The sequence below is a fragment of the Perca fluviatilis genome, chromosome 22 (assembly GCF_010015445.1).
Source record: "Perca fluviatilis chromosome 22, GENO_Pfluv_1.0, whole genome shotgun sequence".
Classification (NCBI taxonomy): domain Eukaryota; kingdom Metazoa; phylum Chordata; class Actinopteri; order Perciformes; family Percidae; genus Perca; species Perca fluviatilis.
This window is the reverse complement of record NC_053133.1, coordinates 3344449-3488627: the sequence shown is the minus strand read 5'-3', so window position 1 is coordinate 3488627 and position 144179 is coordinate 3344449. Positions and strand designations below refer to the sequence as shown.

The 144179-nt window shown below is 40.5% G+C and overlaps 3 protein-coding genes across 8 annotated transcripts; 2 read left to right on the top strand and 1 right to left on the bottom strand.

The window, feature by feature from the left end:
* Positions 1 to 32583: 32583 nt before the first annotated feature.
* Positions 32584 to 50826, top strand: f3a (coagulation factor IIIa). Its single transcript, XM_039790373.1, has 6 exons — positions 32584 to 32836; positions 39499 to 39610; positions 41489 to 41682; positions 42988 to 43169; positions 43257 to 43425; positions 49952 to 50826. The coding sequence occupies exons 1-6, from the start codon at positions 32770 to 32772 to the stop codon at positions 50095 to 50097; spliced, it is 870 nt and encodes a 289-aa protein (XP_039646307.1). The 5' UTR covers positions 32584 to 32769; the 3' UTR covers positions 50098 to 50826.
* Positions 50827 to 55006: 4180 nt separating this feature from the next.
* abcd3a (ATP-binding cassette, sub-family D (ALD), member 3a) lies at positions 55007 to 86660 on the bottom strand. 4 transcript variants are annotated; one of them, XM_039789899.1, is made up of 23 exons: positions 86464 to 86660; positions 85389 to 85425; positions 85177 to 85275; positions 81030 to 81118; positions 78460 to 78529; positions 75488 to 75585; positions 74759 to 74882; positions 71959 to 72015; positions 70926 to 71068; positions 70766 to 70835; positions 66603 to 66672; positions 65882 to 65979; positions 65329 to 65420; positions 64179 to 64267; positions 63995 to 64067; positions 63845 to 63908; positions 63527 to 63604; positions 60026 to 60091; positions 59471 to 59560; positions 59259 to 59378; positions 58341 to 58445; positions 57941 to 57997; positions 55007 to 56811 (listed from the first exon to the last, which is right to left on the bottom strand). In XM_039789899.1, the coding sequence occupies exons 1-23, from the start codon at positions 86571 to 86573 to the stop codon at positions 56734 to 56736; spliced, it is 1977 nt and encodes a 658-aa protein (XP_039645833.1). In that variant the 5' UTR covers positions 86574 to 86660; the 3' UTR covers positions 55007 to 56733. The 4 variants fall into 4 exon arrangements, with proteins under 4 accessions (XP_039645833.1, XP_039645832.1, XP_039645834.1 ...); XM_039789898.1 differs by lacking the exon at positions 78460 to 78529 and adding an exon at positions 76076 to 76145; XM_039789900.1 differs by lacking the exon at positions 78460 to 78529 and adding an exon at positions 76076 to 76145 and having other exon boundaries at positions 85389 to 85422.
* Positions 86661 to 88787: 2127 nt separating this feature from the next.
* On the top strand, positions 88788 to 142872 carry LOC120552550 (glycogen debranching enzyme-like). Of its 3 annotated transcripts, none has more exons than XM_039790695.1 (33): positions 88788 to 88866; positions 89307 to 89517; positions 91649 to 91818; positions 93871 to 94074; positions 100341 to 100522; positions 101927 to 102038; positions 102546 to 102663; positions 103945 to 104047; positions 104208 to 104305; positions 105127 to 105266; positions 105895 to 106082; positions 108163 to 108286; positions 110058 to 110221; positions 112315 to 112416; positions 115270 to 115419; positions 117062 to 117212; positions 119644 to 119753; positions 119968 to 120077; positions 120201 to 120335; positions 122417 to 122547; positions 122666 to 122802; positions 123929 to 124062; positions 124389 to 124564; positions 130261 to 130363; positions 134081 to 134306; positions 138036 to 138147; positions 139100 to 139235; positions 139529 to 139641; positions 139964 to 140175; positions 141455 to 141552; positions 141981 to 142068; positions 142152 to 142285; positions 142484 to 142872. In XM_039790695.1, the coding sequence occupies exons 1-33, from the start codon at positions 88827 to 88829 to the stop codon at positions 142599 to 142601; spliced, it is 4530 nt and encodes a 1509-aa protein (XP_039646629.1). In that variant the 5' UTR covers positions 88788 to 88826; the 3' UTR covers positions 142602 to 142872. The 3 variants fall into 3 exon arrangements, with proteins under 3 accessions (XP_039646629.1, XP_039646628.1, XP_039646627.1); XM_039790694.1 differs by lacking the exon at positions 108163 to 108286 and adding an exon at positions 108810 to 108933 and having other exon boundaries at positions 102540 to 102663; XM_039790693.1 differs by having other exon boundaries at positions 102540 to 102663.
* The last annotated feature ends 1307 nt before the right edge of the window (positions 142873 to 144179 follow it).

The window sequence follows — 144179 nt, the reverse complement described above, 5'->3', positions numbered from 1 at the left end:
AGACACGCTAATCCAGCACATATTTGTGTATTAAAAAGTCACCAAAATGAAGTATTTGAACCTCATAGTTAAATACAAAGTGAGGGAAAACTGCAGCATTTGCTTATTACGCCTACCCTTTTTACATTCTATTTATGTTTTGTTCTTAGGTCCCTCAGAATTATTAATGTATTATTATTAATTTCTGTATGTTATACAGTATGCATATTAACACACATTGCATTATGTGCAGAAGATATGAAACAAAACTAAATAAACAAAACTAAATACATTCCCATTCATCTACACATTGCCATACAGGCCTCACTTTTTGATTTGTTTAGCATCTTCTTTTTTAGTATTTTTTTTTAAAAAGTCTTTGTAGCGTGTTATACATTTTCATTTCCCTAATCTAAAAGATTACACATGTGTACTCCGTTTGCCGATCTACATCTTTGTGTATTTGTTGTAGTCTTTATCTTTGTGAACATGCACTTTCCCCTTAGTTCATACTTGTCCTCTCTAATCTGAAACAGGAAGGAAAGACTTGCAGAAGAGGTCTTGCGCTGTCTGAGTCCAGTGGACAATGGCCTCTAGGTGTGCGTGAGAAGAAGATGCTGGTCATATTCCTTGGAACACTACTTGGACTTGGCATACTCTGCTGTTGGTTTACTTCCTGTTAGGTCAGGGGTGGGCTGGGAAAAACTAGGCTGAAAAAGAAACATAACTGGACTTGGTCAATACCACCATGAAGGCAAGTCAAGAAACAGACAGACAGAGACAGTTCTGAGAGAGTAGAAAAAAAACGTCTCGACATCAGACCCGAGACTGAGCAGAGGCGGGGCTAGAAGGGGGGCACGTGGGGCCCCAATCCATTGGGCTAGAGTGCTGTCAATCTGACAACTGTGATTTCCATTGGATCAGAGTTCTGTCACTTGGCTGCCTGTTCTGCCAATCTTCCAAACCCTTGTCACATGACCAATTAATGTTTCCATGATGACTATCTAAAATTCTGAAGCCATGGGACCAGCACTGGAATTGTTTTTTTTGTGTGCAGACTGAGCCTATAGAAATGTGTATTATATTCAGATTTATTACATTATTCTTTTCTACCCTATCCAATGTTTCCTATATTTCTAAGCAGATTTACTATGCTGTATCTGATAAAATTCCCCTCCCCCCCCACCAATTGGTTATTGCCCCCCCTCCAGTGTCACCCTACTTAAAGGTGTGGACACACTAGGCCGAAAATCGGCCGTTGGACAGTCTGGCGAGGTCAGTGACTCGAGTCTGTTTGGTGTGTCCCGTGCCGTCGTCAGTCTGAGGGGCTGTCGGCGTTCATTTTGGCCGACCTGACATGTTCGGTTGGCGGCAGGGCAGTCAGGACTCACCCGTAAATGGGGAGCGGGATGAGCGTGACTAGAGTCTCTCAAAATCGGACGAAAATCTTTTAAACTGACCTTTGTTGAGCTGAAATGAAGACAGATTCAGGAACTGCACGGCCTATTTCTCACTTAAAATGTTTTCAGAAACACGTTTCAGTGAACTATTTTAGTACAATATGAGATCGTATTCTGAACGGCCGCCATGACAGTCTGGCTTTGAATTACCGGAGAAAACAAACCCATGTGACGCGTTCCTCCAATCAGCTGCCGGTTTTCATTTCTTGGTCAACAATACAGAGTAGCGCCGCCTGCTGCTATGGAGACATATTACGTTTCTCAAGTCGGTGTCGCCTCAGTGTGTCCCGAGGCAGGTTTTTGGACCTCTGGGACGCGACTGATCATTTCCACTGGCTTTTCTGCCGAGGGTCGGCCGTCTGGTTGGTGTGTAAGCACCTTAAAAAATCCTGGAATCACCCCTCAGACTGAGACCGGGCTCGAGCACAGCTCTGGTTCAGGACTGAAAATTTTGGGTGGAGATAAAAACCTTGAGAATGATAGTGATCTAAATGTTTGGACCAGTTTTGCATCTGGTTCTTTTAAAAGCAGTCAAAGAACTATTCAAATGACCCCCGAACAACCCAGACGAGTTCTGGACTTTAACTTTTGCTGACTCACGGCTCATTTAGTAATCCAACATCTGGAACAACAGACCCTGAATTGTCAACTATGCCCGATTACAGGAAATGCTCTCTCAGGGAAGGGAGTAGTGCTGTGAAGCTCATGTTATCCTGCTGATGTGCTGCTGAGACTATTTGCAATTTTTTCGGGAGGTTAAGTGCCTCTAGCCAGGAGTCTGTGGACAAGAGGCGCTGAATGCTAATAAACATCAAGAATGAAGGAGTTGTGTTGTGCAACACAACAGTGTTGCTGCCAGGCCGATGTTTGGACGGCTGGGGGACAGGTTCCCACAATCACGGGTGGGAAATTATCAAAATATACTCCTTAATTAAAAGTGTCATTAGGTGAAAACAGCTCAAAGTATGTAAAGAATGATAACAATGTAGCTTAGACTAGAATTATTTAGGCCATTTCCATGACATTGAGTCACATTTCAGCGCATGGGTAAAATAACACGTAATCATTCTTCTGTTTATAGCTGATAGTGGGGACCAAATGGGAACCATTAACATTTGGCTCTCAATTACAAGCCTCACTTACTCACAAATATCGAGTTCCTTTTTACATGCATTATCTTAACTTCTCTTCTCTTCTCTTCTCTTCTCTTCTCTTCTCTTCTCTTCTCTTCTCTTCTCTTCTCTTCTCTTATTTTATCTTCTACATGTAGATGTTATTTTGTGTCTCTCCCCCCCCCCAACTCAAAAAGTGTTTCACTTCCTAGCTAGTGGATTGTACCACATTCAATGTTTGTTTATCTTATCTTATCTTATCTTCTCTTCTCTTGTCTTAACTTCTCTTCTCTTGTCTTCTCTTCTCTTCTCTTCTCTTCTCTTCTCTTCTTTATCTCTTTATCTCTTTATCTCTTATCTTCTCTTGTCTTCTCTTCTCTTCTCTTCTCTTCTCTTCTCTTCTCTTGTCTTCTCTTCTCTTGTCTTCTCTTCTCTTCTCTTCTCTTCTTCTTCTTGTCTTCTCTTCTCTTGTCTTCTCTTCTCTTCTCTTCTCTTCTCTTCTTTATCTCTTTATCTCTTTATCTCTTATCTTCTCTTGTCTTCTCTTGTCTTCTCTTGTCTTCTCTTCTCTTATCTTCTCTAAATTACTCTTCTCTTCTCTTAACATCTCTTCTCTTCTCTTCTCTTCTCTTCTCTTCTCTTCTCTTCTCTTTTTTATCTCTTATCTCTCACAACTTGCCAACACATTTTCATTGTGATGCACCCGTTCTGCATAATGGTGAGCACAGGTGACAAAAGTCAAACACAATTAAAGCACAGTTGTCACCACTTGAACACAACAACTCAAAATTGATCACACTTGTGGCTAATGATGTGAGGGAACATATAAGCCAGTTCAGAGAGCACTGGTTTGTGAGGCCCTACAATGGATAGAAATCTGAGAGGAAGAGTTCGTGTGAGAGGAGGTCGAGGTGGTCAGCGAAGACAAAGAACAGTAATATCTGATGAAATCAGAGCTACTGTGATTGACCATGTTCTTGTCCATGGTATGAGCATGAGGGAGGCTGGACAAAGGGTACAACCAAACATCAGTACATTCACTGTGTCCACCAAAATCTGAAGATTTAGAGAAGAGAACAGGTAATTTTTTGACATTATAGTACAGTATGTAAATGGTGACAACAATTACTGTATGACATACTATATACTGTACCACAGTATACTGTAAGTAAATATGTGTTTCAGTACATCACTGTACCAATGTACTGTAGTATTGTAATGGAGGGTTGGTCTAACTGTTTGTAGGCCTAGTATTCCATGTATATTTTTTGTAACTCTTTTTGTAGAATTGAAAAACTGCCACATGGGGGTGGGAGGACAGGTATGTTCTCCCCACACCAAGAGACCCTAATTGTTGATATGGTCCGTGAGAACAATGCCATTAAACTGAGTGAAATTCAGCAGAAGATCATTGAGGACCATGTACATTTTGAGGGTATCAACAGTGTCAGCCTCTCTACTGTTGATCGTGTCCTCAAGCGCAACAGACTGCGCATGAAACAGCTATACAACACTCACCAGCTCCTCATTTTCCTCAATCACATGCAAGATGCTCTGTTAGGGCAGCAGGATGAGCATCCCATCTATGTTGTTGTTTGGGACAATGTGAGTTTTCACAGAGCCCTCCAGGTTAGAGAGTGGTTCAATATGAACCAAGGTTGTATCAATCTTTGCCCCATTGAGGAATTCTTCTCCTTACGGCGGTGGAAGGTATATGAACGCCAACCTTACACCAGGGTAAATCTCCTGCAAGCCATGGGACTTGCCTGTGGTGACCTAGGTGTGGAGGCATGCCAAGCCTGGATACGGCATGCCAGGGTTTTTTTCCCCCGTTGCGGCCAGACAAAATGTGGCCTGTGATGATGTATGAAGTCCTGTGGCCTGACCCAGTACGGAGACATGATGCTGTGGCTGAGTAATGCACTTATTTGTATATTTTTGTTCTTTATTTTTACATGGGCTTAATGTACAGTACAAGTGGTACAAGTGGCAAACGCATAAGATTTCTGTTTGTTTTTACAAGTGCTACGTGTAAATGCACAAGATTTCTGTTTTGTCTTTTTGTAAAAGTGCTAAATGCAGTTATTTTTTTTGTTTTTTGTTTTGCAACATGCATTTAGCCTACAGTGAACAATAAACATTTATTTCTCCAGCTTCATGTCCTGAGCATTGTGTTTTCTATTTTTCTACGTAGTGTTTAGTGACTGTTCAGTAGTGTTTTTAATTTTGATTGACTCGTGGCACGATTTGACAACATAGTTCAGTTTTGAGCACAGATTGAACCGTTTTGAGGTGAAAGTTTGGTTTTGCAAGAAGAGTCTGAGGTTTTGTGAATGTAGCTTGAAAATTGGGTTTTGTGTTCACAGTTTAGAGACAAGGAGAGTAGCTTTCAAGAAATGTGTCTTAGCAATCGAGAAACTGTAACTTCTCTTATCTTCCCTTCTCTTATCTTCTCTTGTCTTATCTTCTTCTTATCTTCTCTAAATTCCTCTTCTCTTGTCTTCTCTTCTCTTCTTTATCTCTTATCTTCTCTTGTCTTCTCCTCTTATCTTCTCTTTTCTTCTCTTCTCTTCTCTTACCTGAAACAAATAAATAAATTGTTAACTGTTCAGCCGTGGAAATTGACATGTTTAGACTTATTGGAGACAAAATGCATCTTTGGGGAAAAAACAACATCTCAACTCAATGTCCACTTACTATACTGTAGCTTTCAGCCACACTGCCTTCATTATGAGATAGAGTTCAGTTGTCATGTCTGTTATGCTTTTCTTCATTGTCTGGTTTGGCTTAAAAGTGAATCAGCAAATATCATTCATCTTGGAAAAGTTTGACAAAACCTTCCCAAATCAAGGTCCACTCATTGGCCTCTTCTCAGCTTTCAACCATCTTCGTCAACTCCGTTGCTGATAAAGACTCGTGACAGATGTTTCTCTTTCTCTGATACAGCTGAAAAATCAGGTTTCATTCAATAAATTTGATTGCTGTCGAGATATGATAGTAATCTGGTTATTTAAGTGTTTAAACATACTGAGTGTATTGTTAAGTAAAAGGCTGATGTTTGGAAACATATTAATATTTGCCTGATTGACAGGTGTCTCATGAAGCAATTAGGATGTTTGGGGGTTCAAACTGTTTGTGTCTGGGGAGAAAGGGATCGGCTACAATCTTTCCTGCCCGCCTGAGCGTCCTGGAGGCATATGTGTCCTGGAGAGAGGGCAGATTGCAGCCAATCACCTTCTCAGCAGAGCGGATGATACGCTGCACTCTGCCCTTGTCCTTGGCGGTGGCAGCAGCATACCAGACGGTGATGGAGCAGGTGAGGATGGACTCAATGATGGCGGTGTAGAAATGCACTATCCCCACCGTCTATAGAGCGTCGAGCTCTAAGTTGTTCAATTCATGTGATGGCGTTCAGTTGAGCATGTTATAAATGTTGTGGAAATGTTTAAAAAGTCCCAACGAGTGTGATCGCTGTAGTGACTTTGTCAGAGGAGTGATCCAGGGGTTTAATTAAAAACATGTAAAAATGTCTGATAGTAGTTACAGTAATGTGAGTGACTGTGTTACTCCCATCTTTTCCCAGATAAGAGGTCAGGAGGAGTATAATTTTTAATTAATGTTCATGATACATTCTTGCACATCTCTTATCTTTCCTGCTGTATATCTGGAACCAGCTATGAACAGAGTGCACACTGTTTTCAGTGTTTCAGAGGGACTCTCACAGAGCAGGGAATCAGTGAACCTCTCAGCTGGACTGGGATCTCTGCAGTCCTAGAGGAGCTAAATATAACAAACACAACTTTATTTAAACTTGAAACAGCATTTTTGTTTTCCCAGATGATTAGGTTGAGGCAGACAGATCAGTACAGACCATTATTGTCCCTTGAGGGAAATGTGATTGGCAGTAGAGGCCGAAAAACACAAGCACAACATACAGAAGGACATGCAACATATATTCCAACAATTACAGAACACAACCAAATGTCCGTATGTATCTGTTCGTTAGAAGTATCAAACCAGTCTAATGGAGGCCATGATAGTGCTGCTGAGCAGTGCAGCCAAGGTTCAGTGCAAATTAAGCGTTTCTATTGAACTTGGAACAAAGGAAAATTGAAACCGATTGCTTTTGACCCTGGGGAACCTGTATCTCGGCCCAGAAGGGAGAATAATAGATAGCTAGATAGAAGATACTTTATTCATCCCCACTGGAGTATCCAGCAGCTCAAACATACAGCGCTTCTTCCCCCCCACACACACACACACACACTGCAAAAGATTGAAATAACTTGAATCGCTGTTTTGCATAAACAATCCATTTTATGCTGCTAGCTTACATTACCATGCTGCTAACTTCCATTACCACTGTTTAAAGGTCACTTGTATTTTACTCTTTAAGATAAATTGTATATATTTTGCTTTTATTCATATTTTTTCTAGTTGCCTTTGTCTGTGTTCTGTTTACTTAACTTTGTTCTATTTATTTAATTTTGTATGCACACTGCTGAAGAGCTGCTAAGCATATTTGCATTGTACTCTGAGCACAATGACAATAAAGATCACAAGAAATGATGATGATTTTTTTTTAACATAACATAACTAAACTATGACTTTGTTATCACTTTTTTGTGACTTTGTTATCACTTTTTTCTACATACTATACTATGACTTTTTTCAATATACTATACAATGACTTTTTATGTCTTTTTTCAACATGCAATAATATTTCCACGTACTATGCCTTGACCTTTTCAACATACCATACTATGACTTTTTAATGTTTTTTTTTCAACTTACTACACTATGTTTTTGACATAATGTCAGGTGACACAGTGGCTCAATGGTTAGCATTCCTCCAACAAAAAACAGCGAGTAATCTCTGCTTATTCTGACCCAGTTACGATTTCCAGAAACACCTGTTTTGGACATGTAATACTTTGACTTTTTTATCACATTTTTAACATACACTACTATGACTTTTTTATCACTTTTTCAAATACTATACTATGACTTTTTATCACTTTTTTGACATACTATTCTATGACGTTTTTCGAAATACTACACTTTGACTTTGTTATCACTTTTTCATAAACTATGCATAGCATAGCATACTTTTTATGAATTTTTTTGACATGCTATTCTATGACTTTGTTATAACTTTTTTAAACATACACTACTATGACTTTTTTATCACTTTTTCGAATACTATACTATGACTTTTTAATCACTTTTTTGACATACTAATGTATGACTTTGTTATCAATTTTTTTGACATACCGTTATATGATTATTTTCGACACACTATTGTATGACTCTTTAATCACTTTTTTCAACACACTATACTATGACTTTTTTTGACATAGTATACTATGACTTTGTTATCACTTTTTCAAATACTATTTTATGACTTTTTTTTTTTTTTTTTTTTTTTTTTTTTTTTTTTTTTTTTTATTTTTTTTTTTTTTTTTTTTTTTTTTTTTTTTGACATACTATACAATTACTTTTTCGACATTCTATAGTATGACTTTGTCATAAATTTTTTGACATGGTATACTATGACTTTGTTATGACTTTTTTGACATACTATACTATGACTTTTTTCAACATACTATACTTTGACATTTTTTTATATACTGTATGATGATTTTTGACTTTTACGTCATCTTTCAACATGCTATGCTACGACTTTTTAATGACTTTTTTCAACTTTTTGTCCCTTGACTTTTTTGACATATCATCGATGACTGTTTTCAACAAAAACTCTTGGTGGCACAGTGGCTCAATGGTTAGCATTGCGCCAACCCCAATGAACAAGTAATCTCTGCTTACTCTGACCCAGGTACAACTCCCAGTCCGGGAAGGCTATTTTCATGACTTTGTTTTCACTTTTTCGACCAGCTATACTATACCTTTGTTATCACTTTTTCAACATTCTATAACTATGACTTGTCATCACTTTTTTCGACATGCTATAGTATGGCTTTTTATTAACTTTTTTGACATACCTATACTATGACTTTTCTTTTTTTTTTTAAACCTTAAACTATTCCACTTTTGTTTAAAACATTGGTATTATTCAACATGTCAATTCAATTCGTACCAATTGAATCCATTACCACTCTTCCAACTATTCTCACTACTTCACCGTCTTCTTACGCAATTATGCCAGCAATCCAATTTGGCTTTTCAACATTCACAAGCATTTTCTGCAGGAAATGCATTTTCTAGTTTTTTTAATTTCATAAAAGTATAACATGTAGAAAGAGATTGACTACAAGCATACATTTAACATTTTGACATGTGAATGTTAACGAGACAGTGAAAGGGCTGTCTTGGTGCTTTGAAGCAGAAAATCCTAAAGCTTTCCTACGGCTTAAATACTCATCTTGTGTCAAAAGGAAACATTTGGATGTCTAAAATTGGGCATGAAAGGTGAAGGTTGTGGAAGTTACAAAGGTTGAGGTCAGAATATTTTGAAAATGCAGAACAGCAGAAGGAGACCAGTGGATGACATACCATGTGACACACACTAAGCAGTACAGTAAAAATTATAAACTCAGAAAAGAACTGAAAACTCAGAAAAGGACTGAAAACAGCAGAAAACATAAACTATGATCATTGGAAGAAAAAGAAAGTATGGCGGATAATAACTAGCGTGCTCTGTGCTTTGCACATCAGGCCCTAAATCAGTAGTTTAAAATACCATCATACTTTGTGCACATTAAAAAATTCGGTTTTGTGTTCGTCCCCATTCAGACATATTAAAACTGATAATAAAATAGGATGGAAAAAGTGTACATTTAAGAGGAACTGTTTGTCTACTAATGGATATTACCGCATAATCTACAGAATCTGAAAGAATAATCTCAACAGAAATTACAATAAATGCCATTTTATGACTAAATCACAGGAAAACGTTCAGCCTAACTGCGGGTCCTACTCTACATGGGTTTGTTATATGTCAGCAAATTCCCATAGGGCATTTCTTTAAATGGCTCCAAAGTGATTTACTTTTAAGTGGGGGTCATGTAAACAGTCGTCCTCAGGCGGATTTTTTGCATCCGTTGACAGTATGTGGGCTAAAGATTGGGCCAGTGCTGGCTGTAACTCAGGTCCTTTGGGACAAACCTTTGGGTAAAACATAGTCACCATAGACTAATCTTCTGGATCCTTGGTGGCACACAGTATTTTGTAGTCGACATATATATATATATATATACACCACAATCTTTCCAGACACTGATTTCAGTTCTCATAACAACATTTTACTTGTCAAAGAAAACAGGAATCACAGGAGAATACAGGCATGGGTACAAATGTGTAATCTGTCAATTATCATCAATACATCATCATCACAAATTTTGACAGTCAAGAATTGTCTGGTTCAATATAAGGAGTTCAGTGGAAAAGATGTTCCTTGTGTGTCCAAAGCAGAATTTACAGGAAGTCCTAAAGCTTACAGTCTGCTACTGTCTCTCACTGTCTAGACACGTAAGAAACCACACGACCCCTAAAACAGACTGCGCAAATCTCACTAAGATGAAAGATTTCCCATCTGGAGCTGCAGTGTGTAATCTAATTTCTTTTACAGATATATGGGATTTTAAAGGGCTGGTGGTCTATAAACAAAAGGAGCTTACAGCAAACGCACGTAGAAGTGGTGAATAAAGAGTACAGCCGACATACACGTCTCTGTGCGCTTTATGGGCCCATCAGTAACTGATATGGATCCAGCCGGGCTCTACAAAAGACAAGGAGAAACATGGAAATGGACGTCACGTCTAGGAAAGCTAAACAGAATATGAGTCACTGACATGCTACCAGAAAATGTAATTGCTTTGACAATATAATAAAAGTAAACTGTGAAAATAAAAAGATTCCTTTCTGTGTGCAATCTGCCAAACAGTGGGTTGGTTACAAAAACAAATCAATAGTAGGTTATTTTTGGAGTTTTTTTTTCTTCTCCTACACAATTTCCACACACTAAGCATATTCTTAGTCACATCCTCAAGGTTGAGTTCACAGAGGTGGTTGCACAAAAACATGTTGCAATGTTCCCAACATGAATGTCCAATAAAGATTACAGATTACGCTTATAGGTGTTATCGCTGTCTGTATCGGTACCCTCATCGTCCGCCAGCCATCACAGTGTCGGCATTTACTTCCAGACTTTGACTTGTGCATTGATAAGGCCGCAGTAATACAGTATGGGGGCAGACAAACCTCTGAGTCTGGAAAATAGTTTTGCTGTCCGTTGCCACAGCCTGACTCATAACCGGTTCCGGCAGGAGAAAACACGCAACACCGATTTTCAAATCACTTCATTGGCTCCCAGTCTGTTTTAGAGTGGATTTTAAAATTTGAATGATCACTTTAAAGGCTCGTATGGGGATAGCTCCCAAATATTTGGAGGAACTTATCATCACAAACAACCCCAAACGTAGGATCCCTTGGATCTAGTAGGTCACTCTTGGTCATTCACTGGTCAAACCTGAAAACAAAAGATGATCGGGCCTTTTCTGCTCGGGCCCCCCAGTTGTGGAATGACCTGCCGGAGGAGATCAATAAGTCTTTTTTTCTTTTTTTTTAACTCACTATTTTAGACTTTTTATTGATTTTAGTGTTGTTTGTTTATTATCTGTCATTCTCTTTTTCTTATATTAACTGTTTGCTCGTTTTTTTAAATGGACGTAAAGCACTTTGTAACTTGTTTTTGACTTTTGACCTACACACCAAGACGCTGTTAGTCATTCAGCCAGGTCAGATATCAAATATAATGACATCTCCATCAATTAGAATATAGGTTGAGAATTTCTTGTTGATTGCTTTTTGTATTCGATAAGCAGAGTTTGGAGCCAAAAGTGATCTCCGTGCACGCAAGTGTTTTCGGCTCCAGTAACTAATCCCCGTTTAAACTAACACGCCCAAACCAAAATACCTCATCAACATTCTGGTATACTGGACATAGACAGGAGGCAGCATGTATACTCCGCCCGTTGCTGGTAGTTGCCATGGTAACGTTAGTCTCAGTCTCAGTCAGGCTCAGTCTCAGAGAACGAGACGTGGTGACCCATAAGAACTTATTAAGCGGAGAAACATTGGCGTCAGCGTCGGTGTTGCCAAAGGTCTCCGTTTGCGGCCGTTGAGACCGCAACACAACCTCGCAGATTTCAAACCAAAACGGGTCAGAAGGGTTTTCAAATGTCTCCGGGCTCTGAAATGCCAGAGCAAGGGGAATGCGAGTGTAAACGTAGCAAAAAAATATTAATATTTAATACAAAACGTAGCAATGTAAATGTAGGCTGAGACAAATGTCACTGATCATCAGTGATTCATGGTCTGTGCGTTACAGCCAGTTCCCTTTAAAATGGTGTGCATGTTTAGGCAGGTGTAAGTGACATTGCTGCTGGGATACTCCCCTCCCCTCCACCCTGATTACTCTAGTAAATGAGGAGGTGGCGGAAGGAGGTATCCAAGAATATCTGCTTCTTTTGAAATGTTTCTTCCAACAGCCCACATTTTCTAACAAATTCATCATTCCTGAGTCACGTTGATTCATTCTGAGTGTCACCGGTCACATTATTACAGTAAGATAACATAAACCTTTCTTGAACTCCAGCAGGGAATTTCAGTTGCTGCGGCAGCACAGGGACAGCCATAAATAAAGTAACATCAATAAATACTTAAATAATTCCTGAGCATGCTAAAATCTACATATGTACAATTTGGAGGTAAGCTACTATATTTTTCATAATTTGCTGCTTGATTCTTCTTCACTGCATTTCAGAGTAAAGTATCCCTAGATAAATATAGATATAGAAGATACAGAATCAGTATCTAAAAATATGAGTTGTTAAGATGACTTATTATTAGATTAAACTACTAAGCAATATGCAGTATAAAATAATACCCACATTTATAGCTGACTGTAAACAATATATAATATAGTAAAGTATAAAAACATTACCATCATTCTTTCTTTTGACATTTTCACCCCTTAGAAGTATAAATCCGGCTTTAGTAGAGTGTTTACAGTGGGGTAGTGCTATATTTACTTAAATAAAATATCTCAATTCTTTCTCCACAACTATCTAAATCTAAGAAGAATTAAATTGTTCAAGTTCAAAAGTAGTAAAAGTGGGTAGGACTAGAATTTCTTCTTACTCTTTTTTGAACATGGTTACATGCATAAAAAAAGGCTGAATGGGTTGAGTGCAAGATTGCAAAGGATATACAGTATAGTATAGGCAAAGGGCAGATGTAAAGTCCAGGATGAAGGTTAGTGCAAAGGTAGTGACATGGATGTACTTAGTGTCAGTACTTAGACCTAGGTATAAACAGTGACAGACAATAGCATACAGCATACAATAGTTATGATAATGTGGTAAGAGGCAGAGAGAATGGAGTGTGTATGTATATGGCGTGTGTAAGTCTATGCATGTTGGGGTGGTTGAATGTATGTGGCATTTTATCAGAATGCAGCATTGAAAACCTGTAACAACCCAATGTAATTCTGCTAAATAAAACACATCACATTTTAAACAAATTGTATATCCGAATAATAGTGCACGACCATATATAGAGGTTTACTCCTCGACGTAGCGGCCGCGGGTTCGACTCCGACCTGTGGCCCTTTGCTGCATGTCATTCCCCTTCTATGTCCCCTTTCAAATCCAAGCTGTCCTATACAAACAAAGGCCTAAAATGCCCAAAAAATAATCTTAAAAAAATAATAGTCTGTGATGTGGAGAAGGTGTCCAGTAAAATCAAATTGAGCATTTTGAATTGACTGATTGTTTCACTGTGTTCCCAGATCTCAACCATTACCTTGGGAGAAACACATTACAAATAATGGACACAAAATAAGACCTAAGTTGTAATCAACCTAAATATCCTTAAACATATTTGTGAGGGTTGTAATTGTTAAGCATGTGTACATGATCTCCTTTTAATATTATGTACAGTTTATACATTTTTTTTCTTTCTTCCTTATGATGTTTTTTTTAACTGATATCAGTATTTGCAGCTTCAACGGCTGAGGGACCTTTAGTGCCTCTTTCAATGTTAATATATCATTCAAGATTTTGATTTATCCCGTCACTGCTTGCTGCTGAAACAAGTGCATTGTATATCTTCACCCACCCATCAGGTTTGACAGTACACTGTTTCCTCACCTCGTTGGAAAAAGCTTATTCTGAATTCCTGCGTCCATGCGTCACCACCATCCCATTATTACGCAACAAGAACCAGGGACCGCAGGTGCCACTGCAGTCATGCGAAAAGACAAAACTATCACTCCTAGTCTATCTGATCCCATTCTTTTATCCCTGCTTTTTGGAAAGAAGGTGCAGACAGTCATGTTCGAACAGGGGACTATCCCACATCTGCCCTCCTAACAACCTGCACATCAACACACCAAACAACCCCTTTTCCACATTCCTGGGCAAGCTGAGGCATTGTGCACCAACCCAGCCTGTGAAAGTGGAAATTCACTGTATACTGTATTTCCCACTACACCGTGTGTTTCAACAGTCATGACCAGAGCCACCCGGAGTCTGCAGGTGCCGATAATAAATGAACAAATAAAACTCTGAGTGTAAACACATCTCCATCCCAAGCAGAAAAACAGTCCGCTTAATTCTGCAGATTTTCATTCTGGACCACCGCTGATAACAGTAACAAAATCGGCAGATTCCATTTGAGTCTGGTCATGACTAGTTGATTGTTTTTTATGCAGAAGGACTTTTAGTTAGCCTGAGCTATTGCTTTCTGAAGAAATTATTGTCCAAAAGAAAAAACACTGTGCCAGCCTTTGGCCACAGCACAGAACATACTGTACAGACATGCTGTAGTCACCCTGTAACTTGTCAGAACAGTAGCATTTCCTGAGTACAACTTCTGGCCAATTGGATGGTTTCCCAAGTGTCTTTGTAGTGCAGAGTGTTATCACAGGAAGGCTGTCTGCACAAAATGTATTACTGGTACTGGATTATATAGCAGCACCTTGACTTCCTCTGTAGGCTTAGATCCTTTGGAACCAGCGGCCAGATTATTTCTCTGTTTTATCTCTCTGATTCATTCGTGAGTCATGCCCAGCCTGGCTCAGCAGCCTATCTGCTTTGTCCTAAAATCACTGGCCAACCTGTTGCACACTCGTTTCAAACAATCCACAAGAAGAGCATGCTCAGGCTTGCTAACAGCATCTCTTCTGTTCGGACTCCGTGCATGTTTCAAATTATGAATTCCAACTTTTGCCTTCTAACAGGAGATTTGGAGGAGCTGCCGGCTGGCTACAGAGCGGCAGTTGCTATTTGTTTAAGCCGCTACAGAGCTTCGTGACGCGGCTACAGACCTCCGTCACAGCTCGGTCGTCTCGGCAGTTAGTGGATGTGTTTAGCCGCTACAGAGCCCTGCGAAACTAGCTATGGTGCTCCGCATGGTGCTCCGTCAGGTCAGCGGTAGTTGGTGGTTCAGTTACTTGAGAATAGGTGACTGTGAGCCGGGTACAGAGCACCACGAGCTGTCGGTCATTTTGGCGGAGATTAGGGTTAAGTTTAGGCAAGAAAAAGTGAGTGTTATGCGGTGACGAAAGTTAAGTTTTAGGTACGGAAATGACTTGTTAAGTTTAGGAAAAAGTCTTGCTTTGTATTAAAACACTCCAAGGAACGTGCATTTCCTGAGTGAAAGTTCGCTCCCTGGCTTGATAGTCCTGTGTGTTAACGCCCACCCATCATCCCAAACACCTCCCTAAGCAGCCAGCCGTGTTCTTATACAGCAGCAGTCAATGTGGTGCACACAACAAAAAAGGTGGAAATCCTACGAATTACAGTGCTTATCTTTTCGAACGTATGGTTCATGAGGACAGGCTGTTTAGATACAAGAGGCTCAAGAACTCTTTTATACATCAGTCTATCCCGTTGCTAAAACAAAGTCAGTGTGCTGCCAATAAAGACCTGGATCCGAGAATGTCATCATGAAACATGTTTCTTTGCCATGGCTGTTGATGTGTCTTCTTCACCTCTGTACTATATGTGTAACTGTTGTCTAGCTCTGTGTGTATTTCTCTTTTCATTTCTTCTTTTGAGCGGAGCTGCTCGGGGAACGCAAAACGGATTTCGATGTGAACTGACAGTAAAGTATGTATCGTGTCGTATTAATGGAACACAACCTACTGATACTAGTGTCAGTGCTGGAAGAAGTACTCAGATCTTTTACTGAAGTAAAAGTAGCAAGACTACAGTGCTGCAGTACTACAATACTCTGTTACAAGTAAAAATGCTTGTAACTTAAGTAAAAGTACAAAAGCATTGGCATTGAAACATACTTAAAGTACCAAAAGTAAAAGTACTATTATGCTTAATGGCCTATTTCATAATATATATATATATATATATATATATATATATATATATATATATGCTTATGCTTAATGGCCTATTTCATAATATATATATATATATATATATATATATATATATATATATATATATATATATATATATATATATATATATATATTTTTTAAATTAGAATGATTGATGCATTAATGTGGAAGCATCACTGTTGTACTTTATGTACTGCATAATCCATAAAAATATGTCAACATCTTTGTATTAATAATCCGACACAACATGCATTATGTCATTATTTGCCTCCAAAACTCTAAAATGGAAATACCCCAGTAAGGGCAGTAAATTAACTTTCCATCCCACCACTGACTAGAGTACAGCACACATGCTGAAGCATAATAGTAATGGCCGATAGAAGTAGAAATAGCAAGGCAAGGCAGCTTTATTTGTATAGCACATTTCAGCAACAGGGCTATTCAAAGTAGGCCTGTCACAATAACAAATTTAGCTGGACGATAAATTGTCCCAGAAATTATTGCGATAAATGATAATATTGTCGTTGAGAGACCATTTTCATCCGGTATAATGATAATGGCATAATAAGGCAGGTACTCATTTTCAAACATCGATACACTTTCATTTCTAAAGAATATTTAACACTGGAACTGGAAGACATTTTTAATAACCACAATAAATGAACAAAATCAATAAATAAAATGGACTCTCAATCTCTGTTAACAAAAAAAATGCACTGGAATAAAAACCAAACAAAATCAAAAACAATACATAAAATGAAAATTTTTCCCGCCGCAATAATTTCCATTTTAAAATTATCGAGCTCATTTTCATTTATCATGCAATTAATTGATTTATTGCATATTGCGACAGGCCTAATTCAAAGTGCTTTACATAAAACATTACAGAGCAGTTAAAAACAATAACAAATATAAAACAGATAAAATACGAGAACACAAGTTCAAGAAAGGCAGCATCAAAAAGAAAGGTCTTCAGCCTTGATATAAAAGAACTGAGAGTTGCGGCAGACCTGTTTTCTGGGAGTTTGTTCAGATATGTGGAGCATAGAAACTGAACGCTGCCTCTCCCTGTTTAGTTCTGACTCTGGGGACAGAAAGCAGACCTGACCTAGTCCACCTGAGAGGTCTGGAGGGTTCCTAATGTAGCAGAAGATCAGAAATGTATTTAGGCCCCAAACCGATAAGTGCTTTATAAACCAACAGAACTATTTGGAAATCAATTATATAAGGGTCAGGAAGCATGTGTAAAGACTTCAGAACTGGAGTGGCGTTAAAGTGGAAGTTTCCTGTTAGGTTTTGCACCTAACAGGAAACTTCCACTTTCGTCACTGGACAGGGTTTGACTGACTAATCAGTTCAGATACATCCTGAGACCTTTTCACTGCTTTCTTTGATAACTTACTGTAATGACACACACAAACATACAGTGGTGGAAGAAGTATTCAGATGCTTTACTTAAATAAAAGTACTAATACCACACTGTAAAAATACTCTGTAACAAGTAAAAGTCCTGCATTGAAAATGTTACTTAAGCAAAAGTATGGAAGTATCATCAGGGAAATGGAATTCAAGTATTAAAAGTAACCCTAACCCTAAAACCAGGTACTATCCACAGCTTTTGCTAATGGAAAACCAAAAAAGAAAAGATCACGGTCCTCAATAGTCACTCCACTGCTAGACATTTGTCAGAAAAACTGAAACATAGACATCGTTTTACAACTTGCTGTTTTTTTCTGGTAAAAAAAAAATCATTCAATAAATTAGTTTGTGTAATTATGAGGCGAACACATTTAAAGACATGGTTTCCTTTGACTCCTTGTTTCTCATTATGTTTCATGTTCTTTTCTTACACAGTATTTACTGTTTGTTTATCTCTAGAGTGTCTTTTATATATTTTTTCCTCTCTCCCTTGCTGCTGCAACAGTGTATATTTCCCCATTGAGGGATTCATAAAGGATTTTTAATCAAGATTTTTAAAGTTTATTGATTAAAAATGTCTGATTAACCCTTGTGTTGTCTTCCCGTCAACCCTGAACTTGTTGTTGTTGTTGGATTAGTGTGGCACTGAAATCATGGTTGCAGCTGTCGCCGTGGTCCTGCTCCGCGCCCTGCTACGCCCTGCTACGCCCTGCTACGTCCTGCTACGTCCTGCTACGCTCTGCGGTGCCATGCTACGTCCTGCTACACCATGAACTACTACAACTACTATTTCTAGTCACTGTTCCATTATCTTTACTGGGACTATTATTGCCACTGTTCATCACACCCCCAACCGGCACCATCAGACACCGCCTACCAAGAGCCTGGGTCTGTCCGAATTTTTTCCTCGCCAGTAACTGCTTGCTCTTGGGGGAATTACTGGAATTGTTGGGTCTTTGTAAATTATAGTGTCTGTACTGTATGTAAAGTGTCATGAGATAACTCTTGTTATGATTTGATACTATAAATAAAATTGAATTGATTGAATTGAATTGAATTGAATTGTCCTTCAGGGTAAACAATTGAACTTTTGGTGCTTCTTAAAAACATGTTTGCCACTTATTTCAACGTTGTTTTTTTTATGCATGGTCACTAAACCTAATTTAAATGACATTGTACCTAATTTTTTAGTTAAATCAAAGCAGACATGAATTATTTTGACTAATAGTTTAGATCAGATGATGGTGAACAGATCACAGACTGGTGTTTGTCAAAGTTTAGTCAGGATACTGTTTTTGAAACCATTAAAACATTTTTCAATGTTTGAAATGATATAATCAAATGATATAAAATTGAAAAAGAAATAAACACCCAAAATGCAATGAAAGTAATCATTAATTTTACCCGTGAAGAATATTGCATGGGTCCCATACAATGTGCATGCATCCATGTTATTTTTAGGCAATTTGGTTGAAAGAAACACATATTTCTGACTTAAAAAACTTTGACCCGAGGACAACACAAGGGTTAATAAGAACTGGTCCACTGGGCCTCAGAAGGTTAAAAACACCTTTCAACTAGACATTGTAAGTATCCTAAAGATATAGTTTATGGCAGAGCTGTTGTATTGAAATGCTTTACAGGTGTACTAAAGGGGTAACTTGTGTAATTATGTATCAAATAATTGATTAATGTTCATAGACAGAAAGTAGTGTGGCAATTTTTCCTTTTTCTTTCCAAAGGATAACAATCGACAGATCACCTACTGAATGAGCTGACAATCAGAACATGTCAGAAAACAGGCTGACTCAAAACTGGCTACACTGGGAGAATTGGGCAGGAGACGTCAATACATGAGGCCTCCCACACAGCTCCTCTTGTTGGTGACCTCTGTGCTCTCTAACTGCCGCCGATGGCTGCTCTTCATTCACTCATTGTCTCTCTGCAGGGAATCCAACACCTCAGCATTTCCAGCTTCACAGGAACAAGGCTGGATTGTGTGTAGCGTTGCTGTCGTAGCCACTCCCTCTGGGTTAAAGGCTGCCGAGTACCACTCGGTGTTGCGCCGCCAGACCTTCCTGTGGAAGTTATTGGATGATAAGGGTGCCAGGAAGGTGTTAGTAAGACACACAATGGCCCTGTTTGCACCATTTACTGCGACTGTCCTCACCTAAAAACACATAAAAGAAAGTATAAACAGTGTTTCAGACTGACAGTTCTGTGCTTTCAGCTGTCAGCATCTCTCCCTTTATGCACACACCTGTGTGTGTTTGGCCTGTTTGCTGTAGTCTGATCCAACTCACAATACAAACTCAATATTCCCTCCTTATGTCTATATACATAGCTCTCTCCCGAAGCATGGTCCTGTCTCCCCTATATTACAGAGAGAGAGCATCTGAGAGAGCACTCAGATCACACATTATCTCTTATTAACCTCCTGTCATTATTTCCTGAAGAATAACTCCCCGTTATATCTGCAGTTCTGCGGGGGTGGGAACTGAGGTGTTTACTTATCAAATTTTCTTTACAAGTCAACACATTGTTAATTTTCCTTTAGGAAGAAATTAAACTAACTTTTGCCAAGTACGAGGAAATGACGGCATCCGTACTTATTGGCAAATAGCCAATTAAATTGGCCATCAACCACACTTGGCATCAAATTTGCAGCATACCCTTTCATTGCCAAAGGCTTTGGGCATTGGTATTTTTGTTTTGCATGCCCACTTAGCGACCTCTCGAGCCGAGCGCATTTAAAACACCAAAAAAACTGTTCTGTCCAGCCATTGATCTTAACTTGTAGAATAATGATAAATAACAGCAGCAACCTAGATTCCTTGTGTCATGCATTAATCCAGAATTATATTAATTCTCTAAGCTACTCAGTAGCGCTAAAACCACACCTTTTGTCTGTTGCCAGCAGGGGGGCAGTATCTGTGGCATTACAGGAATGCAACCCCATAATTAGCTCTTATCAGTCGCCTGAGGCGGCTGATAAGCAGGCTGATGGACACTCTTTGTGGCTCAGCTCACACATTTCCACACGTCTTCTTCCACTTTACCGCTAAAACACACCATTGCCATCTCAACAACAGCTGACTTTTTTTTAGCAGACATTTTAGGTCAAACAAAATCAATAAATGGTGCACATAAATTTTAAAGCTGCATGTTAACGCCTTTCTCAACAGCAACTGTTTTCCTCCATTGTGTCACCAGGCTTTTCCAAATATTGGACATACCTGTGTTTCTCAAGGCTTTCAATTTAGGCTTAGTCTTATCAGTGGTGGAAGAAGTATTCAGATCCTTTACTTCAGTAAAAGCACTAATACCACACTGTAAAAATACTCTGTTACAAGTTAAAGTATTGCATTGAAAATGTTACTTAAGTATGTAAGTATCGTCAGGAAAATGTACTTAAAGTATTAAAAGTAAAAGTACTCAATGCAGAAAAATCCTCACATTTTAGAAACTGGAAATGATCCAAACTGTTGTGTGTTTAATGGTGTAATTATTTTAAGTTAGACTAGGAGGCCGTTATATTGCTACTTTAATTCATAATAAAAATGTGTTGTGTCTGCAAAAATCTTTATTCAACGCATTCTCATGAACGGGGCCGTATGATATCGTACGAAAATGTATGCACACCAAAACGTATGATATCCTACGAAATCAGGAGACCGCCAGCTGGTCACGTGACGCCGGCTGGCTACGAGCTCCATGACGCCGAGCGGCAGTTGCTAGTTGTTTAAACCGCTACAGAGCTTCTTGACCCGGGCTACAGCGGTAGTTGGTGGATCAGGTGCCCGAAAATAGGTGACTTTGAGCCGGGTACAGAGCACCGCAAGCTGCCGGTCATTTCGGCAGAGATTACGGTTAATTACGCGACGAAAGTTAAGATTAGGCACCAAAACGACTAGTTAACCCTCCTGTTGTCGTCGGCTCTAATTAGCCTAAACTATGCCGTTTTTGTTGTTGCGGTGGAAACCTGCACTGGACTGTTGGAGGAGAAGGCCAATCAAAGAAGCATAATGTCAGTTAACCAGAAATTAACCATAAGCTCTAATTTGAAATAAGCACTTTCCTTTGTTGGAGGCCCCTTGAGGAAGAGTCCTAATTTTTTCCAAATAATGTCCCTCATGCTACTGTTTCCCATTAGGCATCAAACCTTAAGGACATCTCGGATTTTGCAGCCTACATGTTGGTACTCTAAAAGTCCACATCAGTGCGGTGACTTAGAGATTCACAACACTCTCTGGCAGAGGATGCTGCCTCAGGCTCTCAGTATATACAGCATATCATCACTAATAAGCTAGCAAAACAGGAAGTGTTGGATGACGCCCTGTCTCGCGGGCCTTTGTCTTGAATACATTTCCCCCCAAGGAATCAAGGAAGAATTTCCTTTTCCTTGGTCCTTCAAAACAACTTCACGTGTGAAGTGAAGATGGTAAACCGTTGGAAAAATCTGACTCCCACTTCGGATTGTAAGGAGAGAGAATTCCTCACAGCAGTGTGTGGGAGACTTACAGAAAGACAATGTGGTATCAGTTATGGGTCTTGACATTTAGTCAGTGACATTTTATCAATGAGTAATGAAAGTATTAACCTTCACAAACACATATGCAGGGAAAGCCTGATCAGTGGAACACATTGCCTTTACAGAAATGTGCTAAATTTATGTCATCTTCTAATTTTTTACTGTGAGCCACTGTTTTATTACATTTTGGTTACTATATCCATACATCCATACACAATTATTCCCAAGAAGTCAAAATAAGTCATTTCCTCAATTGTATGGAGGCAATTTTCTGGGACGCTGTAATCGGATAGTATTCTTTTGTATTGATTGACAGACTTTATGAAAACAGACTGCACATACAATACTTTGCCCAAAGATTGAGATAAAACTTTGATAAATGGCTTCATTGACGGGCCGACCACGCCACATGAGTCATAGCTACAATCTGGTGATGATCTGGCGAATGTACGAATTGAAAATGTATTTGCCGAAGGCTGGGCTTACTCACGTCATAACTGGCAAAGAATCTGGAGTAATTACCAGTTAGGAGCTGAGTATGGAGATATTTAGATATCTGGGCTCCAATCAAAATCCTTTATACAGGGGTCTGCAACGTTTTTTAAGCCCAGGAGGACCCCTTAACTAACAGAGAGACGGAGCAGGGACCCCCTACTACATATACTGTATAACATTAAGTAGCATATTAAACTGGGTCTACAATAACGTGTAGGGCGGACTAAAGCCTTTATACATACCTTTTTAGTGCATAGAAAACTAAGCTATTAAAATGATAATTGTTTTAATGTTAAACATACATGTGAATGGATTTTTAGAATGAACTGTGTCTGTGGATGGCTACCTTAGAGACTACCTTACTTATAGGCCCGTAAGACTATCATCAATGTGTGCTTTTTCACAAAAAGGCTGATTTATATATGCTAATAATATTTTGGATTCATGTAATCACATTTTAAATTTAGAAAATACTTTCCAAAAATGTATAATTTGGGGTCCCGGATCCCCTGTTGAAGATCTCTGATTAATAGGCTTAAGCGTGATTTGTGCTTCTGCGTTAAATGGGCGCCGTGGATGTTCCAGATTTCCCACCGTGGTCACAAAGAACAGGGGAGACACTTTGTTTCTTGCACAAAGGTTAAAGAAGTGAGCTTGGGACCGGGAGGTCACTGGTTCAATCCCCAGACCACCAGGATAAAATCTGGGTGGGGAAAGTGAAAGAGCAGCACTTGTCCCTCCCTCATTACCACCACTGAGGTGACCTTGTGCAAGGCCCTTAACCCCAACCGCTCCAGTGGAGCTGCTCAGTGGCCAGCAGGTCAGACTGTAGTTGTACCGGGCAGCTTCCAGGTATGAATGTGGAACTGTGTGAATGTGACAGGTCGTCGTTGCAAATCAGAAGTTGTTCTCAATCGACTTACCGGGATAAATAAATGTTACGGCGAAAGCTCTGCAGAACCATAAATCGCGCTTTAGGGTTGTTAGTCGTGATTAAATACAAAAGATGGTCATTTGGGAATGAGAAAAATAATGAAGAAGAAGCTCCTGACGTGCCTGTCCATGAGTGCCAGGGAACTATAAATTCATTTTAAAGACTAGGGCAATTACAATCAGCGGTCATTCTCATAGGTTTGTTGCTTAAAGTCTCATTCTGTACTCCCCTACACATATCAGCTAAACCAAAGAATTTCAGAGTTATCTTACATAATTACAAAAAAAGTCCAGTTTCAGTTTCAATTGTGTCCCTACACACTCACAGTCCCACACTCCCACAGGTTCATTCTTATGTGAACAGCTTTAAAGCACAGAATCTGGCGGCGAGAATGAATGTCAACGGGCCGGTATTTACAAGTGTCGTCGGGGGATAGTGGGAGCAGGTGGGCGTGGGGGAAATGGCAGGAACACATGGGTTACTGCAGAGCAGGATCTGAAAAGACAGGAGAGTTAGGCTGTTTCATCAGTCGTTATGTTGTCATCCCCTCGTTTACTTCCCCTCAGCACTTCCCCTCGGGTGGGGGGGAATCCCCAACCCCATCGTAAGTGTCCTGTCACGTAGCTGAAAAACTGAACTTGGTGAGATATTAACTTAAACTGCCGTACTGTCCAGCTTGTGTGATTCTTTTAGTCCTAATCCGATCCATCTATAAAAGCTTGTTGTTTTTGCGAGATGTTATGAACCCGTAGCGATAACAGTTATGATCAATTGTGATACAGATCGGCACTTTCTACATCAGAAACTCATGCCGCTGACTACCAAGCTTTATTGAACTGAGTCTGCAGGTATTTGTGATGATTTTGTAAAAAGCAGTAGTAATAATAACAATGATAATAATTTTGCCATCATGAGTGCTTGAATGTTTGTGCTTGCTCCAACTGTGTGCCACTTTTTTGCATGTCTTACTCCCTTTGGCTTATAGCGCGTTCCATTTGTGCTCGGAAAGTTGGAAACACGCCCCCTGACCTCGGATTTCCGAATTTGGAATTCGGGTAAGCACCGACTACCTCGAACTAAAAATCCAACATGGCTGCTCCGTGCATCAACAGTTGTGAAAGCTGTAGTAACATACAGTTATAAGCACTTCTGTGTTATTTGTGTCTCACTAAATCAGTCGCACACGCAGCACTGTCCATATTCTGTGGACATGCTGTTATGCTGTTTGTATAAAACTGCCATTGCTAACAATGGCTAACCTGGCTAGAGCTAATGAAAACAATGAAAATCCAACTTGTAAATGGAACAAATTCCGAGGTAAATGGAACGCACTATTAGGCCTGCTGTCATTATAGATGTAATGTAATTTATTTCATTTTAATATTTAACCATTGTATTTTAGGATGCCTATTGTCAACTGGCCGGGGAGACTACAGCTGGAAATTAGCCGTAGAGGCTAAAGCTGCTCCTAAACTAAACTAATAATAATACATTTTATAAATATTATTAGCCCCTTCGGTAACACTTTCTATAAAGACCAAATCTACAGTGCATTATGAGGACATTCGATACAAATGCATTCATAATTCTTTATGAGTACAGTCATGAACACACATAATGCTCTCTGATGCAACATATGAACAGTCATAACACATGATGGATGTGACTTATAATGAGTTATACACTTGTGTGTCTTGTGGTTACACTGTAAAACTTTTCAACGTGAGTTTACAGTAATACACTGGCAGCAGCTTTGCCAAGTAAACTAGTGTTGATTTACAGTATACATACTGTTTTTAAAGTTAGAGGTATTTAACTGTAAATAGACATACCATTTCTTACTGTATAATTTGAATTTACAGTAATGTACTTTTTTCCCCAAGATGCATTGGTATTAACAATAAATACCTGTAATATCTGTAAGATTCGCAGATGGTGTTGTAATATTATTATTTTCTCCCAGAATGCATTGCCATTTACAGTATGATCCTGTACAACATTAAAACAGTAAGATACTATGAGATTTTAGCTGCAAATGTACATCAAAGGTTTACAGTTAAACTAGAAGTTATATTAGAAATAATTGCTAATTACAATAGAATTGTCTCTTTCAGTCAAAAAATATTAAACAAACAAGTTTTGAATGAATTCCAGGTTACATGTTTTGGTTATATCAGTGTCAGGTGACCCAGATAATGTAATAGTACAAATACACAGCCTATGAAGTAAACCACTCCTCTTTATTATCATAAAACATATTTTCTATAATTTCTATAACTATAATTGTCGGACTGTTATTTTATTTGACACTAATTTACTAAACATGTGCACACAGTGATATTATTTTACTTGCACTACAGTATATCCATCCATCCATCTTCGTCCGCTTATCCGGTGTCGGGTCGCGGGGGGAGCAGCTCCAGCAGGGGACCCCAAACTTCCCTTTCCCGAGCAACATTAACCAGCTCCGACTGGGGATCCCGAGGCGTTCCCAGGCCAGGTTGGAGATATAATCCCTCCACCTAGTCCTGGGTCTTCCCCAGGGCCTCCTCCCAGCTGGACGTGCCTGGAACACCTCCCTAGGGAGGCGCCCAGGGGGCATCCTCACCAGATGCCCGAACCACCTCAACTGGCTCCTTTCGACGCAAAGGAGCAGTGGCTCTACTCCGAGCTCCTCTATACTACAGTATATGTCTTCTTTTAAATGTATGTAAAATTGTATGCTTGGTATTTTTATGTATATGTTGTGATTGTTGTATATTGATCCCAGGAATTCCGTATATTGTGTAGCTGCTGCATTGTTTGCAGCAAATGGAGATTTAAATAAAGTCATAAGGAATTCACACGGGGATAGTAATGGGTGCATTTTCGTTTACTATGATAACCCTGTTTCCAAGTGGCTTCCGTGTGACGTTTCCTGTCAAAAAAAAGGGGAAGTGGAACTTCTATTGAAACTTCTATTGAAAAGCGGCGTTTAATGGAAGAGAGCCCAATATAGACAATGAACTAGAATTAGGCTGACGTTGTAACAATAATAATTTAAGCTTTGATTTCCAAAGAATGTTATTTATGGATAAGAAAATAACAGCTGTCAGTAATAACGCAATTTAAAGATAATAAGTAAGTGTCTAGAATCTCCATTCACTGCTCTCTATTGAGTGAACTAATGAGTGTGCATAGTGAATGTGTGAACAAGGCAGATTTGGGACTCAGTTTATGATAATAGTAACAGGGACTCTACTATGTAAAGAGATGTTGTTGTTGAATTTGAATATCAATACTATGAGAAGCACATGCATTCCAGTACAGCTGCCCCGTTCCTTCTTTCCAGGAAAAGGCCTGGGAAAGTAATTAAGGCAGAGCCGATTAACCCTGACTGTAGCCTTGTGTGACATAATTGACAGAGGCCCGATAATCTCATGCCATTGTATGCCAGGGGTGGAATGTTACTAAGTACATGTACTCAAGTAGTGTACCTAAGTACAAATGCTGAGGTACTTGTACTTTACTTGAGTCTTTTCTTTTCATGCCACTTTCTACTTCTACTCCACTACATTAATCTGACAGCTTTAGTTGCTAGTTATTTTCAACCCGTTCTTACTCCGAACTCGTAAAATACGGACACAGGACAACACAGGACTTTCACCCAGGAGACCGGGGTTTGTGTCCCGCGTGTCACGTTTCCTAAACCCAACTGTCCCGTTCTTCTTTTCCTAAACCCAACTGTCCCGTTCTTCTTTTCCTAAACCCAACTGTCCCGTTCTTCTTTTCCTAAACCCAACTGTCCCGTTCTTCTTTTCCTAAACCCAACTGTCCCGTTCTTCTTTTCCTAAACCCAACTGTCCCGTTCTTCTTTACCTAAACCCAACTGTCCTGTTCTTCTTTACCTAAACCCAACTGTCCCGTTCTTCTTTTCCTAAACCCAACTGTCCTGTTCTTCTTTACCTAAACCCAACTGTACTGTTCTTCTTTACCTAAACCCAACTGTCCCGTTCTTCTTTACCTAAACCCAACTGTCCCGTTCTTCTTTACCTAAACCCAACTGTCCCGTTCTTCTTTATCTAAACCCAACTGTACTGTTCTTCTTTACCTAAACCCAACTGTCCCGTTCTTCTTTTCCTAAACCCAACTGTACTGTTCTTCTTTACCTAAACCCAACTGTCCCGTTCTTCTTTTCCTAAACCCAACTGTCCCGTTCTTCTTTACCTAAACCCAACTGTCCCGTTCTTCTTTACCTAAACCCAACTGTCCCGTTCTTCTTTTCCTAAACCCAACTGTACTGTTCTTCTTTACCTAAACCCAACTGTCCCGTTCTTCTTTACCTAAACCCAACTGTCCCGTTCTTCTTTTCCTAAACCCAACTGTCCCGTTCTTCTTTACCTAAACCCAACTGTCCCGTTCTTCTTTATCTAAACCCAACTGTCCCGTTCTTCTTTTCTTAAACCCAACTGTCCCGTTCTTCTTTACCTAAACCCAACTGTCCCGTTCTTCTTTACCTAAACCCAACTGTCCCGTTCTTCTTTTCCTAAACCCAACTGTCCCGTTCGTGTCATGTAAACGTACCTTTTTATAAGCCCACCCACAACATTTTCCTAAACCTAACTGCGTCAAAATTGACGCCAATAGTCCCGACCAAGCGCGTTTACATCTGACGCTAAAGGAGACTTTTATCGTCAATAACAACGCCAAAGGCACCTGACCAAGCGTCCATGTTTTACGTGATGGGAGTGAGAATGTGTTGTCACTTTACAAATGAAGATGTTTGCACACAAACACACATGTAGTTTATAAAATACTATGTTTAATTATAAATTAAACTACCCAACAATATAACGGCCAACACGTCCAGCTCAAATGATTAGCTGATTAAACACTTAGTTGATTGACAGAACAGTTTGGATATTTTCCAGTTTCTAAAATGGGAGGATTTTTCTGCATTGAGTACTTTCACTTTTAATACTGTAAGTACATTTTTGATAATACTGTAAGTACATTTTTGATACGTACATACTTTTACTTAATATTTCAATTCAGGACTTTTACTTGTCACCAAGTATTTAAACAGTGTGCTATTAGTAATTTTACCTAAGTAAAGAATCTGATTATTTCTTCCACCACTGTATATTTCTACATCATGCAATGGACCAGAGAGCCAAGTGAATGCAGCCTAATGTTGTAGTTGTAGATCACTTTGTTGGAATGATATCCCTAGGAAAAACCTCAAGATGGGATGACAAAGGGAATTTATTGCGAGAGGTACATAAAACTTGCCATCAGCAGTGTCCTGGGAACATGAAGTTTCTTTCCCCAGTATTTTTGGTTTATCTTATCATCCATGATGCATGACTGGACTCGCACCACACTCTGACCAGTTGCTGCATTAGCTTGTCAGTAGGATTTATTAGGAACAAATTAGGAAAGAAATCCAAAGAACATCAAAGGAGTTTTATTTGAGTATTTGCTCTACTCTTTCATTTTCCATGAATAAATATGTGTGTGTGTGTGTGTGTGTGTGTGTGTGTGTGTGTGTGTGCGTGCATGGGTGTGTACTAGAGGCTCTAACTGTGCTTTTATAAAGTGGAAAGACTTGCATTTGCATTTCCATTCAGTCCTGTGCAGAGGGTTCCTTGGTATTAAAGCCACAGTGGAGCGTGCTACAGCAGGGCCCCTCGCTGCCAGGGAGGAGGAGGGGGAGGGGGGTGGGAGGGGACAGACAAGGTCTGGCACACACAGGCAGATATTCCCGGTAGATATGCCCAGCCAGCTCCAAATTAAGAAAAACAAAAGCCAAAAGATTGAATCACATATAGGTTTTCCTCGTTTCAGCCCATTTACTATGAGTCATGTACTGTTTTGCTCAGCATTTTAATTGTAGGATACATGTTGTTCTTGCAGCTACTGGTTTCAATAGATTTCATCTCCATGTGAAAATCAACTTGGACAGACCTTTATTCTTGTTACATTGTCTTAAAAGTTACGCTATATTGTAAGTAGAGCTGCAAAGATTAATCGACTAGTTCTCAACTATTAAATTAAATGCCAACTATTTTGATAATCGGTTTGAGTCATTTTATGAGAACTTGTAAAAAGTATCTGATGTCAGCTTGTTAAATGTAAATATGTTCTAGTTTCTTCTCTCCTCTGTGACAGGAAACTGAATATCTTTGAGTTGTGGACACGAGACATTTGAGGACGTCATCTTGGGCTTTTGGGAAACACTGCTCCTCATGTTTCACCATTTTCTGACATTTTAGAGACCAAACAACTCATCCATTAATCGACAATGTAAATACTCTTCAGCTGCAGACCTGATGGTAATGCAGTTGTGAGTCCAAACTGACTTCCAACACTAATAAAAACAGACTGAAACTTGATGGAAACTTGATGTCAGCTGTGGCTAGTACAGTGAAACCTTTCTATAAACATTCCATATCTCATTCCCAGTTACATTTCTGAATGTCTGGAGATTTAGCATGCCTTTAAACAACAACGTCTATAAATAGAGCTCCAGTTCAGCCACTGGTGCTGGCCGACGAGTGGATGTCCTGACTCATGCACTGCACTGCAGCGTCTGTTAGACCCATAATGATGCTATAGTCCCATCAAACAGGCTTCTGGGGGACATAGAGCATGTATGGTGTAATGGTCGGCATGCTACTGGAAAACACGTCATCCATTCATTAACTATGACTTCACCACAACTACTATAGGGCTCAGTCAAGAATGAGAGGAATGTGTGTAGATAGATAGATAGATAGATAGATAGATAGATAGATAGATAGATAGATAGATACGTAATGTAATAAAGTCTCTATAGTAGTCTATAGTGAGCATATCATCCTAGTTAAAGTGACCATTTATTTATCTCTATGTGTCTGTTCATAATGTTAGAATGGAGCAAATGGATGGAGTTTCTTATCTCCACAGCGCTGTGGATTAAGGTCTGGCTACACCACAGATACATTCTCGGATAGGAGAAAAAAAACGCTATGGGTTGTTTGCATTTCTTTAATCCAATCCCAATAATCTTGGGCGGGGCTAAGTCCCAGACGCAGCGACGGTGGCTCTGCTAAATCGTCTCTGGAAGGAACTTGTTTTGGTGAAACATTTGCACCCCGCAAAAGAAAACTCCACATACAAAAATGAACTGAAGTTAACTGTTGACACAACACAGTAACGTGAGCTATTTAAATTAGCTGATTTATGGTTAAACCTCATTAGCTGTTACCAGTGTATCTCCGTGTGTACTTCGTCCACAGCAATCCCACCAATCGCTCCCAAAACGTCCCATTTTCTTCAAAACTTGACGCTTTCAGCGTGTAGCTTGCCAGCTCGAAGTTTGATGTGTGTTCCAAGTGTGAAGGGGTTTTGAGAACGGCAACAAACGGAAGAAGAAGAAGAAGAAGAAGAAGGGCAAAGCCCGACATCCGGCCCGTGAGCCACAAGCCCGATGTCAGGCTCTATCCTGAGAATGTACTTCCGTTGACTCAGACTAGGTTTCTGATGACGCACCTATGTCATGCGGATAGGTCTGATTCCAGACTGATAAAACAAGATCAAAAGGAAATTATAAAAATCATAAGCTACAATTTGCCCTCTTTTACACCCGGCACTGGAGTGAATTCCTCAGTACCATCCTGGGCCAGATCCAGGCCAAGCTGTTCATATATGAACAATGCGTCAGATAAGGTCGTAGCTGAGAAATGTTTCAGCAAAACGATGTTTGCTCTCGGCTCATAAACCTGTGCCTCACCTTTACAGCGTGAGGAAACCTTTATCTCAGGCCTATTGTGTGGAGTTACTGTAATAAAAGCCTGTAGGTTGCAGCATGGATTGTATTATGAGTAACTCTTTACTGTAAAAGGTGATCAGACACGGGCGTCAGTTACTGCAGTGGGCAGGGGGCATCAAAGGGATGGCAGAAAGACCAACAGTGTATTAAACCCTGAGGATCAGGACCCTAATGATGAAACCCTGAGGATCAGGACCCTAATGATGAAACCCTGAGGATCAGGACCCTAATGACCACCACTCATATCTGAAATACCTTCCATCCAGCAGCGAGGTGTTTGATATTGGGCCGCAGCTATTGCAGCAACAGTCCATGTATGTGTCCGACGTAAAGTGACTGGACACTGGAGCATTTCCAACACAAGGACGGGCATGAAACTCTCCCAGTTGAGTCAGCACTACAAATAATGAGACACCAAAATCTGCAACGGAAAAAATAAAAATAACAAGAAGATTACAATTTAAGGCGAGACTCTGCAGGCAAAAAAGTTTTTTTGATATATTTAGAGATTTGGGGATATTTATCTTCCATGACATGTCGTCTTTGAGACTAGTGGACAGAAAACATTTATTTTATTACACTTTGTGTATTTGTGTCTGTAGATTTCTCCTAACTTCACCAAGGGTTAGCATAACATCATGCCCTTAGTTGCATGTTTTAACATTCCATTTCAGAAAACTTGTAATACAACAGAAACATGTTGACCCTGTTCACCTGTAGAGTCTTCAAAATGTCTGAATTTAACATTCCATATATATATATATATATATATATAAAATATATATATATATATATATATATATATTATATATATATATAAAATAACAATATATATATTATATATATATATTTTGAATGCTTTTGCACAGTAGTTTTTTTGGGGGTGGGGGGGGGGGTAACGTACATACGCACGCCTACTTATGCTGCGTTCAAATCAACTCAGACGTGTTGTAAGTGTGGGGGACAGAGGGCACCATCATGTAAAGTGCGGGGGTGCCCCTAGGCCCTTGACTACAAGTGTAGTGTTTACAGTGTAGTATTAGTACTTTAACTTCAGTAAAGGACCTGAATACTTCTCCCCACACTGGTGTATTGTTTCGAGTCGTTCTACACAACTAAGCGGTCTGTTGACGTGATTTCTAAGAAGAACGGAAAGTGAAAACAGTTGCAATTTTAAAAAAAAAAATCCAGTATTACAATCTTCCATTCAAAAAAATACATTTGTCATATATCATATCAGACAATGCATATAGTCTGGTCTGAGATTGTGAGTGGTGGAATAAATTGTTGTAATCCAGGAGATTACCCCCCACCACACACACACACACACACACACACACACACACACACACACACACACTGTAATGACCTCAGCGGGACAGGCACGCGCATAGTTGCATGTATAATAGCTGTCCCAGTCTGGCGGTGACGCCACAGCCGGACGCTCCTTATTTGGCCAAGCCTCGCGCTCTTAGATCGGTAATATAACCAGGGCTTCAGACTAGTCAGACTAGAAGCGAGACGGAGAGATTTTACATTCGGCGGTCCGGTAGAGGACAGAGAGACAGAGAGACAGAGAGACAGGGAGACAGGGAGACAGGGAGAAGGAGATCTGGATCTGGGTGTCGGACAAACTCTGCATTCCCTGAGAACAACTGAAGCCGACATGGTGGAACTAAAAGCAGCAGCTCTATTACTTATTACCTTCTGTCTCTCCGCACACCCTGCCTCAGGTGAGTCCCAGCAGCTCGCGCGCTCGTCCTATTCATTAATTGATTGATTGATTGTCTACAATAATAATAATAATAATAATAATAATAATAATAATAATAATAATAATAATAATAATAATAATAATAACAATAATAATAACTTCATTTGGATAGCACCGTTAAAAAAACAATGGTTTACAAAGTGCTTTGACAGTGGAAATAAAGGATACACAATATATATATAGATATATATATATCTATATATATACACACACACACACACACACACACACACACACAGACACGCACACACACGCACATGCCCATAAATACACAACATTGTAACAGTGAAAAATGAAAAGATGGGTCACTTCTAAAGGACAGAAAACGAGACTAATAGAAAGAGGATAAAAAGACAGCATGACATAAAAGCAACTTTATAAAAGCAGCGGTGGAAAAGAATTCAGATCTTTTACTTCAGTAAAAGTACTAATACTGTACTGTAAAAATACTCTACAAAAGTCCTGCAATGAAAATGTTACTTGAGTAAATGTCTGTAAGTATCATCAAAAAATTTACTTAAAGTATTAAAAGTAAAGAACTCTCCTCCCATTGTAGTGTGTGTAAAGGATCCAACCAGCTGTGTGTTTAATGGTCTCATCATCTCAGCTGGACTTGTAGACCGTTATATTGTCGGCTAGTTTACTTTAGAATCAAACATCAGATTTTATAAACTACATGTGTTTTGTGTGCAGGAATCTTAATGTGTAAAGTAACTAGTAACTAAAGCTGTAACAGATGAATGTAGTGGAGTAACTAAAGTAACTAGTAACTAAAGCTGTAACAGACGAATGTAGTGGAGTAAAAAGTACAATAGTTCTCTCTGAAATAGTAGAAGTTGAAAGTGACATAAAAAGAGAAGGCTCAAGTAAAGTACAAGTACCTCAATATTTGGACTTAAGTAAAGTACTGGAGTAAATTCAACCTTATTAAGGAAAACTACATCATTTTGGAGTATTTTTCCCATTTTGGTTTTATTTTCAGCATCAATAGCAACGTGTCATTTCAGTGTAAAGTCAGGGTGATGCGGTGTGTGAGTAATAGTGTGTAACTGGTTAGTCTACATTATTAGATGGCAAAATCAGAAAGTGTGGAACGCGTAAGCAGTGCAGCAGGAGAAAATATGAGTACAACATTACTATGTATGGAGTAGTTATTAGGCTATATTGTTGCAACCAGAATATGTAAACACATGGCTTCACATGAACATCAGCATCAAGTCACACTCTGCCTTTCCTGACAACACTTCTCTTTACTATTACACTATTTTATTTGCCACAAATGCTTGTAGGCCTATATATTTGTTTATATGTATTGCTTCTCATTTTCTAGAGTTTGAAGTTGTTATGTAGAGACTTTTTTATTTTTATTTTTAGGTTATTCACTAGGGCTGGGACCTTATGCTTTTGTCCCGATTGGATTCTTTCGAGATACGTGGCTGCTGATTGGATTTGTATTGCTATTTTTCATTTATTGAGATTCTAGAAGTATTGCGATTTAGCTTTTCCTTCTTTGACAAAAGCAAAAGTTGAATCATACACTTCTAGAGACAATATATCATATAAAAACTAGTTGTTTTTCTAAGAAGAATGCACATCACATGTCAGTCAGTCAGTCTGACATTTATTTAATTTTTAAAGAAGAACATAACGTGTTTTCTGCTTTTTCTGCTTTCGCTCTGTTTTGCTGGAAACGGATATGATGTAGTCGCCGTCGGACACAATATTTAGGTGAACCATTTAAAAAAAGTAGAAAACGAGTCTAGGGAAAATAATTCCAAAATCGTCACAAAAAAATCACGACACGTACGATTTTTTTTTTTCCCACCCCTATTATTCACACTTTATTAAAAAACAACAGCAATAAGGATTGATTCAAGGCTGTGCAGAGGAGGTTAGAAGCCAAGAAGAGTCTTATTAAGATAGCATGGCTCTAAGTAACTACTGAAACCAAGCAGCAGTGAAAAGGAGAAGAGAATCCCAATCAGAAAGGAGTTTAGTGCCACAGTAACTTACACCTACGTTGGATTTGCCCTGGCGATCGGCGCATGCATGCACAAACAAACGTATTAAACATGAATAAGAAATAAACAATACATTCTTTTGATGATTTTTCAAGCAGCACAATCAGCAGGTGACTACAAGCTCTGCAGTCTACATTGTGATATGCTTCTAACCCTCTGTCTTTATACCAACATTGTCAGAAATATCATTATTTAAGAGTGTGTCCAATTATTTGTTGGCAATATTGGCTCGCTGTGTCCTTCACGTGTAATCCTATATTAAAGTCACGATTCCCTGCACTTTAACACTTTAACCCTTGTGTGGTGTTCGGGGTCTGTGGGACCTGTTTTCAATGTTTGCTAAAAGAAAAATGATGCTATTTATTATTTCTTCTAACTCAAACTCATTGGCCTTGGCTCATTTTCTGTGAAGAACATAAAAAACAACTTATTTTCAATGACTGCACATGGTACACCTCTCCCACACACACACACACATAACTATTACATATGAGGTGTCCGGGTCTACTGGACCCGAGTGTAATAATTGTGTAATAATTGTAGGTGCTATGAAACTTAACTGTGTCCTCCTCCTAACTGGGCCTGCTGTGTGTGTATGTGTGTGTCTATGTGTCTGTGCGTCTGTGTGTGTATCTGTGTGTCTGTATGTGTGCGTGTGTAGGTGTCTGTGTGGGGGAATGTTGTCTTTCTGCACCTGTTATTCCCACACAAAGTTACAAAATTGTTGCATTTTAAGCACTTTCACCTGTTCTGATTAAGTTCTCAGAAATAAGCACCAATAATGATCAAAAATCTTTTATTTTTTTACCTTTTTTATAATTGAATTTCCTTGTTTTCTCACAAAAACAGAAAATGATCATAAATGTGATCTCACAGGGGTAAATGGCAAATATGAACCATAAATGATGTATATATATCATTGGTAACTGAGCTAAAGTAAACATCTGTTAAGTAGTTTTACATAAATTGTTATGGCTGTGTTGATTTAAAAGCCTAATAATGTGGTGGGTCCACCAGACCCGGGAACATCGGCTGTGGAACAAAAATATGAACACCGCACAAGGGTTAATGTCCAGGACACTGTTACTGTAATAGCCAACAGAGAGAAGCCAGGATCGGGGTCACGTGATGCCGTCTGTTACAACCGGTGAGAAGCCGGAGCTGCCGAACTAGCTGGAGGCGAGACAGTGTATGCGAGACGCACACAGTTACACAATTCTCACCAGAAACTACAACGATTCAGGAAATAGTTGAGCCTGGCAGCTTTTTAATCCTCTGTGCAGAGTCAACTTGGAAACCAGGCCGATCCTCAGACTGTTGTTATCAAAACAGCTTTTCTCAGAACAAGACTAGATCGCAATCTAGAATATGGCTAGACCGCGCAGGGTCAATGTGCTACATTCCTCCAGGGATAGTCAGTCCATATATACATATACATATATATATATATATATATATATATATATATATATATATATAGGAGCAACACGATTCACTCAGAACTTCATTAACCCTCGTATTATGTTGAAACAAAATGACATTGATGATGTTACGGGTCAAAATTACCCGTACAGTGTAAATACACTCAAAACAAACCTTTCTTTACTCAAAACAAACATTTTTTTCCCCAAAACTATTTTTACCAATTATTTAGTGAAAATATTTCCGGTATACACTTGCATATTCCATGCATAGCTAAATTTGGCATCCTAGGATGCCCATATTTTGATGCCATACTTGGCAGGCTTGTTGGGCATTTACTGTCAGAAGGGACATCACCCCCTGAATGGAACAAGGCGTTCGTCTACAGTGACATGGGGACCGGGATTGTACAAGACAGGTAAAATTTCGACCCATTTATCCCATACATCTCTGATCGCAGCTAGTTTGTCTCTTTCACGTCGACCAGCTCTGGTGTTGCGGAAAATACATATGAGCTTTCGTGTGAATTGACTCCAACGACATTGTTGCTCGAAATATTGGCCTTCCACTCTCTTCATTCCACAGACTGGCAGTTGTTTCTCCCTTTGACTTGTACACTCCAGCTTACCAGGATTTCAATGTATGCATGCAAGTCAATCTGATCCAGTGGCTTCCATTTCTCTTGAAATACACCCCTCCCCTGCAGGGGCGGATCTACCTGGGTGGCATAGGGTGGCAAATGCCACCCTAAAAGAAAGCCTTGCCACCCCAGTTGGCAGCAACAAAATAAAATGATGCCAGAGCGGCAAGAGCCTGATTTGTTTAGAAAAAGAGTGGCGCAAAGCGAGGGAGCCAGGAGTCGCGAGGAAAGGAGACAACGAGGAGGAAAGAGGTCAAAACGGATTAACTATCTATCAAGAAATGAAATTATAATGAAAGCACAGTGCTAGCAGTTGCAATGCTGATTTTGAGATGATACAAATCAGGTTGAAGAACGTTATTTTGCTAACTATAGATATAATGTTACTGAGGTCTGACGTTTGTTCTGTGTGAAGTAGGCTAAAAAAGCTAATATTGATTCAACGTCTGTCAAGGAAAACATTGTAAAGTTACTTTGAATCTTACACAAATGAAGAGGTGCCATTTTGTAGTGTGTACATAGGCCTACTATTTCTCATCAAACTGGGATCAAATTCAGTATATATACGTCTGCCATATGTTGCCACCCCTCAAAAATTACTGCCCCCCTCTCGCCACCCCATGAATATTTTTCTAGACCCGCCCCTGCTTGCCTACAAGTTGGTCATGTCCAGTATGATCCTCTCTATTGGTTGGAATATGAAGAGATGAAATAATGATTGAATTTCATCAAGTAGTGTGGCAGAAAGGCTTGTGGGGCTTGGAGTCATTTTGATGACAGTCTGACCATTTTATGTTACCATCTTTAGCTGTCCAGGTCCCCTCTGTTGAGGATGATTGCTGCCCATTGTTTTCAGCTAATGTAGAGACTACACCAGACTGGTCCTCTGAATCCTCTTCATAGGAAAATTCTCAATCCGGATCGTCAATAGCATTGTCCTCGGTCTCTGAAAGATCCTCTGACTCTGAAATCTCTCCCTCTACATCACTATTACCATCAAAAATCTGTGCTAAAACTTCTTCAGTTGCAAATCTTTTGGAGCCCTTTTTGTAGTGTGCGTGTCAAAGAGATGACATTACAACAGTGAAGAGGACAAGCACGAGAAAGCTGCTCCTCCTTTACACACACACACGCACACATACACACACACATACACACACACACATATACACACACATACACACACACACATACACAAACACACACACACACACACACACACACAGAAACACACACACACCTGGTTCTAAATGGGTGTTGAAAGTCTCTGGGTCAAAATGACCCGCAACATCATCTTTGTATACAAACTCTGAACAGACATTCCACTACACATCAGTGTGTCCAGATTTAATGAACAAGTTCATGACCCTAAATGAGGAAATGTCATACAATTTCATGAAGAAAAATATAGATTAACCAGTATTTTGGTCAACACAAAAACGCAGATGGGTCAAATTGACCCTTAACATAATACGAGGGTTAAGCTCAGGGCTGCAACTAATGATTATTATTTTCTCAACTTAGTTTGGTCTATGAAATGTCAGAAAATAGTGAAGTGTTGATCAGTGTTTCCCAAAAAGCCCAAGATGACGTCCTCAAATGTCTCGTTTTGTCCCCAACTCAAAGATATTCAGCTTACTGTCACAGAGGAGAGAAGGAACTAGAATTCACATTTAAGGAGCTGACATCAGAGAATTTCTATTTCTTTTTCATAAAGAAATGACTCAAACTGATTCATTAAAATTGTTGGCGATTCATTTATTAGTTGACAACTAGTCACAACGTTTCACTTCCGGGAGCGTTCAGGTGCCGCCGGAAATTCCGCTGGATGTCCTTCTTTTCGGCCGGATGTCCGTCCCCTTCCTCTGTCTTTGTGTTGGCGTTCTAACCTGCGGTGGATTTGTGAGGACTATGGTTAACTGGTCCTCAGATCTCTGCAGGGTAAATCCAGACAGCTAGCTAGACTATCTGTCCAATCGGAGTTTTTCTCTCGCACGACTAAAACTACTTTAGGAACGTAAACGTTCCACCAAAACAAGTTCCTTCCAGAGGCTATTTTGCAGAGGCACCGTGGCTCCGTCCGCCACTTAGCACCGCCCATGACGATTGTGATTGGTTTAAAGAAATGCCAATAAACCAGAGCACGTTTTCCTCCCATCCCGGAATGCTGTGTGGACTAGCCAGACGGTCTGGCAATGCGAGACTTGTTGACAACTAATCGATTAATGTTTGCAGCTCTAATTCAGATCATCTCACCTTGTGAGCCTGATGAAGGGCTAAACACTCGGATTGTGTGATTTCTGGTTCTGCAGTACATGGAGTGTTTTTCTCCTTAATAAGTCAGTGTGATCACATGTCAAAGTTCTGTAAAGGACCACACTTATTAAGGTTTTATTCCATCAAAAGCACAGTTTAATGGGCTACATGTATAAGTGAATGTATCGGCAAAGATCAACTACTTTGATTGATTTCCTCACTATGTGACCTTGAACACCTCATATCAGGAACGGTATTTCACGCGGCCTCTTTCATTCGCAGGCTCCTATCCGCGAGCACAGAATGTCACTTGGAAATCCACCAACTTTAAAACCATTTTGACCTGGGAGCCCAAACCATCAGCTAATTACTCCTACACAGTGGAGTTCTACACGTAAGTACAGTACCTGCATCCCGACCCTTTCATTTCCAGCTTACCCACGCAGTCATCTGTTCCTCTCGAGGTCGTTGCGACGGAAGTGCGCTCCTCTCTGACACGCCCGCTCAGTAACCTTGAAGGAAAGATTATCGGCAGCCGCGCACGATAAGAATCCATTACTGATCCAGTGAAAGATTCAAGTGGAATGTTGATTTCAGAACAGAGGGATAGTGAAAAGTCACACAGACCGTAATGGTTCAATAAGAAGGAAAATGAAAGAGGCAAGAAGATTACAACTGAAGGCGAGGCTCTACGAGCAAAAACGGTGTCCTTTCTTTTTTTCATGCATTGGTCAATTTAGAGATTTGGGGCTATTTATCTTCCAGAACATCTAGTCTTTTTCAGGCTAGTGGAAAGAAAACATTTATTTGACTGCATTTTGTCTATTTTTGGTTTCATTCCTATCTGTGTTATAAAGGTTTAACAGATGTGGTGTTCATATATCACTCACAGCCTGATTTCTACAAAATGTTGCTCATAAAAACATGGAGAAAAATGATTCTTGATAGTATTTTCTGATTTATGGAGTGATAAAGAGAGATATACAAAATCCCCTCTGCAAAAACTGTTGACTCTAACATGTCAACAAATGAAGCAAGCATTTTGAACCTGGCTTCATTCAGTGTTAGCATTAGTTTATTGCCTCATTTGCATATTTAACGTACAATTTCCAAAAACTTGTGATACAAAAAAATGATTGTCTTAATGTCAGTAATGAACTGGGGACGTTAAACTCCCCTTAAACATCTGACAAACATCAATTACAAATGCCGTATCGATGCTCTCCTACATACTCTACTTTCACATCTAGACTTTTTTTTGCAACGGTGTATCCTGCTGTGATTAAATATTGCATTCTGACAGTAATGTGTTAATATTAAAATGTTCTGGTTTGAGCTGGTTTGACCGTGGAGATGCACGAAATATGCACTAGTCCAGAACACAGGACCTTCTTCCTGTATTTACTTTCTTGCTCCCGCCCCTAGACACATCCGACCAATAAGAGAAGTGAACATTCTTGCGGGATTTTTACTAACGCATTTTAGTACGCTTGGATTTTTTCCAGGTGTGACACAAACCCAACCAAGGGGAAATAACTAGGGATGTCCAGATCCCGATCACGTGATCGGAAATCGGGCCCGATCACGTGGTTTCAGACTCGATCGGAATTGGACGTTACCTCCTGATCAGGACTCGGATATATATGTATATATATTCTCATTATTTTTTAACACATCTATAGTTATGCGGTGGCACAGAGTTAGACCCTTTTGACTCCACACAGAAACAGCAACGTGTGCGGCATGACATCACTTTGTTGCAGAGACGCTATTGGTTAAATGTCGGCAAAGTAGAACACGGAAGCAGCTTGAAGCGGAAAGCGCGAGTATGTCTGCGGTCTGGAGGTGAATTAAATAAAAAATAAGTAACATCCTGGATCTGTTTTTTCGCTCTTCTTTATTCTTTTTTTTTTTAAGTATCGGATCAGGACTCGGTATCGGTAGATACTCAAAATCAAATGACTCGAACTCGAGGGCCAAAAAACCTGATCGAGACACCCTAGAAATAACTCCCAAGTTTACAAACTCAGCAACTGATTCGGACCAAAGCAAAAGAACTGTAGGTGTGAGAACTCCCTTAACGAGATCGACGCACACACCAACGCACAAGTATAAACTTCAGGCCACTTACGTAGGCTACGGCGAAGGCTCTGCGTGGAGCCTCCGCAGGAGCATAAATCAGCCCCTACAGCGACATAATGTAATCCATTTCCTTGTGTCTGAGCTTGTTTTGACACTCACCTGATTGCTTTGCCTCCATCATGTGTCGCAGGGTTAGCGGTGACAAACAGAGGAACCGCCACTGCATCCGCTCCCAATCCACAGCGTGCGATCTGTCCAGCTCTCTAACGGACCTGAATGCCTACTACACAGCTGACATCCTGTCTGAACCCCCGCTGGGGGCCACCTCGGACCTCGTGGAGTTCCCCCACACCAGCTCACCGCGATTCAGCCCCTACAAAGACAGTAGGTGCTTTTGATACAATGCGTTTCCTTTTTTTTGTGATTATCAATTTTTTTTTTATTATTCTTTCAACAAAACATACAACGCGCAAGTTGATTCCTTGTTGATTCCCCCCCCCTTCCGTCATCACCACCCACCCAGACAAACATCTAGAAAAGATGACACAGTAACTACAATATTCAAGACCATTCAACAATATAGTAACAAAATATATAATCTCACAACAAGCCCACTCCTGGATGGACAGCAGCCCTTCATTCTTCCATCCTCTTAAAAGAAGCTGGTGGCTATCATTAAATGAGTCTGGACCCAGGTTCTTATGTGCTTATCCATCCTGTTGAAAGAAACTATCAGTAGAAAGCTGCCCTTTAAAATGTTCAAAAATCAGCTAGTTTCAACATTTTCACACAACTTGCATTTTAATTCCATTTAGATGCACAAAGTCAAAGCTAACTTCAGTGTTAGTAAAAGTTATGAATGTGCATGTTTTTTTCATCCATTGCTCAGCTTAGACGGCTTAAGAACAGCCATTGAAGGAAGTGTTATCCCTTCAGTTTTAACATGTTTTAAAGGCTTATTCCAGTTTCTTACATCTTACGTCTTATTCTCTACGGGCCATAGTCTCTAAATGACTCAGTAAGTTCATTGCCGAACCTTGGGAACAAGGTGACCTCACGAAAAAAAAAGAGGCCAAGAAGGTCAAGAAACATGAGCAGTCAGGCGACCCAAAGAAAACAAAAGTGAACGGCAAAGTTATTACTCAAACTGTGGTAAACATCCATCAAGTTCACAGACCCAATTTGACCTGCTATTTCAAAGATTATATTTATTGGCATAGCTAACACCAGTCTCCAGGCTCCTTGTGTTTTCACCTGCAAGTTTCTGATGCCAAGTTGAACAAAGCCTCAGTAATCTAACTGGAAACCTGCTCTCTGTCAGCAAAGGAAAAAATGGAAACAACAGTATTTTCCTTTTCAGTAATCAGACATGGAGAAACAGTTTTCTGCATACAAAGAACTCCTGTTCCTGACTATGTAACTTATCAGAGGGGAAGAAACAGTTTTTATGGGGTGAGATTTTGGTCCTGATGGACCGCAGCTTCTGCCAGAGGGAGTCTGTGTTTGGGGTGAGACGGGTCGGCTACAGTCTTCACCTTCTCAGCAGAGCGGATGATAAGCTGCAAGGTCTGCCCTTGCAGCTTATCATCCATGCATTTATCTTTATATTCAGAGACACATGCGCCGGTGAACTCTCTGTCTGCCAGTATACTGTACAAACCTCTGATCCCGTTGTCCCACCCTCCACAGCTGATATAGGCAGACCTGACTTCAAGCTGGAGGTGAGCGAAGACAAAAAGAAGATCACCCTGTACGTCACTGACCCACTCACCGCCTTGTTCAAAGACGGCCGCCAGCTGAACATCAGGGACGCCTTCTCCGATCAGCTGCAGTATAAAGTCACCTACGTGAAAAATAAGAGCAGCGGCAAGGTGAGTAACGGCACACGTAGAAATGTCGGCTTCAAACACACAGGAATGAGACGATGTTTCATGCTCCCCTTCTGTGTTTGTCCGCAGAAAGTGAACACCTCTAAGACCAACGTGATAGAGCTGAGCGGTCTGGACCAAGGGCAGAGCTACTGCTTCAACGTCCAGGCTTACATTCCCAGCCGCAGCGTCGACAAGCAGCTGGGAGAGATGAGCCAGACGCAGTGCTCCAACGAAGACAACCCGTCCATCTTTGAAGGTGAGGAGTCCTGCTTCTTATTGGGCATGGCCCGATTACCGGTTTCAAGGTATACAGCGGTTTAGTCTACATTCATGAACTTCCACTTCCGGGATTGCTCCGTTGCCGCCGGAAATTCCACCGGATGTCCTTCTTTTCAGCCCGGATGTCCGTCGCCTTCCTCTTTCTTTGCGTTGGCGTTCTAAACTCCGGTTGATACAGTAGAATAACATTTAAAAACCATGACGTTAAAAGCGAGCCAGGCACCGCTAAAGCTGAATCGCCCCTGGTGCAGTGACTTTCAAAATAAAATACATTCTTGTTGTTTTGTACCCAGAAATGTCAAAATAATACATTTTAAAGCTGTAATTGCAATACTGCAAAAAAGAGTGAAACTGTGATATATTTTTGCCAAAGGTTATTGTTACGTCAGAGTCTCATACCAGCCCGTGCCTAGTTCTCATAGAGGCTGCAAACAGGAAAACTGGAAGGGGAAGTTATTCAGTTACGCCCTCCCTGAGTGTACAAACTGTCCCGACATAAGACATACAAGTAAAAACCTGTGTAAATACCAAGTAATGACACACCGGCTGTTTGCCAGGTACTTCTATGACACAGCAATATTAAAGTGCTGAAACTCCATAGTTTTGGTGCTGTTTATTTTATTACTAAAGGAACTTCCACACGAGTCAGAATTTAAGTGCGAGATATTTGCATGAAACCAAGAAGGCGGTTAAAATCCTTATGTTTTGAGCGCTTCTCGCACACCAGGGATGTCATTTTAAAGTTAAACTGAGCAGTGGATGAAAAAACATGCACATTCATTACTTAGGAAAACACTGAAGTTAGCTTTGACTTTGTGCATCTTAATGGAATTTAAATGCAAATTGTGCGAAAATGCTGGAAACAAGCTGATAGCTGATAGAGTTGGATTTTTGGTATTGTAGTGTGTGTGTGTGTGTCTGTGCATGTGTGAGGCAGTGCCAAGCTTATTAACAGCAGTCAAGCTCAAGGTACCTGCCCTGGATAAATAAAACGGTCGGCTGGTTTGTTTTGTGTGTCTCTTTGGAGTATATGAACAGGATCATAGTGGTGTTCAGCTGGCTCTAGACCACGTGTCAAACTCAAGCCCCGCGGGCCAAATCCAGACCCTCGCAGACTTTGATCTGGTCCGCATATCAATTTAGGATCCCAATAAAGTTTGGCCCACCTAAGGCCTAAAGCCTTTATACCTTTTTTGCGTCCAGTGGATAGCACTGTGGCTTCACAGCAAGAAGGTTCCGGGTTTGAATCTGTGTGGAGTTTGCATCTTCTCCCCATGTCTGCATGGGTTTCCTCCGGGTGCTCTGGTTTCCCCCACCATCAAAAACATGTCCATTAAGTTCTCTGGCCCTTGGGGTCCCGAACCCCCTGTTGAAGATCTCTGCTCCCCATGAAATCTTTTTGCTTAAGAGATCAGAGTGCTCAGTCCCTTTAACAAGCCTGCCATTAGGCGTGAGCTGAGGCTCAACATCACATTGGTTTGAAGATATAACTAAGTTACTGATGTCAGACTAACGGAGGTCATGTGATGGATGGTCAGGCAGCAGATTAGGAGATTAGATTTCCATCTTTGCCCCGAGACGGACGGATCGATGAGGCATACTTGCTTCCTCCTCTCAGCACCAGGCGCGTCGGTTGGGATTTCTTAAAAAAAGACTGAGATTCTTTTTCGGAAATCAAACAGCACCCTCTTGTGAAAGCAATGCGCAATTCTATCTCTGTGGCGTATTCCTGAAACACACACACACACACACACACACACACACACACAACCCCCCCCAACGCATCTCTCAGAGGATGATGGGAAGTTGGGATGAAGCTGTGACTCACATCTCTTTGTTTGGATTATAGAAAATGTGCGTTGTGTGTTGTGTGTGTGTGTGTGTGTTTGTGTGTGTCTGTGTGTGTGCCAGTTAAATCAGCTACTGTCCATTGCTGACCTGCCTGAACGTGTGTCTAAACGACGTGTATAAGGGCTGCACGATATGAGGAAAATATGCGATAACGTTGTTGAATATCGCGATAAATATATTCATGAATAAACAGATATTAAAGGCTACTAAGTTTTGCATTTCAGTTGCTTTTTAGTATTCTGCCTGCCCCCGTAAAAATGAAAACAATTGAAAGGAAATCTTTTCCAGCAATGTTCTTGGACAAATTAAACATTAAATTGAATATAAAAGGCACCACTAAAAAAAGAATGACACTTACATTTTAAAAGTCCCATGACATGGTGCTCTTTGGATGCTTTTATATAGACCTTAGTGGTCCCCTAATACTGTATCTGAAGTCTGTTTTATAAAGACCTTAGTGGTCCCCTAATACTGTATCTGAAGTCTCTTTTATATAGACCTTAGTGGTCCCCTAATACTGTATCTGAAGTCTCTTTTATAAAGACCTTAGTGGTCCCCTAATATTGTATCTGAAGTCTGTTTTATAAAGACCTTAGTGGTCCCCTAATACTGTATCTGAAGTCTGTTTTATAAAGACCTTAGTGGTCCCCTAATACTGTATCTGAAGTCTCTTTTATATAGACCTTAGTGGTCCCCTAATACTGTATCTGAAGTCTCTTTTAAATAGACCTTAGTGGTCCACTAATACTGTATCTGAAGTCTCTTTTATATAGACCTTAGTGGTCCCCTAATACTGTATCTGAAGTCTCTTTTATATAGACCTTAGTGGCCCCTAATACTGTATCTGAAGTCTCTTCTATATAGACCTTAGTGGTCCCCTAATACTGTATCTGAAGTCTCTTTTATATAGGCCTTAGTGGTCCCCTAATACTGTATCTGAAGTCTCTTTTATATAGACCTTAGTGGTCCCCTAATACTGTATCTGAAGTCTCTTATTTGATATAACCTTAGTGGTCCCCTAATACTGTATCTGAAGTCTCTTTTATATAATAGACCTTAGTGGTCCCCTAATACTGTATCTGAAGTCTCTTTTTAAATAGACCTTAGTGGTCCACTAATACTGTATCTGAAGTCTCTTTTATATAGGCCTTAGTGGTCCCCTAATACTGTATCTGAAGTCTCTTTTATATAGACCTTAGTGGTCCACTAATACTGTATCTGAAGTCTCTTTTATATAGGCCTTAGTGGTCCCCTAATACTGAATCTGAAGTCTCTTTTATATAGACCTTAGTGGTCCCCTAATACTGTATCTGAAGTCTCTTTTATATAGACCTTAGTGGTCCCCTAATACTGTATCTGAAGTCTCTTTTATATAGACCTTAGTGGTCCCCTAATACTGTATCTGAAACTCTTTTATATAAACCTTAGTGGTCCCCTAATACTGTATCTGAAGTCTCTTTTATATAGACCTTAGTGGTCCCCTAATACTGTATCTGAAGTCTCTTTTATATAAACCTTAGTGGTCCCCTAATACTGTATCTGAAGTCTCTTTTATATAGACCTTAGTGGTCCCCTAATACTGTATCTGAAGTCTCTTTTATATAGACCTTAGTGGTCCCCTAATACTGTATCTGAAGTCTCTTTTATATAGACCTTAGTGGTCCCCTAATACTGTATCTGAAGTCTCTTTTATATAGACCTTAGTGGTCCCTAATACTGTATCTGAAGTCTCTTTTATATAGACCTTAGTGGTCCCCTAATACTGTATCTGAAGTCTCTTTTATATAGACCTTAGTGGTCCCCTAATACTGTATCTGAAGTCTCTTTTATATAGACCTTAGTGGTCCCCTAATGCTGTATCTGAAGTCTCTTTTATATAGACCTTAGTGGTCCCCTAATACTGTATCTGAAGTCTCTTTTTATATAGACCTTAGTGGTCCCCTAATACTGTATCTGAAGTCTCTTTTATATAGACCTTAGTGGTCCCCTAATACTGGATCTGATGTCTCTTTTATATAGACCTTAGTGGTCCCCTAATACTGTATCTGAAGTCTCTTTTATATAGACCTTAGTGGTCCCCTAATACTGGATCTGATGTCTCTTTTATATAGACCTTAGTGGTCCCCTAATACTGTATCTGAAGTCTCTTTTATATAGACCTTAGTGGTGTGTGTGTGTGTGTGTTTGTGTGTGTGGGTGTGTGTGTGTGTGTGTGTGTGAGCGGCATTGGCAAAGCTTATTAACAGTAGTCAAGCTCAAGGTACCTACCCTGGATAAATAAAACGGTCGGCTGGTTTGTTTTGTGTGTCTCTTTGGAGCAACTTTTAACAGAAGACATTAGGCGGTCTTTGTCAGAGCTAATTCTTTGAAGATGGGGTTGGTGTTTCCGGTCCTAACACTGACCTTATAGGGTAACATTGGTTAGTTTTCAACCTGTACCCTATATTCCCATGTTTTTTTGTGTCCAAGAGACTGACTGGAGCAACATTTTCTTTGCTGCAAGTAAGACAACTCCTCCACTCCTCCCCAACAGTTCAGAGCAGCTACAGGACCGATTGCGTTGAAATCGGATGTGGTTATTCATAGTCACTGATATTGTGAAGCCCCTGGCCTTTCCTCCTATTACTTACACAAGAGAAGGATTTCAATCTAATGGCATTTTTTGGAGCATATTCATTTTCCCAGGGAAGGAACTTGTTCCATTCTGGATACTTTTCTCTTTGCTCCACCCTCAGTACAGAACCTCAACTTTGCACACACATTTGATTGCAAGGACATATAAAATTCTTATATTCTGTTTTTCTTATAGCAAACAAATCCCATGTGCAGACCCAAACCAACAATGGTCGTACCTACTGACAAGTGTTGTGTGTGTGTGTGTGTGTGTATTCAAAGCCTGATATATCTCAGTCCTCTGTGCCATAGAGCGCCATTGTTGTCCAGAAACTATTTAAAGTGCTCATATTATCCTCATTTTCAGGTTCATAATTGTAATTTACAGGTTATATCAGAATAGGTTTACATGGTTTAATAAAAAAAAGCACCATATTTTTGTTGTACTGCAAGTAGCTGCAGCTCCTCTTTTCACCCTGTGTGTTGAGCTCTCTGTTTTAGCTACAGAGTGAGGCATCTCACTTCTGTTCCATCTTTGTTGGGAGTCGCACATGCTCAGTACCTAGGTAAGGACTACTAGCCAGTCAGAAACAGAGTATGAGGGCATGCCTTGACAGTAGCTAGGTAAGGACTACTAGCCAGTCAGATGCAGAGTATGAGGGTGTGCCCTGACAGTAGCTAGGTAAGGACTACTAGCCAGTCAGATGCAGAGTATGAGGGCGTGCCCTGACAGTACCTAGGTAAGGACTACTAGCCAGTCAGAAGCAGAGTATGAGGGTGTGCCCTGACAGTACCTAGGTAAGGACTACTAGCCAGTCAGAAGCAGAGTATGAGGGCGTGCCCTGACAGTACCTAGGTAAGGACTACTAGCCAGTCAGAAGCAGAGTATGAGGGCGTGCCCTGACAGTAGCTAGGTAAGGACTACTAGCCAGTCAGAGGCAGAGTATGAGGGCGTGCCCTGACAGTAGCTAGGTAAGGACTACTAGCCAGTCAGAAGCAGAGTATGAGGGCGTGCCCTGACAGTACCTAGGTAAGGACTACTAGCCAGTCAGAAGCAGAGTATGAGGGCGTGCCATGCTAGCAGCTAGGTGAGCATTATAACGTGTGTTCCAAAGTGACCACGTTTGTCTCTGAAGTAAAGGCTGGACTACAATAGAGCTGTTTGGAGCAGTTGGTGAACAGTGTTTTCTGTTGGAGATGGTAAGTCCCTTTGGGGGGGACTTTGGGCTTTTTCACTTTGTAAACCTATAATGTGCACAAAAGAAGATATATAACACTAAAGGAAAGGGAAAAAGCCAAAAAGCATAATATGAGCACTATAAAACTTTTCAGCAAGCCACACTGTTGCCATCAACACACTGACATTGACTCAGTCCAAAAATACTCACTAACACTCTGTTATATAAATTTCCTCCCGTTTACGTAATGTTTGATAAAAAATGACGTCCAGTTGTTATCGGAAATTACTGAGCTTTTTTTGGAAAAATTAAACAATATATTGTGACCTGTTTTTTTTTTCTCCAAGATTTGGGGGTGAGCTGCTGACATAGGCGTGATTCCCAGGGGGGTTACATTCTCTACTACCTTTTGATGTAAAGTAAATATCATTAACCCTCCTGTCCTCGGGTCACATTTTAACCAAACTGTTTCTGTATCAGAAATTTGGGTTTCTTTCAACCAAAATTGTGAAAAACAATATCGTGGATGGTTCCATGCACCGTTCTTCACAAATAAAATAAATGATCAGTTCACTACTGTCATTGAATTTGGGTGTTTAATTCAATTTTGAAGCATTTGAAAAGAAATGGATAAAAGAACGTTGAAAAAGTGACAAAAATGTCAGAAAAATCTCCAAAACGTGGAAAACCATCGACCAACACGTCGTAAAGTTACAAAATTGTCAAGTGTCCAAAAAGACGACCATAAAGTTTTCATTTGAAATTTTGACCCAGAAAAAAAAAAAAAAACTGTAAAAGTTGCATGGTCTATGGGAATACAACACCAGGGTTAACGTGAGGTCTTGTTTTTGTGTTCCACAGTGTACTCGGTGGGCGTGGTCGCCGCGGCCATCTTCCTCGTCCTGCTGCTGATAGGCCTCGTCATCGCCGTCACCGTGATCTGCTGCAAGCGCAGGAAGAATGCTCTGAAGAGTGGGAAAGAAGGAATGCCACTACGCGATGTATAGACACACAGACAGACAGACATTGTTTTTTACACAAAAGTATGTTGAACGTTAGAATACATATCGAGTATGTAGTGCAGAGGATGAGATTTCGGAGACACCGACAGACAGACAGACAGACACATTGTTTTTTTACACAAAAGTATGTTGAACGTTAGAATACATATCGAGTATGTAGTGCAGAGGATGAGATTTCGGACGCAACCCAGATCTTGTCCCAACATTCCTCAGCCAAACACTGGAATCAAATGCTTTCTTTAGTTTCTGTGAAACTGCCTCTGAATATGTCAGACATTCTTTATTATTTTTTGTTATCATTTCATGCTGCAGAAAAAGAGACTTTAGGAAAACACTGTTTGAACACTCCTGCTGTACACACTAGTCATGTTGCTGAAGCTGTAATATTCCACACCTTGTCTTTTTATATATTTGGTGAGTGGTACCTCCTCTGATGGCTGTAGATAATCACTACCTTTTATTTATTTGTCATTTTATAGTGTATTTTATAACTTGAAATTACTTGATCACATGATTTTTTTGGGAGACTGGTGAAATCAACACCCTAGCATACATTATTTTTGTAAGTGATGCTTAATTTATTGTGTATATTTGAGATTAACATATTTGTAGGATGTACGATGTCATGTTTTGGCTATTTTATACTTCAGATGGTTGCACATCATTTTATTACGTGGTGAAATGTAGTAATAAATATTTTACAGAACACAAGCATTTCTATTTCTACTGTCAGTACTTTTTTTTTTCGATGTCTCTGAAGCTTTTCCTCAAGTTTTTCCGATGTTTTTAACAACGTTTTTGTCGATGCTGCTGCGCTTTTTTGAAGTTTGTTGTTTTTTTTCCCCCCCAAGTTTTTGAAGCTTTTTCTGAAATCTGTCACTTTTTTCAACGTTCTTTTAGAAAGAAAAACAATTTCAAATGCTACAAAATTGAATTAAACACCCCAATTCAATCAGAGTAGTGAACTGATGATTTATTTTACTGGTGAAGAGCGGCGCCTGGAACCATCCACGTTATTTATTTTGACAATGTGGTTGAAAGGAACCCAAATTTCTGATGTGGAAACTTTTTGAAAACGGGTCAAATTTGACCCGAGGACAAGAGGAGGGTTAAATGATGACGCTCAAGTCAAACTGGACGTTGAGAAATCATATTTTATACTACTTTCTTTTGTATTTTGGCAAACCCGTAAAAACATCACATTAGGGCTTGTACGTTAAAATGACATGAATTGAAAACATGTCCGTGTAGTTCTCATTTGTGTCAGCCGAAGCAGAGTCTGAGCATGTGTTGAATTCCCAGCGTTCTTTTCTACAGTGAGTTGGCCTTTAATAACAGACATCAAGTTCTCAATGCAGAACTCTCCTCCCATTGTAGTATGTGTAAAGGATCCAACCAGTTGTGTCTTTAATGGTCTCATCATCTCAGCTGGACTTGTAGCCGTTATATTGTCGGCTAGTTTACTTTAGAATCAAACATCAGATTTTATAAACTACATGTGTTTAGTGTGCAGGAATCTGAATGTGTAAAGTAACTAGTAACTAAAGCTGTAACAGATGAATGTAGCGGAGTAAAAAGTACAATATTTCTCTCTGAAATGTAGCGGAGTAGAAGTAGAAAGTGGCGTGAAAAGAAAAGACTCAAGTAAAGTACAAGTACCTCAACATTTGGACTTAAGTACAGTACTGATACGATCTGATATGAGTAAAACAAAAGTCTCTGATACCGCCTAAAACGCTGGTATCGGTATGTACTGGAGTTTATCACCGATCTGATACCATGTAATTAAGGACTGAAGAAAATCTACTTTAAAGTAGTTTATTTATGTTCCGTTTCCGTTATGACTGACGTCAAACTGGACGATAAAAGAAAGTTCTGTGGCGTTCATGGTTTGTTCATGTTTCATAAAAAGTTGAACCTGAGCCAGACAGATGACAAAGATAGAAATCATATCCCATCCATTCAGGGATAGTAGTATACAGCTGGTAAAAAATAATCAAATATATGACACACTGGTATGGGATCGGTACTCGGTATCGGAAAGTATCGAACCATCTCTACTTCTAACATAGTATTTTTACAGTGATGTATTGGTACTTTTACTTAAGTAAAGGATCCGAATACTTCTTCCGATATGTGTGAAGTCTAGGTTCACTCACTCAGTCACTCACTAGAAAGAAAGACCTTTTTTCATTACAGGTTATAATTTTAATGCACAGTGAGATCATTACAGCTTTATTATCCATATAAAAACATGGTTACAGCTGAGGTTGCTACTTTACAAAATAAAGTTACAGTAGATCACAGCGAGGGAACAGAGAGGTGGGAGTTATGGCTGAGGGGCCGGGGAAGGATCTAGTCTGCATATTCATCTATCAGTGACCGAGAGACAGAAAGCAGCGCTGCACTGTAGACCCAGTCCCCAGCTTCATAAAGCTCGTGTCAGATCAGTTATCAGCAGAATGCTTCAAAATCAAAGAAAACCTTTGAATCCCACCTCCCAAGTTAATATAAGAGTTTAACCAAATTCCATAAACGAAAAAGGTTAATAACAAGATTATAATTAGAAGAAAATGCCTAATAATTATAATAATTTGCCATTTGATCGGCGATTTCAGATAACATAATCAACAAACCAGATGGACGAAGTGGAATGGAGCTTTAGTCTGGCTATCAGCAGACCAAGGTAAATCTTTTAAGATTGAACATTGGTTCAAATCAAATCAACGGCAGATCAGGTCTAATGCAGCTTAGCAACCAGAGGGTACTCTACATGGATGGATAACACCACCCATTCAGTTTTTCATGGGTCGCGTTTCCTTAGCGACTGCCTTGTGTTTCATGAACTACAGGTATATCCCGGCAACTACCATCGTACAGCTTTTATCTTTAACAACTTACGGGGAAAAGGCAAAAAGCGATGCTTGCCGAACCATTTCGTGAACTGTTGGAATTGAAAATAAGCTCTTAAGTGTTCCCCATTTATTAGAGCTTTCTAGCCACATTTATTTATCAAAATGACATTTTCAATCATTACTCAGTCCATGACTTTAACTAAAAGCCCAGTCAGATCAGAGAGTGGCGCTGCAAAATCAATTCATTGGAGCAAGGTTTTATAAAAATGGATGAAGCAACATGGTAAAAGGGTTAGCTCCGATTGTTTTTTTATGATGTACTTTCTTTAAAAGGCCCACCTAAAAAACAATAATCATCAGTTAGTAAACGCTATCTTTAGAATATTTTCACCGCTTTACCTAGCCGTGAAAAAGCCCTTTCCGACGGGAACTGAAGCTATCCATCTATGCTCTATTCTAATCCACCAGACTCCTTTGACTCGGATTCCACTAAGACTCTGTGACAATATTCTAAATATGTTGTAGTCAAGACCACCTAAACCAAGACCAAGTCATCACCAAGACCAGAGTGTATCGAGACCAAGATAATACCAAGGCTTTGAGGGGTTGAGACAGAGTCAAGACCTAGACCAAGGCAGGGCCAGACCGAGTCAAGACCAAGGCAGGGTGAGACCGAATCAAGACCAAGGCAGGGCCAGACAGAGTCAAGACCAAGACCAAGGCCAAGGCAGGGCCAGACAGAGTCAAGACCAAGACCAAGGCAGGGAGAGACCGAGTCAAGACCAAGGCAGGGCTAGACCGAGTCAAGACCAAGACCAAGGCAGGGAGAGCCAAACTCAAGACCAAGGCAGGGCCAGACCAAGACTGGGCCAGACAGAGTCAAGACCAAGGCAGGGCCAGACCGAGTCAAGACCAAGACCAAGACCAAGGCAGGACCAGACCGAGTCAAGACCAAGATCAAGACCAGTGCCAGAGCTTCTTCTGCTGTCTATCACATTTACTTTCTTGGGAGCGCGTGTTAAAGGGCCAGGGAGAAGGGATTAACACCAACAGATTTTGAATCAGAAATAAGTCAAGTTATTGACTATGTTGCATTTGAAGCAGGAAGTTTTACATCCAATTACAGTAATGCAGACAATTTAGCGATATCCTTGATGTTTGGGTCTTTAAATAAAATTCAGAGTTCTCTTCATCCAAGACTGAGACCAAGTAAATATGCGGTCGATTCCAAGACCTTAAAAAGTGGCCTTGTGATGGTCTTGAGACCAAGACGGATCTTGAGTACAATACTTAAGTAATAATAAGTTTAGCTGCTGCCCCAGTCAGACACAGTACATTGCTTAGCTTCTGTGTCGCGTACTCCTGCCGGCGTTGTGCCGACCGCCATCTAGTCTAGCTAACCTTTCAAGTCTGGCTCACCGGATGTACAGTGGTGGGATAAAGCCCGACACCCCTCCCCTTCTACTCTCTCTTTTGCAAGGGTACCGTCACTTCATTCAGGGCTTAGCACCGCCCAGGACGGTTGTGTTTGGTTTCTAGAAATACAAACACTCCTATCTTCACAGCGCTGTGTATAATGTGAGACAAGTAATACACTGACCATGGATAAGTATTTATACAACCCCCACGCTACATAAACATCACTACGTTTTGGTTTTTAAGCAGAGTTTTGAGCCAAAAGTGTTTTTAGCTCCAAGTAATCTCTTTAAACTAACACGGCCAAACCAAAATATCTCATCAACATTCTGGCATACTGGGCATGCGCGTGCCGGTGTAAACCGGAGGCAGCAATATTTACTCCGCCCGTTGCTGGTAGTTGCCATGGTAACTTTAGTAGCGTAGTCTCCGAGAACGAGACATCATGACCCAATCAGGCGGCGAAACATTAGCGTCAGTGTTGGTATTGCCAAAGGTCTCTGCAACACAACCCCACAGATTACCAACCAAAACGGGTCAGAAGGGTTTCCAAATGTCTCCGGGTTAGTGGCTCGGAAACACCAGAGCAGTGGGAATGAGAGGGGGGGAACAACAGAGTGGGGGAAGTGGGGACGCCAGAGCACGGGGGAATGAGAGGTGTAAACATAGCAAAAGATATTTTGGTTTTTAAACCAAAACGTAGCAACGTAAATGAAGCCTGAAGGCCTGAGTGAATGAGATGTTCCTGTTCCCTCTCAGTCAGACAGAAAGCAGCTGACCTTCCGCCAGACTGCTGAGTTTACTCAGAGACTTGCTGCCATGTTGTTCTGTCAGCACTTGAAAAGCCCTCAAAACCAGCTGGGCCTGGAGCTGCCTCTGAAAAAGTTCATTCAGTTCTAGTGAGCACTGTTTGTCCTGTAGCTACAGAAGCTGAGAGCAGCAAGCTGTGGTTGACTTTTATGTTTTAACATGTCATCACAGCTTCATTATTACTTTATCTCGAGATAACCAATGCTGGCTCATATTAAGTCTTTTAAGTTTTCAAACTGATTTAAATTATTACTGGCTATATCATATTTGTTTTATAGATTACCATGTCTCATTATCTTTAGGCCTTTACCGCATTCGCCTCAAGAAAAATAGCCAGGAATGAGCAGAGCTAAAATGAAGCAAGTAGGCCCTAATGACTTTTAACTAACTATGTTGTAACCGGGACTTTAAATCAACTTTTTTGATCACCAGCCAACATGGCTAGTAGATTTTTTTAAAGTTACCAGCCAATGAGATTTGCCACTAGCCATGTTGGTTGTTTCCTAACTGATTTCACTTGAATTTCAGCTCCTCTGATTTGTTTGGCGTTGTTCCATTCGTCTGGACCTTTTCAACGTAGTTTGTATTGAATACCGCGTACGCTAGGAACGTAGCCAAGCCAATAGGTTTATTGACACGTCACGACATGGTGTTCATGGGAAATGTAGGATCAGTTTTACAAGCAGCGTTGCCAGATAAAGATTTTCCAAGCCAAAGACACACAAAGCCGCCCAAATTTCTTGGCGGAAAACAGACCACTCTGAAAACAGCCGGCCGATTCAAACAGACGCAGTTGTTCCCTTCATTCATCACCGGCCAAAATGGCTAGTAACTTTACAATGTTACCTGCCAAAGTTCATTTGTACCCCGCATTTGGTGGGTTTGCGAGTGTCAATGTAAAGCCCTGGTTGTAATCGTATGATAATAGTTTGATACTTGGAGGTGACAGTTTCCTTGGAAAAAATTATATTTAAACTGGAAATTGGAATAATAAAAAAAATAAATTGTTATTTTAAGATAAGAAGAGAACAGGCCTCCACCGCTCTTAGCTTCTGTCAGCTTTGGAGAGTTGAGCTACAGGACAGCCAGGAGCATCACGGTGTGCATACAACCCTCCGTATGATTCTGTGTAGGACAGTTTACAGTGGGACACGCTGCCCCATAGAACCACTGTGGGACCTAGCTTATCTCTACAGGCTAACCTCGGTCACTGTTGTAAGAGATGATAAAAACAGTATAGTATATTTCTACCTTCACTCAAACATGTCTTGCGTGTGTAAAACAACCTAGAAGTTGGCAATATAAATTACAAAATAGTTTTTTCTTTCTTTTTACAATCGCACTGAACAAATAAATGATTAGACAGGACTAAAGTGGTGATTTAAATAACAGAAAACATTGAGGAAACAAAGTGATAACGGAGACAAATGATTAAAAACATGATGTTCTAGTTTTAGCTATAACTTCTGTCTTGAGTGCAAAGAATTAGTGGACTGGTTTTTATCAGAGCAGTGCATTGGTGACTGACATCGGCAATCAGTTACGAGCCAAACTCCACCGTTTCCTCTGTGATGGGCTTGAACTCGTAGTTCCCTCTACCGTCCATGTGGAGGTAAAACTTCATGACCGAGATGAAAACATAAAAAATACAAAGTCAGTCAGGAAGAAAGAAGACCTCTAAAGGTAGCAGTGTTCTAACAAATAAGAACAATCGGAAACAGAAATATGTCAGTGCATGGAAATCTGTTGGACTGTCTTACTAACAAAAGTAACAGAAATTGTATTTGTCACATAGACAATTATACCAAACAATGAAATGTCATACTCCCATAGAGTGTCTAGTGCAAGTAGATTAAATATAGAGAAGCACTGAAGCAGGGGAGCCTGGCCAACCTGGCTAACATCCAGCAATAGAGCTGAGAACATTGAATAGTAAAGAAATGCGGATTAAGAAACAAGCAGTGCATTGAGTTGCTCTGCCATGCTACAGTATCTACAACATCCATCAGTATGCTTCAAATGAAGAGCTTATCAGATATTCCAATGGTGTCCTAAACCAAAGTTTCAGAAATTGTTGGATGACAATTTCTGTAACAATGTTCACTACTGATAATTTGAATAATAGACATTTAGTGGGCAGCCCTGCTGGAACCTAACGTGTATTAGTGTCTGACGATCAGTTGTAGTATGAGACAAAGTAGTGAAAAACCCTACACTTTAAAGGGCAACTACCGTTTTTTGTGTCTAAGTGACTGATGGGAACAACAATCTTTGACATTGGTCCAGTATTAAGAGAGATCGCTGCAGTCGGCAGCGGTGAAACAACCTACATTGTAAGTTAATAGGACAATTGTGCAGCTTGTATTTACCTTCACAAAAGTGCTCGTTTTGCCGCTGACAGGTTAAGATTAATATTCTAAGTGTCTGACAACATTATGGAAAGCATTTCTAAGGAGGTCGACCTTCCTGTTAAAGTAAGATCCTTTTTTTAAAAGGTTAAAAAACATCCGTGAAATTGCGTTCGCTAAACCCTTCAGACTCCATGTAAATAAAGTGTAATTTTAGCATTGAAAATAGACTAAAACAAAACAAAACAAAATTACCCTTTAAACTAAAAGCTAAATCTGTTCAGAGAAGGAAACTTTTGTGACAAAACCAGACGGCATTAAAAGAACAGTAAAGGTGGCTGTGGAAATCTGAGGATTTAATTCAAAGTCATAAGAATGTGGGTGACATTCAATGCTTACCTCGTGGTGCTTCCACAGAGACTTTCTATGGGACACTGTGAACAAGGAGATTCCCACCTGTGGATCAAAAGGACACACAACTAGTACTAGGCTCCAGTTCAACAAGGTAGAAACCTAAGGAAAGTAACTGTACAATTCTCTGGCTTATCAGTGATGTGGGAGTGTGTTTGAGATTCACTTCACTGCCTTAGTGATTTTATACTACAATAGTTTTCTTAGAGCTTAATGGCACTAAACTAATTCCTTAGTCACGGATCAAATCTCTCGACCACATCTAGATGTTGTCTTTTCGGGATTTTTTGTTGTTGTTGCTGCTCTGGCAGCAAAACCTTACTAGTGGAAAAACTGGGTTTTTTAAATAATGTCCCGTATTTGTGTGTGATGTGTTTTTGGGTCGTACCGTCCTGCAGTGGCTGTAGATGAAATCCTCCACATCGACACTCACTGCACTGGTGCACTCATCCAGAATGGCAAACTGGGGCTTGTGGTAGAACAGTCTGGCCATCTACATACAGACACAGAAACACCAGAGTCATATCTAAACAGAAAGTAGAACTTGAATTACGGTATGACATTAAATAATGGCCAGAAAAGCATTTTTGCAGAACATTATGAAGTCACAATGAAGTTTACCCTTGGGGTATAAAATGTTATCACTTCATCATTTTATCCTACGAGACATTTGTGTGAAATGTTTTAAATGTTAATTAGTGTATGAATTCTTAAATTATGGCCAAATCATTCAGTCTAAAAAACTTTCTTTGTGGAGTTGCATGTTCTTTGCACCACTGTGCAGGTTTTCTCACACAGTTTTAAGAACTGCGGGTTAAGGGGATCTCGCTTTGCCAGACCTTCCTCTACAGCGCTGCGGAGGAGGGTCTGGCTAGTCCACACAGCATTCCAGGATGGGAGAAAAACGTGCTCTGGTTTATTGGCATTTCCTTAAACCAATCACAATCGTCATGGGCGGGGCTAAGCGGCGGACGGAGCCACGGTCTCTCTGCAAAATAGTCTCAGGAAGGAACTTGTTTTGGTGGAACGTGTGCGTTCAAAAGTAGTTTTAATCGTACGAGAGAAAACTCAGATTGGACAGATAGTCTAGCTAGCTGTCTGGATTTACCCTGCAGAGATCTGAGGAGAAGTTAACCATAGTCCTTCCCAGAAGTGGAACGTCATGGATAGAGAGTAGTTAATCAGTAACCCCACTTTAGCGGTTGGTGATACACTCCGAGCAGAATAATCAGTTTAGAGAATGGATGGACAGTCCACCCTGTGCTTTTAATAATGTAAATCAATCACTGTGTTAGTGAGTCCTTACAGCCATCCTCTGCTTCTCTCCTCCACTGAGGACATCCATCCAGTCCTGGACTGTGTCCCAGTTGCCCTCCCTCTCCAGGATGTGGCCCAGCTGAACGTTGTCCAGGTACTCCTTCAATACCTGGACACACATGTAACGCATTTAATTAGAAACACATACACAGGCAATGGAGTGTGTGAAGTGAAGTTGTGTGGGAGCGTGTGGTGTCCCACCTGATCAGAGATGCCTTTCCTCCTCTGATCTTCATAGGTGTCAGGGTAAATGACTTGGTCCCTCAGAGAACCCAGAGTCATGTAGGGCCTCTGGACAAACAACAGCTTTGGATTAATTCTTCCCATTGTAGTTAACATTGTAGTTGGTGTAGATTTCTTTTTATTTAATCTGAGTAGTTGAATTGAGCATGTTTAAACTGTGAAAGATACTACCCCTAAACATTCCGTACAAGTATACCAAAAGACTTGGGTTATTCTTACAGTAGCAGAAGTATTTGATTGTTAAAATATACATTTCATATGTATTTTGGATTGCCACCTGAACATGACAATGTCTATTTATATATGCATTTTCCAACAGATAAGTAAATTATAGAAGTCTCTTGGCAGGCTAAAAGTATACAAACTGAATAAAAACAGTGTATAATTCTGGGTAAACTTTACTGGTGTGTATGTATCTGCCTCTTAGAAAATGTGATTTGTTTAGCTCAATTTTCCCAAGCATAGACCACGCTGCTGCTAAAAGCTAGAGCTGGAAGATAGATAGATTTTTACCTGTGGAACATAGAAGAGTTTCCCTCTCTCCGGTTTTGTCAGGTGTCCTCCAAACAGAGGCCACAGCTTGCAAAAAAACATATAATTACTTAATATGACAAAGGGAAAAACATATATGTAGAACATATGTACATTACAGATGTTGCTGGTTTCATTGGACGCACAGTGGTAAAAACGGGGTTAAAGGTGGGCTGCCCTTAATAACTGTAGAGTCTTCTGTAGGTGGCAGCAGAAGGCTTGATAGACTTAAGACCATATACCATTATTTATGAACCCGACAAAGATTATTATTGATTATTCAGGGTTTCCCCCAGAAAAGTGGTTAGGCCCGGTGGCGGACTAGTCACAGACCAGGGCTCTAGAGTGCGACCAAAATTTGTAAGGGTACGACTAACATTTTTCCTAGGTTGCACCGCAGGTCGGAGTCAAACCTCTATATTTACCAACTGAGCTATCCGGGCGTCCTCTTTCTCTTTTAATCAGTCTGTTATTGTTGTTGAAAACAAGTGAAGGAGCTTTCTCAGATAGATAGATAGAGATATCTATCTATCTATCTATCTATCTATCTATCTATCTATCTATCTATCTATCTATCTATCCATCCATCCATCTATCCATCTATCCATCCATCCATCCATCCATCCATGGCTATTTATTTCAGATAACTTTCATTTACATGTGTTGCAGCTGTATATTTTTAAACTGATAAAGGAAACCCTGTCTTTGCATTTTATTTTAATCACAATCTGTTTTAATAAAAATAGCTTGTGAAAAGTGGCTTTGACTTAAAACTGAACATTTAGCCCACTTTGTAAAAAAATACAGAGCTATATATCGTGTATCGCCATTCAGCGGTAACGGCGACGCGAGGAAAAATTTGGGTGCACCTAAATTTTGTGCTGGTGCACCTAAATAAAAAAAGTTGGGCGCACCAGTGCAACCAAGGCAAAAAGTTAGTCTGGAGCCCTGCAGACTGATGGCAGACTAATGCAGAGCCCAATAGTTTCTGTCTGTCAAAGAATAATGAATGGAATCGTGAAATTCAGTTTAAAAAAGCTATAAGACAGATTTAATTGGGCTCTACATAAAGTCAGTGCTAAAATCTAACTGGAGATTTGTCTAAGCCATCCCACTTTAACTGTAGTCAACGTATTAAAAATACATTCATGTTTTTTTCCCCGGTGGCTTAGGCCTTGTGGGGGGCAAATTAGACCCGGTGGCCTGGGACAGATAAGTCTGGGACAGATAAGTCTGGACAGTGTTGACATCCGTCAACACTGTCCAGACTTATCTGTCAAAAACAGTTTTTGATACTTGAAATTACAGCGTTTCCCCCAGTGAATTGCAAGCCTGGTGGTTTGGTTTGGTTGGTTTGAATATCCTAACAGATGTATATTATAAAAAATAAGGCTGTGTTATGTGCAAGTATGCTGTACAGGCCCGGCAGATAATTTAACAGAGTCATGTGAACCATTCTGAGGCGTTCCATGGCGTTTCTCTGATCCTAACCAACAGAGACTGCACCTGGACTGCTCACATGTGCCACGTGGTGGTTATTTGTGCGCAGTACAGCTACTGCAGCTGCTACTGGATGAATTATTTCACCCACCTTCACTTCACTGCTGCACGGCAATCACACGAATTAAAACCAGAGACATCGTTTTTTTTTTTTTTTTTTTTTTTTTTAACAGACAAAATCGATCAACTGTGCTTTCAAATAGGGGTGTTGAAATTAACCATTGCATCGATGCATCGCGATGCGGACGTGGATGATTCTGCACTGATGCAGTGACCGACCGTAATCGATTATTGGGGTGTTCTTTTTGTCTTGTAATCGCGACTAGTAGCTCGAGTGTGACGTCACATCCGTGTCGAAAAACGAATAAGCGCGGGTAGGCTACTGCTCTGCTTTCTTCTCAAGACTCGGCCATTGTTGTCATATAGTAACCGAGCGTCTCTAGGCCAATTTCAGCGGCACAAGCTACAAAATAACTAATCAGGCGGTATGTAACTACTAATAAGACTAGCGACATGCCTATAGGTAGCAGTATACAGTGCTATGTGTACGACTTCTTCATTTGGTTACAACAAAGACAAAAGTGCTTAAAATTGTAGAAAACCACAATGTTTACTTATGTGTGATGCACGACGTAGCCATCTTTGAAAGTGAGCTCGGGGTCCTCTGAGTTCAGACGACTTGACGAGTCGTATATACGACCTCGGGGGCTTTCTTTTTGCAACTTCCGGTTCGTAACTCCGGAAAATGACTCGTAGATCGACTTAGGTGGACAAAAAGAACGCACCATATGGCCTATGTTGACCACATGTTACTTGTGGATTTTCCGGTCGCTGCTTTTTTTTGTTTTTGCCTTTGTTTGTAGCTATGTTCAAACGCTGCTACATTCAGGAAGTGTCTTTTTTAAGAGCAGATATAGGGCTGCGGCTATTTTCATAGTCGATTAATCTGTTGATTTTTTTCTCAATTAATGGATTCGATATTTGGTCTCGGGGTAAAATGTCAGAAAATGGTGAAACATGAGGATCAGTGTTTCCCAAAAGCCCAATGACGCCCTCATATGTTTTGTTTATCCACAACTCAAAGATAATCAGTTTACTGTCACAGAGGAGAGAAGAAACTAGAAATATATTCACATTTAACAAGCTGGAATCAAAGAATTTTTACTTCTCGATTATCAAAATAGTTGGCGATTAATTTAAGAGTTGACAGCTAATCTACAGCTCTAAGCAGATACAATAAAAAGGGGAGTTAATATACACGCGTTAAGTTAAATTTCCAGTAGAATTTTTGGAAATTGATCTTAATGCCCTAAAAAAAATTTAAAAAAATCCAACCTAAGGACACCAATTTTCATGGCATGGTTTTATTTCAGTTAGCCTAATAGCTGGTTTGATGTGCATTGAGAGATGATCTTATGGAAAGTACCCCATGCCAATCTCTAGGTATGGTGAAGGGTATGCGATGATGTGGGGGGGCTATTTTAATTCCAAAGGCCAAGGGAACTTTATCAGGATGCATAGTATCCTGGATCCATGAAATAACTGGCCTTTAAAAATAAAAATCTGCCTGCCTCTATAGGAATTTAACATAGGGGTGTACTTACTTATGCCCCCTGTATTTTAAGGAAGAACATTTATTTATTTACGATACATTATTCATTCACAAAGAAAATTGGTGTCCTTAAAAGGTTGGATTTTTCCTCATTTTTTTAATTAAAGCAATAAGATCAATTTCAAAAGATGATTTTTTTAATTCCTCTTTTCAGTCAACTTTAGCATGGGTTCATAAACGTATGAGCACCACTGTATATACTGTATATCTGACTGCTTGAATTTGTTTATGTAAACCACGTGTAGCAATAAAGGTATATTAATATTGAGGAGGTGACGCATTGTGATATTGAATCGATTTGAATCGTGAGACCAGTGAAGATTCACACCCCTGCTTTCCAAGTAGCCTCCATTAACCGGACGGTTTCTCACCTCTCCGAGCACTCTGAACAGAGAGCTCTTTCCACAGCCGTTTGGTCCACACACAAGAACATTGGTGCCAGACCTCACCTTCAGAGAACAGACAAACAATGATTCGTTGGAACACAATAGGACAGAGAAACAGCCGTGGCCTCATTTAATTTAACTAAGTTTTGCAAAATCATGCATATGTCTGTATGATTTAAAAAACAAATAAACTAAATCAAGTTTCAACTTAATATTCCTATGATTCAGTCATTAATTTTTCCGTGTTTTTTTTGATTGCCTGTCTAGATGGATGGAGGTGTGGCGATAAATAATGAGCTTTACCTCAAATGTAAGATCTCTGATCAAAATGTCTCCGTTGGGTGTTGCTAGTGGGGTATGGTCAAACCTGCAAAATATTAAATATTGTTGCTTTAAATCTGGTCTCAAAACAATGGGCCAAGGTATATTCGAGTGCAAGAATAAGAGACCTACTTGATGATGTTATCTCTGTTGGTAACTCGACCACTTCCAGGCACCAGTATGAGTTTCTCTGCACTGTCTGATTCTAAGGTCGATGGAAGAAACCACAAATCAGTTAAGCGGTTTGGCTGCACAGCCCCAACTAGCCCAGATGATTTCTGTCACATATTTCTTTGCAGTCAGAATTTGTGTTTACCCTTCTCCTGGGAGACCATGGTACGTTCATATTTGCCAGCGTTCAGCTCCTTCAGGACTTTCATCAGTTCAGTGATACGAGACGTGAATCTGTGGGGGACGCAGACATCACAACAAAATGACGTAAACACAGAGCTGTAAGACTCAATGGAGCTCCAAACGAGAGTAGTTTGAGCTCAATCTACTCCAAAAGGTAGTAATCTACAAAGGCCTTTTAAAAAAAAAAAAAAAGCTTTGAAGAGAGGTACAATACAGATTGTTTGACCCATTGAACTGGATAGTCTTTTATAAGTTCTGCAGATGCTGGACTAACACACCTATGAGCCAAGACTAATGTAACCTATGATTTTTTTTTTACCTGATATTAGGGCTGGGCGGCAATATTTGACTTTATATTGGAATATTTTCAAACGAGATATGGAATTAGACAATACAATTTATAGTGATATGGTTTTATGTTGCTTACATGACCTTAAACTTCTTAAAATCACCCCTCTCACTCTCCGCGTAGCCCCACACACACCCACACCTGACATTTGTAATAGCGTGTGAGACGGCGCCTGTTACACCCGGCGAGAGATGTAGCCTTTGCCACATTATCATAGTTCATAAACATGCGGCGTAGTGATGATACAGACCTTACATGCACGAGACATTTTGTAATGACGAGGACCTGTCCTGCGCTGCGCATTCAACCCGTGCTGGACCTTTTTATAACGAATCAGCCGTCAATCTGAGTAGAGTATCCAGTCTGCAGTGTAGTTCAGATACTTCACTGATACACCAGTGAATTGTACAGACACAATTGGCTTTATGGTCAAAGGAAGTTTTTTTTTTTCTCCCTCCCTCTTTTAATGAGTCTGTTATTGTTGCCTTTTTTTAATTTAGTATAGGCTTTTTATTTTAGATAATGTTTGTGTTGCAGCTGTATGTTTTTAAACACTGCCTTTGCATTTCATTTTAATCACTTTTAATACAAGTGCTTGTGACATCTCACATGTGGCTTTGACTTACGACTGAACATTTAGCCCACTTTGTAAAAAAAAAAATAATAAATTAAGCTGAAAATTCCAGAGATAGGATTTTTGGTCCATATCCCAGCCAGGCATACCTAATATTCACCTTTTTTGGTACAATTCTGGAACACTCACCCTGAGAGGCGGGTCATCTCTCGGCCAGCCAGTACAATCCTGCCCAGGGCCTGGGACATTCTCAGGAGCATCCTCCCACTCTGGTAGTAGTCCTACAGACCAAACAGGTCCAACCACATCAGTTAAAAACAGCACAGCCCCAAAACATTACCAAAGCATTTTCAAAGTAAGCTGTACTGTTTCATTTGTTTATTCTACCAGGGAGCCTCTGGCGCTTCTTCATTTTACGATGGCATCATTGGAATAAAACGAGCTCATTGCTGTGTGCTCATGCAGTTGTAGGCACTGGCTGGTTTGACAAGCATTGACGTGCAAGGCCAGACTTCCATGCACTTCTATCCAAAGTCAAAACTGAAATCCCCACATAATTTTAAAACTCCAAAGGAGACAAATCTGTAAGGCTTTTTACAAAAGAGGATTCTATTTAGCCACCAATAACAATGTGAAGCCACTGTGTGTGTGTGTGTGTGTGTGTGTGTGTGTGTGTGTGTGTGTGTGTGTGTAAAGTGTGTGTGTGTGTGTGTAGTGTGTGTGTGTGTGTGTGTTCTCTGACCTCCAGCAGCTCAGAGTGTGTGCTGTGCAGGTGTCGGGGGTGTGACACGCTTAGGAATGGCCGGCTGACCACCAGGTAGCCTACTACAGTGGCCAGGTCTGCAGAGGGACACGTGGAGACATAAGGAACACAGAATTATAACATGTCACGTAACAATAAGGTTTTTGAGAGGGCCTAATTCTATACATAATAACTCTATGGTACTCACAAACATTCTACTGCTTGCGTTTACACAAATTCTACTAATTTTCCATCACATGGCCCCGAGACAAGGAAGTTGTCTCTTGCCATTATTGCCAACGACTCCATAGGACGTCCTATCCAGCATCAAATCTGACTCACTCGTTGTTACACAGATGTTCTGCTAGATGGAGCAGGTGAAAGAGAGAGAGGATGGTCTTTTCTCTCTGCTGGGGTCTCAAGAAACACCAGGGACACATTCATGTTGAAAAGCCATGAAAACGTGCATTTTGCACAATATGTCCCCTTTAAGGAAAACTCATTTTAAATTATGGGGTCCACTTTTTAAGTTCGCAGGAAAGGTGTGTTAGGAAACAAAATTAAAATCTACTATTGTCATGTATTTTGTTTTTGTTTCTTTATCGTTTGATGTATTTATCTTTGGGTTTTTGTTTGCTCACTATTGTGTCCATGATGATAGTTGTAAATTGTAAAGTAAAGCTAGGACCTAAATTATTGTCAATTAAAAACATCTACTTACACTTGGCAATTATGCTGTCCACAAATCCCATGGAGAAGCGAAAGAAGATGAAGTTATGCAAGTGGTCCACCTGGAAGACAAAATAAATATGTTGACAATCTGAATTTGGGGAAAACACACAGTTTTAAAAAGGACTATTTTTCCCCTGTGTAGAATGAATAAAATTTAAAAAAAATATGTATCTGGGGTTTTTTTGTCCATAAAAGTGAAAAAACGATCTCCTCGGGCTCTTTTGTCCTTACTCCTTTCCGACCCTTCCAGTTTCAAGTAAACTGATGGACACAGGTTGTCCACACAGCAGTTTAAAAAGGAGACTGAATGTGATTTAGAGCCTAATGTTCAATCAGAATTACAACATAGCTATCAATGTGCGGAATATTGAAGTTTAACAGCCAGAGAGCACTATCGTACATTTCCATCTCTACTGGGCAAAATGATTTGTTTTCAGCAGTTTTCAATCACCTGTGCCTGTTGCATGAGTAACACTGCCATTCAGTAAATGGTTCAGGGGCAGGGGATTGTACCCATTTATAGTAAGTCTTGGACCTGGTTACTGCTGTTGCAGTAACATTTAAAGAGTAACTTCACACTACCTGAAGAACATGTTTTTGATGAGGTGCAGGCGCAACAAAAACACACTCTTGACCCCATTCAACCACACCAGTAACAGATCGTGGCTGTGGCCAGAGGTGACACCATTCATTCTGCTGTAAATCATGGATTCTTTGTGGACTCTAAACACAGGGGTCTTCAATGTTTTTTTGTTGGTTTTGTCTATACTACTAAGTACTTATACTATATTGACTGGATTAAATAGAATTGCATTACTAGAAAGAGACTAAAATACAATTTTCATTGACTAAAACTAGACTAAATATCATGAGCTTTCGTTGACTAAAACTAGACTAAAACAGTCATGGATAATTCTGACTAAAATAAGACTAAAATGCTCAGAATTTTAGTCGACTGAAACTTGACTAGACTTAAAAAAAATATATAAAAAAATATGAATGTGACTAAAACTAATAAAAACTAAAATGACAGCTTGACACAAAGACTAAACTAAAACTAAAATTGAAATAGGCCGCCAAAAACAACACTAGATACAATACAACAAAACAGCGTTCGGCGGCAGACCATCGGCAGAAAGCGGTCCACCCGTTTTACTCCCCGCCAGCGCCGAAGCAGCAGCGGACATCGGGAGATGGCAAGACAGATTGTCCATCTCTGGGGCTGTCAACCGAGCAACCCCTGGCTAACGTTAATGTAGGTTAGCATGCTAATTTTACCCGACACTGTTTAGATATAATATAATAACAAGTAGTAGGGTTGTGCTGATGGACGATATCCATCGTGATGTCACACTCCTCACCCTGTCAAACACACTAATCCTAGTCGCGGGCACTGGACGGGAAATTGACAAGTGCGTCGGTCTTAAACTAGCAAAGACACAGGGCTTTGCGCTGCGCATGGTGCAAGATAGGGCCCCATAAGTGGAAGCTATACTTTTTGCCCCCTTACGTGCAACCTATTTGTGAATCATCGAACAATCGCTTTGAGCAGACTGGATTGGCTGTAGTGATACATTATCTCTCTCTCCCGTTCAGTTGTAGCTCGCTCTACCTTCTAGTAACGTTGGACGCAGCGGTTAAAAAAAAGCGTTAACGTGGAACGCTATCACACTTTCCTTTCTCCCCTCATTGGAGTTTGTCGACACTACTCTGTGCGTGCATCAATAAGTAAGTCTGAGGTCCTGTAGGTACGGGATGATGTTATGCAGGATTTATGAATGTACGTTAGCAACAGTAGGCTAATTCACGAGGGTGCTATTTTATGTGTGAGCTAATATTGCGCATCTATTCATGTGCGCTGCAAGAGTTATGTTTCTTTTTATTGAATGGATTATTCAGTGCAAACATAACAGAGAATGTAGTTTAAACTCAGTAAAGATGGTATATTAGGTTATTACTGTCGCTCTGTTGAAGGCAAACATCCCACTGTACTGTCATTATGGACATCTGATTGATTTTACTGCACCAAAGTTAAGTGAAAGTAGGTCAAGTTGTAAAAAACTGCCCCTACCAGCAGGGCACCATTTACAGAGTGAATTTAAATGTATGTCTAATCGTTTCTATGTTAACTGTTAGCCCATAGTAGTAGAAAAAAATATTTATGTAAAGAGATATGAGGCCCCCCCCATCGTCAACTGCCAATTTAGGGGACATCGCCCAACCCTAACAAGTAGTCAGTCATCTGGTGAGAACACTGTGCTGTCCTACGCTGTGACAATAATATGTAAATTAAACATTAAGTTACTAATTTAGTGGCGGTCGGTGTAATTCTGGCATAGGTCAACCGGAAGAAAAAGCCAGTTGTAAGTTGGCAGAGCGCCACCTACTGTAGCGGAGGTACTTGTCATTCTCCCCATTCTTCCCCACTCATGTATACAGGGAGAAATGGCATAATCTGGTTATTCACTTAAGGCCGGGGCACATTAACCCGATTATCGGCCGTGGGACAGTCTGGCGAGGTCAGTGACTCAAATCTGTTCAGTGTGTCCCGTGCCGTCGTCCGTCTGGGGGGCTGTCGGCGTTCATTTTGGCCGACCTGACATGTTCGGTCGGCGACAGGGAAAATCGGGACTCACCCGGAAATGACGAGCGCAATGAGGTGACTACAGTCTCTCAAAATCTGATGAAAATCTTTTAAACTGACCTTTGTTGATCTGAAATGAAGACAGATTCAGCAACTGCATGGCCCATTTCTCGCTTAAAATGTTTTCAGAAACACGTTTCAGTGAACTATTTTAGTACAATATGAGATGAGATTCTGAACGGCCGCCATGACAACCTGGCTCTCAATATCCGGAGAAAACAAACCCATGCGACGCGTTCGTCCAATCAGCTGCCGGTTTTCATTTCTTGGGCAACATTACAGATTAGCGCCGCCTGCTGTTATGGAGATGTATTACATCTTAGGGCTGCTCGATTAGGGAAAAAATAATAATCACGATTATTTTGGTCAATATTGAAATCACGATTATATAACACGATTACTCGTTAACATTTGGATATAATGGATAGTGTCCAGGGTATAATCTGTTAGTGTCCTTTATCTCACAGAAAGAGTCTTTGGATCAGAATAAAATCTGTTTTACTACTGTGAGTCGGTTCAGCTTTACAGATATCACACATAACGTTACACAGCTAATGAACAGTTCCACAGACATAACACAATGTGCATCTCACATCACATGTCCACTCACTATGACCACTACTACTGTCATTACTAAACATTGTGCCAAAATATCAACAATAATGTCGCCGTCAGTGGGCTTATTTGCTAGCTAACCTTAGGAAAACTCCAGCACATAGACGGTACCTTAGAGTAACGTTACGTGAAACAGGTGATTTAACATCCCTGCTCATTTACATACAGTTTAACAACAAAACTAAATGCTGAGGGAACATTACTATGTTTTTTCATGTTGTTTTTGAGCAGTATGCCTATGCACCCCCACTAAGCTGGAAAAAGTTTTAAACATTAAGTGAATACAGCGTGTCGGGGGAATACAACGTCTCTAGACAGTATACTACAGTGGGGGGGCAAAGGCAGAGGGACCGCAGGGTTAGCTAACGTTGGCTGTTCCCAGACAATGGAGTTGGTTTTGCCTTTTTTTGCTCACCAAACGCTGCTGCCATCTTTACTCGCGCTGAGTTTTTAAATTCCAGCTGATGATATGCAGGACTTGCCTCCCTGACTGGCTTCGGGAGGGGCGGATGTGCGCGTTCGGATGTGCGCATGCGCGTGTCATTCAGAACACAAGACAAAATAAGAGTGTTCTTGCAAAACAGAACAGGGCAAAATAATCGTTTTTTTCTCAATTATACTATTTTAGTGATCGTTGGGAGTCAAAATCGAAATTGAAATCGAAATTCAATTAATTGCACAGCCCTATTACATCTCGTCTCCTCTCGTCTTTTTGGTCTGTTCTGTGGCAGTTTTTTGGACCTCGGGGACGCGACTGATCATATCGACGGGGTTTTCTGTCAACGGTTGCCCGTCGGCTATATGTGTCCCGGCCTTAACCGGGGTAAGACCATACCCTGGTTACTGTCTTAACATTCTCATCTTGTGGGAAACACTGCCTAACTGTTACTCACCAGTTTCTTGAAGGTGCTGTGAATGGTCTGTTTTTCCCTCATGTTCCCATTGTAGAAGGCAATCTCTTCACTACAGTAAAAAGAACAAATCTAAGTAAATGTAGTTTTGTTGCAAATAGCTGTACAGTAATAGGGTTTGAGCAGTTGATGTTGGGTTTACCTATTGGTGATGAGGCGAGAGTTGACGTAGCGGTACTCTCCCTCGTACCGCTGCTCGGTGACGGTCATCTTGCCTATGGGCCTTCTCAGTCTGGTCAGGAACAGCCCTGAGACCAGCAGGTAGGTCATCATGATGGCTGGGCCCTAGGGAGGGGAGGGAGACACTTCCTGTTGAGCAGGTGGTGTGATTTACATTCAGCCTAAAATGTGAATTAAATGTAAATGGACTGTATTTATTGTGGGTCGACCGATATTGGTTTTTAAAAGGCCAATACTACGGTGGCCGACAGGGGCAAACGCACAGTAGACAAAACACAAGCAAATTAAGAAAACCACTTCATTAATTTGACAACACATGCGCAGCATTTAGCAAACTTGCTCCAAATACACACAACACAACCAAATACACAAACGCGCTGCAAATACTTTGCTTGTGTTTTGTCTATTTGCGTGCGTTTCATTAAGTTGGAGTACGTTCAGCCAACTTTTCGATCCAACTGAACCTATTTTGAAAATGCTTCCATCCTGATCTTATTAGTAATAATTATCATTTGTTTGAACTATTGTTTTTTTTTTTTTTAAACCCACGTAGTCGGAACAGATCACAGTAAACCAACAACAGCTCTGAGGGCAGCATTCCGCTCACAAGTTTGTTCATAATGTTTTTTTTCTCATAATGGTTCTAAATAGTTTTATCTATATAAAACGAAAAAATAAAAAGAAGAGCTTGTTTTGTGCTCAGTAAAATATTTGTCACAAATTGCTTTACATGTGGACATCCCCACAGCTGACTTGGGGGCAGGATGAATTTATCTCTACTGTCCAAGAGTGGAACACAACTTTCCAGTTTTCTAATTTTAATTAAATGGAAAGCAAATAATGATGTGACATGTATTCTATTAATTATGATGCAATATATAATTAGAAAACTTAACGTATATGAAATAACAGGCACCCTTATGTCTGTGTGGTATTTACGGTATGTATTGGATTTCCATAGACTGAAGAGAACATGCGGGAGATAACCTGCTTACCTGAGCACCGATGGCACTTGTCAGCTTGAAGATGTACAGACCGATATCCAACAGAGGCTGCAGGACAGACACAGGACAGATAGATTAACAAATAATATCCCCAGATGTTCCGATCAGAGGAGCACTAACAATGATCCTGTACCAGCAAAGCAGCTGGGCTTTTAGCAGTTTGCTATATTTCTTTCATTTGGGGAAAACGTATTTATCAAGCCTCTAAGAATTACTCACAAGAACACGGCTAAGAAGGGGCTTAAGAGTAAAACAAATTCTTGGCTCAAAGCTGTGCTTAAAAGTTAGTCATCAAGCATCTCAGTCGTAATTTAAGTGGAGTGTAGGACTATGGGCCCTATTTTAAAGAACTAAGCGCACGGCGTGAAACACCTGGTGCAGGTGCGTTTAGGGCGTGTAGGAATCCACTTTTGCTAGTTTAATGGCGTAAAAAAGAGTCTGTGCGCCAGGCGCATGGTTCAAAAGGGTTGTACTAATGGTGCGTTCTTTTTGTCTTGTAATCGCGACTAGTAGCTCGAGCGTGACGTCACATCCGTGTCGAAAAACGAATAACCGCGGGTTGTTGCGTTCTTTTTGGTCACACAATACTACGAGTCGGAGAAAATATGGATTTTTGTAACATTTTTAGTAACATTTAGGATTCTATTCACCCAGTTATTGACATATTACACACATATTTCACAGTTTGATACATAAAATTACGTTTTGATTAACGTCAACGTTAGGCTACTGCTCTGCTTTCTGCTCAAGACTCGGCTTAAAGCCATTGTTGTCATATAGCAACCGAGCGTCTCTAGGCCAATTTCAGCTGCACAAGCTACAAAATAACTAATCAGGCGGTATTTAACTCCTAATAAGACTGTAGAGACTTGCCTATAGGTAGCAGTATACAGTGCTATGTGTACACGACTTCTTCATTTGGTTACAACAAAGACAAAAGTGCTTAAAATTGTAGATAACCACAATGTTTACTACGTGTGATGCACGACGTAGCCATCTTTGAAAGTGAGCTCGGGGTCCTCTGAGTTCAGACGACTTGACGAGTCGTATATATACGACCTCGGGGGCGTTCTTTATGCAACTTCCGGGTCGTAACTCCGGAAAACAACTCGTAAAACGACTTCGGTGGACAAAAAGAACGCACCATTAGTGTCTTCATTAATTCATAGGTGTGTTTTGGGCGTAACATGCAATAAACCAATCAGAGAGTCATCTCCCATTCCCTTTAAAAGCCAGGCGCGTTTGGACCTTGGAGCATTGCTATTATGATGGAGGATTTGCTGAGCAGGAAGGAGAGATTTTCAGGAGAAGAAACTGATCTGCTCGTGTGTGATGAAAGCATGCGAGCAGATCATATCATAATACTATTTCACATCTTCCGTTTGTGTGCTGCTGTGCGTCCCTCTGTGTGTAACAAACAGTGTGCGCGCACTGTGTGCGTTATTGACTTCAGACCAGGTTTTGATGGTGAATGGCGCGATCACTTTCCACTGCCTCAAGATAGCAATACCCCCAGAATGCACCTGAACACACCTCCCTGCGCTGCGCGGGGTTGCAAAATAAGGCCCTATATCTTAAGTGTCAGTCTTATGGCGCTTACACACTGCTAGTACCAGCTCTACTCGGCCGCAGTGCCCGCCCTCCATTTTCCATTGCAGATTTAGATTTAGTACCGCCTCATGTGTGAGGCGAGCGTGGCTGGTTGTCATAGTGACGCCTGAGGAAACTGCCGTGACCTAACGCGACACACACACAGAACGTGGAAGGTGTGTTGTTTTTGACTCTCGGCATGTGCCACAGCCAGAAGACATTTTGTTTGAAAAGAAGCTGTAGGTAGCAACCAAAAAAAAAAACACTGCTGGCTAAAGTATTTAAAAATGGCGAGTTTGTTCGCTTGGAACCTCGATGGAGGGGATACTAAAATAAGTACCTGTTGGCAGGTATGAGGGACTTTTTTGGAAATGAAAGATAAACACGTTTTCCACCACGTCTTAATTACTTAATTAAAACCGGTGTGCTGTTAACTGGCCTGCCTATATATAGCCTAGATTTTAAATGGTATTTTATGCCTGCTCTGTCCAAATGGTACCGTTTGATTAAACTGCTTGTCGCCAAACATTTCAAAAACATTCTTCCTCTCCTGAAAGACTGTCGCACGTCTTTGTCTCCTCATTGCCATCACAAGCCCCTACTGGCAACTCCCAACCACTTGAGAGACCTCTCAAGCTGTCTTAAATAACTTTAAGAAATTTGATAACTTGCCTTTATACTTAAGTTTGAAAGTAGTACATTTCATGAATTCTCAGCACTGAAGACTAAAATGGCACTTAGAGAAGCTTGATAAATACGGGCCCTGGTTTCAAATTAGAGTTTGCTGGGTAGGGCAGGTACAATGCCCAGCAGCGGGAAGGTGAGGGCAACGACCCAATGTAACCTCTAACTGGTACAAAAAGAGCTTCTGTAATTATCCAAAGTCCGAATATAATACACCTCTACTGCCCTGTTGGAGTTGGATTTATCATTGATGGACACATGGATGAAGGTAGTTCTAACATTTTCAACACAAAAATATCTGAATGCCTACGGTGCATGTAAAAAAATTTAATAAATGGGGCTCAAACTACACCTGTACTGGCCCTCGACAGTACACTGCTGAAGCATATGAGGCTGCCATACGTGATGCAGAAGACTTGCACAGCACTCCAATCTATTCATTCTAAATGTCCCAATCACTGTGAATGCTAGAAGAGTTTTGAACATTATTCATTTGAGAGCCAACAAAGTTTGGTACCTTGCTGAGGTTCGAGTAAAGGTCCACCACGCTGTTGCAGAATTTCTCCACATCCTGTGTCAGTAGCTGGTCTGCATTGGCTATCCGGTTGTCCAGGTTTCCCATTTTGTAGTAGGTGAAACCCCTGAAGAGCCAGAACACAGGGTTACGTACGACTCAAAGAAGCCAGGAGACACACGTGAACACATGGTCCCCCCCTGTGACTGAACGATGGGAGAACCAATTCATCTCCAGATGTGTGTCACCGGTTCCAGATAAGACAAAACATGAGGTCAAGGTTTTTCTAAGAACTACTTGATCCTTCTTTGCTTCGCCCACGGTATAAGTCATTATCTTGCAATTTGCCGCTAAATTGCATTTGAAAATTAAATGTTATCAAACGGGAGTTATGGTTTATAGCTGACACTGCCGTTTTCTCTAAAGCATGACCAGTTTTCTACAACATAAATATTACCATCACTACTGTAACGTTACACAAATCATAACCACACACCGATAACCCTTAATTCTTTCCTTTCTGTTATACAACTTATTTGTAACCATTTTTTTTTTTACATTTGGAAGAGAGGGGGAGGGGACCAGCTCCCTCCTAAAGGTCGGGGGCCTAAATCATTATTTATTTATTTTTTTTGCCATCACACATACAATTAGACAATTATGTAATTATTGTTACAGGCCTAATGTTTACCAGAAGATCCCATATGATGGGAAAGTGGCTTTACTACTTACTCCAGGTACTGGTCGTACAAGTGCTTAGTGAGCCTCTCCCGGAACCTCAGCTTCAGCTCGTACAGACCCAACTTCAGGAAGTTGTTCACCAAGGCTATCTGAAATGACCCAGTCACACAGAACGTAAAACAGATGCATCTCTCACTATCAGCTCTTTGCTTAAGTACGGCATAGCAAGTGACAGGGTTTGAGAAACTGAATAGTATTCATGCTGATTGTTGTTGGGGATTTTTTTTTTTCCCCAATTAGAAGCATAGGATATGTGAAAGAAGAAAACATGCAATAGCAGAATATTTACACTCCAGTCATTGACTGCTAATGTTAGATCTAAATAATGACCATGCGAAATGGTAGTTCTTGTAAGTGCATGAAATTATTCAATGAAAATATTCCACCATCACCAGGAAATTAGTAATTACACAGCAGAAGAGGTCAGTGTTTTTCATATCAGGTCTCCATTGTACACTTATCAGAAAAATTAAACTAAAATGTGTTATGAATAATATGTAGCATAGAAAATTAAGATCACACGTAAGAGTGTGACCAAATAAAAAAAAAGTTAGAAAAGTTAACAAAAGACACACTTACAAGTGGCATGAATTTGATAAAGCTGAACAAGTAGGCCTTGAAATCTTTTGTCGAGCGACCGATAATTGCACTGCAAACCACAACATGCACAAATATCAGCAAGCATTGCCAAAAGAGTCAGTGGGACAAATAGTGACGCTTGACAGACTTCTTTTTCCTTTGAAACCAATGCGGCTTTGCTAAGCAGCTTTAAAAAACAAAAGAGAGAGAGTAACAGTGGAGTCCTGACATAGATAAAGTCAAGAAAACCATTCAATTTATGTACGTCCATGTTATTTTTACGGTGCACACACTGACTTTTTGGAAAAACAGCTGTGGAGCCATCTTATTTGTGTGCCTTTAAAAATCCTTTCATAATAAACTGTCAAATCTGATACCACATCTGTATGTTCATATTCTTTTCCAAAATCTCTTACTTGTTGTGTAATAAGTTTAAAAAAAAAAAAAAAAAAAAAGTTACCAACTAAAACATTTATTGTCAAACTGTCACTAAATCCTGACAGTACTACATGAGTCCTGTTATGCCCTGCAGTGCCCTGCCATGAACTACTACAACTACTATTTCTTGACATAGTTCCATTATCTTTATTGTGACTATTAATGCCACTGTTCATCACACTGCCAACCGGCACCGTCAGACACCGCCTACCAAGAGCCTGGGTCTGTCTGAGGTTTCTCCCTAAAAGGGAGGTTTTCCTCGCCACTGTTGCACTAAATGTTTGCTCTTGGGGGAATTACTGGAATTGTTGGGGCTTTGTAAATTATAGAGTGTGGTCTAGACCTACTCTATCTGCAAAGTGTCTTCAGATAACTCTTGTTATGATCTGATACAAATAAAATGGAATGAGAAATCATGTTCCTCTCTGCCACGACGACCAATTAGAGCCAAGGAAGCTCTAACACAGTGTCAATCAAAGCTCGTGGACGCCGATCAAACTGATTCACTAGGCAGCGCTGATCAGATATGAATCAATATTCTGTTACCGCATTGCCCATTTCTCACCAGAAATGAGAAATGGGAAAGTTTGCCGTCGCCGGTTGGCCGGGGGCGCTGCTAGGGTTTGGCTCGACTTGGGCAAAACTTCTCATTTTACAGCTAAATAGTACACCAAAAGATGTTTCTGAAACATTTGAGTGTAGAGCTGGGCGATATGGAATAATATCAAATATCAAGATCATTTTTACCATATACATCAATGTCAATATTGTTGCGATATTGTAGGGTTGAGAATTGGTGCTTTCACAAAATATTAACAGAGTTTTGATAAATAATCACTAATAATGTGGATACAAATAATTAAACAGCTAGATAGTCTAGTAAGTTCAGAAAATGACATAATTTTACTGTAATGCAGCCTTTAAAACCAGGAAAAGACAACACTTGTGTCATATCACTATATTACGATATCCAAAATCTAAGACGATATCTAGTCTCATGTATCGATGTCGATATAATATCCATATCCCAGCCCTAATTTGAGGCGATGAAATAGGCAGTGCAGAGTACTTTATTGTTTTATGAACGAAGTGGTCGCCGAGCTCAAAGCAGCTGTGTGTGTTTGACCAATCAGCGACTGTCATCCCTGCAACCCCCCCCCCCGTAATTTGGACCCTGGTCCCTGTAGGACACAACGAGTTCCACAGAAGGTTATTTATCTGTCTCATGTGCTACTGTCAGGATATAATGACAGTTTCGGCAAATATGATAAAAAGTTGTTGTTGTTTTTAAACGTTACGTAAACACGTTCTAGTGAAAACCCAAAATACAAGTATGAACATGAAAATAAACATGCCTCCTTTAGGCAAAAATGTAAGCTGGTTTATGCGGTACTGTTATACAACTGCATTGTTTATTCATATTAATACATTTGCAGTATACGTTCAGGATTTTGGCTTTGAATTCATGCAATACAGGCTCCAACAATCAAAAATCTGATAAAAGTTACTATGTAACCTTTATTCTGCTAGGAAGCCATCTGTAATGGACAAAAGGGTTTCTCCTGTATTTATTTATTGTTTTGCATTGCTCTGATAGGTTTCATTATCTAGTTAGACACAAGAAAAAGATAAATCCTGAAATAGGTTGCTTACTAATGTCAGCAGAACTTTTGTAGTTACAGGAAAATAAAATGTCAGTTATGATAAACATAAATTGAATGGAATTCCATGTGTAAATGTTTTCTAGTAAAAGTGTATGCCAACAGTTATTAAGTTCACCACCTGGGAAGGAAATGTAGACCGCAGACAGTAAGTGATGAAAAAGCACAACACAACTACAAAGCAAGATGTTAAAACCACAGTGCTAGTTTTTTTTTTTTTTTTTTTTTTTTTTTTTTAAAAGCTTGGTTTTCCACTTCTACGAGAAGCATGTGGTGGACAGTTACCCCCGGTATGACTGATATGTAGGAATAAAAGTGCTTCTTGAATAGATTGATGTCTCTGCCTATAATACCGCTGTGGAGAATCAAAACAAAGTCATCAGTTTCTTGCAGAGAATCAAACAGCAACACATGATGGAACATCCCACCCATTTCCATTACAATCTTCAAAAGAGAACGAGAGCAAGTTGGTTTCAGCCGCATTGACTTTTCAAAGGATTGACACTGGGACTGGGGATCGACCAATTACCGGCCTGGGATTCTCTGGGCCGATATTTGGCAATTTGCAGATTATCTTTATCGGTGAATTATTTTACCGATAAAGTCAATTATTAAAAAGGGCGCTACTTTGGCTCCACTACAGCTCTGTAAGCAGCACTTGGATAAACTAAATGTTTAGATTTCAGGGAGCTATTTTTGTTTTTATTTATTGATTTTTTTGACTGTGTATATGTTTACAATTTCAGTTTTATTACATACTTGCTTAAAGCATTTAAACAAACGTTTGTGTTGGAGTTTGTAGCATTCCAAAATGTTCATTTTGACTAAAAGATTTTCATTTTTTTGTAAATGCATATCGTTTTTTATTAACCACTAATAATGGATATCGATATCGGCCCTGAAAAACCAGTATCGGTCGACCCCTAACTGTGACTGCCTTAAGCAAAAAGACGATTATAAAATCATTTGAATGCTAACCACATAAGCAAATTGATAAGGGTAAACAGTTACCTGATCAAATGTTTGGTATTTGGCAAGAACTACTTAAAATAGGTTATCTTTTTAAGAACTGATATCATAAACTATGCCCACACAGTTTGCACTAATTCTGCTCCGATTATGCGCCGACAGTGACAGCAAACATTGCTGGAAACATTATTTGGGCTACAATCTACACAGAAATGTCAGATGGATATTTTTCTTAAATTTTCAATTGAAAGAAAAAAGAAAAAAAAAAACACTATCTACCCTATATTAAAAATGCTAAAACCTGGAAGCATAGGGGGAAAAACAGCTTACCAATGACCAACATGAACATGATAAAGTTATTAGTTATCAGACAATATATCAATATTGTGCATCTCTGCATTATTTACAGTTAAGACAACTGAAAAAAGCAGCTGATTTCTGATTGAACACAGCTAAACTCTTTCTGCATATTCAAACTGTGGCCCACGTACATTACATACACATTTAAATGTGGATTGTGAACACTTTTCTACATTGGCCTTGACTGAAATGTGAACCATGTTCGGTTAGGATGACTTGGCAGAGACAGCACTATATACCAAGCCAAATTGGAGACTTTAGTAACCAACTATGCAAAGCAGGTCAAATGTACAGTGCAGTCCCTAAGCAGCAGCACAGTGACACATTTTTAGTTTTGGACAGTTTTAATTGGACCTACTGTACTTTACGACTACATTTCCAGAGCCACATCCCCAATATAACAAACACTTACTTTTTATCATAATAATAATAATAATAATAATAATAATAATAATAATAATAATAATAATAATAATAATAATAGCTGGAATTTCAAGGGACCCAAGTATGCTTCACTTACAGTTTATCAGTGTAATGTTGGCCTGGTGGCCCACCAGGCCTAAGTCTCTGGGAATAATCTTTTTAAGACATTTATTAAACTACAGTTACGGTGGAGCGGCTTGGTTGGAAACTTAGATGTAGTCATATTTTCAAATCTCCAGTTAGCGTTTAGCACTGACTTAATTAAGGCCCCTATGGAATCTGTCTTATAGTTTTTTTGAAGTCTAAGGGCCCTATTTTAACAATTTGACCAATACGCTGTAAAAATAACAATGAAATGCTGCGTTATTGACTTTAGACCTATGAAGCTCTACATGGCCTTAATGTCTGACCTGCTTATCCAATAGAAACCAGTCTCTACAGTCATGTGGCTCTTCTGGATGTTCAAAGGTTAAATGTTTGAGTTTGACAAGCCTCTTCACAAAAGAAAAAAGTTTGTGAAGAGGCTTTTGATTTTAATGGGCCCGTAATGCCTTCACCCATAGCATTAGGTTTGCTGTTGCAGAAAGTCGGCAGTGAGCGGTGTGGATTATCCTGAGGAACGAGTGCATTGTTTGTACTAAAATTACTGTTTCACACACTTTTTGAATGTTTTTAGTAGCGCAAGTTGTATTCACCTCCATTCTATTGGGGAGGAGGCACAACTTTCAAAAAGGTGTAAGAAATCCATAACTTTCCACACAAAGGCAGAACATATTTGAATGGCTATATACCACACTACCTTCACTTGTTTGTTAGTTTGTTTGTCTTGGGGCAAACTGACACTTTAAGAAATCCAATATGCTGGAGTACTGAGCCAAAACTCAAATCAATGGGTCACTGTCCCAATACTCACAGACTGTACTGTACTTTATATGGGCCTAGTTCTGTTGTGGATTTATTCAACATCAAGAATTTATAAGGTGGTTATGGCTGCTACATGGCGACAACATAACACCCCCCCAATATACTTTTAGGGTCATGAATTTGAAAAACCTTTATCTTAAACTTTAAATAATAATGTAAGCATGAAGGCTGAGTCTGACCTTTCGATCATGGTGCCGTTCTGGATCATCCATACATCACAGTAGGTCCTGGCCACCAACATGGCAGCGATAAGGATAAGGTAGCCAGTCTGTGGCGATGACAGCAACAACAGAGAACAGTTAGTAGAGCATGTGAAACATTGCGGATCATTAAGTCCTTTATCGTTCTGCCCTTGACTCTGCTCATATCTCCCAAACTGATCGGATAAGACTAAATGGAAGTAGTGGAAAGGGCCTTGGCTTATGGAGCTGATGTATCTGTGTCAAAGAGCTCTGCTGTCTGTAAACAGAATCAGACAGGTTCATTATGACATTTGGAATAATGTTCAACTCCTGGTTGCCAAATTACATGTTTGACTAACCTTGAATAGCATGTTTAAACGTTTTGTAGTCTTGACTTCTAAAGTAGCCTTTCAAAGTGGACCTACTGGCCTCTGCCGGTAAATCGGATGCAGTACAGATGCCATTCTAACATTACAAAGTATTACGAGAAAACATCATCTTAAATCACCTGCTGTATTTTTGGGGAAATCCCAAGAGAAGTCTAATCCCTGCAGCAAACTGTGTAAAATGAAAAAAAGTCTTGAAAAACACTTCTCTTAAAATCTTAAATAACACATCATCAATATTTACAAAGGACTTTCTATTCCTGCCAAAAGCTTCTGACAAAAAAGTAAATTGATTTCCCGAAGAAGATATAAATCCTACTACTGACAATCTTTCTTTTACTATGGTTCAGCATTGAATATTTATTCACATTCTAGACTTAACTTACAAAGGAATCCGTACAATTGAGACTACAATCTATCGCAAAAAACACTTCTAAAAGCTGAGAGTAATCTTCACCCACGACAGCTCTGTCGAAATGAAAGAGCATATAGTACATAACTTCAGCCTAGGGCTGCACAATATAACGCTTTTTTTGTCGTCATTGCGACATCAACTGCCACAATTAACACATCACGAAAGGCTGAGACACATCGTGAAAGACACTCAGAGATTCTTTGTTAATTGAAAATATAAGTAGAAAACTGCAATTAAAAATGTTAACTTTTTTTTTTTTTTTTTTTATAAAAAGGAGGTGCCTTTTATATTCAATTCCATGTTCAATTTGTTCAATAAAAGAATGTTTGAAATGATTTCCTTTCACTCGTTTGAAATTCAACAAGCAGTTTGTTGTATTTAAGCAGAAAAGCAGACCGGAGTACACTTTAATATCTGTTTATTTATATCCAGTAATATCGTTATCGTGATATTCAACAACGTTATCACATATTTTCCTCATCTCATGCAGCCCTACTTCAGCCAATCAATTTCTTTTAGAATCCTTTTAAAATCTCACGCTTGACTCGCAAGGCATAGTATATCAGTGAACTCTTAACTCAGTCTCTCAGATCTGCTGGGTTAGGCCTGCTAGCTGTTCCAGAGTCCAGGTTAAGGTCAAAGGGTAATGGAGTCTTTGCTGTACTGGCACCTTGGGCTGTGAAACAGTTTCCAGTTAGTGATCACTCAGCTGAATGCAGTTTGGGCTTTTAGATCCTGTCTTAAAGTGCTCATATTATGCTCATTTTCAGGTTCATAATTGTATTTAGAGGTTGTACCAGAATCGGTTTACATGGTTTGATTTTCAAAAAACACCATATTTTTGTTGTACTGCACATTGCTGCAGCTCCTCTTTTCACCCTGTGTGTTGAGCTCTCTGTTTTAGCTACAGAGTGAGACCTCTCACTTCTGTTCCATCTTTGTTGGGAGTCGCACATGCTCAGTACCTAGGTAAGGACTACTAGCCAGTCAGAAGCAGAGTATGAGGGCTTGCCCTGACAGTACCTAGGTAAGGACTACTAGCCAGTCAGAAGCAGAGTATGAGGGTGTGCCCTTACAGTACCTAGGTAAGGACTACTAGCCAGTCAGAAGCAGAGTAAGAGGGCGTGCCCTGACAGTACCTAGGTAAGGACTACTAGCCAGTCAGAAGCAGAGTATGAGGGCGTGCCCTGACAGTACCTAGGTAAGGACTACTAGCCAGTCAGAAGTAGAGTATGAGGGTGTGCCCTTACAGTACCTAGGTAAGGACTACTAGCCAGTCAGAAGCAGAGTATGAGGGCGTGCCCTTACAGTAGCTAGGTAAGGACTACTAGCCAGTCAGAAGCAGAGTATGAGGGCGTGCCCTGACAGTACCTAGGTAAGGACTACTAGCCAGTCAGAAGCAGAGTATGAGGGCATGCCCTGACAGTAGCTAGGTAAGGACTAGTAGCCAGTCAGAAGCAGAGTATGAGGGGGTGCCATGCTAGCAGCTAGGTGAGCATTATAACGTGTGTTCCAAAGTGACCACGTTTGTCTCTGAAGTAAAGGCTGGACTACAATAGAGCTGTTTGGAGCAGTTGGTGAACCGTGTTTTCTGTTGGAGATGGTAAGTCCCTTTGGGGGGGGGACTTTGGGCTTTTACACTTTGTAAACCTATAATGTGCACAAAAGAAGATAAATAACAATAATATGAGCACTTTAAGACAAAGTTTTACAGACTTGCCTTTTTCGCTTGACAACTAGTCTATTTGTTTGCGCGATACAGCAGCTGTGTTGTGCAACCACCTGATTTGAAGTCTTTTTTTAATGCTTTCTCTTGTTCTGTATGGTTGTTTTTTTTAAACAAAACACAAAAGATAAATATCACACCATAAACACCCCCTCCCCCCTCCATCCCCCAGGTGGTGCATGAGCATAGAATAATACCCTGAAGCCTCCATATTTAGGGCTGGGTATCGTTCAGAATCTTTCGATCCGGTGCCAATTTCGATACCTCAGTTTCGATACCGATTCCTAACGATACTTTTTTCGATACCATATGTTTTAAAATCCATTTCAACATCAACAAAAATACATTAAACACAAAGCTTTTATTTCCACCTTAATTGTGAATCAAAACAGTTATCAAAATTAAAAAAATCTGGTAAAACTGCTCACTCAGAGTAACATTAATAAAAGTGCCTTGCAAGCTCAGCCTGTCAGTCAGTCATCAGGGCAGAGAAACCACCGTTGTGGCTGCTTGTAAGAGGAAGTGGAACGTCAACAGCACCGCGACCGCTTTCGGCTCGCCATTAATATCATATCACAGCAAACGCTGTCTGCGTGAAGTTTTAAAAAACTGTAACCACACTTGAAACCAACCGTGACTCTCTGTGACTTCAACAAAACTGCAGACAGTTTACTCCGTCCACACCTCTCCGTGTGTGTGTGTGTGTGTGTGTGTCGGTCGGAGCTCCGCTCTGTGTCAGTATGCAGAGAGGACAGATAAGCTTGCGCTTACACGCTAAGACGCTTTTGGAACCGAAATTTGGCACCGAAAGATAAAGAATTTTTCGATACTCATAGGATTGGGATATTTTTTTCGATACCATAAAAGTATCGACGTTCGGTACCCAGCCCTATCCATATTTCATTAACACCTTATTTAAAAATTCTGGTGCCTTCGCAGCTAAAGAACTGGATCCAAAAATCCCCACTAACAGAGGGGGAAGTTGCAAATTGATGAAAATGTAGACCTGGGGATTCCAAATTACTGTACCACACAACTTTAAAGCTACAGTGTGTAGTTTCTGTCGCCCCCATGAGGAAGAAGTAATGACAACAACACTTTCGGCGCATCCACATGATACAAGCCTTTGGTGATTCAAAAAATAAAATTAAAATAAACCACACAACCTTTTGCTACCACTGAGATCTCTTCAGTCAGTCTAACTTTCCTATATGACGTAGAGCTGCAAAGATTAAGCGCTTGGTTATTATTAAATCAATTGCCAACTATTTTGATTATCGATTAATAGGTTGGAGTCATTTTTTTCTAGAGTCAGAAAAAAAGCAGAAATTCTGTGATTCCAATTTTGAATTCTAGTTTCTTATTTCTTTTCTGTAACAGTAAACTTAATATCTTTGAGTAACTGACATCACCTTGGGATTCGGAAGACACTCATTGATGTTTATAGACCAAACAACTAATCAAGATTAAAAAATGAATCAACTGTGAAAATAATCGTTAGCTGCGGACCTAAACTGATGGGTTTAATTGGTGAAACTGCTTTAAACATCTGGATGATTGAAGGAAATATAAGCAAGTTAAAAGGAATACCAGCCTAACAGGAGATCGATGTCTTACCTCCTTGCAGAAAAGTCGAGGTACCATGATCCGCACAATCCGGAAGACTCGGAGGAAGAAAACCTTGTCCACTGCTGCACGGTCTTTTTTGCCATCTTTCTGAAATGAAGAAAAGGTGGACTGTGATACAACTACAATTAACCATTAATGAAAATGTTCGGAGATTTCATAGAAGTGTTTTCATAGACAAAAGAAAAATCTGATTGACATACCTCATTGTTCAGCACTAGATCGGAGCCTTCTTTTCTACTGCAAAGTTTAAGATTATTTTTAAACCCATAAATAATAAATCCAGGCATCACGCTACCGGCAGACACCGCCACACAATTCTAGTGCGCTGCAGTTCAGGAAGTGATGTTTGATTAGCACACAAATGACATTAAAATGAACAATTAACAATTGGTCATTGTTATATCTATGTTAAAGTCAAGTTAGTGTAACAGGTAACTTTCCCAGTGCCTGACTAATTTCTCTTGCCATGCATGATCGCAATTCCTTTGTTTTAATTAGGCTATGTTGTGGACATGATACATGCTTTTGAAAGACGTGTGCCAGTAGTTCAACAAATAGTATTTAGATAACAGGCTTCAGGGTCAGAGACAGCTGTGTCAATCTAAGCGACTTTTTTTATCTCTTGAATTCCGATTTTAAACGTATTTTTATAGCACAGCATTTACAAACTTTTAATTTATTATGTTACGTGCAATAGTATTTACAAGTGGCTTATAAGAATTCCTAACAACTGAGTGCTATTTTCTACGGTAAAATGAACTTTTACTGATAAGAAAGGGACACTTCAACTAGCTATTTTCAAAATGGAGTTTGGCGTGTTTTCTCTATAGAAATTCTCTATTTTATCACTTTTTAGAGCAATTTCAGGGATTAGAATAACTACGAAACCCATCGACAGCTCAACACAACGACACGACACTTCAGAAATTAAGTTTTTACCAAATTAGTTACACAAAGTTACACCAATGGGTCCTTCACGGAGCGATCCGTTAGCGTTCGTGATTTCTGTAGAACAAAGACGTTCGTTGTTTGGCCGTTTGAGCTGCTGGGATCAGTGAGCAAAGCGACCGAACCATGCCTGCCCACAACAAAAATGGAAGTGAATTCAGGAGCGTCCCAGCGGCAGGTCGCCTCAACCTGTCAGGAACAGGTCAGACTGGGGAAGCTAGCAGCTACTAGCTAACTAACGTTAGCTTCCAGAGAGGCAACCGACACAAACTAACGCTTTCTGCGCTTCAAGTCAAACCTCAGAATTCCACACTGCCGCCCACTTACCCGTCCCGTTTCCCCGTCCGTCTTCTCTGTTTCAGCAGGTACAAAACCAGCAAAATACCGCCTGCTATTGAGGAGTTTTTCGCTGTCACATATTTACTGAAAGTCGCCATGTTTCTGACACAACGACCGGTCCCGTTGGTGGGTCGGTTTACTCGAGTTTGCTCATTGAGTTTGCTACAGTTCAACCAATGGCATTCTGGGAGTCTCACGCCATTTCTTCTTCTGCGTTTTTCTTCATAAAATATCATATCTGCCCCCTAGTGGACCACATGGAGGTATTCTCCAGTCTGACGCCCCCAAACCATACATATGTCAATGGGTTGTGTTTTTTACTGATTTCCACTTTGAAGCGTGTTTTGGTGGGATTAATTTAACACTTAAGATAAGATAAGATAAGATAGACTTCATTAATCCCACACTGTGGAAATTCCTTTGCTTCAGCAGCTCAAAAGAAGAAAAAAATGTACACAAATACACATTAAATAGACACAGGAGAAAAAATATACAGAAAGTATTTTAATAAATAGAAAAAATAGAATTAGTTATAATAATAATAGTAGTAATACAAACATATTTACACAATAAATACCCTTATATAAACCGACAGTGTATATACACAGACATGCAGAGATGAGTAGCCTAAGGTGCGGATGAATAGAAATGACATATTGCACAGTTGGAGGTGACACAGAATGAATGGGACTCTATGGAGCTAGAAGGCTAAATGTGTCTCTTTCACCTGACTGTCATTGAGAAATCTCAGATTTGATTGTAGGTTTTACAAGTTCAACATGGATCAACATGGATTTTCTGCATCAATTTATGGTCTTGTAAAGGAAATAATTTTTCTCCTGTATTGTTCAAAACTTTCTGCATATTCTAAAACATCACGTGTTTCCGGATGTTATTTTTTTAGGAATCATGTGGCCTACACCTTGACAACAAATCTGTTAGAGAATAAAACCAAGTTAAAGCCAGAAGCTCCAAAGTTTACAACATCACACCTGAAAAATACTTTCATGCTCCTGTTGTGTTCTTTAACACCCCCCCCCATGAAGCTAAATGTACACCCAGTTCCTGTTTTCCTTACATGTTTTGAGCCCCTTGAACGGCTATTTTTACCTATTTTGGGGAGTGGGTTGTCTTTCATATTTTTTAATTTGACCTTCATAAAATGAAATTCTTACATTCAATCAAACAGATCTAAGCATTTGCTATCACATCTAAAAACCTGTAATAACAAATGACTGTGAACAAAACTATTGCTATATGCTTTATACCTTAAGGAGTAAATATCTTGTGTGTGTTCATATATTTTGTTATTTTCTTTTACTTTATCTCTTCATGCATTTGCCTGTATTTGACTTATATGCATTCGTCTATACTGTACTGCACTTTTTTAAAACATGTATTATGATTATGAAATGTTTTTGTGCAAAAAAAAAAAGAAGTAATTTCCACAGTCAACGCTGTGGAGTCCTTTAGCTTCCTGGGCTCCATCATCTCCCAGGGCCGCAAGTGGGCGCTGAACATCAGCTCCCTCGTCAACAAAAGCACAGCAGAGGATGTACATCCTACGCCAGCTGAAGAAGTTCAACCTGTTGAAGATGATGGCGCACTTCTACACTGCCGTCAGGAGGCTGTGGTCCATCAGGACCAAAACCTCTCGACATAAAAACTGTTTCTTCCCCTCTGCAGCCATCTTCATTAACAAGGCCCAGGACCCCCACTTCTCTGCTTCTCTTCATAGTCGTCAGATTAATCTACCATATAATCGAAATAGAGGGAGGCAGGCCAATACAGTGTTGTTGTCATTACTTAGAATTCCTCATGGGGGCGACAGAAACTACGCAGTATAGCTTTAAGTCTAGAATAACTACTACCTACTGCTGATGAGTGTCTTCATTTACATGTTTGACATGTATGGACATTTCTATTAATCCTAAAACAGAAAATTCTATAGTTTTACAGTATATCCTCTGTACCTCTAACGGACATTTCTGTTAATCCAAAAATTCTAAATTCGGAAAAACACCTAATAATTTCAGAAAATTCCTTCATATTTACACAGTATATTGGCCCATATGTCTATGGACTTTTCTAACAGTGCAGGTTATTCCAATCCGAGGGAGCTGTAAACATAAAGGCTTGTTCATGGGAAGGCAGTTTTAGTAACAAAAAAATCTATTTACTTTTTATTATGTATCAATGGTTTGGCAGACGAGGTCCTCCATAAAGTGTGCAGAGCTGTCTCATGTTACCAGGCTACGTCAGTGCCGTCTCTCTCTCCAGCCTAAATAGAACAGGACAGGCCAGAGGCCAGCTGACCGAGCACAGGCCCGCTGCTGCTGCTGCTCATTGCCATGGAGAGACTGGAGCGAGCTCTGTTCCGTCTGGAACAAGGTAGGACTACTATGCACTTAAAGCGAAGCATGTGCTGAACACACTACACCACAAATATATCAGCTAGAAGTACAATGCAACTGTACTAAACCTAAATAATACAACACACTCACCATATTTTACATGTTTAACCTTTCAAAGTGTGGTCCTGCAACTGGGCACTTTTTTCCAGTCTGGTCTTTTCATTGCAAGGCTATCTGATTGAAAAGATTAATTCATCTTTTCAACCTGTCATTCAGTCAGGAAGTTTCACAGGGAGCAAGGCTCTTTATTTTAGATTTAACATAAATAAGGAAAGGAATGGTTATATGATTAATCTCATACCCAATGCTGCATTCAAATTGAATTAATTCCTCATTTAAAAGAACCCTTATTGTAAACAGGTGCACCATCGGTTTACAGTGTATTCTGGTAGTCCTCATTTCTCCTGCTGTCTTCAGGCTTTGAGTTGCAGTTCCGTCTTGGCCCTACCCTCCAGGGTACGGAAGTCCAGGTCTACACCAACTACCCTGCAAAAGGCCACAAGTTTGATCGCCTAAAGTTCCGTCCTTTGGACTGGGTCTACCCAAACGGCCGGGAGGATGACTGTGATAAATACTGCAGACTGGACCTAATGGTGGCTGGATCCTACCAGTACTACTTCTCCTGTGGGTAAGTTGCATTGTCACCACTACTGCATTATGATATATTCAATAATTAGTGTATATCGTACACTTGATATTTTATTACTACTGTTAAGTTCTTCTGTTATTACTGTCACTTCCCTTTATTACTTATTTACTTAAAGGTGCTCTAAGCGATGTCACACATTTTTTAGGCTACAAATTTTTTTGTCACATACAGCAAAAGCAAACCTCTCCTCACTATCTGCTAGCTGCCTGTCCCCTGAACACACTGTAAAAAACATCTCCTCACTATCTGCTAGCTGCCTGTCCCCTGAACACACTGTAAAAAACATCTCCTCACTATCTGCTAGCTGCCTGTCCCCTGAACACACTGTAAAAAACATCTCCTCACTATCTGCTAGCTGCCTGTCCCCTGAACACACTGTAAAAAACATCTCCTCACTATCTGCTAGCTGCCTGTCCCCTGAACACACTGTAAAAAACATCTCCTCACTATCTGCTAGCTGCCTGTCCCCTGAACACACTGTAAAAAACATCTCCTCACTATCTGCTAGCTGCCTGTCCCCTGAACACACTGTAAAACAGGCGGTCTCTGTAGAAAGCCCAGGCTCCACAAATGCCAACAAAAACAAACTGCGCCAAACTGCACCACCAAACATAAACAATGTTCCAGCCAATAACCAACAAGAAGGATTTGGGGGTCGGGGTTGGGGGGTTAGTGCGCGGAAGGGAAGGGGAGGGGCTAGCCTCGTTTTGTTTGAAAATACTTCAAACGTCAACAAGAAGTGCCATCACCCAACATCGCTTAGAGCACCTTTAAAGTGGCTATATGTAGCTTTCAGTTTGTGTTGATTCTTTGGACAAAACTGGTAGTGTTTTTTAAATGTTACAGATGCATCGTTGCATTTCAAGTGTTGCATACGGTAACTTAGCCTACTTTGGAGGTATCTTGAGCTAAACCTGGTATCACTGTCACTGTGGTATGAGCCAAAGCATTAAAGGAACACGCCGACTTATTGGGACTTTGTCTTATTCACCATATCCCCCAGAGTTACACAAGTCCATACATACCCTTCTCATCTCCGTGCGTGTTGTGACCATAGACAGTATATAAGAATGGACCAACAGATCCCGTTGTTCTGGACGGAGACCAGTGAAGGATATTAGAAGTCACTTTTCCGGTGATGGCTGAGCGTTACTGCGCAGCCTCCAACTGAGAGAGACAACGTAAATGTGACGTGAGCAACCTGTCTGAAAGTGTGAAGTCTTCTGGTAGCTGTGCCGAGAGAAATCTCAATCATTCCCAATCTTACAGAGACGGAGAGCGTAGGTATATGTAAGGAGATAACATAGACACAGGCTAATTATTGATCACTAACATGCTAGTTAACATTAGTAATTAAACCTAAACAGATCATGTAAGTCGAAATTGGCTGCGAGCTTCTCCTGTACTATACGGTAATTCCTCTACTATGTGACACAATCATTAGCCTATTTTTATAAAAACGTCTGCTACGGAGCCATAACGTGAGATACAAGGTAATGGAGCCTTTTATACATTGTCGTGTTTCTTTAGAAATAAACAATGGACAAATAGAGTCTTTAAACGCTTCAGATGTAAAGTTATTCGCTGTCAAGTGACGTCACAATGAATGCTAGTCAGTGGAATGCTAACGGGAGGTGATCGCTTTGTAGCATCAAAATGGCACCATAGGAGGTTCGAGTTCTGAAGCGAAGCTTACCCCCTTGGTTGTAACTCTGTCCGATGCCACTACCGCTAGCTTAGCCTAGCACAGATCCTGGAGGTAACCGGCTCCATCTAGCCTACTGCTCCCAATAAGTGACAAAATAACGCCAACATTATCCTATTTACATGTTCTGATTTGTCTAGTCACACCGTGTACAAATAACAAGGTCACACTCTCCTGTGGTGTTGTGTTTACTGTTGCTCGGAAGCTTGGAACATGGAAATTAACAAACAAGTGCAAGCGCAATAAATGGACTACAGTGCCTGGTAAATTGACATCAGCCATTGCACTGACCATCATTTAGAGCTACTTCTTTACTTCTTTCACATGCATGTCCAATCCATTTGGTGTTCATGCATTAAGCTGATATGTGTCAATTGTGAGTGTTTATTTTTTTCTGTTTGACAGGGATAAAGAGAAAGTGGGTGGAGGTTACATTATAGTAGATCCAGTGCTAAGGGTGGGAGCCAATGATGTCATCCTTCCACTGGACTGCATCTGCAGCCAAACGTACTTGGCCAAGTGCCTCGGCCCACTGGACAAATGGCTTGACAGGGTCAGGGTCGCAAAGGAGACTGGTAAGTGGACCAGCAAACAAACAAACGTTTCAATACAAGTATTTTACATTTACGATTCAGATATTTGGATATTTTGTCAATATATTTAATATATTGTTGACCAGCAGTGAGCACAATTGAAACGGCTGTGTTTATTATTATTCCTTCCAATGAATCACATTTTTAAGGGGCTTAAGTTGCATGAAAACTCATCAATATTTGCACATGCATCCGAACTAGCGAAAACTCTCTTTTTTTGCTTGGGTATGACCAAATGGCTCAATAGCACCCCTTACAAATGTTAAAAGTTGAAGCCCCCTCTTTTAAATTTCGTATGCACAAAAAGTAATTGGTACGCATATGTAACATTGAGACATACTAAAAATCCTATTGGGGGTGTACCCTAAACTCAACAGGAAGTCAGCCACTCTGAGTTTACAGTTCAGTTTAAGCCATTTCTAGGAGTCATACTTAAACAAACTCCTTCTACAGATTTAACCCGATCGACTTAAAGTGATGGTTCGGAGTAATTCACCCTAGGGTCCTTTGCACCATGACCTCGAGCCAAACACCCCCCCAGAAGCTTTTTTCACCTGGGTCTAACATTGGGCGAGTTAGCGTAGAGTAGCGTTAGCCGCTGAATAGCTTAGCGCGGGGCTAATGGACCCACGTTTGTATCTCTTAAATGACCCCACTAATAATGCCCGAAATGATACCAAAGGTCTACACTAGTACATATAGGTTATGCTCTCATAAAACGATGGATTGTAAAGTTTGTAAGTACACCAGAAGTTTATGTAAATAACACTTGCGCCTGCTGGCTTCTGCTCTCTGCTGTTGTTGTTGCGGCTGTGAGACGAGTGCTTAGGGACATCTACAAATTACAACACCGAAAGAGATGCAACAAAAATATTTTTAATTTAACTTATTTTTAAAGAAGTGCTGTAATATAACTAGCAGGAGACAAGTAATAATTGAGGTAAGTTTGGAGACATTACCTTATTTAATCATTAAATTAATACATATTTTTTTGTATTCTTTCGGTGTAGTAATTTGTAGACGGCCCTAAGCACTCGTCTAACTGCAGGTAGCAGCAGCAGCAACAGAGAGCAGAAGAGAGCAGGCAAGTGTTCATAAACTTCTGGTGTACTTACAAACTTTCCAATCCATCGTTTTATGAGAGCATAACCTATTTGTACTAGTGTAGACCTTTGGTATCATTTCGGGCATTATTAGTGGGGTCATTAAGATTATACAAACGTGGGTCCATTAGCCCCGCGCTAAGCTACTCAGCGGCTAGCGCTACTCTACGCTAACTCGCCCAGTGTTAGACCCAGGTGAAAAAAGCTTCTGGGGGGGTGTTTGGCTCGAGGTCATGGTGCAAAGGACCCTAGGGTGAATTACTCCGAACCATCACTTTAAAAAAAAAATCTGTGCAATCTACAGACCTTAAAGGAACACGGCGACTTATTGGGACTTTGTCTTATTCACCATATCCCCCAGAGTTAGATAAGTCCACACATACCGTCTCATCTCCGTGCGTGTCGTAACTCTGTCTGGCGCACCCACCGCTAGCCTAGCTTAGCACAGATCCTGGCGGTAACCGGCTCCAACTAGCTTACTGCTCCCAATAAGTGACAAAATAACGCCAACATTTTCCTATTTACATGTTGTGATTTGTATAGTCACAGCGTGTACAAATAACAAGGTCACATGAGACACAGCCATCTCCTAACCGTATACATACTGGGAACTAGATTCTCAGAAGGCGAAGAACTGCTACTTGGGCAGAGTGACACCTGAAAAGCACCGTTGTTACTCTCTGCTCCTCACCACGGGGCTTCTCAGGTGCAGTGATTTCTCTAACCTATCTGATTTATCTTTCCGTGCATTGATCTCTTATGGAACTTTTTACTGTGCTTTGTTTGTATGAGCTCTGGCAGGTGCCTCTGCCATATGACCTATCCAACCCAGTGACATTAACCCATGAGTTTAAGCTATATCTAAAATGTTACTATTATATATAATATATACACACACAAATAAACACTCTATTGGCTCTGTTCTGTGTAGGTTACAACATGATCCACTTCACCCCGCTGCAGAAGCTTGGTGTGTCTGGCTTCTGCTACTCCATGGCTGATCAGCTGGAGTTAAACCCTGACTTCTCGCCTGAGGGGAAGCACTATACCTGGGGAGATGTCGGTAATCTGGTGGAGACGCTGAGGAAAGACTGGAACATGGTCTGCATCAGTGATGTGGTCTATAATCACACAGGTAATGTCGCAGTTAGATTACTGAACGACGGCTGTGTCGTTTGGAGTCTTTTTGTTGCCCTTTTCATACTGGATATCTTGCTCCTGTGTAGGAGGAGAGGGGGCTTTTAGGGCTGCAACTAACAATTATTTTCATTGTTGATTAAAGTGGCTATATGTAACTTTCAGTTTGTGTTGATTCTAGCGACTGCTTTGGACAAAAGCGGTAGTGTGACCCGGGCGGCAAAGGCTGGCTCTGGGGACATGGAATGTCACATCTCTGTGGGGGAAGGAGCCGGAACTTGTGTGGGAAGTGGAGCACTACCAATTAGATCTGGTGGGGCTTACCTCAATGCACAGTCTTGGTTCTGGAACCATACTCCTGGATAGGGGTTGGACTATTTTCTTCTCCAGAGTTGCCCAGGGTGTGAGGCGCCAGGGGGGTGTGGGGATACTCACAAACCCCCGGCTGAGCGCAGCTAAAAACTCTGACTGTTGCTTGTGCAAATGCACCAAACAAAAGCTCAGAGTATTCAGCGTTCTTGGAGACCTTGAATGGAGTCCTGCATGGAGCTCCAGTCGGGGACTCCATAGTTCTGCTGGGGGACTTCAACGTGCACATGGGCAATGATGGAGACACCTGGAGAGGAGTGATTGGGAGGAACGGCCTCCCTGATCTAAACCCTAGTTGTTGTTTGTTGTTGGACTTATGTGCTAGTCATGGGGTCCGTTCCAGGTAGGAGGTTTAACAAACTCTGAGTCTAACCCTGATGTCTGAGTTGATTTAACCCGAGATGGGAAACTCTGAGTTTTCGGTTCCAGAACAGCTGATTTGAGTTGGTTCAATCAACTCGGAGTATGTTCACTCAGGGTTACGCGCGTGCACAAAAGGCAGTATGAATGGAACCATGATTCTACGATTCACCATGGCAACAACCACAAACAAACGGGTCGGCGGAAATACTCATGCGCACAAACAGTGAGTTTGAACATGTATTTCGTTAAAAAAAAGCAAGACAGCAGCTGCTGCTGCAAAAGAGAGAGAATTGGTGTGGGAGAAAATTGCTGCTCGAGTCAATGCGTACGCATTCACAGTGTATTAATTTCATATTTAATCACAGTTAACTTATAATATTACTGGTGAAAACTGGAATTGTATTACACCTATAATTTCATTTAGGTGCAATCCTGCGGGCGAAAAAGTAAACTATAGGCCTACTAATCCCATTCTGAGGCTGCAGCACCATGATCATTAACAGAACTATAATGTATAATGATGTATTTCTTTGGCTCTACTGTCCAGGGAACACTACAAAAACGTTTAAAAAACGTTTCAGAGCGAGTCAGACTTTTCTGATGGCTCTGCATACAGTGGCTTTACTATTACAGTATGATCCGCTACACTGTTGTTAAGAAAACTGCTGTTTGCAAAAAACGTAATGCGATACAAAGAATCTGCTGGGATGTTAAAGCCTGTCCACGATGGTTGATGTTAGTGATATGAGGACGGATAAGGTATCTACATATCTAATGGACTGTGATAAAAAATACCTCTCAAATCGGTTATGTGGAAATGAAAATACATCTATAGTCGGGACTCAATCCCGACGTAAACTCTCTGTGAATTAATACAGCTTTTTCATCAATGGGATCGTCGACAAAAGGACATGACATGTTTGAGAAAAAAACGTTTTATAATCTAGCCTAATATAAACCAATACGTTTTTTTATTCATGCAGATAAAACTGCATTAAAATGCGCCTGATACAGACTGAATGAATGAATGAGGAAATGAGTTTCTACTCCCTCTCAGAGGGAGGAGACTGAGAGAAACTCAAGTTTTTTCCCCCGTTTCTCTCAGTCTCCTCCCTCTCAGAGGGGAGGAGATTGAGAGAAACTCAAGGCTTTTTGAAGAAAACCTGCTCCCGACCAGGTTAGGTTCACAGACTCAGTTACCATAGTAACTGACTCTGAGGTTAAGTTACCTCTCTTTCTGGAACGGAAAACCCAGAGTTTCCCTCATCTCAGGGTTAACAAACTCAGAGTTTTCACTAAACCTGCTTTCTGGAACGGGCCTCTGGATTGTCTAGAACGAACACCATGTTCGAACATAGGGATGCTCATAAGTGTCAACCCAGTCTCACGGCAGTTCGTATAAATGTCAACGTTATTCTTAATCTATTGATACGTGTTCACGGAGATGTTTTTCTCGTTTTTTACGTGTAAATGTCACGTTATTTTTCTCGTGTTCACGGAGACGTTTTTCTCCTTTTTTACGTGTAAATGTCACGTTATTTTTCTCGTTTTTTACATGTAAATGTCACGTTATTTTCTCGGGGAAAGGACGCTCCATAAGCCGGGAGGCGCCCGCGAGGCGGCCCGCTGGGGACGGGATGGCGGAGGTTGGGTTTAGGAAAAACCTTACGGGGAAAGGGCGCCTTAAATACCGGGAGACGCGCCACAGTAACACGCGGGACAAAACGCCACACAAAGCACCACATGTGGGACGCGATCCTCGCTCGCCCGGCTGAAAGTCCTGTGTTGTTTGACCCATCCACCACTCCGACCAACCTCCCTATGCGGATTTTCGGCTTTTTATATTACTCCCTACCATTTTCGTGCTGTGGCCACAAAATATGCTTCCCATTGAAATACATTACTTAACATTTTCGTGTTGTCCGCCACGTAAAAACCGACAAAAACGTCTCCGTGAACGTTTCCCGGCTTATGGAGCGTCCTTTCCCCGAGAAAATAACGTGATATTTACACGTAAAAAACGAGAAAAATAACGTGACATTTACACGTAAAAAACAAGAAAAACGTCTCCGTGAACACGTATCAATAGATTACAATAACACGAACTGCCATGAGACCGGGCTGTAAGTGTAGGTGGAAGGTCAATGATTGATTTGGTCTGATCTAATGCCGTATGTTTTGGACACTCGGGTGAAGAGATTACCATCTGGTGGTGAGTTGGGTCAGGGGGTGGGGGAAGACTCTGGACAGACCTGGTAAGTCCAAACGGGTAGTGTGGGTAAATTGGGAACGTCTGGTGGAGGCCCCTGTCCGACAGACTTTCAACTCACACCTCCGGCGGAGCTTTTCGTTAATCCTTGTGGAGGCCGGGGACATTGAACCCGAGTGGACAATGTTCAAAGTTTCCATTGCTGAAGCTATGGAAACTTTGATGGGACGGGACGCTGTTGACCTCAACTGAGGAGGTAATAGGGTGGTGGAAGGAGCACTTTGAGGAACTCCTGAATCCGACTAATACGCCCTCTATGTTAGAGGCAGAGCTGGAGGATGATCACTGGTAGTCAAACAACTTCACAGTGACAAAGCCCCAGGGATTGATGAGATCCGTCCAGAAATACTAAAAGCTCTGGGGAATATCCTGTTTGTGATATTCATCACTGCTGAAGCTGCTGCCCCCGTGACCCAACCCCGGATAAGCGGACGAAGACGGATGGATGGACGGTAGTGTTTTTACCACACCTGCTGTCGTAAAGGTCTTTTCTTTACGGTGCTGTATCACCCACTGTATCTTACTGAGCTAGTATTATGGGGAGGTCATTTAGTCGCAATGAATGTTTTGCTCAGACAGAAAATCATTAATTACAATAAAAGAATAAATTACAGATGCATTTCCAGTGTTGCATACGGTAACTTAGCCTACTTTGGATGTATCGTGAGCTAAACCGGGTATCAGAGGCCCATTGTCTCATAATTGTTCCATGATTATACAGTAGTTTTGATTCATGGTACTGATTTGATTTTTGGATAACAGTTGAGTCTCTGGCAATTTGTAACAACAAATGTTTTGAGAGCTCCATACTGTGCATTTGCTTTCTAGTCTCACCTTATGTCCAGGCTGGTCATTTTGAGTTGAGGCAGAAGGTTTGAAACCGTTCGAACGTGGAGAATTGGAGGAGCTTATTGGAGGTGATGCAGATATGTACAATATTTATGAAGTTTAAGCAGTGTAATTTAATGGTTGACAGATTCTAAGGCCTTCTTCATATTTAAACACACTCCGTTCCACAGGCATTCTACAAAAGCAGTTTACTGTCTCAGTTAAACAATTACTCCTGAACCCAAATTGTAATGATGCATACAAGTACACAAGTAGAAAAAAGAGGTAGAACCAGAAAGTTGTTTTTTTTACTTTTTCCTTCTCTTTTTTGAACATGGGAATCCTTATTTGAATAATTTACAATCATTTTGAAAGATATGTTTGCTGAGTGTTTTGTTTTTGTTGTTTTTTCTTGCTTGTTCTGAAATGTACATGTTCTTATTATGATTATTTGTTCAAAATAAACTAAACTACTTCTACTACTTAAGGTAAACAAATTAATATACAACCTTATGTGGGCCATATGATTTTATGAATTTGAGAATTTTAATAATTGCTGTGTTTGAGGAACTATTGCAAGGGTTGAACACACTTTGTGTGTGGTACAATGTGATATAGAGTGACTGTTGTTTTCTTCTGTGCTGTATCCTATTTTTATCTGCTGCAGTGACTCAGTATGATGAGTGAACATATCTTGTTTTATTTTTAACAAGGATAGTGGCAGTGCTGCGGTGGAAACATACCACAGTTGGCCTTTCCAGCAGGCAGCTGTGGCTGTTGCATCACCGTCTCAGTTTCCTCATTGACATTTTGTCTCTATTCATGCTGAAGGTCATATACATAGATAGACTGCTAATAGAAACAGGGTGCACTTTGTCAAGACATGACAGCTAACTTCACATAGAAAACCTACCCTCACGCGGAATTTTTATCATCAATGTAGTTTGAATACTTCTTTTATTGTCAAGCAACTCAAAATTCAATTGTCAAAGTCAAGTCAAAGCAATTTCATTTATATAGCCCGATATATCACAAATCACAAATTTGTCTCAAGGGGCTTTATAATATGTACAGCATACAACACCCTCTGTCCTAAGACCCTTGATTCGCATAAGGAAACACCCCCTGTTAGAAAAATTATGCTTAGAATGGTTTTGCTTCAGTTTCTTTGTTAAACCATTTGCATCCGAACTGCTGTTTTAGTATGTCTGTCTTTCATGTGTTAATCATGAAAGCTGAGTGACCTTGGAAAGAGCACAGGATGTATCCCTGAGGGCAGAGTGCATAATGTGGAGGAGATGCCGGGCCTGACCAGAGACAAGAAGAAAAGCTACTGATTGCATGAACCGAATAACTAACTTGACTCCCAACTCCTTTAAAAAGATGCTGTTGTGAACAACCTTCAGTCATTTTCTGTACTTATGCTGAAGTGCTGTAAACTGACTCAAGTAAACAAACTTTTAAGAGATCTCCAGTGATTTTGTCCATTCTTTGATAGATAATTGATAGATAAACAGAAAATTACAGTATAGCCAATCAGGATGACATAATTATAGAATAGATTGTAAATAAAAATAAGGAAAGGATTGGGAAGGATGTCAAGCAACTCCCAGGTGTTGCAAAACAGGTAGAACCTGAGCCACACAACCAGTGTTAAAGTACTTGAGATCGGTATTGGTCTTAAGACCAGTCTCAAGACCACTTGGTCAATCGGTCTTGTCTCGGTCTCGGATGAAGAGGACTCTGGATTTTATTTCAAGACCGGTCAAGACCACAACTGCAGGGATATCACTAAGTTGCCTCTGCATTGTCTAATTTTATGTGTCAACGTCGTTACTGTGATTGGATGTAAAACTTCCTGCTTCAAATGCAAACAATAACTTGACTCAATTCTAAGTTGAATGTTCTTACCGTTAACCCCCTCTCCCCGCCCCCTTAAACACGTACTCCCAAGAAAGTGAATGCGAGAGACAGTAGAAGCTCTGGCTGTCTCGGTCTTGACTCTGTCTCGCCCTGCCTTGGTCTTAGTTTTGACTTGGTCTCAACCCCTCAAAGTCTTAGTCTTGACATGTTTTTCTGCCATCCCGGAATGCTGTGTGGACTAGCCAGACCTTGCTTCGCAGCGCTGTGGAGGAAGGTCTGGCAATGCGAGACTTACTATAATATTACTGTACTGCAGCCACTAGCAAAGCCCCCACCTGCCAGAATTCCTTCATTCGGCTTTATGCTCACTTGCTACAGTCAGCCAAATTACAATGACTAGTTGTCCTGTCACTGCGGGGCAGGATATCCAAACTCTTCTCCTGCTCTGTCAGTGCTGGAACGAGTTACCTTCAGCAGAATCCCTCTCCATCTTCAAAAAGATAATTCATTTGTACACTCTTCTTTTTTCTTCTCTTACCTTGTCTCCTCCTCCTCTCCTCTCTTGTCTCTAGCGGTTAGCAGTGGGTGGATTCACCTCCATCCTGAGTGTGGTTACAACCTGGTTAACTCTCCTCATCTGAAACCAGCGTGGCTCCTAGACAGAGCTCTGTGGCACCTCAGCTTTGAGGTGGCTGATGGGAAATTTTCTGAACAAGGAGTACCAGCACTCTTTCAAGATGAATGGAACATGAATGTGAGCATATGCATTCTTAATTGTGGGTACTTGTGTGTTGAAGTTAATGTCATGTTAAAACCTCATGCACATTTTAACATCTTATATAACTTCAGTCAGGAACACTCTCGACAGATTTAACCATATATTGCAACGTAATGGAAATACAGCTATGCTTGGCCTGATGGCTGTGCTCCTATTAATGCTCCAAAGCAAGACAGTGGCTACGTTTACATGCACACCAATATTCCACTATTATTCTGAATATGACAGTATTCTGAATTTTATACGTAAAGGTAATGTAAATAGCATATTCCCAGTAAGGCCTGTTTCCAAATTTAGCATTTTCTGATTAAGACTTGTGGGATAGGTCGGTATTATTTGGGTTTTAGCGGCTTTTTTTTTGGACATGTATACAGCGCATTTGGAATATGTGTCTCAATCAGGGTTTTTACCACAGTTTACAACCAGTTTGTGGCCTCTTGCCTGTTTATGACTTATGGTCAGCTCTGTGCGTTGCTATGGTTTCTGTACACAAACCAACCAGCCAACAGTTTGGAAGGCTACAGACCCGATAAGAAGGAGAAACACAGCTACTTTTAAACTTTATCAAAGACTCGGATATCAACAGGTTTTTGGATATGTGCAAACATTGCAACGTCGACCTTTTCAAGAAGCTGGTTGAAGGAATAAAAGAGGGACGCTGTGTTCACACGGTCCAACAAGTCTTTGAAAAATCCTATTTTGCACGACAGCATGTAAAAGGGAATATTAGTGGAATGTTCACTTTCATTAGCTGTGTAGCATACAGTTTAGTCGGAAAATCGGCTTTTTCAGTGTAAGGGCAAAAAACCCAATATTATGTGCATGTAAACGTAGTCTCTGAAAACCATTTTAAACTTTGAGTCATGTTAGGACTCTGAACTAGGAAGGTGGAGGCAAAGCTTTGCCAGCAGCAGCAGTGAGTGAAGCAGCGTCAGTGTAGCAGGGACCAGTGAGGAGGGAGGCCCATTTAAAAGGATCGGCTTGATGTGAGAACGGCTGTGATTGGTGTGTGACTGATAGAAATTCAATAAGAGGGGGATTGACTTCTGTGTCCTGCATGAACTAACACTATGCATAAGCTCACAAATCTTATATTTTTTTTACCAGAAACCAGATTTGTTAGTTTTTGATGTTGTTCCCATAACCCCTTGGATAATAAATCTGCACAGTGCAATGAAACCAGGAGATTTATTTCACGTAGAACTAATTGGCAACAGCAAATATGTTCTGGCAGAAACATATGGCCTAATGCTATGTGTGTGTGCATGTGCGTGTGTCTGTGTGTTTGTGTGTTTGTGTGTGTGTGTGTGTGTGTGTGTGTGTGTGTGTGTGTGTGTGTGTGTGTGTGTGTGTGTGTGTGTGTGTGTGTGTGTGTGTCAGGCCCTGCGGGGCGTCCTGTGGCACCAGGTGTTCTCCAGGCTGAGGCTGTGGGAGTTCCTGCAGGTCCGTGTGGATGAAGCTGTGGAGCAGTTCAGACAGCGGCTGCAGGCTGGTGAGAAAACAATGACCAAGGAACATGCTTCAGTCACACACTTTTCTAAAGTCAACAAAGTCAAAGTATAGTAGTAGTAGTAGTAGTAGTAGTCTTCATTCTGAACTTAGATAAGTGTCCACTCACATGTTAGAGGGACACAGGGAAATGTGATAATTTACAGAATTATTCCACTGATGAGTCTGTAAAAGTCTTATGTAAAGTGTTTTCAGTATGACCCATATTCAGTAATTTTTTAAATGCCAAATTTAGCTTTGTTGTAATATGTGGACGAGACTAACATCTGTGAAATATATTGCTGTTTGTTGTAATTATCACACCCTTGTCTCTCTGTCTGTCTGTCTGTCTGTCCGTCCGTCTGTCTCTCTGTCTGTCCTCTGTCCGTCTGTCCGTCTGTCCGTCTGTCCGTCTGTCCGTCCATCCGTCTGTCTGTCTGTCTGTCTGTCTGTCTGTCTTTCTGTCTGTCTCTCTGTCTGTCCGTCTGTCTGCCTGTCTGTCTAGGTTCAGGTGTCGGGTCAAGTCCAGAGTGTAAGAAGCAGCTGAAGGTGGTTCAGGACCCTCAGCACCGACGCTTTGGAAACACAGTGGACATGAACTCTGCCCTGGATATTTTCACACCTCACAGGTGACTCTTCTCTCTGGCCTTGGACTTTACTTCCTATGGGATAGGAACAGTAGGCTTGACTGTATATTACTGTAACTAAGTGGAGTGCAAAATCTGTAAATAAACAAATCTGCAGGCTTTTACAGTAATACGAGTAGTCTCGCATTGCTAGATCTATTGCTACAAGGCTGTGGAGTAAGATCTGGCTACATCACAGATACATTCTAGGATAGGAATAAAAATGTTATGGCTTGTTTGCATTGCTTTAAACCAGTCACAATCGTTTTGGGCTCCAGATGCAGCGACGTGAATCTGCGAAATAGTCTCAGTAAGGAACTTGTTTTGGTGGAACATATGCACCCTGCAAAAGAAAACCCCACATACAATATTAAATTGTTGAAAAGTTAACTGGTGACACAATACAGTAACTTGAGTTATTTAAATTAGCTGATCGATGGTTAAACCTCATTAGCTCTTACCAGTGTATCGCCGTGTGTACTTCGTCCACAGCATCCCGCACGTGACATTCCGCTCTCTGTGTTGCTGTTCTCAAACAGTTTGCTTCTGGAAACAACAACATACGTCAAACTAGCAAGCAACGCGCTGAAAAAAGTTTCAAGAACATTTGGATCGAGCAACAAGGCAGGCCTGCTTTGTTCTTTCTCACATTACTGTTAACTTGATTTAATATTGAATGTGGGGTTTTCTTTTGCTGTGTTTTCTCTTATTGGGGTGCAAATGTTCCACCTGTGGTGGAATTTCCAGAAACACCATGAAGTGGTATGATGAGACTAAAGGTAAAGCTTAGACATCAGGTCATCATAGGTCACATCATATGTGAATGCTTTGTTTCAGGACTATCTCCTTTTAGAGGGCAGTGCAAGCAGTGTAACAAGGTGACATAGTTTGAGTTTGAGTAGGTGACCATCTTTTCTTTAGCGCCATCGATATCTTGAGATATCACATACTCAATAGTTTGGGCTAGGAATATACAGTAAGCATCAGGAAAAGGCTCAGAACCTCAGAGTTGGGGAGGACACTCCATAATAGCACTGCAATGTCTTCCTTAATCTCCTCGATTGAGATCAATACATTCTTGTGTGTAAGACAAAGTCTCCAAGACAACTGTGATTGGTTTAAAGAAATGCAAACAACCCAGAGCGTTTTTTTACTCCTATCCCAGAATGTGTATGTGTGTGTGTGTCTGTGTGTGTGGTAGAGCCAGACCTTACACCACAGCGCTGTGGAGATGTGAGACTAGCCAATGGCTGATGGTTTAATTCCCCCTCTCTCTGGTAACAGTATGAGCCCATCAGACATCCAGGAGTGTTGTATCTGTTTCAAAAAGAGACTGGAGGAGCTGAACTCGGGGTTATACAACGAGATGAACCACCACGCAGAGCAGGTGTGTGTGTGTGTGTGTGTGTGTGTGTGTGTGTGTGTGTGTGTGTGTGTGTGTGTGTGTGTGTGCGCGTGTGATTTTTCAGTATAACACATTCCTTTTTTCAGTTCTTGCTGACCAACTTTCTTTTGGTTCCAACCCCACTGCTAATTTTTCTCCTCAGGCGATCAGCTGCATTGTGGGAAATGTAGTTTATGAGCGTCTTTCTGATCAGGGGCCAAAGCTGGGTCCGGTCACGAGGAAGTACCCTCTGTGTAGCAGGTAGGCGCTCCAACCCTCTGACCTGTTAAAGTCACCATGTGTAGGATTTTTTAAAATCTCAGTATCTAAATTTTTTCACTATCTTGGGTTAAAATAAACGTGTATGGACCAGTTATTGACTGGGGGGGTAGTGTAAAGAAATAAAAAAAATGTAAGAGTCTCCCTAAATTGTCCTTTTAAATTATTCTTAGAGATTCTAAGAAATTTTTGTTATTGAAAAGTATAATATCAGAATCAGAAATATATTTAGAAATATGTTTATTATTATTATTATTTATATAGGTAAGTAGCACTTACATGGAATTTGCTTTAGTTGGTGGTGCATACATAAAAACAATAATATAAAAATAAACAAACAATATATACATGCATACATACATACATGCATACATAAATACATATATACATACATGCATACATGCTGTACATACATACATAAATACATACATACATAAATGCATACATACTGTACATACATACATAAATACATACATACATACTTACATACATACATACATACAACATACTGTATGTATACATACTTACATACATACATACATACATACATACATCGTTTACATTTATTTCACACATCATCACTGTATCATTAAACACAATTTCAGAAGAAATTGGGAACCCCAAATAAGCTACTAAAAGCTTTTCCGAGGCTGTATGTTACAGGATGTACAAAAACGTAGAGGGATGTGCAAAAAGTTCAAAAAGTTCAAAAAGTTCAAAAAGGAAAAAGAATTTATAGAATGTGCAGAGGATACTGTTACATTATGTTTTGATCTACATGTCAGTTCCTGTGCCTCCTCCAGGTATTTCTCCTTCCCCTTTAAAGAGATGACCTTTGATGAAGAAATGCAGCTGATGGAGCAGAGAGAGAAGGCGTGTCACTTCCTGGCCCATGATGGCTTTGTGAAGGGAAATGACCTGCTCAGGAACTGCGCTGAACCACGTAAACAAACTTGGCAGGCGCAAAAGTGACCAATGCATCACCCTATACCCTCTTGTCTTATTTATTTATCTATTTATTTGTAGTAAGAGAAATACCTCAACCAAATTATCATTATTACTTTTAGAAGTAGCAGTTGTGTTTGTATTATTATTGTTATTAATGTTAATATTTGTACAATGAGTCTTAGTTTTTCTGTTTGACTGTGCACTATACTGGATACTACATCTGTATTTGTGGCATATTTCTGTTTTTAGGTTCTGTCAATTACTTTATATAACAAATGCTAGCTTGGCTGAACATTTTGATTGTCAAACACTTAATTTCCTGCATTCTGGTGATTTTTTGTGCATAAATTTATGGTGATAATGTCTTTATTTATGTAAAGGAACCCTAACCTCAGGAAATCATCAACAGAAATGTGTACTGCGTCACCCACGTGCACATGGATGTGCAGACCCATTCATATAAAAACAGTTCTGTTTATAGCTAGTAACGGTAAAATCCACTGGGTGTCTTTATCATTGCCAAATCTCCACAGGCAGCCATTGAAATCACACAAACGAACAGAGAGATATTTGCACCACCATGTTCCTTAATTTGCCATTTCTTCGTCTCCTGTTGTCCGCAGGCTCAGAGGCCTACTTACGGAGAGAACTGGTCTGTCAGGCTGACACTATCAAGCTTCGTTATGGAGAGAAACCGGAGGACTGTCCTTATCTGTGGGCTCATATGAAGACATACACAGAGATGACAGCCAAAGTCTTCTCTGGTGTATGCCTGGTCAACTGCCTATCCACCCCTCTGCATGTGGCTGAGGTATTCTCTAGCTACTATTCTGTGCGACCAAAGATGATCAAAATCCTCCTGAGCATATACTATTGAAGGTGTTTTGTCAGAATGTGTGATAAAATATAGATCTTTGATCCTTGAGACCAGAAGCATTGCTACCCCTTCTGTCCTTCCTCTCTCCATTAAAAGAGCATCTAGCTCTAGCTGAAGTACCTGAGCATCCATAGCAATATCCAAGGCATCCAAATTAGAAACAAATAATACGAAAGAAGAAGTCCTAGAGTGAGAGGACACAGTACACACAGTACAGCACAGTAACACACTGGTTTATATTTAATGTGTGATTGCACTGTAATCAGACTGTTTTACCTGTGTAGATCTGAGCGATCCACTTGTATCAGAGATCTTTGCATGCCACACAGAGCGACCAAAAAGAGACCAGAAACTTCAGTCAGCCACTCACAGCTGTTGAGTGTATGTATATGTATATATATATATATATATATATATATATATATATATATATATATATATATATATATATATATATATATATATATATATATATAAAGTATATATATATATATATATATAATATATATATAATATATTTTATTAAATATATATAATATATTTTATTAAATATATACAATATATTTATAAAAATAAAACATATCAGAACTTGTCAGCAGTAGAAGAGTAAATTACTTGACTTATTTTCATTATTGTCCTATTTGCGTTATGAGTAAACTGCATACCCTTCTCCACTGTCTGGAGAGCCTCTGGACAGGATGCACTGACACAGAGTATCATAATAAATTAATACTGAATAATAAAAATAATAAAAAAAAATGTATGAATCATGTAAAAGAATGTAAACTCTATAAAGCTCACTAAAGTCACTAAACCCGACCATAAATTTGACAAAACAATCTTACTTCAAGGTATTTAGTAGCTGCTCTGGATCATAGTGTGCTTGTGCTTAAATGTCCTTTTTCTAAGCACTTATAGAGTAACTTAGTACTTATTAACAGCAGGATAGAAACACATTGTTTTACTGCCCTCTCCAGTTGAAAGAGTGTCATGAAACCATGTCATGTAATATGCTACTTAAGTACACTTTAAGAACAAATATTACTGGGACAAGTACAGAAAATTGCAGATGAAAATTGAATATCCAGGAATTCACATAATAGTCATTACCATTGACTATCCATATAATATTTCGTAATTTAGGACATTGACCATACACAGTCCAGCCATATACTAGGTTTTGACCTAGCCTTGTTTCTTGGTATTTTGTACGTTTCATGGAAATATAATTGATTTATTACAATATATCAGTGTCCAGTGTGATGTATGATGGCCCATCCGGGACATTATTCACAATTACCTTACACACATACAAGTGAAATGCTCTCACACATTATTGAAATGCTCTCATATAAACTACTGAAATGCTCTCATATACACTACTGAAATGCTCTCATATACATTACTGAAATGCTCTCATATACATACTGAAATGCTCTCACATACACTATTTTCATACTAATTTCAGTAGTGTATATGAGAGCATTTCAGTTGTGTATATCAGGCCGTTTCAGTTATGTATATGAGAGCATTTCAGTTTTGTATATGAGAGCGTTTCAGTAGTGTATATGAAAGCATTTCAGTAGTTTACATGAGAGCGTTTAAATAGTGTGTGAGAGCATTTCACTTGTATGCGTGTGAGGTTTCAGTATGGTATGTGAGCGTATAATTTTTCAGTAGTGCATTCAGTAAGCATTTCAGTACTGTGTGTGAGAGCACTTCACTTAGTGGTAACTATGAATAATGTACCAGACGGCCCCTCATAGAATGACTGGTACACAAACAACCCACGCAACATACGATTATTTTTTATTAGCCCCATGTTCTCATTCTTGTTACTGCTGGCTTTACACATACTGCCGTCCTAAAAATGTGGTCTTTGGGTTAATGCTGAAGCATTTAAGGGGCATTCCTACATTGACCTGGTATAATGGGTTTGTAAGAAACACCCATTTAGCTATGATGGATAGACACCAGGTTAATTGCTGTGTACATAATGTGTTGGTCCCTGTAGGCAATGCTGGCAGCAGCCAGAGCCATCAGGCCTAACCTCTATGTGATGGCCGATCTCTTTCCCAGCAGTCAGCTCATTGACAATGTCTTTATAAACCGCCTGGGAATCAACACTTTGGTGCGAGGTACTGACCCTGACCCCGTCACCTCGCTCCATTTCTGCTCGCTGCTCTGCCGGAAAATGCACAGTTTGAACAAAACACTGAAAAGTCTGCTGGATTGTAAAGAACTGCAGTGATTTGTTTGATCTTGGAATGACTCTCTTTTCTTATTTTTGTTTGTCTCTTTTGGCTTTTTAATGCAATTGCCTTTAACATGTACATGCATCTTCCATATTTGACTTTTTTCTGTCATTTCAAATGTGTTTTTATTGTTACATAATGCTTAACTAAATATCCTTGGCTCCCCTATTATTTACACTCGTTTCTCCGTTCCCATCAACCAATACCATGGTGAATCTGCATGCTGCATGTTAAATCTTTTCTCTTTTTTTTTTGCATATCTGCTCTGTCCATCTATGCATCCACATCATGTCCCTCCCTTTTGTTGTCACTCTTCTTCCTATATCTGTCTCCCTCCTTCTCTTTTTGATCTTAACTCTGTGCACACCTTTGCATGGTGTATGCTGGCTGTGACTTGGCTCTGCAGCACATGCTCGATCAAGCTCGTTCTCTGAGGCCAGACCTGTATGTGGTGGCTGAGCCGATGATTAGCAGTGAGGAGCTGCAGAATGTCTGTGTGACTAGGCTGGGCATTACCTCGCTCATCAGAGGTAAGCAACCACACCAGCAGTGTGTGTCATTTGGAACTCAACTTTTTTACATGACATATATCCCTCTCTGGCTTAAGACTGCTCTTATTCAGATTTTATGTTTTATGAGTTGGGGATGCACACAGCAGTTTCCAAATGATAGAATATTTTTCACTAATCACAAAGTCCAACAGCCAATCACGGAAGTTTAGTATGCAACAAAATTAGCATAAACATTAAAAAGGTTACTTTAATTCTTAATGTTGTTTACTTGTATAACAGGGCAAAGCAACTAAATGTGGGAACTTAGTCAACAGGAATCTAAAGCTACAGAACCAGAGAGCCAAATGGTAGAATAGAAAAACTGATGTGGAAATCCCTGCGAACAGATCAATGCAACGTTCCCACACATTAATAAACTTTAAAAGAGAAAAAATAATATTTGGGGAAGTGCTTAGTCAAGTTGTGTTAGAAAAGGTATAAGCATAAGCGATAAGACATCCAAAATGGACCTCTGACCTTCAGAATAAGAGAGGGAGTTAGATAGTGGCAGGGTTATGTCATTTGTTATCTATACTCATTGAATTATAGGACAGATTAATAATTGATGTCAGATAAACAAAATATTATGACCATCAGCAAGTCAGAGGAGCCGAGTGTTAATCTGTCTAAGGGGGACCTTTTAGGCTTTTTCGTTTATTTTCTGTCATATCTATAATGTTGCAGAGTTGGATGTTCATATTAAACGTGGCAAAAGCCTTGAATAATGAATTAAACATATTTAATAGAAATCCCTTTGAGCCAAAAACCTTAGATTTCACACTGTTCTGAACACTCTGGTTTAAACAGTTACTCTCATGCAGGGGCCGGGTTTATTTATATATGGTCATCTTTGCAGATGTTGTTCATTACCACATACCACAAGTTGAACCATTAGTTTGAATATACATGTAAAGCCTCTAATAACTTTATATATATAGATGATTATAGATCAAATTAAATAGCATTTAACGGCACTCTAATGAGTGGGCATGCTGCATCACTACTTTGGGATCGCATGTTTTCATATACAGTAAGTCTTGTCATTATTACAGACATGGCTGATGTGATGTGAGGCAGCTTCTTTTCCTCCGTCTCTCCATCAGATGCTATGGGTGCAGCAGAGCGTCAGAAGGAGGAGGGCTCGCTGTCCTGGTTTGGCGGGGAGCCTGTAGGTGCCTTCTTTCAGCCCAGCCTTCAGCCCCTGATCCCAGCCGTCACTCACACCATGTTCATGGATGTCAGCCCGAACAATCACAGTCCCATCCAGGTCTGCTTTCATCTAGGACAGGGGTCTTCAGCGTTTTATAGGCCAAGGAGCCTTTGCTTAAAGAGAGACAGAGTAGGGACCCCTTACTACATATGCTGTAGACAATTGAGTTGCATATTAAACTAGGTCGGAAGGATGAAAATTAATGGACATTATATATAGTAGATGTGGAAGGTACAATCAATCCTGTTTGACTACCTTACCTATAAGGTTCTTCAATGTGAAGATTTAATGGTTTTTTTTCACAAATTTATATTTGCTATTAAAAAGTTTGATTAATAATAATGTATATTTTCAGACATATTTAAAAAAAAAAGAAACTTTTTAAAAAAATATATAATTTGGCGACCCCCCTGCACTAACTCTAAGAGGACTGCCTATTGAAGATCTCTGATCTTGGATAGAGATTATACTACCAAACATTTCTGCTACTGCCACCGCTAAATCTACTGCTACTGGTACTACTATTACTGCTATCGTCTATTACTTCTTCTAATGCCATGAGTGGTTGTGTAGATTATATATCTGCTGCCTCTTAAAATTCCTGAACCTTGTGATTACAACCTATACAAAAAGCCAAGAGCATTGCTCGCTGAAAACCCTCATGTGATTCACTAATAAAAAGCATTTATTGTGAAACAATAGCGAAGCGATCACTTTGGATTGGCAGTAGTCTCCCATTGCCAGACCTTCCTCCACAGCGCTGCGGAGGAAGGTCTGGCTAGTCCACATAGAATTCTGGGATGGGAGACAAACGTGCACTGGTTTATTGGCATTTCTTTAACCCATTCACAATCGTCTTGGGCGGTGCTAAGGGCCGGATGCAATAACGGTGCCTCTGCAAAATAGCCTCTGGAAGGAACTTGTTTTGGTGGAACACGTGTTCGTTCAAAAGCTGTTTTAGTCGTGCGAGAGAAAACTCAGATTGGACAGATAGTCTAGCTAGCTGTCTGGATTTACCCTGCAGAGATCTGAGGAGCAGTTAACCATAGTCCTCACAAATCCACCGGAGGTTAGAACGCCAACACAAAGAAAGAGGAAGGGGACGGACATCTGGCGGAATTACTGGCGGCACCTGAACAATCCCGTAAATTGATTTGCCGTCGATATAGACTAAATTGGCAGTAATGGCAAATACAGAAACAATACACTGTAGAAGAGCATTCAGTTCATAGTGATAGATATTTATAAATTACCATCCATCCAGTGGCGGACCCAGGCTGTCTGAGGGACAGGGGCAAAAAAAATAAAACAGGCACCAGCTCGCATGTGGTGGGGTACCAGCAACGTTTTCCAGCATGTAGGGCAGCCTGTCTGCATTATGTTTTCTACACTGGAACGGCATCTGAGAGGGCCCTGCATCACGTTTTATCCTTGATCTTATTTTAAGACATTCTGACTTATTTTAGAATCAGAATCAGAATAATGGATTTTAATTTTAATAGGATATTGCCTTGGTTGTTGGTGCATACATGAACCTATTAAAATGAAATAAACAAACTGTAAATACAGAAACAAATATGTACAATATATATATAAATATATAAAAGAGGCTGTATGGATAATTGCAGGATGTGCAAAAATTTTAAGGGGTGTGAAAAGTGAATGTGCAAAGGACAGGTACATTATGTAGTTTGTTTTTAAGGAATCGTATCAAGTGAAAATCACCTAAATTAGCTTGTTTCAAGCCAAAAACATGCTCATATCTAAAACAAATATATAAAATTAAATATGTATTTATTTGACAGGGACAATGCACAGCTCCTTAGCAGTGCCAAAGTTAGCTATAAGCTAATTTTCATCTGTAACACCTGGGAAGGAAACAAAGAATAACTTCTCTGTCAAAATCTGCAATTGTATTACATTTTTGCAGTGCAAGATATAGTAAGGTACAAACAAGCATGTTTTGGTTCAGTCATGCTCTCTCCATCTCTATTTATTCTCCCAAAATACAATTGAAAGACTCACCTCGTTAGAAAATGTCATTGTCCACAGTGACAGAATGTGAACGACCACATTGTAAATATCAAGCTTGTTACTGAATTGTTGATTTGGACCATACAGGCTAATCTTAACCTGTTGTGTTGTTTCAGATGTGTTCAGTATACGACTTCTTGCCCAGGTCTACCCTGGTTTCTATGGCCTGCTGTTCTACAGGCAGCATCAGAGGATATGATGAGCTGCTTCCTTGTCAGGTAAAATCAAATGCATGTAAAGTACCACAGCATGGCTGGCTGTCTCTCACTGTTGACCGTACAGGGATTTTACTGAAGCTCAGATGGTGTTCACAGTTTAAAGTGCTCATATTATGCTCATTTTCAGATTCATAATTGTATTTAGAGGTTATATCAGAATAGATTTACATGTTTAATTTTCCCAAAACACCTATTTGTGTTGTACTGCACATTGCTGCAGCTCCTCTTTTCACCCTGTGTGTTGAGCTCTCTGTTTTAGCTACAGAGTGAGACATCTCACTTCTGTTCCATCTTTGTTGGGAGTCACACATGCTCAGTACCTAGGTAAGGACTACTAGCCAGTCAGAAGCAGAGTATGAGAGCATGCCCTGACGGTACCTAGGTAAGGACTACTAGCCAGTCAGATGCAGAGTATGATGGCGTGCCCTGACGGTACCTAGGTAAGGACTACCACGTTTGTCTCTGAAGTAAAGGCTGGACTACAATAGAGCTGTTTGGAGCAGTTGGTGAACAGTGTTTTCTGTTGGAGATGGTAAGTCCCTTTGGGGGGGACTTTGGGCTTTTTCACTTTGTAAACCTGTTACATGCACAAAAAAGATATATAACACAATAAAGGAAAGGGAAAAAGCCAAAAAGCATAATATGAGCACGTTAAGTAATATAAGGTTGCTTACGTCGTTTGGTCCGTTTAAAACCAACCCTGTAGCGGTTTGTTTGGGCTGGTGTTAAAGCTCATCCCAACTCTGGTGCGGCTCAAACAAACCAACTCTGGTCCGCAAAACGCAGGTCTCTGTTCACTTCTAAGTGAACTAGAGTTCAGTTCACTTCAGGTGAGAACGCGATCCGAAACCAAAAACAGAGCATTTACTAACCTGTAATTTCAACCTTGTACACAATTTACGTACCTCTATAGCCTATGATTTAAGGGATTAACTTTCAGATCCGGTCTCATGGAAGTTCGTGTAAATGTGACGTTATTTGAATCTATTAATACGTGTTCACGGAGACGTTTTTGTCGTTTTTTACGTGGTGGACAACACGAAAATGTGAACTAATGTATTTCAATGGGAAGCATATTTTGTGCCCACAGCACGAAATTGTAGGGAGTAATATAAAAAGCCGAAAGTCCGCGTAGGGAGGTTGGTCGGGGTGGTGGATGGGTCAAACAACACAGGACTTTCACCCGGGCGACCAGGGATCGCGTCCCGTTTGCGGCGCTTTGTTTCCCGGGGATGGCGTCCCTGCGTGTGGCGTTTTGTCCCGCGTGTTACTGTGGTGCGTCTCCCGGCGTGTATAGGGCCTCTTCCCCCGCTTAAGGTCGCCCCCCCGCCGTTTAAAGGGCCCTTCCCCCGTAAGTTTTTTCCTAAACCCAACCTCCGCCATCCCGTTATTGTGGGCGCTCCCCGGGCGCGCCTTCAAGCCGCCTCGCGGGTCCGTTCTTCGCCGCGCCCCCGGCTTATGGAGCGACTTCCCCGGCCGCCCTTTTCCCCCGAGAAAAATAATGTGACATTTACACGTAAAAAATAACGTGACAGTTACACGTAAAAAATAACGTGACATTTACACGTAAAAAATAACGTGACAGTTACACGTAAAAAATAACGTGACAGTTACACGTAAAAAATAACGTGACAGTTACACGTAAAAAACGAGAAAAACGTCTCCTTGAACACGTATCAATAGATTAAGAATAACGTGGACATTTACACGAACTGCCGTGAGACCGGGTTGTAACCTAATATGACCACACATCGCTGGTCGTCTGTGTGACATCATCATCTCTCTCCTTCACTCGCTGTCTGTCAGCTGCTCATTGTTCGCCTTCTTCTAAAATATTAGAAACACTAAAGCAGAACCAGAAAAACCCAAGACGTTATAAATGTGGTGTTGCTCCATTATTTGTGTCGTCCAGTTTCAGATATTTTGTCTAATAAACAAGCGACCGTTTCGATCGCGTGATGTGTGTTTACAGTGTTTGGGGCATTTGACAAAGTGCGGTGTGAACGCTAACCCAACCAAATGAAAAATGCAACAATGTTGCAACTTTAAACCTGAATCGCACGAGTCCACCGAACTACAGGTGTGAAAGCACCCTAAGACAAACAAAGCCATAGAAGACATTTATTGTATGTACTCTATCCAACACCGGTCCAACTGATGTGTGTGTGGATAAGCACAACTCTGCCACTGGACATCATCTGGGAGAAAGAAATACCCCGAGAGGATTTCAATGCAATGGTCGTTAGCTGTTGTATGTTTTGTCAATTAGCCATGTAATGACGACAATAGACTGAGTTTCTCTTGTGAGCATGAGAGTGTTTTGTTATGTTGTGATAGATTTAATGTCAATGTGTTCATTAGATTTTGTAACACAGCACAGTTACGGTATGTTGAAGTGGCCTTTTGAGCCTGTGGGTGGCAGTAGAGGAAAGGGGTTACTAGGTCCAGTAGGTTTTATCATATGGGCTATGGAATGCCATTTAAATATTCCTATGAATACATTATACATACATGTACATTTAAATATATAAATGTGTCAATTAAGTTCAATAAATGAATAAATAAATAAATAAATAGGTGTCACTTTTTCACAGGGTCACAGGGAACTTTTATTTCATGATGTCACATTTATTTACTTTCACTTCTTACGTTCAAATGTATTTGAAGACAACATTATTTAATATTGAATAAAATGGCATTCCATAATGGGCAGCACTAATATTAACAACAAGTTCTGATCTACCAGTTAACACAGCTATACCTTGGTCCAGTCACAACCAGGCACAGATAAAACTGAGCGTTCTGATGTGTTTTGTGAGCTGTTCAGGGCTTGACCTTCCGTGTGCTGTACAGATCTCAGCGGTGAGGGAGGACCATCAGTACACCTGCTGGAACTCTGAGGCCCGGACACGTGACCAGGTCAACCTGCAGACTGGGATCCTGGCTGGGAAGCTGGCACTGAACCGGCTTCACCAGGAGCTGGCTGCTGAGGGCTTTACTCAGGTCTGTTCTCATTGTTACCGTGGAATATCAATTTGAACCCAAAGGGGTCCAGGTTTATCAAGGGGAGGGGGCAGGTCCGCGGTAGTCCGAGGCAGAGTGCAGTGGTGCAGGAGGGCAAATGAGAGGGCTTGTGTCAGTGATCCAGTGGGTGATATCCAGTCCAGTAGAATCCAGTTCCTTGGGTGCCTGGGTAGCTCACCTGCTAGCGCATGTGTCCATATACAGAGTCCTCGCTGCAGCGGCCGAGGGTTTGGTTCCAACCTGTGGTCCTTTGCTGCATGTCATCCCTGCATGTCAATAAGTTTAGCGTTTTGAAATCCTGAATTTAAAGCTTTAAAGCTTTAGTAACTTTTGGGTATTAATGAACGTCCGTTATGGTCATGGAAGGCTTGTATCATGTGGACGCGCCGACAATTTTGTTGTCATTAGTTAGAATTCCTCATGGGGGCGGTAGAAACTACGCACAGGCTTTTTTCTTTGCTTGTAATGGAGTGATATTGCATGACTGATGAGTGGGTGATGACATCAGAGTAGAAAGCCTTGGAAAATCGTTTTAAAACCTCTATAACTTGCTCTCACGCCCTCAATGTTTACTTGTCATACACAATTTATATGTCAAAATGTAACTATTCTTGTCTTTTTTAGCCAATGTGCTCTTTTAAGCTGTAGGCCTTATAGTTTCTGAATTATCTGCCTCAAAGCAACAAGATACCCTCTTCTCCTTATCATCCACTGCAATGTTGTGTCGCTTAATCCAGTCTTGAGCACAAACTCTTTTTAAAAAATGTGATATACGAGTAATGTTTAACTTAATTTACAAAAATAACATGTCTACAGTTCAGCAAAGTCTTGGGATGCTCAAAGTGAAGAGATTTTTAGAAAGAGGTTTAAGGTTTTCAACTGCAAAGCATGAAAACCAGCAGTGTGCTGTCATTCTCTGAGATTCTACTTCTCCCAGGTGTCACTTTTCAGCTATCACTATGACAAGCAGTTTATGAGCCACACCTGCGGGGTTTTTAACCATGACACAGCACTTTCGGCTGTCTGCCTGCCTGCCTGTCTGCCTGCCTGCCTGCCTGCCTGTCTGTCTGTCTGTCTGTCTGTATTATTCAACGTTTGAAAGACATTCAAATTAATTAGAACCATTTCCACTTTTGCACATTTTCCTACAAATTCACCATTTCATACACATTGAAGCCAGCAATTCAGTGTAGTGACAGCTTTTCAGAAAACCTTAAAATATTTCACTTTTGTTTCATACATATTTGGTGTTATTTAACACTTTAATGAAATGTATACTAATTTAATCCTTTTCTACTTTTCCAACTGTTCTCACTGCTTTACCTTCTTCTTACGCATTAAATCCAGGAATCTAGTTTAGCTTAAGAAATTTAGCTTTTTAGCATTCACAAGCACTTAAAGCAGAAAATGAATTATGAAAGTAAACACAACTGAGGAAGCAATTGTGGGGGGACAACCCGGCCATTGAATCTAAAAAAATATATCATAGCCTTCATATGTAATGAACTCAGTAGAATCCCCACATAGGACGTGACCTCAGTGTTCTCATAGTTACAGCACAATGGTATCGTCTGATTTGTTTGTCAATTTGGAAATCGGGCCTTTCTGGTTGGATGTGCAGGTGTACGTGGAGCAGCTGGATGAGGGCGTGGTAGCAGTGACCAGACACTGTCCCAGCAGCCACCAGTCTATGGTGGCTGTGCTGCGGAGGGCAATCAAGAACCCAGAGACACAACGTCATACAGAAGATGTTTCACCGATGTTCATACCAGGTGATAGTCATACAAATATATCCTGATCATATCTTTTTTTTCCTGTTTTTTATGCACTGAAAAAAATCTTTGAATCTTTTGAATTTACTTGATTTTAATGTGTATATCGGTCCCACATGATCAGAATGTGGCTAACCGACATACTTTTTTTCTCTCGCTATTACTTATTTCTTGTCAAACCAACATATTTTATTCACATTAGACTGTCTATTAAAATTGTGTTAATTTAACATATTATTTTACAGTTACAGTAATATGAATTTATTGTGTAGTAATTTCACCATGTTCAGGATACCTGATTTTTAGACTAAATGCAACTTGATTTCTTAAAGCTAGTATTATTTAAAGGTATTATGTAACGTTAAGGCAATTTCATCATGTCCCTGCCTGGTACCCGAGTGGGGTCTCTAAATCTAACATGATTTGTTAAAGTTAACTCTATCCAAATGTATTGTAGCCATCGGTTCCTTGTTGTGTGTGTAGGTAAATACAGTTGTGTGTATCTGAGTCAGAGTTCTGTACTCAAAATTGTCTATATTGAGTATTAAAACTTAGAACGTACCAATTTTACCCAACACGAATGACTTTGTGCAGTAACCATAAACAGATTTCACAGAGGGATCAAAAATCTTAACCTCTACATCAACAGCAGTGGATTCAACCACACAACTATGCAAGCCACAATGTTTTCAAATTGTTTTATATTCTGCATACAGTTCAATGGTTTTAAATATAAAGTAACCTCGCACTAATCATATTCACAGTGTAACAATAAGAGCATATACATACTTCAAAAAAACATATCTACTTAAATAAAACATATTTTCATAGTGGACTTCGAACAGCAAAGACATTTATGATACTTCAAACATATCTTCAGTGGACATGGCAAAGACAATTATAGTACTCTTCACATTAGATTTAAAAGTGCAAATACAAAATACTGTGAATTGTTGTCACTGCATGTCCTAATTGCATGTCCTAATTGTTCTCCATCATTCATACATTGTTTTTATACACCCTATCCCACTGCCTCTGTTCTGCCCCATTGCACATTTGCACATATCTGTTTATGCGCTTTTGCACTTTGCATCTGCACTGGCATGCAAAACTGTATTTCTCCCCACCATTGTCACACAACTTTTGCATATCTACAACTCATATCTACACTGACCTCACTATTTAAACCACTACCTGCACTAACTGTATACTGACTCTTTACTACACCTCAGCATTTAGATAGTTCTGTCTATTCATGTATATTGTGCTACGATTGATCAACATCACTAAATAGTCCACACTTCGCACAAACTGTACATTGCGTCTTCACTTCATCTCAGCTGTTATCATTCATATAGACTGTCTTTACATGTATGCTGTGTTATTCCTGATTCTACTTCACTACCCAGACAAATATTTGCACTAACTGTATATTAACTCTTTACTATATTCATTATTCAGACAGACTGTTTGTTCATGTTTACTGTGTTATTATTGATCCACATCACTATCTAGATTACATATTGCACTAACTGTATATTGACTTCACTACTTCTCAGCATTCATATAGACTATACTGCGTTATAACTGATCACTGGATCCACATCACTATCTTGACCACAATTTAATTTGCACAACCTGTATTCTGACTCTTTACTACATCTCAGCAACGTTGGACATTGTCTTTTCATGTATATTATGTTATCACCATACTACTTTTGCATATCCATCGACTTACTTACACCTCACTTTGTGACTGCTTTGAACTGCCTACTTAATCTGTACCTTTATTGTCTATTGTATTCTGTTTTCATGCACTATATTGAATGTGAAACTGTATGTTGTCTTTTACGCTTATGCTTTTCTTGGCCAGGTCGCCGTTGCAAATGAGAACGTGTTCTCAACGGCCTACCTGGTTAAATAAAATAATTTTATAAATTGGCATTTCTTTAAACCAATCACAATCGTCTTGGGCGGCGCTAAGAGCTGGACGGAGCCACGGTGCCTCTGCAAACTAGTCTCGGGAAGGAACTTGTTTTGGTGGAACATGTGTATGTTAAAAAGTAGTTTAAGTCATGCAACAGAAAACTCTGATTGGACAGATAGTCTAGCTAGCTGTCTGGATTTACCCTGCAGAGATCTGAGGAGCAGTTAACTAGTCCTCATGAATCCACCAGAGTTTAGAACGCCAACACAAAGGAAGAGGAAGGGGACGGACATCCGGCCGATAGAGTGACATCTGGCAGAATTTCCAGTGGCCCCGGAGCAATCCCCGAAGTGGAACGTCGTAGATATAGACAATGTAGAGCCAAGTGTGCATGTGTATAACTGTGTTTATTTTATTTTAACTGAGAAAGAAGGGGTGATAAAGAGAGGAATTCAGAAATGTCAGCTAAGCTGGACTTTTTTCCTGTCTGTTTTGCCTTCAAAGGTCATATTCAAGAGGTGGTGTTGGAGGCTGTGACCAACTCCAACAAAAAAGAAGACAAAAACATCAATGGCCTGCCAGAGTGCACTGTAGAGATTCAAGAACACATCCAGGTAGAGACTTGAGTCATCTTCAGTGGTGTGGGATTCTGGATACATTTGAACTTTCTCATGAGTTTCTGTGTCTGCACTGTGATTAGTACTTCTTTAGTATATTTGAGCTGTAATAAATGGTCTATAATAGGCAAAACTCTGCTATGGTGCATACAAGTCATACTTCAAGTAGCTTTATATCTAGGAATTTAAACCATTTCAAATTATCTTCCAGCTGAAGGACAGTAAAATGGTTAAAAAGGCAGACATGGTGTCCAAACACAACAGCGTTTATCAGGAGATAATGTTTGAGAAGTTCACACCAGGCTGCGTCGTCATCTTCAGGTGGGTCAACCTGGGGATGGACTGAAAGAAAAGTGCTGTCCGTAGTTTATCAGAATCATTTGATCCGCTTTATGTCATGACATGCCTGGCTTGGATCTACTTGTGTTCTGTCTTCTTCTACAGGGTGACTCCGGAGCCCAGGTCCCAGGAGCAGCTGGGGGCTCTGAGACACCACCTGATCCAGTTTAGTTCTCAGTACCAGACCGGCTCACTGGCTGAACACAGTACACCATCCATTCTCACCGCGCCGCTGAGGATGTTCGTATGCCTCAACAACTATCTATGTAGCCATAATAATGACTGTGCAACAAGTAGTCATCATCATGACTGTGCGGTAAAAGTATGAGTATTGGTGCAAGAATCTGATAAACTAAATTTAGAATATTGATGTTGATGCATGACTTGGCAGATGACGAAACATGCAGGTACCCTTCACAGTTGGAAAAATGTTTTGCGTACTGTTGATGACAATGACATTTTTGTGGGTGACTGCAGAATGCAAAAGAGAACACGTAGTCTCATCAGTTGCCAAGTCCTTACGCTTTTTGGCAACAGGGAAAATGTAGCTGTGCAACAGTGATGATTCTTAATACGACTATTGTCATGAATCAAACTCTTAACTAGTGCCAATAATTGATTAGTTGTCGGTTTGAGTTGTTTTTTGATTTTAATTGATTCTAGCTTCTAAAGTGTGAATATTTTCTAGTTTCTTCTCTCCTCTGTGACAGAATATATTTGAGTTGTGGGCAAAACAAGACATCTGAGGACGTCATCTTGGGCTTTGGGAAACACTGATCCACATGTTTCATCATTTTCTGACATTTAATAGACCAAACAACTAATCGATTACTTTGAAAATAATCAACAAAATAATCAACAGTGAAAATAATCTTTAGTTGCAGCCCTACTCTAGGAGCAGATTCATTAATGTCCCCACCAGTTAAGGCGAGGTTATTGGAAAAACAAGCTACAAAAGATGTTTATTCTGTTGCTGTGTTTACCAATGTATCAAGATACAGCACTTTTATATATTTGTGGTGAGCGTGTTGTATACCAGCAACATCTCACTGTCTCCCAAGAGTCGTCCTCCTGCTGTAATAGTGCTTTCAATAATCATTTGTCATTCCCGCATTCACTTCATCAGGTGATCGGAGGATAAATATCACAATCATGTTTTTCAATGATGTCAATGGACTTGTTGCACAACTACTGAAACACACCCATCATCAGTGTTTCCTTGAAGGGATTCTAAGAAATGTGTTAAATACATGTTGCAATTAACGTGAGAATGAAATGACCTGGTCTGGATAAGTGTATATCTTTCCTAACTCTAGAGGGGTTTGTGCTGTGTTGTTGACTCACCTCAGACTTGGTACAGTTTGACGATGGAAGACAGCCGATAACCCAGGCCGGCCCTGTTCTTCCTTGTTGTTATAGTTCTGATTTTAAAAGTGGGGTAGCTCATTCTGTCAGGTAGGAAATATCTATCAGAATGGACTACTTCCTCTTCAAATGTAGTTAAAAGTAGGGTAGCTCATTCTATCAGGTAGGAAATATCAATCAGAATGGACTACTTCCTCTATAAATGTAGTTAAAAGTAGGGTACCTGATTCTGTCAGGTAGGAAATATCTATCAGAATGGACTACTTCCTCTATAAATGTAGTTAAAAAGGTGTATATACAAAAATTGTTCAGTCATTGTGCTCAGTTGTGTGCTCTGTCGAGAGTCCTGTTCTCTAAATGGCCACCCCCACACACCTGTAGATTTGAGGTTATATCAACACACAACCTGTCCCATGTCACGTGTCAGTACTTTTCCTATCGACTCACTACTCAAAAAACACTAAACTGATAACATAACACGTGCCTTACAAACTTTTGTGCAGTACATGACACTTTGTGTATTTCATGAGCCTTTATCCTGTGCATAGATGTATTTCCCCGTACCACGTTCTTCTGCTTACTGTCTACTAGGTCTGCAAATAACAGTTATTTTCATTATCGATTAATCTGTCGATTATTTTCACAAATTATCGACTAGTTGTTTGCTCTATAAAATGTGAGAAAATGGTGAAAAAGGTTTTCAAAGCCCAAGATGACATCCTCAAATGTTTTTTCCACAACTCAAAGATATTCAGTTTACTGTCACAGAGGAGAGAAGAAACTAGAACACATTAAAGAAGCTGGAATCAGAGAACCTAAAACAATGACTCAAACCGTCAGCCGATTATCAAAATAGTTGGCGATTAATTCAGTAGATGACAACTAAGGGATTCATCTTTGCATCTCTACTGTCTACCTGTCAGTTCGTCACCACTGTCATGCTCTTACTTCCTCAGCATCATGTCAAAGCTGACTCTGGCTGACATGAACATGCTGCTGTACCGCTGTGATGCAGAGGAGAGAGAGGATGGGGGAGGATGCTACAACATCCCTTCATGGTTACCTCTCAACTATGGAGGCTTGCAAGGTATTTAAAAACACTAAGCAAAAGCCACACAAGTTCAAGGTATGCACCAATATAATCATCATCATTTATCCCAGAGTGTATGCAGTGTGAATATTCATGCAGAGGTTGTGGTTCTTAGGGCTGATGTCAGTGATGGCAGAGATTCGTCCCAAGAATTATCTTGGTCATCCGCTCTGTGATAACCTGAGGCAGGGAGACTGGTTGATGGACTATGTCTCCGAAAGACTGTTGGCCAAAGGTGGAGCCGTGGGAGAGGTGAGCAACAGTCAGGTTACCAATCGGGGCCAGACTTTATCTGGATAATGTTGTGTCATACCAAGTGTATCTAATGAAGGAAACTCCTGCACTTTAAGTTACATGGAGATTCCGCTCAAAGTGGCAAAATAATTTCAACGCAAAGGGGTTAGGATATTAGCTTATCCTTACTTGTACACTAATCTGACAATAAGCAAAATGTCACTCTGTCACCAGTCCCCCAAGGATGTGCACCTTTAAAGAAAATTGAACATAGCGGCTAAACAATGGAATTGCAACTCCTAGCCCGTCACGTGATGCCCTTTGGCCAAAAAGACTACATATACTTACAAAAAGAAAGACACATCTGTAAATCAGTGGAAATCTTTTTCCATCTTTTTTTTTTTTGGAGCGCCACAACCCCCGGGAAATCACTCTAAGGAATTTGATCATTTGGAAAGTCTAGAAGAGCCGCATGGAAAAAAATCAAGTTAGCGGTGCGCTAAACTGGAAGAAACCGGCTCTACTTCACCTGCTCTGTGGGCCGCACAGTGCAGAAGCAGCGCCGATCATCCAGGTCATATTTGAATGGGGCTCAGACTCGAACACTGTATCCAGGTCTTATTATACATCCATTGGCTAAGCCCTACTTGCCTACGTACAGTATTCTGACAACAAACAACATGTCATATATGATCAATTGCACTGAAATACAAAAAGAGGTGATCAAAGTCAAAGGTGACAGGACGGAGCTTTACCTGCAGATCAATCCCTGAGTCTGACTACCTCCCAATGACTTCTTTGTCATATAGAAATATGTGATTTGACAATGTAAATCGAAAGGATATAAAACAGGAGACAGGGCTGGCAGAGCAACGAGTCAAGCTTGTCAAACCGCTTTGTTGATCCAACCAGATTTCATAATATACATAATGCAATACTTCACAGTTAAGCTGTTTTACGGGGTACAACTGATAATAGCTGTTACAATCATTTCATTGTGAAGAGCACTCATTTAAAAAAGTCTAAGAATGTGTCTGCATTAGTGTGGGTTTGGGCCTTGGAGCTGCTGAGTCATATGTGGTCTTTATGCAATGCAATGCAGCAGAGAATCTGTGCACTGTTGATGTTGACCTTTGACCTACAGGTGGGCCAATGGTTCCAGGCCATGTTTGGCTACCTGAAGAACATCCCCCGCTACCTGGTGCCTTGCTACTTTGACTCCATCATCCAGGGAGCCTACACCTGCGCTCTAGAAGCCGCTTTCAAATACATGTCAAGGTGTTGCTTTTTCATTTCTCTTTCCTTTCTCTAATGCTTTTTGATGGAGGGCTTACTAAGGCTATATCTACAGTACACTACTATACGTTTAGGTTTAAAAAACAAATATCTATTGCTAAGTCCAGGCTTCGCATTTAAACTACGCTGGCGTTTCCAAGCCCCTAAAACAGAGACATTTGGAAACACTGACGCCCATGCTTGGTTTGAGAACTCCGGGGTTGCTTTGTCGTCTGGACGGACATGTCTTGAAATGAAAAATAATAATACTCATGACACACTGTGACAACTCTGTGTCCCTGTCTATTGTGTCCCTCCGGCTACATTAGCTTTGTGCAGAATGGTTCCAGCCTGGTCAAACAGCTGGCGCTTGGTTCGGTGCAGATGTGTGGTGTGGGTCACAGTTGGGCTTTGCCCACACTCTCTCCTCACCTTAAAGATGTCCCATGCCACCTCAGTGAAGTCACTAACCAGGTGGAGCAGTGCTGTGTGGCACTAGCAGCAGGTATGGTATCTTTCCTTTTCTCTTTCTCATTTCATTAGATAAGATGAGGTGAGACAGGTGCATTTTAATCCTGAAACATTCTTGTAACTCATGCCACCCAAATAATATAGTGAAATATATATATACATTGCATTGTATACTAAATATATATGGTATTATACTACTATACACAGAAAAACTAAATACACAATAGGGGTGTTCCAGCTAAGAATTTTCATAGTCAAATCAGAATTGTTAGTCGAATCATGTTGGTGGAGGTGGGGGCAACCGTCGGTCATGGATCATAGAAAGTGAAACTTTAATTAGTCATGGGGCGTTTGGATTTATTTACCCACTTTAAAAAACATTTATTAAAAGCTTCAAAGATTTGAATGTTGCTTTAGAATGTTGCAGGGGAAAGTTGCAGCGGTCTGAACCGGCCCGGAGCGCCAGTAAGCACAGAATATGGTCTTGCAACCTAGAGAGTGACCGAAGAGAGCTAGCGACGTTAAAACAAAGCAGTGAATCAGAGAAATAAAACGTTTTCGCCAATTCATCACTAGAAATGTAACTGTAGCAAGCATCTCACTATCACTAACGTTATCCACATTCATATTTAGACGCAACAAATGTTATCCAGCTACAATACAAGCCTGAAAGTCGGAAGTTAGGACAGAAGTACAAAGAGTTGTTGTGCTTCAAGTGGGTGCAAGTTTACACTCGTCTCGTCCAGAATCTTTGGTCTGAACTGGAGTTTATGGCGCTGCGAAGGTTCAGACTGTCATCAATCAGGCTATTTCCTTCAAAGCATCGAATATTCGACTATTGGGGGTCACCCCTAATACACATACTAAAATAAAATGCAGAAAAGCCTTCAGTGCTCTTCCTTCAATGACGCAATCCTCTCCAGTTCTGATATAACTGATGCTATTACAACATCTACGCTAGCAGCCATTGTTGTTTTGAACCAACAGTCTCTCTGTGTCTTTACACACACCTAAACCACACCCAGAACTGCCAGTAGCTCCTCACATGATGTTGACTGGTCAGTCAAAGTGGCTAAAACACTAATGCATTACAAAGCCTGACATGGTGGATTCTCCTGTGATCTCGTGATATTGCAAGAATCCAGCTGCTGTGTATTTTTATTTTTTTATTTTATCTTTATTTGACCAGGAAGAGACTCATTGAAATTAAAAATCTCTTTTTCAAGAGTGTCCTGGCCAAGATAGGCAGCAGTACAACCACACATACAGTATCCTAAACACATCAGGCAAAACATCTACAGCCAGATGTGGCTGCCTCCATGTCAATCAACATCCTCTTAACAGTGACCAATGAGATCAGTAAGTTTCATGGATTTCTGTAACTTGTTCCATGTAGAGGGAGCAACAAACTTAAAGGCCTTTTTCCCCAGCTCAGTTCTAACCTTTGGAACAGACAGAAGGAAAAGATCCTGGGAACGAAGATTGTAAGTCCCGGTACACTGTTAACAGTCTACACCAGACTATTACTATTTTTATGTTATTTTATTTAACCTTCATTTAACCAGGTAGGCTGATTGATAACAAATTCTAATTTGCAATGACGACCTGGTCAAGACAGAGCATAAACATGCAAGACACATAAAGTTACACATTAAATACGCAAAATATAAACATACATTATACAGTAAAGAATCTACCAAAAATGCAGGTCTAGTATAGAGTCAATAAACAGTTTTTGCAATGTAATGTCTAAGTAGTATGGCAATAACGCAATACAATACAATAGAGTGTAGTACAGATATATGGTATGATTTAGTTATGGCACTTAGTGTTGCATCTATGTTACTACATTACTATGTTAATCTCATGTCAGTGTTTATATATATTTTTTTACAAACAGTAACTTGGAAGTGCTTACTTCCAAACTACTGTGAGACCTCGTAGTGGCAAATAATAGCTTCAAATACAAGTTCAAGTTTATATGTCCCACTCTCAACATATGTCTACATTGGGCAGTGAAATACAATACAGTACTTGACCAAGTGAAGCACACGTTGCTATGGATCCCCCTGCATCTCTAAACTGAACATTTAAAGGGGTGAGAGAATGACACTGTTCCTTAAGGTCTCCTAATAGGGTATGTAACATTGGTCGGGCTGAAAATGGCCCAAGTGATTTTCTGTGGGCCATTAACTACCCTGTGAATATGGCCCTATTTTGAACAAGAGCTTTTCTTCCAAATATGGTATGCTCATGAATATTTAGATGAGCTGTGCGCTGATTGGTTGAGCGACCCACATACGCATGCATTGGAGTCTCATATTACACACACACACACACACACACACAACCACAGACACACCCAGACGTGCCCGGGCGCGAGCAGGCTGCAGCGGCTGTAGCCGAGACAAAATATTTCGACACTTTCATTATAACTGGTGTAGTTGTAACGTTACCCTTGGGACATAAAAAACCTAAACCCTTTTCTCTGGGCCAGTAGGCTATTCCGTTGTACCATCTGGAACACTGCATTTACGACCATGGTTCATTTTCAATATATTTTGAAAACTTCCAAACTTTGTTCTTTCTAAAGTCCTACATAGCGCAGCTCGTGTGTGAGATCATGACAGAGCTCCAGCTCAGCGGGTCTGTGAAGGGGGAGAGGCCGACAGGGAAGGCAGCAAACCCGGCCAGCAGCCGCCACGTGTCCCGGCAGATTGTGGAGCTCGTAACTGTCTTACCAAATTTGCAATTAGCCATCAATTTTCGTGAAACGGCCCATATTTGAGCTTTACATAGTTGATTTCTTGCATTAAAAAGTCTCAGAAGTGAATTTAGTGGTAAAATAGCAGATGAACAATGTATACAATTTCAGAGATCTGTGTGACCTAGGTTCAGAAGACTAGCTGACCTCAGGTCAATTGTGTAGGCAGCCTATGTAAATGTTGGGGCGTGACAAAGACTAGAGACTAGAGCCAGATGAGGAGGAGTTGAGAAGTTGACGTCAACTTTTAGCTTTGTTGAGATTCGCCCGTTTTCAGCAGCAGTTTCAAATTGTGAGATTTGCAGAGGAAAGAGGTGTCAATGGGATTTTGAGGTTCTATGTATGTCCCTGTGCATCAACAGTAGTGAAAGCTGTAGTAACCTACAGTTATTAGCACTTCTGTCTTACTTGTGTCTCACTAAATCAGTCGTACACACAGTCCTGTCCAACTTCTATCAGTGAACATATTGTTACGCTGTTTGTATGCACAAAAAACAGCGTAATGGATAACTGGTATTGCTAATGATGGCTAACCTTGCTAGAGCTAACCCCACAATGAAAAATCCAACTTGTAAATGGATCGCATTCAACTCGGGTGGGACGTCATTCCCAGCACCGGCTTCCGAGTTCCGAGGTGAATGGAACGCATTAGTCTGGTGATATGCTATAGTTTTCTTAGAGTCAACCGATCCCATGAACAGACCCAAATCAACAATACATGTCCTCTAACAGGTATTGTGTGTATCAAAAGCCTGACATATCTTATTCCTCTGTGCGTTAGAGCTCCATTGTTGACCTGAGTGACATGTTCATTCATTACCTTCATGGTAATGAATGAACATGTCACTCAGGTCAAAGGTGTGGCATTTAACAACAACAATGGAGCTCTAAGGGCGCTGACACACCAGGCCGATTATTGGCCGTGGGACAGTCTGGCGAGGTCAGTGACTCAAATCTGTTCGGTGTGTTTCGTGCCGTCGTCCGGCTGAGGGGCTGTCGGCGTTCATTTTGGCCGACCTGACATGTTCGGTCGGCGGCAGGGCAGTCTAACCTGACTCCGCCAGATGGATTGCTTCGCATTTGCTCGGCATATTCATCTGGGAACTTTCCGTTGGAGAACTTTTGGGAAGGGGCGAAAATACTGGTTAGCTGATTGGATAAACCATCTGTCTATCACCACCTATGTTGGTGATAGACGGGCCAAATCAACCAATCAGATCCACGAAGCGTATGAAAATACAACCACAAGCCCACCCCTGCTGCTGCAGGCAAAGCATAGCTCGTTAGCTCCTGCAAGCAAGCAACATGTCGGTAAAGGATATTTGCCGTTTGTGTAACGAGAATTTAGGAATAAAAGACACCATTTCAGGTTCCTGGACCATATTCCAAAAGGAGGATCCAAGAGAAAAAAAACATTAGCGAGTGGCTAACAGAATTGGGGCTACCGCTGTCTGAAAATACTGGTTAGCTGATTGGATAAACCATCTGTCTATCACCACCTAACCCACCTCAAAACCAACGCTGATTGGCCCGGTCGTTTGGCTAACGGCTCCAAATTTTCTCTATCTCAAGATGCCAGACTGATCTGCGAGTGGAAAACTGGAGCTCACGAGATCAGGATGGTCTCACGAGGCTAAGGGCAGTCGGGACTCACCCGGAAATGACGAGCGGAATGAGGTGACCAGAGTCTCTCAAAATCTGACGAAAATCTTTTAAACTGACCTTTGTTGAGCTGAAATGAAGACAGATTCAGCAACTGCATGGCCTATTTTCGCTTAAAATGTTTTAAGAAACACGTTTCAGTGAACTATTTTAGTACAATATGAGATCGTATTCTGACAGTCAGGCTTTGACAAACCCATGTGACGCGTTCGTCCAATCAGCTGCCGGTTTTCATTTCTTGGGCAACATTACAGATTATAATGCTGTTATAGAGATGTATCACGTCTCGTCTCCTATCGTCTTTTTGGTCTGTTCTGTGGCAGTTTTTTGGACCTCGGGGACGCGACTGATCATATCGACGGGGTTTTCTGTCAACGGTCGCCCGTCGGCTATATGTGTCTACACCTTAAGGCACACTCTGTAGTTTAGTTTAGACTCAATCCCACACACACCGTCCTGCTGCCACAAATACTCACTACAGCACCAAATGTGGATAACTGCTACAGCCAATGATAATAATCCCCAACAAATGCCTCATTTTCTCCTCTTTGAGTCCCATTTGCTAGAAATGTCAGCCAATTTAGAATATCACTGAGTGTTTTACTATACAAATTAAACCATGTATTTGTAAGCCGTTCTTAAAGATTTAAGTCTTCAGTAGACAGAGTGGAGAAGTCAGAAAGAATCAAGAGATGGACTTACACATAAGAAACATACATCTAAACACCAGCATTATCTTTTAATAGTATTGATATAAACTTTGCAAGGCACAGCATGTAGGTTCTATTTAACATTTGGTTTATAAAATAAATAGTATTACATAGGCCATAAATACACTCTAAGAAATAAGTCCGTAAAATAACAGAAAAAGTTCTTCAACTTTGTGTTATAAATATAAATTTCTGTTATTCAAAATTCTCTCATACAAAGCTGCCCAGTTAGTAAACTTCTGAAAACTTCCGTAATGCCAAAAAAGCGACAACGGTCAAAAAAAGCAACAAAAACACCGGGAAAAGCTTCAAAAACTTTTGAAAAAACCCCGACAAAAATGTCATAAAACAAATGTCTAAAAAAAGCGGCAAAAACTTTGAAAAAACCTTCGACAACGGTAACTTTTTTACTCTCCTAAAACCAACCACCGTGGCCGACAAAAGTTGTCGGAGCACAAATGATGCAAAAACTGTGAATCACGTTCTACGGACAATTCCTGATTAAAATATAGTCATGTTAATACACAGATATTTCTTAGATTGTACCCAGACTGACTTTTTCCCTCAGGTAATGGTTGTTTGTCTTTCCTTCAGGTCTACCTCACTTTTGTACTGGGGTGTTACGTTGTTGGGGCCGTGACACCTTCATTTCCCTGAGAGGCCTGCTGTTGCTGACTGGCAGACACCTGGAGGCTCGGTGAGTCCACCACACAGCTCCACCAGAGAGGAGAATATGGGCTTCAAGACCTTTAGGGCTTCGAGACCTTTAGGGCTTTGGCTTTGAGGCCTTTAGGGCTTCGAGACCTCTAGTTCTTCGAGGCCTTTAGGGCTTCGGCTTCGAAGGCCTTTAGGACTTCGAGACCTTTAGGGCTTCGAGACCTTTAGGGCTTCGAGACCTTTAGGACTTTGAGATCTTCACCTATCTTGCGAGTCTGTTTGCTTGTCAACCTGCTCTCACATGACCAGACTGTATTATTGACTGTATTATTATCTATTGACTTCCAAAGAGTCTACTGGCTTAGTGATAGAATCACTTCAAAAATTCTATAATTACAGATGTGAATTTTATTGTAGAACTTTTGCAATCACCTGATTGCAAAGTATCAATACTGGAGCATCCACAACATGTCATCTGAGGCCCTGTTTTTAACACCTGTCCTGTGTTATCTGATCACAAAGGTGATAGCTCTTAGTCTAAATGTCTTGGTGTTTATGTTACGGTGCTCTGCACACATCTGAAACCTGTCTGCCTGCTCTTTTCTCTGACTCTTTGGCGCTTTGTTTCCCACAGTAGCCTGGAAAATATTTTGCAACGTCTGTTGTTGCTATTTAGAAGCCAATGAGCCCTGAGTGACCTGCCAAAGCAGCTGATCTCATTTACATGAGTCTGTGTCTTTGTAAATAACCTTCTGAAATTGAAAAACTGCAACAAGTCCGGCCAGTTATTTCATGGATTCAGGATACTATGCATCCTGATAAAGTTCCCTTGGCCTTTGGAATTAAAATAGCCCCCCCCACATCATCACATACCCTTCACCATACCTAGAGATTATCATGGGGTACTTTCCACAAAGTCATCTCTCAATGCAAATCAAAACAGCTATTAGGCTAACCGACATAAAACCATGCCAATCTCTAGGTATGGTGAAGGGTGTGATGATGTGGGGCTATTTTAATTCCAAAGGCCAAGGGAACTTTATCAGGATGCATAGTATCCTGAATCCATGAAATAACTGGCCTTTAAAGACTGCCTCTATGGGAATTTAACATAGGGGTGTACTCACTTTTGTTGCCAGCGATTTAGACATTAATGGCTGTGAGTTATGTTGAGGGGACAGCACATTTACACTGTTATACAAGCTGTACACTTAAAGGGGTGATAGAATGCAAAACCGATTTTACCCTGTCATAGTTGAATAACGACAGTTCGGTGGGTAAATAGGACATACATAGAAGCTCAAAGTCCCACTGACACCCCTTTACTATGAAAATCTCATATTTTGAAACTGCCGCTGAAAACGGGCGAATCCCAACAAAGCTGAGTTGCTTACGCAAGCATCTCAAAATCCAGAACCTTAAGAGAACAGTCACGCCCCAATATTTACATAGGCTACACAACTGACCTGAGATCAGGTAGTCTTCTGAATCTAGCTAGGTCACGCAAATCTCTGCTATTCCATTACAAAATTCACTTCTGAAACTTTTTATGCGAGAAATCAACCATATAAAGCTCAAATATGGGCCGCTTTACGAAAAAGGATGGCTAATTGCGAATTTTCTCCGACTGTGTCGGAGTTTAGTGCCGGTGTTGGTGCTGCCTGGGTTGCTACGCCACGGCCTGACCGCAGTGTCAGCGAAGCTTGTTACGCCCGCAATCTTTTACCGCAGCCCGCAGGTTCCAGTAAATCTTATAATGGGTATGTGTGTTGAGTTATTTAAACAAACAATCGGGAAATAAACGCTTCTTGTCCGCCAGTCTCATTGATAGAGCCGCGGTGAGATGGAGTCCATCAATGAGAGCTAGCTAGCCTCCTCCTAACTCTGACATTCACAAAAATACATTCAATTGATATCCGAAATCGGACAAGTGTTAGCTAAGCTTTGTAAGACCTTGAGGAACCTGTAATATTCATGCCGTGCGACAATTCAAACTGTAAATATACTTTAGTTATGCGGAAAGTGAGCAAGCTGCGATATTTCCCCATTGTAATGAATGGGACATATAGCAAGCAGCTGCTCGTCCTACAAAGACGCGTTTGCGTTCATAAAAATGCCTTAAAATCAAATCGGACACAACGGTTAGCTTTATAGGACATTGGGGAATGATGTTATATAAGTGGCTGACGAGAAATTCAAACTGTAAATATAATTTAGTTATGGCGACAGTGTAGCTAGCTAGCTGCGGTATTTCCCCATTGTAATGAATGGGACATATAGCAAGCAGCTGCTGGTCCTACAAAGAACGTACCGCGTTCATAAAAATGCCTTAAAATCAAATCGGACACAACGGTTAGCTTTATAAGACATTGGGGAATGATGTTATATAAGTGCGTGGCGAAATTCAAACTGTAAATATAATTTAGTTATGGCGACAGTGTAGCTAGCTAGCTGCGGTATTTCCCCATTGTAATGAATGGGACATATTGCAAGCAGCTGCTCGTCCTACAAAGACGCGTCTAACGTTCATAAAAATGCCTTAAAATCAAAGTGGGGGTGACGAAATTCAAACCGTAAATATAGTTATGCCGGCAGCTGGCCGCGGAGCCCGTAGTGCAGTATCCACAAAGGGTGACTTTGCCGGGTATGGAGCCCAGCAGGCTGCCCGTTCTCGTCGAACTGTGTGGAGCTCCTAAAGTCCGACAGCGTCTTACCAAATTTGCAATTAGCCATCAAATTTTGTAAAACGGCCCATATTTCAGCTTTATATAGTTGATTTCTGGCCTAAAAAGTCTCAGAAGTGAATTTGGTAATGAAACATTGCAGTGTCTGGAATATGAGATTCTGTCGCTTCTCTAATGTATGTGTATTGGGGATTCGCTCAACCAATCAGCGCGCGTCTCTAATATGCGCGTATGGCAATAAGTGCTCAACCAATCAGCGCGCAGCTCATCTAAATATTCATGACCATACCATATTTGGAAGAAAAGCTCTTGTTACAAATAGGGCCAAAACACAGGGATGCATAAGGGCCCATAAAATATCAACCAGGCCATTTTCAGCCCAACCAATGTTACATACCCCATTAGGAGACCATAAGGAACAGTGTGAAATACCCTATATAATCATTCTATCACCCCTTTAATACTTTACATTGTAGCAAAGTGCAATTTCTTCAGTGTTGTCCCATTAAAAGATATAATGTAAGGTGTACTCACTTTTGTGAGATACTGTATATGAGTCTTATGTAACACTCATTGATCAAGTGTTAAAAGGTTTTATTGCCTGTGGTAGGAATTATTTATTGTAGCGGTCAGTGCAACATTATTTATTTAATGTTTATTTGTATAAGGACAAGTTTGTAGCAAAATCTAAACAATCTAAAACAACTTTTGAACGTCCACATGTTCCACCAAAACAAGTTCCTTCCCGAGGCTATTTTGCAGAGTGACCGTTGCTTCGTACGACGCTTAGCGCCGCCCAAGACGATTGTGATTGTTTAAAGAAATGCCAATAAACCAGAGCACGTTTTTCTCCCATCCCGGAATGCTGTGTGGACTAGCCAGACCTTTCTTCGCATCGCTGTGGAGGAGGGTCTGGCAAAGACTATTTATAGCCTAAACTAATTTGTAATGCCCATCCCTGGATGGGCCTTAAAAACTCAAACAACTCAACAATAGATGCATACATTAAAATTCAAAACTCAGAACTCATCAAGAAAATACAGATTATTAAACCACTGTCCTGATTGTCACAGGAACATCATCCTGGCCTTTGCGGGCACACTGCATCACGGCCTGATCCCCAGCCTGCTGGGCCAGGGCAGCAGTGTGCGCTACAACTGCAGGGATGCTGTGTGGTGGTGGCTGCAGTCTATCCAGGAGTACTGCACACTAGTACCAAACGGTGTCTCCATCCTCAAGTGTCCTGTCCGAAGGATGTACCCCACCGACGTGTCTGGGCCTCAGCCTACTGAAGCCTGGGTAGGACTGTGTTCTGTGTTCTAATTGGTTCTCAACGTGAGCGAGAGCCACTGCTGATCAAATCCATACAAGCCTAAGCACTAAAATTACCTTTTTTAATATATTAGCATCTCATCAGACTGGCAGGGTCCTCACAAGGGCGGAGATCGAGCGAGGAGAAGACACATAAAACACTTAGACCCATACCTGTCAAGTTTTGGATTTGAAAATAAGGGAAATTTTCCGGCGCCCACCGCGAGCAGTCCCACCACCCCAACCAAGCTCCAGTATCCCTTACATTTTAAGACAGGTGTACAAGAAAGCTAAAATCACCACTTGATGCAGAATGCTGAAAACATTTACAATTTATAACATTTCTTGTCTTTACATTTTATTTTCATTCCACACATTCTTTTCATTTCATATTGCTTTTCTTTTACAGTCTTTCTTTTCATTTCACATAACATTTCTTTACTCTTTTAGTGAGTTATTGTACAAATTTGTTGCAGACTTTGCATTCTTTACTGTTTTGGAAGGAGTGTATTTGTGGGCGGGGCCAGAGTGGTTCATCTTACATGAGAGTAGAGCGCAGACAGTTCTGTGGTCTAACGTCATTCTCTGTAACAATCTTTCGTACCATGCTAAACACCCTTTCTGAACTGCATTGCTATGGGGGATGCATAGTAAAGCCTTCATAAGTTTTGGCAGCGCACCGTCTCTGTTGTAGCGTCCATCATCCGTCTCTGTTTTTTTTTCTTTTTTCCCTGCGTTGTCACTCATCATCTGACCTCACACACTAACCTCGCGCGACAACTGCCACCTACAGTACCTGTAGTAGGCTACTGCAGGTGGCAGTTATCGCGAGGCTAGTGACAGAGCTCAGATTGGGAATGTTTTTTTTTTTTTTTACTCCGCTCGGTCCCGGGGTATTATTATTTTTTAATAACGCAGGTTAAAATACGGGAGATTTACGGGAAAATACTAATACGGGAGGACGGCGGGAAAGAAGGGTAAAATACGGGACTTTCCCGGCCAAAACGGGATACTTGACAGGTATGCTTAGACCATCGATCGAAAGTTGCTGGTGAAAGCTATCTCACTGCATCGAGCCGTAGCGTAGTTTACCACAGAGGTGAATGGACGAACTGGCGAAGATTGGTTGCGGAGCTGGAGTTTATCACAGAGCAGTTTGATCGTACCCTGGAAATCCAGAGTTCTCGCGAGAATTTTAATTCAGCGAGTCACTCTGGCATCAGTAACGATGCTCATTAACTATGCCCTTGTAGCCGAGCTGCACCAATCACATCAGTGTATCTGATATAGGCGGGCCAGAGGCGAGCTAAACAGCGCTTTTCTAGTTTTAATGATTACTCAAAGCGCTTTACATAGTACAGGAACCATTCACACACTGTCGCCGAGGCTGCCATACAAGGAGCCACCTGCTCATTAGATAAACATTCACACACATTTACACTCCGATGGCGCAGATGACGGGGTTAATTATCTTGCCCAAGGACACTTCGGCATGGGACTGCAGGGCCAGGGATCGAACCACCAACCTTCCTATTGGCAGGCGACCACTCTACCACTGAGCCACAGCCGCAGCGGTGCTCCAAGAGTTTAATCTACCAGTTAGCTCCGCTGTTAGCTGAGAGTTTAATCTACCAGTTAGCTCCGCTGGTAGCTAAAAGTTTAATCTAACAGTTAGCTCCACTGGTAGCTAAGAGTTTAATCTACCAGTTAGCTCTGCTGGTAGCTAAGAGATTAATCTACCAGTTAGCTCTGCTGGTAGCTAAGAGATTAATCTACCAGTTAGCTCTGCTGGTAGCTAAGAGATTAATCTACCAGTTAGCTCTGCTGGTAGCTAAAAGTTTAATCTAACAGTTAGCTCCACTAGTAGCCAAGAGTTTAATCTACCAGTTAACTCCGCTGGTAGCTAAGAGTTTAATCTTCCAGTTAGCTCCGCTGGTAGCTAAGAGTTTAATCTACCAGTTAGCTCCGCTGGTAGCTAAGAGTTTAATCTTCCAGTTAGCTCCGCTGGTAGCTAAGAGTTTAATCTACCAGTTAGCTCCGCTGGTAGCTAAGAGTTTAATCTTCCAGTTAGCTCCACTGGTAGCTAAGAGTTTAATCTACCAGTTAACTCCGCTGGTAGCTAAGCATATGGGGCCCTGGGTACGTCACCCTGTGTATTGTTGTGATTGGTCGTAGTGTTATCCAATTGCGTGCAGTGAGATTTTTAAATTCATGCTTGGTGCCGCCCCTCGAGTTGGGCCATTTTCATTACTCATTGCCAGACCCTTAGGCTATGTTTACACGGAAACGATCTGAAGAGAAAACGCAAAAGTGGCGTTGCGTTATTACTTTTTATTCTGCGTTTAGATGAGCGTTATGGAGGGGAAATCTGCGTGCATATGGTAACGCAAAAGTGTGTGAAATTCGATGTAGTATGCACTCCAGGTGACTAGGTGGCACTGCCACACAACACCACCCACCTGCGTAGAACATTCATTCTACTTCTCTCCTTAGTAGCACGAAACCAAAACATGCCGAAGCGAACAACAAAAGCTCGTCTGGAAAGACGAGGAGGTGGAGTTGCATGTTTGTCTGATGATGACCGGCACAATTGACCGTGATAAGCCACAACACAGCACCCACGGGAGCACTACCAATACCCTGAGCCTCGCGGCCCTTCAGCCGCTGCTTGAGAGCGAGGCAGCAGCGGAGAGGAGGCGCAGGACGCCTCCTCTGCCCGCTGACGCGGCGCCCTCTGCCCGCTGACCGCTGCCACTCGCTCGCTCTCTCTCTCTCTTCATCCGTAACGTTGTCGCCTGCTCTGGCTCAAATGAATAGCCTACATATCGTCATCGAACTATAACAACCTTATCCACATTGTTGAAATCATTTAAATATTGAGCCATTACATTGAAATTCTAACAGGAGCCTATAATTTCTGTAGCCTAATCCGTAACAACAGACGCCTTTTTCTCGTCTCTCTCCACACCTCTGTCTTCAAACTTTTGCGTTTTTACCCTTTAGACGGTAACGCGACGGTGGAGCGTTTTTAAGATTTCCACTCTGGAGGGTGGTTTCACTTTTTTGCGTTTTTAAGCCCCAAAAACGCCGTCGCCGTATAAACGAAAGGCACATCCGATAAAATATTTTTTCGTTTTCACCCGAGAGCGTCATCGTGTAAACAGGGCCTTAACCTTTCAGATTTGGGTGTGGATTTCCAGGCTAGGTTGATTGTGGGATGAGCTTCAGGTGTGAGACAATGCCGGGGATCAGGTGAGGGGAGCGAGTGAAACTTGAAAGTCCCGCCCTGAAACACACACTAGACAGAACATGACAAACAATGACAGACAGAAACAGCAGGGAGGGGAACCAGAGGAAACAAAAGGGATGAGGGAGAAACACAGCCAGAACATGACGTGTTAACATGGACATGAAGATTGCGGTTATGAGCTTATACCGTTTTTGATCAAATTCGAGATATGATGTTGACATGGCACACAGAGGAATCATGTTATTCATATCTCTGTACAGGCTCGCTGACAGCTGTCTGCTCTCATTATAAAAGTAGACTTTAAAGGTATGAACTGCCATAAAGAAATTTTCAGTTGCCATTATATCTCATAACAAACATAAATACTAAATAAAATCCCTGCGCAGTATTGTAAGTCCTTTGGATCAGATTTTTTTGTTTGTAATAATCCTATCACACAGCGAATTTGAACTGTGTTTTTTCTTCAGGATCAGCCGCTGTATGATGTGATCCAGGAGGCCATGCAGAGTCACATGCAGGGTATCTCGTTCAGAGAGTCCAACGCTGGGCCACAGTTGGACAGCAATATGAATGATGAAGGTATTTCCAAGCACTCATTAACAATACCGCTTACTGATTCTTACAAAAAGAAGATCTAGCTAACTCAGGTCACACCAGGCTTCTTCCAGGAACCTGAGTATTGGTGCAGTCAGCGGAAAGAGGGATTCGTAGACACTTCTTTCCATACATAATACAATCTGCAGGGTCTGCATACACAAATATGTTCCACATATTTGTTAACGGGCATGCTCCATGGGCAGAGCATGCGCACTAGACTCATAATGCCAGCTAACTTCCAGGATGGCGCTATCAACACATTCTCACTCTCCCATTATGTAAAATACGGAAGCTTTTGGCATTTGTTATTCACGCTAAAAGTCTCCTTTAGCATCGGGACTCTTTTGACGCTCTTGGTCAGGGCATACTGACTGACAGTTAGGTTTAGGAGAAGATGGTGGGTGGGGTAAGTGACATGTGGTACAGAAACGAGACACAAACCCCGGTCTACTGGGTCAAAGTCCTGTGTTGTTTGACCCATCCACCCCCCAACCAATCTCCTAACACGGCATTTCTTTCATGAACGGGTTGGCCCTATTAGAGCTGTCACAATATCAGAGTTTCACTACACAATTATAATGGCCAAAAGAATTCACAACAGAAATATCATTTTCATATATATAGAAGATTTGAAAAAAAAGAAAAGAAATTAGGAATCTGAAGGATTCCCCTGCTAAGAAAGAGGAGGGTGAAGCCAGAACAGTATCAATGAAAACCATAGGCGTAGATTTCGAGGGGGATGCACGGGATATGTAGATGTAAACTTTGGAGCTTCTGTTTTTAACAAGGTCTCATTCTCTTACAGTTACTGTTGAGATGTACATGATTACAAAAAAAAGCCATCCCCAAACACGTGTAATGATTTGAATATGCAGAAAGTTTTTAAGTAAAGAATAATTATTTCCTTCATATAAATAAACCTTTGCACCACCAGGATTTAACGTAGAGGCCGGAGTGGACCAGACCACTGGCTTCACCTACGGAGGAAATCGCTTCAACTGTGGAACTTGGATGAACAAGATGGGTGAGAGTGAGAAGGCGCACAACAAGGGAATACCTGCTACACCCAGGTACAGTTCCTCCATCTTTGTTTGTTTAGCAAACATCCATCATTATTCATGCAAGCAGCATCGGTACAATGAGTAAAACTTACAACTTGCATGTTAGGTTCATGATATCAGTAAGATGGGCGGTAGAGGAACAACCCACACAGCTCAATATTTTTACTTAGTTACAACTTTTTCAGCCGGCTTACTTCTAGCTTGCACCAACTCTTTGTATCCGTGTGTGTGTGTGTGTGTGTGTGTGTGTGTGTGTGTGTGTGTGTGTGTGTGTGTGTGTGTGTTATGCGCGTGTGATCCAGGGATGGCTCTGCAGTGGAGATAGTGGGCCTCTGTAAATCTACTGTACGCTGGATTGTGAAGCTCCACAACGATGGGCACTTCCCCTATGCAGCAGTCAACATTCCCAGAGAAGGTACAGTCACATATTACATGCACTCCATAACAGTCTTATAGTGCAGAAAAAAGACTGGCTATAGTTTTTGTAGTATTTACCATAGCAGTTCTAAATGGGCTTTCAGTGGTTTAAATAAGAATCAAATGATCCCCTCCTGCTTAAACTATTGGTAATGACACTAAATCACCTCGTAGTAAGTAAGCAGTTGCAGGAAGCATCTCCAGTTTACAGCCGTTCTTCCTACTAGTGTTTGTGGCAATTTAACTTTACAGATGGGATTTTACAGTCTCTACAACCATCTTTAAACCACGTCTTTTTCATCCTAAATGTTTGATTTCAGGACAGACATATTCTGTGTCGTATGTGGAGTGGGATCTTAAGATCCAAGAGAACTTTGAGAAGAAGTTCTACATTTCCCATGATCCCCAGGACCCTGAGGAGAAACAACCTGAGCTGGTCCACAAAAGAGGCATCTACAAGGACAGTTTAGGGGCTTCCAGCCCCTGGTGTGACTACCAGCTCCGGCCTAACTTCCCTATTGCCATGATGGTGGTAAGTAGTTACAGTCACTGTGCCAGAGTTTACATTTAGGTAACAAAAAAAGTTTAACTTTTTGTTAAGGTTCCATTTACCCCGAGAGGTTTTAGCCATCCCCAAAGGAAAATCACCAGCACCAAAATTACAAGAATTGATATAATACCAGGATTTGCTAAGGTCAGAGACAAAAATCTGTTAGCAAATACACTGAAATAACATCTTACTGACTTTTGCATACCTCATTTTTCATCCTGATTCACAACTATTGTTCTGATTCATTACATTACATTTTTGATGAGCAGAAAAAGAATAACTTAGAGATTGTGACACTCGGTGAAGAAAAATACAACGTCCTCTCACAATTGTTGCATCGCATTGCGTTGCGGTGCTCCTTTTACTTCACAAACGATCTTTGGATGAGAATACACTGGCTGACAGCACATGAAACAGACAGCAACTAATTTTCATTTGGGCCTTTCAGCAAGTTACAGAGCATTAACATTAATTAGTGACAGCTGCGATATAAACTGCCGAAAAATGGCAATCAGCGCACGCTAAAAATGAGTGAAGGAAATTGAATGTTTTCGACATTGCTAATTAATCAACATTTCATATCCTATGCTGCCTATCTCATTTTCAATTCTTGTTTTAAAATTTTATATATATATATATCATTAAGATTCAACATTTATATATTTATATATATATATCATTAAGATTCAACATTTATATATATATATATATATAAATGTTGAATCTTAATGAATTTGATAATGGATTTAAAATAATTTGGATTAGATAAGGAGATTTGAAACTGGATTCACATTTGATAAAATCATAATAGGCACCAGCGCAAGTCTTTCAGCCCGAGCTGGGATTTGGTGAATGTGTTGCACTCATGTGTCACAATAATTAATGGGAGCAAATGATACATTAATACCATGAGACTTATTATTAAAAAATGTTACACCTTTGATTCCAAACGTAGTTTCCAATGCATATACATACAGTATGAATAAAGTATAGTAATAAAGTCTAGTTAATCCAGTCAACGTTATTTGAAGTTACAGTAATAGTGTAGTTTTAGATGAAAATATTTTTCATGAATAAATATAAATATTTTATAATTATACATCAATAAAAATATTTAGTATAGTTTGTGTAATGTTTTATCATGAGTAGGTACATGATGTGTGTGTGTGTGTGTGTGTGTGTGTGTGTGTGTGTGTGTGTGTGTGTGTGTGTGTGTGTGTGTGTGTGTGTGTGTGTGTGTGTGTGTGTGTGTATGTTGCAGGCTCCTGAGCTGTTTACTGTGGAAAAAGCCTGGGAGGCTCTGGGTGTGGCTGAGAAGAAGCTGCTGGGTCCCCTGGGGATGAAGACCTTGGACCCTGAGTTAGTTGCTTGAGTGCTGCTCCAGCCTCTTGTTGACTCTTGCGAGTCTGCGCTCTATCTAGTAGTTCAGGTTTTAAAAGGTGTACTTACCAAAGTCTGTGTGATGGGAAAACAAGAAAGGCAAAGTCTTTTCTGTCAGAAAGATAAGATAAGAAAAACTTTATTGTCTGTCACATGAGACGGACAATCCTCTGAGCTGAAGGTGCAAAAACACCCATCGTCAGAGAATCCAGTCCAGTCGTCCTACAGAACCTGTGTTAAAGCGTCAAAAACATAAGTGGTGTTAAAATGAATTTGCATTGTTCAAAATCAGCATTTAAGAGCAAGATCATTGTCAAACAACATGCTGTGTGCTTCAGTACAAGGTGCGATTGTAGGCGATCGATCTAAGACAGGTGATGTTCTCCTTCTACCTTGTTATTCTGCAGTGATATGGTGTACTGTGGCGTCTACGACAACAACCTGGATAATGATAACTTCAACCGAGCCAAGGGCTTCAACTATCATCAAGGGCCAGTAAGCAAGTGTACAGTAACCCCCTCCACAACAGCAGTTGAGCTGCCATTTAGAAGCGCTGACACCTTTTTCCCCTCTTCCAGGAATGGTTGTGGCCTGTCGGCTACTTCCTGCGAGCCAAACTGTACTTTGCCAAGAAAATGGGAAAGCAGACGTATGACGAAACTGTTAACCTGGTGAAAAACATTCTGTCTCGTCACGCTGTGCACTTGGAGAGGTATTAACAATCAACATGTTATTGATGTGACTGATATTCTAACCTGGCAGTAGCATGTTTAACTTAGTGTACCGTAAGAACCACTGGTAGGACCCACAAAGGTAGAAAATCAATGAAAAGTATTGATTCCCATTAATGAATCTGTTTCAACTGTGTTTGTGATAAATGGCCACTTTGCTCTCCACCGTCTTCCTCTAGGTCACTTTGGAAGGGTCTTCCTGAGCTGACCAATGAGAATGGCCAGCACTGCCTGTTCAGCTGTGAGTGCCAAACCTCATCCATGGCTACCATCCTGGAGGTTCTGTATGACCTTTGACCCCAACAACCTTAACAGCCCCATCAAGAGTGACCTCCACCAGCCTACACCAACACAACAACCTTCTCTAAATCCTCAACGAGCTGCAAAGTGTATGAAAAGCTCACTGACAATCAATCATATGCTATTTGTCATTTCCTACTGCATAACTATGCACAATGTTTCCCTGAGAGCAGGGTGTAGAGTTGGGTATCAAACACCACTTATGCATCTGAAATTAACACATTCATAAGAATTCAAGGATTCCTGAATAAACAGCATTTTCACTTGAGCTTATTGATTCTTATTATTCTTCTTATTGATTGAAAGAAATTCTAGACCGACATTGCCTCCTTTTACTGTAACAGTAATTAATCTGCTTAACTACTTTGCATAATTTGTGTGTACCCAGAGGATTAAAAAGTGTATCACCTCAGTGTTAGAGGAGGGCTGAAGCATTCCTGGAAAACATGGGAATATCATCTATGAGAACTCAGTCTCCTACTGACCTTACACACTGACGTATTGCCCCAACGTTCATGGACTTCCTTGCGTCTTAATACGATAAGAATTAGAATCTAAAATCAACAAGAACTGGAATCAACATGCCGAAAGTTACTAAATTCTAAATTCCAAAAAAAAAAAAAAAAGAAATGTGGTACCTGCATAGCCATTGTTTTACCATGGCATTACCACTAATAATTTAGATGTTGATATGATGACATGTACCATTTGATGTGATTTTTATTTATTTATTTCATGATTTAAAAAAAGAACCACCTACAACATTGAGTGGTTCTCAAACCATGTGTCATGGAGGCTCATTAGTGTACATCTTTTACTGAACATGGAGTCACACTCAGATTGTCTGGTGTAGTAAGTGATTGAAATAAAAATGTACAAACTACTTCATGGCTGGTTAAAGCTCCAGTGGGTAGAATGCAAAAAAACGCCAGAATTTGAAATAGAGTGAGACCTCTTCCTACAGCTGTCCTTCTCACCTGGTATTAGTATTAGAATTAGAATTATAAGTATTTTTGGGGTTCCATGACTTCATAACCTGACTCCACCTATGTTGGTGATACACGGGCCAAATCAACCAATCAGATCAAACTCTTGCCGAAACCGGGAGTCAGGAGAAGAGCAAAAACATCTTTTTGCGCGATAGCTACGATCATCTCATCTGTGGAAGCTGCCACATTGTTCAGATTGAACTGTCGCTTCTCGTTGCGTCACACCTAAACCCGCCTCAAAACCAATGCTGATTGGTCGGCCGTTTTTGCGAACGGCTCAAATTTTTCTCTATCTCAAGATGCCAGACTGATCTGCGAGTGGAAAAACTGGAGCTTGCGGGATCAGGACGGTCTCACGAGTTTATGTGCTTCATGCGCTTTTGAGCAACTCTCATTGGAATGAACGCTGTATCCACTTCACTTAAAACATCCGTGCAAAAAACCACTAAGTGGATTCAAACCTCACATAGAACATGTCTGATTTCAAAAAGGTTTTAAAAATCAACCATTTGCATGATCAAGGAGCTTTTCAGCTACGCATAGGCAGACATGTTTGTTTACTGCCATGCACAACCGTGTGATGAAA

What these genes read in the sequence shown, in the direction of transcription:
- f3a (XM_039790373.1), top strand. Translation starts at nt 32,770, where the DNA reads ATGGTGGAACTAAAAGCAGCAGCTCTATTACTTATTACCTTCTGTCTC. An exon ending in TACACAGTGGAGTTCTACAC is followed by an intron (nt 39,611 to 41,488) that starts GTAAGTACAGTA and finishes CATGTGTCGCAG; the next exon opens with GGTTAGCGGTGACAAACAGA. An exon ending in AAAATAAGAGCAGCGGCAAG is followed by an intron (nt 43,170 to 43,256) that starts GTGAGTAACGGC and finishes GTTTGTCCGCAG; the next exon opens with AAAGTGAACACCTCTAAGAC.
- abcd3a (XM_039789899.1), bottom strand. Translation starts at nt 86,573, where the DNA reads ATGGCGACTTTCAGTAAATATGTGACAGCGAAAAACTCCTCAATAGCA. An exon ending in TCAGAGATCTTACATTTGAG is followed by an intron (nt 63,605 to 63,844) that starts GTAAAGCTCATT and finishes TGTTCTCTGAAG; the next exon opens with GTGAGGTCTGGCACCAATGT. An exon ending in AACTCTTCTATGTTCCACAG is followed by an intron (nt 59,561 to 60,025) that starts GTAAAAATCTAT and finishes TTGTTTGTCCAG; the next exon opens with AGGCCCTACATGACTCTGGG.
- LOC120552550 (XM_039790694.1), top strand. Translation starts at nt 88,827, where the DNA reads ATGGAGAGACTGGAGCGAGCTCTGTTCCGTCTGGAACAAG. An exon ending in CAGACAGCGGCTGCAGGCTG is followed by an intron (nt 102,039 to 102,539) that starts GTGAGAAAACAA and finishes CTGTCTGTCTAG; the next exon opens with GTTCAGGTGTCGGGTCAAGT. An exon ending in GGAATACCTGCTACACCCAG is followed by an intron (nt 139,236 to 139,528) that starts GTACAGTTCCTC and finishes CGTGTGATCCAG; the next exon opens with GGATGGCTCTGCAGTGGAGA.